This window comes from Anneissia japonica, unplaced genomic scaffold (assembly GCF_011630105.1).
Source record: "Anneissia japonica isolate Jap-2015-1 unplaced genomic scaffold, ASM1163010v1 scaffold1005_len2656397_cov198, whole genome shotgun sequence".
NCBI lineage: Eukaryota > Metazoa > Echinodermata > Crinoidea > Comatulida > Comatulidae > Anneissia > Anneissia japonica.
In genome coordinates, this window is record NW_022683792.1 from 723,177 (window position 1) to 867,355 (window position 144,179).

The window sequence follows — 144,179 nt, forward strand, 5'->3', positions numbered from 1 at the left end:
GGTGGGATGAGACAATATGGAGAAAGTTACTAGAATTTGTCTCAATTAACAACCCTTTGACTGGAAGCCCAGTCATTTCACCTCACCACATGCTTCAACTAAACTATATCAATACATGTATTCTCACTACGTTAAAGTGCATAAAACTAATAATGTGTATACATGAACAACAAGCAGTGGTTATCAGTGAAATGAGTGAGTATGAAACGTTAGGACAAAGTGCAGGCAAGGTTACAATAATAACTGATTGCTAAGGTCCACCTTTTTATCAAGTAGCATGCAGGAGAAAAAGTAATTAAAACGTAAATTGAATAGTAAAATACTGCACCCAATGCGGCTCTCACCTCTTTCAAATATTTCCACTTTTGCCTTTCCTACAGTGAAAAAATAATATAAAAAAAAGAGTGTCTCATCTATTCGTACCACAACAAACTCATTTATAATACAAAAAAAAAAGATTGTTTTAAACTCTATAGACAATACTCAAATAAATTACTTATTTTGTAAAACTATTTGTTATCAATAACAATATAATACTGATAACAACAATAATAGCAATTACATGTTTAGAATAATTTCTTAATTAAGCCAAAATATGTGATATTTACTTCAATGTTTTGGCTGCTGTATAATAATTATAATTATGCCATTCTTATATATCTCATTCGATAAAAAAAAAAAGCCACAGTGAGCTATACAACAATGAAAAGAGGAAGGAGTTACAAGGAAGGACACAAATTATACAAGTATTATTATTATCTCCACGAGGAGATAAGTTTTTTTAGTCGTGTAAGTTTGTGTGTGTGTGCCTGTCACCTTTTTCTGTTTTTGTGTGTGTGTGTGCATTCAAAATAGCTCAAAAATGGCTGCACAGATCTAAATGAAAGTTACAAGGAGTGTTAGGTATGACCCAATGAAGAAATGATTACATTTTGGTGAGTAGGATTAGGGCGTGGATATGAGGACCGTTTAAACAAATTGTCCTAGACCAGATATTTCAAAAACTGAATGAAACCTTCGTGAAAATTTAACCAAGTTATAAGGAAGAACTTATCAAAGGTTGGTGATGATCCAAATTCGGGTGTGAATTTGAGGGTTATTAGGTCCAAGACCTAAATCTCTCTAAAATGGATCAAAATGAAACTTTCCACAATAGGTAGACACAATAGCTATATGATGAATATTCACATTAGTGCAATTACAGTAAATGTGTACAGTGTTTTACAGTGTATGTTCTAACTTCACTTTTTTGGGAACTAATTGGGAATATTTTTAATGCAAATTTATATTTAAACATGTGACACCAAAAAGCAATACCCCATATTTTTTTACTAATTTGACTATTTGCATAATATTTCCATTTCAACACCAGTACTTGGCATGTATTTTTTGTCAACTATAAGTAGGTGGTGGTTAGAAAGTAGGTGAGTTGTCACATTTTTACAGTACTTATCATTAGTTGAAAATACAATGTTTCAATACTATATGTTGCTTGGATTCTGTGTTTAAAACGTAACATGTGTATTGAGGGATTTGCAGTGGTGGAGATATGTTCTCTACTGAGTGCTCCTATATTATTATTATTATTATTATTATTATTATTATTATTATTATTAAATAAAGCTTTAACTACCCAAAAAGAATAAACCATAATTAGCATACTGCAGTAAGCATCCAAACTACCCAAAAAGAATACAAGCATAATGATCTAAACTCTCTAATTACCCAAAAAGAGTCAGAAAGCAAAAAATAGCACTTTCAGACATGTTGAGATTTATATTATCACAAGCTTTCATGTAAACGTGTAGTACACTTCTTCTGTTCAGGTGACTTCACCTGAACAAATGTCCTACATACTTACACGAAAGCTTGTGTAATAAAATAGTACAGTTCACCATGTTATTTACCCAAAAAGAAAGAATAGAAAGAATCATTACTCAGGCTATGTTCTCACACGGCAGCTAACGGTTAGCAGGATCCGGATCCTGCTAACTGTTTGCTGCTGTGCGTCCATGCAAGAAAATCCCAATCCGGATACCAACAATGTGATGATCAAATCACTGGCCAATAAGAAACTGGAAATTGTAAACGCGTACGTGTGATTGGTTGATGATAGAAACGCCCTCGACTTGCTAACCGATGGCGCTTGCTAACCGTTAGCGTATCCGGATACTGCTAACGGTTAGTGCTAACCAATCAGTCGTTCTCACGCTGGTGCTAACGGTTAGCTCCCGATCCGGATACTAGGGCTCTCGTGAGAACCAGGCTATACTAGACTAAACTACATAAATACAGGTCTCCCTCCAATTAAAGACAACTTTCGGGACCAGGGTCTCCTGGGGTTTAGCAGCTTTTCTCTAATTAGAATAATAATGATAAAGGACTTTTGTTAATTTAAGACCACAGAAAAGTGGGTGTCTTTAATTAGAGAGGGACCTGTAATTGAATGCATGTTGTTGATAAATTATTTAATATGAACTACTTTTTATAGGCCTCTATACAGTGGCGGATCTAAGGGGGGCCGGATCTAGAGGGGGTGAATAGAGTGGCTAGACACCTTCCTTTGTTTACCGTGAAAAAAAAAATAATGGTCACTCGTCTTGTGTGTGTGCTTCTCGTGTACTCTGATGCCATCTAAGATCGTCTAGCAGTCTAATTCCAAAAAAATCTCCATTGAGAGGGGACGCCTCTCTTAAAACCATCCATTTTTCCGCTCAGTCCTCTCACCTCCCATTATTCACCCCCCATTGCTAAATCCTAGATCCGTCACTGCTATATAAGAATGTCTTCCTCTAAAAAAAAAAATCTATACCTATACTGGGTAACAATTAAAAATCTACTGTTCTCCCATAAGCCCCAATTCTGCTTTCATTTTTGGTTTCCTCCCTGCTGGTGGCAAGACAACATCATCACTGGTCCATTGTGGGCCACATCTAAACATGAATCATCATGTTTTAATTCATAATCCTTTGTAAAAGCCCAGATCTACAAAAAAAAATACATTACATTCAATCACAACATAGAGAACCCAGGATGTTTACATTTTTAAGAGGCATTAAAAGAATGAATTTGACCAAAATAATGGGTCATCATGTAGAAATGCCATTATATATTAATAAATAGCTTTATTACATGCAAGTAACATGTTATATATAACAAAAAAGATAACAAATATATATTATTTATACATACGTTATTTACATATACAAATTTTATATCAACATCATTATTGTTAAAATGATACCAAAAACTGCAGGTAAAATGAATCTTACCTGGTTGCCACCTTGTCCATGACAAGCATAAAGGCCGACCTTGTGACCTGTGTCTCTCATCATTGTGTCTAGGCACTGATTAGTCTCGACATTGCGTATCTGTAAAAAAAAACAAAAAAAAAACACCACTCACTAGATATAAGCTTTAAAAATTTCATTTATTTCTTTAAATATGGATAGATTTATTCGGTGTATAACCAAGGATAATCCACGGAAGTCTAGAAGACTTATTTCCAGTGGGGTCCTTCTAGTGGTGATTGGGAAGCACACCAGGACACAATCCCCTACTCTTTTCTGAAGAATGTACAGTACTGCGTTCTTTAACATGCAAATAGCAACAATGCACACAGGACCAAAACCTTAAATGTCTCATTTGAAAGACGGTGGGTGAAATTAACTTGCATTCAGCCCTCCAGCTGAAATAAAAGCAGCAATGGGAAATGAACCAGGACCAGTGACTACCGTATATCAAAACTTGTTACAATTTTTTACAAAAGTAAACTAGCTTAATAATGACATTTCAATCATGAATGATTACTATTTAAGTTATTTTATAGGTCACCAATGTTGGTAACAACAATAAAAAAAAAAAGGCAATAAATATAATTTAAAAAAATGGCAATAAATATAATAATGATAATCATCAAAAATAACTTTGACCATTGCTGCATAAGTTATTTGTATCTTGCGTATGTGTACACATTTTGGTATGACTGTGATATTTATGATCTAGCGAAATTTGGAGTGTTTGGAAGACCATTTGTTATTTTCGCTGACATAAAGTTTAATCAAAATTCTTAACAAATAAAAGACACAGGTTTCTGCTTTTCTTGACTGTAAAAAGACACACAGAACCTTTTCTAGCATATAAATTTATTATCAATTACTTCACCTTGTGAAGTCAAATCGATTGAGGCAAATGCTTGTGTAATAACTCTCAGGTTAGTATAAATGTACTGTTTGATTTATTATCTAAAACACAGCTATCTATCGACTTCTAGATAGAAAATGAATTATTATTGATTAGGAATTAATTGTAAGTGATTATTAAAGATTTTTCATCACATGTCCTTCTCTGGGTATTTGTAATTTCTTGTACTTGATGACAAAAAGTTCAATACATTTTAATATTATGTGATTCTTATGTGAACTTGGGTTCATAATTTAATTGCTTTAATAATATGAGATGCTTTTGGAATTGAATCATGAATGTACTTCACACCTGTATGTGTTTTTATGTAATTACTATATAAAAATATGTAAATAAAATATTTATGGATGAATGATATATGTACATCATTATTATATTAAACCATCCAAAATGATTTTATATTTTTAAAATGACCAATATTTATGATTGATATTTTACTGTCAATGCCAAAGTTGTGGGATAATAAAATACATATTGTATTGTGCCTTTTCATTTACTGTATAAATGAATTAAGGAATTGAACTTTGGTGTGAGAGGGACCAAGTTCGAATCCCGTCAATGTTGATCTTGCTGGTGTCTTTCACTGAAATCTTTCACTGTGTGTGCACTATTGCATATGTGCATGAAAAATAACCCAGTATTTACACTACAGTATTTGGGGCTTGCCACGCCAAAACCAGCATCAGTGACCAAAGCAAGAAAGTTGACTTTTTATTTTCATATTCTCCACATTACAAAATTTAAAATGATGGGACATTTACTGGAATTGACTTATTATTGCTAAAGTTATGAGTAAAAGTATTACAGCTTCTCTGTACTAAAGTATACGATATACTGCCACATTTTATTTATTTATTTCTTTCTTTTGACTGGATACATTTTCAATACAAAAGTACTGGTCTCCCAAATGGTCCAGTTATTTTTAACAATTTTCGGAATAAAAACTTAACATAATCAAAATAGAAAATCATTAGAATTAAAAAAACAAAAGGCATAAAACATGAAAGAAAACAGAAAAAAATATGTGATAAAATTTAAAATTAAGAAATAGCACAAAATATCCAAACTAATATTGGTTGCATTTTTCCTTATGTCAATTGGTAGGTTATTCCATTCTTTGGCAGATCTATACTGAAAGGTTCCTTTACCATGATTGTTATTCCAGATTGGTACAATTAAAGTGTTGCTACTTTGGCTACGGGTGCATTTAGAGTGAATATTTTCATTACAGACAAGCATAGACGACAGAGACGATGGTGCATACCCTTGTAGACACTTATATAAATAACTATGAGTAACTGATTTCTCCATCTATCATTGAGTTTACTCCATTTAAGCATGTTCATTTTTTCATTTATAGGAGTCATTATATTAACAGAAAGTACAACTCTACCTAGTCTATTTAGTAAAATTTGCAAAGTATTTAAATATTGTATATTGCAATTCGACCAAACGCAACTACAGTAATCAAAAACTGGCATCACAAGGGCATTGCAATCATAGTAAGTGTTTGGTAAGGCAAGTAATATTTGCTGATTACTAAGTTTACCACATGGCAACAGTATGCTGGTTTTGGGATGGCAAGCTTCATTTGACAAACCATCAGGCCCACAAAAAAAAAAATTGTGTTGGCCACGTTTTGGTAAATCAAAAAAATGGGTAGGTCGGTACAAAAACATTCTTTTTTACAACCAAAATAATATGTGTTTAAGCCTAAAAAGTAGAAAATACATAGATAATACCACAATTTTGGATTCGCATCGCGTACCATCCAGCAAAATATGCTAGCCTTGGCCCCCTAGCCTTGCCAAGGCTATTCTAGCCTTATCTAATATTATAGATTTAAGTATCATCAAAACAACTCTGTATTAAATAATAGAATGCACTTACCTCTCCCATGCTGTAGAAGTTGACAGGCCATGATGACTCTGGGTATATATTTTCTAAAAACCATTTGAAGCTTTTGCAATTAAGACTCTTCCTTAGAGCATGACGTTCTGTGAGATCCCCTGGGTCAGTTTTAGCCACTGAGGGCGCTATCCTATAGTAAAAATTCTTGTATTCATCAAGCCATACTTCTGCTAGTCTTTTATTATTTTTATTGACATAGTTTGTTCCAGGAGGGAAGTGATATGGCGACTTCTTCCTAAACACGTGCCCTACATGAGAACAGGGAACAAATTCAAGTGTACCACCACACATCCAAATCTATGAAAGAAAAAATTACATAAAACAAAGATAAGGTTATTGAATTCATGTATTTCCACTCAGGATGGATATAGATATAGAACAATGGAAATAAATAATAGTAATGGTAGGATATTTGTAGAAAGCACCTTCCACTATAAAACCGTCTCAAGGCGCTGACACTATACAGACCTACAGTCAGATTGAAAAAAACATAAAAACCCCCCAAAAAAATTGAAATACATAAAATTAAAATAGATACACAAAAAAGATAGATAAATGAGTAGGTCCTGGTAGTCTATATACAGATGATAGATTAAAAGGATGTACAGATATATAGATGAAAGGATGAATATTTACATAAAAGCATGAATATATGTAATTATATATATTATATGTTGTATATACACAATAGATAAAATAATGGACACATATAATATATAATGTTTAATAATTAATATATACTAATTTTTGTATCTATCTTGTAATTCCTTGTGTAATTGTAAATTGAAGTCAGATTTTAATGTCAGTACTAAATTTGTTTGTATATATATTTTTATAGCTAATTTCGTTTTTTACTGCAATTTCTATTTTTATATTTTACTTTGTAAATTAGAATAAATTTTAGAATTTATTTGTTTGCCTATGCTATTTTTTTTTATATGTGTATGTTTTTATGTGTTTGAATAAAGAAACCAAACAATAATAATACATAGTCAAATATATATGACAGATGCATAGAGGGAATAATGAATAGGCATGACAGACCGATGAATGCATAGATATACATAGTATATGGAGGGAAGACATATGAATATGGAGTAAATTGAGTCCATGTGGTGGATAAACAAAATCTATGTGCTCACTTTAAATGAAAGTTCAAGATTTTCTCCTCCCCATATATCAAAACCTGGATCATATCGGCCAAGCTCCTCAAAGTAATCCTTGGATATGGCAAACAAACCACCAGCCATTGTAGGAGACCTGTGATTAAATATTTTTTTTAATAATGAAATATACGAAAAGTTCAAATATTTTAACAAATTACACCTAATATTCAAAAACATCAACATTGAATATGCATGTTACACAAATAATGAAGTTATTAATTTTTATAATAATTACCTTCAAAAATATAATCTTATAAGAATAATACTTATTTTCAAATAAATTGAACATTTTATTATATGAACAATAATTTTTTTTTAAATGATATTATTGTCTTATTACAGTCAAAATCTATACAACAATAGAAAAAAATTAATTTAATTAATATCAAGATCAACACTGGTATTAGATTAATATCAGAAATAAACACAAAAGCATGTTGTTAATAACACACTGGGTATCACAAGTATGAATGCTACTATGGTGATGAAAACAAACAAGTTATTCTGTGTGTGTGGATAAACAAGCATTCTTCATGTGAACTGTGGATAAAAACAAATTTGAATACAACACCATAGTCTCTAAAGCTCTGTCTACACTATCAAATTTTGTGTGACCAGAAAGTGTGATATGCCCATATATGGGCATGATGACATCACACCATGACCATATATAGGCATAGCATTACTATATATGGGCTTGTCACATTTTTTTGTCAAAGAAAATTTGATAGTGTGGATAGAGCTTTAGGATGATTGGATAAAGCAAATTTATTATATATATTAAAAAAATAATTATTTGTTATCATCAAACGACTACTGAATTCCAGAATTTTACAAATATTTATATACTGTACATATTAGCTGAATTTTAGATATAGGCCTAAATATTAATATGTATATATCTTAACCTACTTTAGGGAGCAACACGATTCAGATATATAAAATGTCAATATTAATATTTTTATTAGTAAAAAAATTATATTACAATAAAGGGGACACTAATGTAGGATATATAAATATTATTTTAACAGCAAAATCAAAATAAACAAAATAAAACTATTTAAAAACTGGAAATAAATAATTTTCAATGTGGCATGCATACAAAGAAAATACTAGATAAAGATGGATAATTAGTAAATAATAATATTAATATTAATTATTATGAAGTATATGCACTTCTTATTTTCACTATGTAATTTTAGTGGATAACTTCTCTAGTTAATGGCATTACTTGAGAGAGTTGAATGAAATTAACTACGAGCAAGAACGGTAAGAGGCTTCATCTTCAACGAGAATGTTCTCAGCCTTGGAGAACGATCCAAACATCAAAGCACCATTAATAATCAAAAGAACGATTAATTCTATTCCTTAAGGTACAGACATTTGACAGATTTCATCAGTCTTATTATAGCAATAAAAACAATCTTAGGTTTCTGCTTCTAGTTCCAATATGCTATCATCCTACTTTGACACAATATCATTATAAATTGTAATTTTATAGATTATTAAAGAATAATAATTGACATTTTTATGGCGCCTTTTTATTTCATATTTAAAATTCATTTTTTGTAGAAACTATTAGTGTTTCTACAAAACTGTAATGTTAGCTTTTGATAAATTTTGTCTTTAGCCAGGCCTCAATATTTTAATGTTTCTCTGTCTTTTATCATCATGCACACGTAAAAAAACCTTCTTAAACATTTTAAATACAGCATTTAATTATTTATTACTTAATTAAGAGAACATAAAATATTTATTAATGAGAATGGTTATTATGATAATTGTGATAATGATGTTGATAACAATGATAGTGATGATGATGATAGTGATGTGGTGATGATGATGATGATGACCATCACATTTCGGAACTGCTTTTAATATAAGTAGTTTAAGTAAATTTATTTACTACTACTTGTTCTTTGTTGTAAAGCGCATTGAGCCTTTCGGAATGCGCTATAAATGAATTTACTTATTATTATTATTATCATTATCATTATTATTCTTATTATTATTATTATTATTATTATTATGTATTATCATCATCATCCTCATTTCAATGATGGTGGTGATACCGATAATAATATAGCAGAATAACATTAAATTTAATGTAACCATGTGACTGTAGTTGTTGCAATGGAAAGCTCTATAAAAATAGATCATTAATTAAATAATTAATCATCATTTAATATTCAAAAGAACTACCGCATTAACTCTATTCCTTAAGGAACAGTCATTTTACATGGCTTCATCACTCCTATAAAAACATTGACGTCAGTTTCTAGGTGCAATATATCAGCCTACATTCAGACATCAACGAATCATAATTTTGTAGATTATTAAAAAATAATATCTGTATTTCTATAATGTATTTTGCTTGCGGTTGTTTCAGGGGACCTCACATGTGCTCTTCAATTCATCTGAAAGGGTTTATCACAGAAACAGTCAGAAATATAGTATGTCATATAATTTGATGGAGGTTTGTTTTTAAGATTCACAAAAAAGGGTGCTTACGCCCCATTCCTCACCACCTCCCCCCCCCCCTTTTAATTGTTCTAAAATTGTATCTCATAGTAGTTCGCAAAATGCCCTTTCTGTATTTTAGAAAAACAAATTGCTGGCTTTAAATACAATATTTAAAAACATGGTATCAGGTAAACTAGGTAAAACATGGATTTGTAGTTACATTTGATCAGACTGTATAAGAAGGAATAGTTATTTAAAAAATCATTAAATAATTATTATCATTATTATTTATAATTATTAACTCTGTAAACTTGACCACTATCACTATATGTAAGATATTACATTAGCGTAAAATGAAATGCATACTATGTTACTGGGCATCTAAAGAATTCTTCACATGTAGTAATCTAATATATTAATTAGATTATGTATTTATCTATTCATGCTGTATTATGACACACAAAATAACAATTCAATGGTAACCATGCCAACAAGACTAGACAACAATGCAGTCAACTAAATGCATGCAATTTTCATTATGTCTTCATCATCATATTAATTGAAAACTTCATTTCTCAAAAATATATTAATATGCATTACCAATTTAGTGTCAACAAGTCTAAAATGGCACAAATGTTGCCAAGTATACTATAAATTGTTAATATGAAGCATTATGAAAAGACAAGGCAACATTAAGCATTCAACCTAAATGGAAAGAAATAGTAATTGCAAATCGTAATTAGTAGTTATGAATGGATAACATGAATATTAAAAAAATAAAGCTGAAATGCATTATTATTTAAATTTGTAAGTCTGAAAAGGAAATATACTTATTAGTAGTGGGAGTAGTAGCTATATTGTACAAAAACTCAAAAGATGGATTGGTTCTATTATTAGTTATAAATATATTGCCGGTGGTAGCACTTAATGTAGCGATGAATCTTGCACGGGGTCCCTAACATCTTATTGAAAGAATGCAGTTTCTTTTAACACAACACTGACTGAGCAATAGGAATATAGTGATATTTTAGAATAGAACTTTGGAAATTCAATAAAAACATCTATTTTTGGTATTTATAAACCTTAATTCAAAGTAGATATATTTATGACCAACTCTATATAGAGAATTCCCGAATGAATGCTTGATGCATGCATCAAAACATGGATTGCAAAAATCACACATTCTTCTTGGTATAATGTTTAGTATGGACATTAACGTTGCAAAAATCTGAATATTGGGAAAAAATCTAATTTTACACAGAATTAAATGTCTAAATATTTCTTTTGTATTTCTTTTCATTTTAAGTATTAATGGACATTGTTCTCAAGAAAGATTCGCATTCTTACCAAAAAAGAATGTTTTTATAATAAAAAAAAAAAATGACCATTTTACACAGAATTTTGTTTAAAAAGTGAACATGCATCTATATTCCCATTTACAGAAAGTGCCACCATAAGGGATATATGTACAAAAACTAAGAGATAAGTGTGGTCCTATCAGGTCCACTCATGGCCTACGAATTGGGTATACATCCAGTAACAGCATTGAAATTACAATGACATTTGTGGGATATTTCAACTATAGAACAGTAAAAGGTTCTGAAGCACTAAAAAGGTAGTATACAGTAAATAAGAGTAAACCTTATCACTTTGTGTAGAGAATGGACATGATTAGGACACCAACTATCTAAATAGACACAATCTGCGGCTCCAGTCATGTGACGTTTTGAATTTTTAACTTTTTTAAAATTAAAATTAAATTTTTTAATTTTTTAAAATTAAAATTAAAATTAAATTTTTAAATTTTTTTAAAATTAAAAACAGCAAGTAGACTCTCCACTTACAGGATGGAATAATGTCTCTTATTGAGGCGTAGGAAGTGGAGTGTATTTAGTCATGAAAAAAAGTCTTGCTGTGACAGGAATTGAAGCCAGGATCATGGTATTAGAAGGCAAGCATCTTAACCACTAAGCTATTTAAGTCTACTCTTGACTGTTATCAACAGAGTGCACTCAGTATACAGGAAAATGCAGTTTGTTCAATGTGAACCCAGTTTAAGGTACATTGTAGGTGTTAAATACAATGCACAGCTTGTTCAATGTGAACCCAGTTTAAGGCACATTGTAGGTGTTAAATACAATGCACAGCTTGTTCAATGTGAACCGAGTTTAAGGCACATTGCAGGTGTTAAATACTGTTAGTTTGCACATATTTTGCACATTCTAATGTCGATTTTCAAATCCATAACATTTCTCTTCAAATAATTTTACACAGAACGCCTTGTATGCCATATATCAACGAAAAGTCACATGATCACTAACTAGTTTTGGTCGCCAATTGTGTCTATTGAACCCAGTTGGAGAACAGGCAAAATCTGTGCAATATTAGTCTTGTTTGTGCTCTACAAGATTTCATTCTATCAGCATGCCATCTTGCGATGCTAGGAAATGTAACCTCAAGAGGCCGCATACCTAACAGGCTCAGTTGGGTCGCCTCTTCGACGTACTATTTCTCGCTTAGGGACACCGTACCACTTGAAAAATAAGGACCAACCGAATCCTCCCATCTGAGGGTCATTACCATGCTGGTAACCAAAGGTTTCATCACTGATTACATCAATAACAGGGCAAACAGCAGTGTCTCTGAGGAGAAGAAATGTATGTTTAAAGGGAATATCAATAGATAAAAATGATGGAGAATAATGCCGTTGAAATATGATCACCTCTACGCAAACTGCAGGTAGAACCCTAGGAGAAAAATAAAGTTTTGTAGTTAATGGAAAAAAGATTTTTTTAAAAAACAAAACACAGTACCGACGCTTACAGTCGTCAGGATTTTGTAGCCTCACCTTACGGGTTCCGTGGGATCACCGTGACGTCGTTGCTGCTCTCGTCTCGGAATTGCATGCCAGTTGAAGAACAACGACCAGCTGAAACCACCAACCTGAGGATCACCTGTGTGACCTCCATATCCAAATGTCTCATCACTAATTACATCTATGACAGGACATACCGATGTCCTCCTATAGGTGAGAAACATGCCATCTAAAGAGTTACTTATATTCCAAGAATACCAAGGAATCAAATATCTTTAAAACAAAAGGTATCTGTTGTTTCAGAGGTAAACTTTCTTCATTTAAATGTCATAGGTTCTTTATGTCTTAATTTTATTTATTTATTTTATTTCTTTAATTGATATGTAGCCAAACAGGATTTTAAGATGCTTATAGTTGAGAGCCAAAATACAATTCAAAACGACAAATTTTGTATATGTTTTAAGTAGCTGAAATAACAAAAGAAATATCCTAAGGGATGAATATAAAATTGTTCAGGTTACAAATGATTAAGAAAATTAACATCTAGGATGAGGTGCAGGAGACTGAAGCACATAAAATCCTAATGGATATTTCCCTGAGGATATTACATCATTCTTTAATGATAATTACATTTAACATTTTGAACTCTAAATTTACAAGTCCTTTGATGTTTGTTCCTCTGCGTATTTTTCTGGAGAGGAATTTCAGGCATGTTAGGACTAAGAGTTGTTGGCAGATCATTTTGTTGATGATGTTAATTCTTGTTCTTGTTAATTTTGGTTATACTTTTGTTGGAATTTGTGGTGATAAACACATGTAAAAGGAAGTGGCTTGGGCATAGGTCTAACAGGAGTACTGGTAATACTGGTTCAAAGACAATGACCTCAGTTTAAAACTGCTACAATGCTACAGGCCCAAGGCTACTGATGCTACTGTAGTAAGACCAAAGCTAATGATGCCAGTAACCCAATGCTGGTGATTCTGCTTGACCAAAGGCTGCTAGCAGTACTGGAATAAGGCTAGCGCTGCTACTGGTCTGGAAATAGTGGTGCTACTTTCAGCTCAATCATCAGAATAAATTGGAAAACTTAAGTCAGTATTTAAGCATAAATTAGGTAACATTGCATTTACTTTAAAAACATTTGGAGTAATATATGAGCAGTTAAAATACAGTAAATGACCCAGTAAGCGTTGCAGTGCTTATAAAATCCCTGAAGATTTCTTCAGTGCTGCGCATTTGAAATATGGGGCATATTCTAGAGCAGTGCTTAATACAAAATTGGACCACTAAAATGGAACGAATTGCTGTACATAGGCCATCTGTCTTGTTCTAGGAGAAATCAGTTATTTAATAGTTTCACAATGATACAAACATCAAAATCAACATGTGTAATATGTATTCTCTCAATTAAGCACCACAATGTTTATTAAAAGTAGAATTTCTAATAAGTGCCTCTGCATGTATTTGAGGAATGCTTAGCAAAAAATATTGTGGCACTTATCGGATCGTTTGCGGTATTCCAATTCACTATGTTGAGTAAAAAATAGTTAAATTGCTTACTTTGTATATTAGTGTTCTTCCAACAAAAATATTAACAAGAAATTAAATTTCTTATTTAACAGTATGCATAAACCATATCTTTCCTTTATGATTTGCAAAGAAAATCTTTCAATAGAGAGAATTTGGTTTTCTAGTTGTTAAACTAGCATACATACCATTCTTGTATGTTTTTTAAAGGAAATTATTTAATACAAAATTTTAAGAAATTGGTTTTCTAGGGCTAGTTAAACAGTTTGCATATATAATATTGTTCATATGTTCTGCAAAGGAAATCTTTTCAATCGAAAATTCAAAAAAGAAATTTGTTTCTCTGCTAGTTAAACAGTATGCATAAGTAATGTCGATCTTCTTAGAATAGGAAATTGACCTACGTATCATTGGAAGTTGTTGACATTTTGATCTACTTACATAAGCAACTCAATTTACTTTGATTTTTGCAGGGTTTTTTAAGATTTTACTTCATATATCTTTAAGTATGAGGTAGTATTTCTGATATTAAAATCATAACATAAAATTATCATCAATATAGATTGTTACCTATTAGCATGTATTCTTGCCAGGAGGGGTTCCATCCACCCTTCTGTAACCTCACAATGCGAATCCAGAAACACGAGTACGTTTCCCTTGGCGACATCTGCCCCTCGCATCCTAGCACGGATCAATCCTGCGCGTTTTGGCATACGTTGAATATTGATAGGCACTGGTAACTTTGCAACATACTCTTCCAACTTCTTGCCAAGATGTTCTGAGAAAAAAAATTTTTGCTGTAAATATTTGGAACTATCATTTCCCTACATTTTGCAACTATGGAATTTGAAATTCTCTTCAATATTTTTTTTTTTTTTTACTTTTTAACCATGCTAAGTACAATAAAATAATATTGATACTGACATGCTATCACAATCATCAAAGGTAACGTCAGTTTGAATGGAAGTACTCTTGAAAAAAATGAAGAACATATTATCTTGATTAGAAGCCCATGGGCTTCTTTTCGAGATTACTTTTTCAAACTGAAGGGGGGGGGGGCGCTACTTTTCGAGATGAGATTCTTCTCAAGATTAAAGGCCATTGGGATTCTATTATACATTGATATTCTACATTGTGAATATCAATGTATATTAATAAAAATAGGCATTGTTGACATTCTAAACATGTTCTTTTTTCCTGTTGTACAGGAAGTACGATTTATTGATGTTTTCATCATGAATATAAGATGGCAGCCATTTTCACACATGTCGCAAGTCTTGTTTGATGTTAAAAATCTGACTGCACTTCTTTACCCCATGTCAATTTTAAAGAAAAATTAATAATGCTGTACAATACTAACTACCAATGCTCATCAGACACGGTGCTCAGGAATTGAAATGGCTGATGCAGTCATCCAGAGAGGAATGGAATTTCCCTTGGAAAAAAGTTAATTCTTATTTAATGAAAATGTTCATACAACTGTGGATTACACACAGAATATGAACAATTACATGAATGATGTGAATGAACTGAAATAATAATTAAATAATTATGTCTGAAACACTTTTTAAAATGTACAGTAATGGTTTATAAGTCAGCAAAAATCTAACAATAATGAAGAAATAAAATCATTTGTTTTAAATGAAAATGAATAAAACCATGTGATGGTTTTTACCTAAGCCTAGTATAGGCTAAGAGATTAAATCCAATATGTGCATTATATATTAGGCAATAATTAGTTTCAATAGCTCATTAATTTCTCTCTACAGTCCTGAGATTTAAGCAAATTAAGCAGTTTGCTTTGATGCTAGGCCTACATTGTTTTAGCTCTACAAACAAAAGCCATTTTCAACTGTATTATTCATTTTGTAAAGGTAGATAGTACTTCGCATAAACAATGAAATGAATATTGTTGGACTACTGTATATCATAAAGGATAGAGCATAAACAGACTATACATTAGACCATTAGACTAAACTGGTGAATGAATAGGACAGGAAAATTGCATTGGAGGGACTATCCCTGATTGACTTAAATAACAATAAAATTAATATCTCAGACACGGGTGGGGGAGCAGGAAAAGGAAAACAACATGGCTACACCATGGACCTATTAATAGGGTCCATGGCTACACCAAAGCTACAGACACTTTGCATGCAGGAAAGACAAATTAAACATTGTTGTCCTTTTTACCAAATGTTTACAGCAGCTTTTTTGTCTGGGAAAAGATAAATTAACATTACTACAACACCATGGAAGACAATAGCTTTTAAATGTGAATGGTTCTAAACACCAAACATATTTATTTACATTCTTCTTACAGTAGATTGATTTTATATTAAGTAAGACTGATTTCAACAAATAATTGTATTATATAAAACCTGTCATAATATTAATAATTGCGAATTTATAAACAATGCAAAATTTATAGACCTAATTTGCTTTTCAAGCCAGGTGCAATAAAACAAAGGTGAGAATTATTTTCATAATTTACCTAATAGTCTTTACTATTCATTGGCTTACTATAATAATTCCTCAATTAAATTTTTTATTCTTTTCACAATCTGTCCTTTATTTTTCATATCATTTCTTTTCATTTTCCTTTTTTTCCGTTTCCATTTCATTTTATTTCTTTTTCTTTTCTGTTTATTTACTTTCCTGTTATGATGCCTATTATTTTTAACATGCTTTCTATTTATTACAAAAATGTAATAAAAGTGCATATAAAATTTTATGAGAAATTCAAATTATAGTTCTAATGTAGAAATGTAGTTCCATGTTCTGTAGTATTTTCTTAATCACTGCAATGTATCTATTTCTATATCCACAACTGACAACTAATAAAATATATGTATCAATATAACAATATACAGTACAAATTATAGACCTACACGACATAAACCAAATCTTGTTATGAGGCTTCAGGAGTTAATACATTAAAAAAAATTCCTATGGTTTTTAATAGGTTTGAATACAGGACCCTGGGATTAGAAGGCAAGCATCTTAACTACTAAGCTACAACTAGCTCAACTCTTTTAGATCTTAATCTCAGAATATTTTGAATTTGAAAAATATAATTAAGAAGAATAATATACAAAAAATTCTATGGGATAACAATTTCATTTGTAGATTATTGATCCTATTATTCATATTGAAGATTTAGTATCATTATACTCTTGATTGGATAATATTTTGGTGTTAAAAGATGACCTGTGACATTGTTTATGCACGTCATGGTGCAAAAAGCAGTATGCCCACTTGGATGATAGAACTCAAGACTTACCCCTTTTCAAAAATGATATACTTAATCATCATATACAATTTAACTTTTATGGTTCATGTCTTTGATTCAATGATCAAAGAATTTTTTTACTACTATTTTTGGAACTCTACTTATTAATATTAAATAATTTTCAACAGTGATATAAATCATATTCAAAACAATACATATAATATGTTTCCAAATCTAATATGTTTTGTTTTCAGTGATCAAAGAATTGTTTATATATTGCTATTAAGTAACTCTACTTATTAAGTGCACTGGACAATTTGAAAAAAAAGCATGATACGATGCACTATGCCTCTTTTTATACTTTGTTTCGCAAACCTATTTTTTAAAAGATCGTCAGGGGAAGGTGAAAAAAAAAATTAAAATGAAATTTTTTTTTTTCTTTAGAAAATAGTTTTGTCAAAAACATCAAGATGGAGGAAGAAATAAAACAAAATTTTATTGTTGAATGTAAACAGTGTAATAATAGGATGGCTAAATGCTTTAAATTTATATAATTAAGAAAGAAATAATACATCTTTTTTAGGAGATTTTGAGGCAGCAGCGGGCATAATAAAAATAAAGAAAAACTTCTATTTTTTTCTGAAATTCCCAATTTATAGTAGCGGTGGGTGTGGTAATTGGCCAAAAATTTGAAATCATCATTATTGGCAGGTGGCGGGTTCACTAAACAACGTATAAAAAAATCTCATCTTATAATGTTTATTATTCATTAAAAAGCATTTGTAATACAATGACAACTGACATGTAATTTAAAACAAAAATGCAAGTTTTATTATTATTCTCCTCAGCAAAATTTTTCGTAATAAAATATGAGACAGCAATTTAAATGATAAGGTATGTAGGCCTTCCATGAAGCAGTGTTTTATGCAATGGCACCTCATTCACTACCTTACCACCTGTTAAAATTTGTTTCAACATATAAAAACATAAATTGAAATTGAGTTTTTTTCTTTAGCAGAATTTAAATAAAAATATGGATGTTTAATTGGTGAATGAATTTACTATCAAGAAGAGAATAAAGTTTTTCAAATATTAAAAATATTTCCTCCCCTAATGAGAAAATATGGGACAAGAATTCTTGTCAACATTTCATTCTGCAAATGCAGCATTTTCTGACATTACTAGTGAAACGTAAGGAAAAGGCCTTGGCCTAGCCAGAGTCAAGTGAGGAAACACATTTATATAATTATATTATAGGAAACTAATAGAAGAAGAAGTCTGAATTATAACTATCAACATAGATTGTGTGGACGATCGCCAACAATCTACAGTACTTCATAGTAACACAGATCTAATATCAATGAATTACTGTACTAAGGAGTGATGCGAGTACTTTCTAGAGATTAACAACGCTTGTATTGTACAGTATGCATGTTTGGTTGTCACTATACTTCACTTCAATGCAGTGCTGTTAACCTGTAGACATTCAGTGCAAGGCTTCTGTCATACCAAAATAACTTTTTCAATTTCAAAAGACTGCGAAGGTGATCATGCAACTACAGTACAACTTCGCTATACTTTGTGTTTCTTCCTGTTTCTGCTACAGTATGAGATTGAGAACCACTGATAGTATTAAATCTAAAGCCTTTAAAATCCATTATACCTACAGTATGTAGTAATCTATAGATTTACAGTGATTATTCAATAATGAGAACAGATAATAAACTAAGCTTCAATCACAAAATTTATCAACATGCAACTATTTAGTATTACAACACCTGTAAAATATTCTATTAATTTCATTGGTTACTGGTACTGTACAACTTCATCATACGGTACTGTTATGTTTCTTAATGTTTGTTACAGTATGAGATCTACAATTACTAAATATAAAGCCCTAACAATCCATTACTTATGCAGTAATATATAAAGGTACAGTGATTGTTCAATAAATGAGAACAGATAATACTACACTAAGTTCAGTCACAAACTTCATCAACATGTAATAGTACTGTACAACTTCATCATACGGATGTTTCTTCTTGTTTGCTTTAGTATGGTAAGATATACTACTGTAATACTAGTATTTAAATCTAAAGCCCTAAGAATCCATTGCCTATGCATTAATCTATAAATCTACAGTGATTGTTCAATAATGAGAACAGATTAATAAACCAAGCTTCAGTCACAAAATTAATCAACATTAATGTACAACTTCATCCTAATGTACTATTGTGTGCTTTTTTTTGTTTCTGTTATTAATATGAGATCTACAATACTATTTATTTAATCTAAAACCTTTAGAAATCCATTTCCTACTGTATGCATAATAATCTATATAAATCTACAGTGATTGTTCAATAATGAGAACAGATAATATTCAAAATGCACCAGTCAACTACGCCATCAACACGCTATAACAGTACACATCCTGACATTCTCTATGATGTTCAACAAACATAATCATCATTCTTAATGTCCCATTGATACTTTACTAAATGTATAAAAAAAAAATCTCATGAAGATATTTTTGTCTATGATAATACATGTTAATTGGAGAGAAAAATATTTCCTCAATTCTATTACGTACAACGTACCATACATCTACAAGTAAAAAACCTGAATACTTAATTTTATTGTTCAATTGCTCTTCTCAAAAAGGACTTTTACATACTCTGCTAAAATGTGAAATAAAATGGAGTACATAAGTTCCTCAACTGCATGTAAACATTAAAATAATAATAATGGTTTTTTTTCAAAAAGGCATGTAGAATTTGACAATTTGGCAAAAAAATTAAATAATACTAACCTTGATCACTGGCATCATCAACTAAAATTATTTCACTTAAAAGATCTCGTGGAGAACGATTTATGATACTGTGAACATTTCGCAACAGCGTACTCCAAGCCTCATTATGATACACCAAGATCACGCTTGCATCTGGCAAGTTTTTGGAATACACTTTGTCTCTGCATCTAAAATCAAGATGGATAATTATTACTATAAAGTAAATATATTTTGCACTATCTTTGTAAAGAATATTAAATTCGATGTCCACATCTATTTACAATTTATTTTTACAATTTATTTATATTATTCATTTTTTATAAATTAATTAATCTATTTTTGTGTATCGCCTAATATCACAGGTATCATCACTAATTAATTGTAAATGTTAATGCTAAATTCATATTCAAGTGATTAATACTTGATGTCTCATGTGAATTAGGTATATAATTAAAGGATGCAAAGCAAGGGAGAACATTTTTTTTTAAAATCATTTAAATAAGCTGTGATCATTTGAATAAGCTTTTCAAATATCACTTTGTAAACATCATCATTGTAAACATGAAATGAATATCAAGATTTCTATTATAAATATCACTGTCAGCATAAGAACTACTTCATTATTTTTTAATTATTGAGGAGTCGAATGGCTGAGTGGTTAAGGCAGGGGCCCCATAATCATAGCCAACAATAATGGCACGGAACCGGCCGGCTCGCTCCTATAGTTCTGGTGGTGGAACAAGTCTTTTCGGATAAGGACTATAAACCGTAGGCCCAGTGTTCACAAATGCTCATGTGCACTTAAAGTCTTTCTTTTAAGATTAGTAGGGGGGGTTACCCCGGTGTACTGGCCAATACAGCTTCTGTTGTCTTGTGATGGGACTGCCATTTTGAAGAGTGATTTAGTTCACTGATTGGCATATCCTTGACCCTCGTGCCTAAAGCTGAATAAATAAATCAATCTATTTTCTTCTCTATTCTGTGAATGTAGACTTCTATTATACAGTAAATGGCATTTAAAAAAAATTATACAATAAAAATATTAAAATCATAATTTATATATTTCCACTTCAGGGTCACAGTACATTAGTAATGTGGTACTCATGTGGTACACTAATAAAACTCAGTCATCATCATTGTAAACATGAAATGAATATAAAGATTTCTATTATAAATATACCATTGTCATCATAAGAACTACAGTACTTCATTATTTATTATATTATTATTTTAATTATCAATCTATTTTATTTTCTATCCTGTGAGTGTAGACTTCTGTTGTATGGAATATTTTTTAATTAATACAATAAAAATGTTAAAATCATAGTTTATTTACAGTATTTTCAATTTAAAGGGTCATGGTACTTTAATAGTAGTTAGATTTTAACATTTGTATCAAGATTCACAGCCAAAATAAAGTAATAAAAGGCAGAATAAAAAATATTAGTCATTCAACAAGGTTGATTGTGCCATGGCATTATACTGTACATTCAATTTTATTTATCTATGTTCCTACTGTACACTGACTATACTGTACGTGGCAGAAAGCAGGTTAAAAAGCCATTCAGAAGTGTAATATAATTGAATAGAAAAAACTGCCTTCATTCTTTTGTCTTCACACCACATGTTACAATACACATCAGGAGTTTATGACAAATACTGTACACAGGCTAAATACAGTTACTATTATAAACTGCCGGTTGTGTCCACGTGGCAAACATGGTGCACAATTGTTTACAAAAATCAATATTGGAGTAATTGTAATTCCTATGTCACTACAGAATTATACCAGTACCATAATTTCCTACAATTTAATTCATTTAGTTAAACTCCATGTTTCAGCTGATCAATTTGAACAACTTTTCACAAATGTTAAACTTAATTAAAAGAATTTTAAATTAAAATGAACACAATGCATAACCTTCAACTGCTGTATTTGCTGAGGCTTCAATAAATTGAGCATTCACTGGTGATTGTTGAATACTCATTATATTCTTTATTTATCTTCAAAATATGAGGCGTACCATCAAAAAACCAGTGTACTATTATAGTGCAAATATTTTAAACTGATTAAAGTATTAGAATTTCTTACTGAAGTAACATTACCATACACTCAGAAGTCATAATCTTTATAGTCATAGCTTTGGCAATAGTTATTCAAGTCCAGTAAATGACCCATCATTATTACAATTCAAAGAATATTGATAATTTTTTATTTATTTATTTCCTAGGCAATGGATGCAGGGGCGGATCCAGAGATGTCCAAAAGGGGGGGCCGAAAGGGGGGCCGAAATTTGGGCTGATCGAGACAACAATGTCCTAGGGGAAATTTTTGTGTTCTAGACGCCCGAAAATAACATTTGAGGTGTTGTGGGCTATCATTTTTTTCTTTTTCTTTCTTTTTTCCTTTCTTTTTTTTCTTTATTTTACCTTCCAAAAGGGGGCCGGGGCCGGGCCGGCCCCCCTAAATCTGCCCCTGGGATGCTAGTTTTGGGATGGCACACCTCATATGTACTTATATCCATTTGGATTGTGTTCAAACACTAATGACAGGTTTTTGAAAAACACAAATAATGTTCCAAGTACCCTTCATACTATGATAATATTGCTCATTTATATAGTATTTTTCCTTTACTATTGAACAGTGGTTTATCTGTTATAGTGAGATTCCATGTCATTTACAAATGACCATTTGATGATCTTTACCTTAAGCTTTGTCTACACTATCAAATTTCATCGAAAAAAAAAGCGTCACATAAAATTGGATGGAACATAGAGTTGAACACGTTCAACTTTTTTTTGTACAATTTGATGATTGTGTTATGAAGTCATCATACCCATATATGGGCACATCACATTTTTTTGTCACATAAAATTTGATAGTGTAGACAAAGCTTTACTGTACCTTAACAGTGATGAAACTGAGAGTATTTATCATCATCGCAAATTGCAAACTGAGCAAGTCATTTAACATTGGATCTAACAAGTGATTATACTAAGTGAGTGATATTTATCGCAAACTGCATAAATGTATAACACTGGATCTAGTATGTGACTCTACTAAAGTTTAAACGATATCATTGTAAAGTGCAAATGTACAAGATATTTTTAACATAAGTTTTTGCAGAAATATAAAAAGTGATGATACAGAGCAAAATCAACATCATAAATTGCAAACTTTATACTTGAACAATCCTTTACAAAGAATGAAAAATAATTTTTTTTAAAATGATGTTTTCTTTAAGCAAAATGGAACTGACAATAGCATTTTCAGGTGATAGAAAAATGTTATTGACAATAAAATAGGTTCACAAACTTTTCTGAAATGAAAGTAACACTGTACTGAAATTTTGTTGACAGTACACTTTTACTTTTTGTTGTCCATTGGGGCCATTTTTATATCTATTAAAAGTTGTAAGCCTTTTTCACAACAGTGATGAAAATTTCTACCTAGTATTTGTTAATTGGGGCTATTTTTACTTATTTTTCAATTATGCTCTGTTTAAGTACAGCCATTTTTAAAGCTGTGGAGCCATTTTTACTGGGGCCATTTCAAATGGAACCTACTGTATTCTATCAGGGCTATTTTTACCGTTGCAATCCTTTCTGAGGAAATTTTTGCTGTATAACATTTTTTTAATGCAATACTTTTATATATTTTATCTAGCACATGAGCCATGGATTGCCATTAGCAAATTTAATCAAGTGTCGTATATTAAAGTGGAAATGCATTTCACAAGACATACAGTACATAGAGTACTCTACATTATACAAAGGAGGCTAAAGGACCAGGAGTGAAATGTTTTGTCATTTCATCAGGTGTAGTTGGTGTCTCATTGTATTAAATAAAAGAAAAATCACTAAGCAAAGATAAAAGAAGTTAATGTTAACTCTAAGAATTGTACAGAAGTATTAATTTCTCACATGAAGATAAACACAATACTATACACTACCTTTTTTAGAAGTTTAATAATCTTAAGTGCCAGATCTCAGGATTTTTTTTCATTCAAAGCGGCCAAATGGATGGCATTGACATGCATAACATAGTATCTTTTGAATGACTGATTTTCAAAATAGATATTGACAAAAATAAACAACTATACAGTATAATCTAAATTCTAGGCCAAAAATTTATGTAAACAACAATTGTAAAGGGCACACTTTTCTATCGCATTAGTACCTGTAACACATTTTGTGATGTAACCTGTTTTGAAGATAGTTAAAAACATTTAATTATTTTTGAAATTGATCTTACAGTAATAAGAAACCTGTGCAATGGGAAAAATAAAAATATAGGGAGAAAAATATTTCATAATATTTAAATAATTCAAGATTGAACTTACTGTCTTGGCCGGACATCTGGTAATGACCTGTTTAATGCAACTCTATCACTTGCCATTAAGTTAAATTCGTTTATTTTGAATAATCTTTCAGCTTCTGCCTTATTTTCTTGTTCTATAATAACCGGCTTTCCCATTTCTCCGGGTGCATCTAAGTTGATCTGCCGTGGCACATCTTTAATAAAGAAAGAGGAAAGTTACTTTAAAAGCAAAATTATTTTTAAATTGTTGAAAATATTCAGGAATGTTAAAGACGTATACAGTCTATGTTGCTTTACTTTGAATGATAACTTTTAATTGAGAATAAGAACGTGAAAGAATTTTACTTTTCAATAAGCTAACACATAAATGATAATGTTATATAAATGACGCTTGCCATTCCAAAACCACCATACTGTTGCTAACTGTAAAACTGAGTAGTTAGCATAAGATTAGAATGTGGCTTTAGTACAGATAAGCCGTAATACTTTTAATAATGCTTTGGCAATTAGTAGTCGATTACAGTATGACCCACCACTTTGAAGAGCTTATAATATGGAGAATAAGAATATGTATACTAAAAGTCAATTTTCACTTTTTTTCGTCACTAATGCTGGTGGCCTCATATATTTTGTATTAAAATTTAATTTTCCTAAATTGAGACTCGTGTACAGTACAGTTGTACTGTATATTTAAGCAAAATTCAACAAGTTATTCCAGATTTTTTTTTTATATACTTGACTATAATTAAAGTTGTTTAATAATTATATAAATACAGTAGTTTTTAGAACTGTTTTGATCAAAGAGGTATTTTTCATTAATAACATATTAACCAAAATGTACATTTCAATAAAATTCTTGTTATTATATAATGCAATTTTGGAAATAATAATTAGTACACCTTTTAGAAAACATAAATTATATTTAATATGGTATAAATGTATCGCCAACAACAAAAACTACAAAATCTGACCTTGTTATCCTTACACAGTGATACTACTACATGTATATCAGCAGTGGCGACATGCAAGGTTTTTGAAAAGGGAGGTGCTGAAAAGAAATATTACATCCCCTGAACTTTACAGAAGGCGGTAAACTAGGGAAGGAGCATATCAATGGCTATGACTACACCATTAATTTACTAAATTTTTTTTTTCGCGTTTGAACAGAAAGGAGGGTGGTGGAGGGTGCTCAGGCATCGTGAAAATCCCCTGTGTATCTTTACATTGTCCCTTCAAATGGTTTGTAATTATTTTAAGGTTTTTCATAGTTTATCTTTCGTGGTTGAACTTTGTCTCACAAGAAGTTGATAATAATTTGAATCTTTGATGAGCAAACCTTTTTTTTTCAGTTTTGAAGATTTTGAAGACCTTTGGATATCGTAACATTATTAAACAATTAAATATTATAAAATAAAGTCAATAAATAAAATCTTGATTAGATACAATCCAACATTAGAGAAAAAAGGTTATATTCCTTTCTCTTCCAATAAGAACACTACTGTTTTTGTTTCATTCTCAATACAAAAGTTGATTGATCAAATTATAATTTGAATGGTTATTTGATTGTCTCTACTACTACTATGGTATTACCCTGTAATGGATAGCATTTTCAGTGCCTCTTCCTGTAAAACTATCCACACACTAGCATTCTCTTGACATTACCCTGTTCAGTAACTATTGAAAATGAAACACTATCCATGTGCACAGTAGAATATCATTTGACACAGTCCTATTAAGCAACTATTCTACACAGTTCAAACACTAGCAGTCAGCACATCGTTTGACATTTTCCTGTTCACTAATTACAACATTAGTACACTACTATCCACGCACTACCAACATTAATTGTCTTGTTTTAGTGATTGCTCCAGGAATTTACAGACAAGGAGTTGAATATGTCAAAGAAGGAGAGAAAAAAACCAATTGGCCCAAATGGTAAAATCCTGGTCAGGTGTAAAACTATCCAAAAGGACAGAGAAAAACCAACTGGCCTACAAGGCCTAGTCGGGATTCGTGGGTGAACTCCACAATGTAGATCAAGAGATCAAGCTTAGGATGGCTGCAAATTATGCTTTTATACAAAAGTGAATCTACCAGTACTGTATAATCATGTTAACTTTTATTTGATGAGCAAATTAATATTTTTAGTCCATTGAACTCAAATGCCATTTGACAGCAGGAGATCTAAGTTCGTCCAACCATGGAAGAAAGAAAGAAGCTTTTGTTCAACATGGGAATTCTTTTGACCCCTGCTGGTGTAACTACTGTTGTTAAGAAACACAATTTATACAAATGTCATTTTTTCTATTCTGTTCAAGTCGAGTGGCCGAGCAGAAAAGGCAGGGGCACCAACCAAACTACTGTACAGCATTAACATCGGCTCGTTCTAGCCGCTGATCACCCAGGGTTCGGTTGATACAACCACTCTGAGACAAGGACTTAAAATGGAGGTACAGTGTACAGTGTACACAATTGGCTCATGTGCACTTTAACGAACCCACTGAATCCTTTAGAAGCGTAAGGGGTTACCCCAATGCTATGGTTCATTTTAGCCCGTTGTGGAATGATGTGAACATGTACTGTACTGTAGTTGCAATAAGCGAATCTTTATGGCAGCTAGTCACAGAACAAGTCCATACACAGTTATGTGTTGTTTTCTTACCTCTACATCTATTCAGTAATGTAGCACTACCAGGAATGTACTGAAGAGAGTGTGAATGTAATGCACTGATTAATTCAGATAGAGCAAGTTAATTCATAAAGCTGCATATCATCCCTCTTAATATTTAATCTGCATTTTTTATGGAATGAATCAATTACAGTATCCAAAATTAAGAAGCCATGAAGTTATACATTATACATAAACTACTTTAATAACATCTAAGGCAATGTTATAAATATATTTATCACAAAAGCCTATTCTGTAACATGAACAATACACCTGAGAAATGAATTGCACAGCTGTACAAATCATTGATGTCATGATGTAGGATTAATCCTCAGTTAATGGATTTATATTCAACTCTCATATCAATGTTTGTGAGCCTTAATATCAAAATCTATATTCATGTCTCATTGCTTGGATTATCAGGATTAAATGAAAAGAAAACAATACAATAATTTTGAACTTTGACAAAATCATTAATGAAATTGCTCCCGTCCAAGAAGTGACAAATTATATTTTCTAACTCTTCCTCTGCCTTAATAACATTCCACTTCATATTCCGCATCCTTCACCACTGAAGGCATTCCAGAGCATTGGTATCGCCCCAATGTACCATTCTGCGTTAAGCCCTACCCTGTTAAGATCACTAGAAATCAATGCAGTAGGGCTCAGTCATTAACTTGTGTGTTTATAAATTATAGGCCACGTGCATAATTCTGGTCCCATGTACTCAATACCAAGTTTCATTGGACTGTTGTTTAAGTTTATTTAAAACTCTGAACGTCCATTCGTTTTAGATGCAGGGTTAAATAAATGTAATGGGAAATTTTTTGGGAGAGTAAAGTATTTAGCCACCTCAGTGCTAGCATAGGAAAGTAATGCTAAATGGATTTCTTTTATGTTGATTAAATTATTAGCAGGCTGGATTGAAATTGCTCAAAAGACAACTGAAGAAACCCAAGGTAAAAGTTTGGGAAAGACCCTTTTTTCAAAAAAAGTTCAATAGACAAAGTACTAATAAAGACACGCGATACATGAGCCTTTGTATAGCACATTTAACATTGGTACATAATCACTAAAGAAATAATTCTGTTGAACTACATGTGATATGTGGAGACAATTACATTGATAATATTAGTGGATATCTTGGCACAATGGCCAGTAAATGTGTGGTTGTGAGTTCGGGTCCATTGCTAGCCGCATTGTTTGCATCCTTGGACAAGACTAACTACATTTTTTATACTCAAGATCATAAATGGGTATTCAATAATATTCAATACACAAAAATAGCAACCAATTGTTATTTAAAATGTATGAATAGTAGAATAATGGAGTGACTACATTTGTGCTAGTGTACAGTATTGTGCTAAATAATAGACGCACAACACTGTGCATGCATGGAAGAAAACAATTATCAGTACAGTACAGTACACTTGGGATGATAATGTACTTAGTCCAGAGCAAATTACATCTTAAAAGGAGGTCACAGGGGGATGCCTATTTATTACCAGTAATTAATAATATAATGTTGATTTTAATAATATAATGTACTGTAGTAACCAACAATTCCAGCTTGTAAATCCCTTGCTGTGCTTCAACTGGCCTCCAAAGAGATGACACATCAGAGATTTTTTTTTCTGATGTTTGTACAAATATTATTTTTCCAGTTGCTATGATTAACACGAAATGACAATTTTGTTGGAAAGTACTATGTATGATGCATAATTTATGAGCCAACTACAGTGTAAAGGGCAAACCTAATACTGTACATGACTGGAATATTTACAACTTTTCAGAGCACTATCTTTAACAGTCTGCAATCAATTCAGGGTGAATAATTGTTTTCTCAACAAAATTTCCATCTGGAGCAAGTTACAATTTCAATTTTATTGAGGACTTTTTTTTATTTCTTGTCTGACAATTTACAATATATTTAAAAGGATTACTGATCTATATTACAGTACTGTATCTTTAATATATTCAGTAAAGAAGACATAGTCAACAGATGTAACAACTGAATTTAAAATGAATAAAAAACAAAATGGCAATAAACTACAAGATACCATAAATTAAGGTTACAGTAATTTCAAAATAAGCTGTAAAAATGTATATATTTAAGTCCTTACCAATCTGCTTTTTGTCCTCTGGTTTCCTATATACCCACTCATTAGCATTTTCAACAATACGCTTCACAAGATTTGCATCCTCTTCTTTAATGCTCTTTTCACATGTGGGACCAATGCAAGGAGCAGAATAATATAATACAGCTACAATATCAATAAACACCCATATCATGGATGTTGCAAGTATAAGTTTACACTGCCTTTTTTTGGATATCATCTTGATTTTTTTTTTATTAGTTCTTGACTATTGTATATAAACCACTGGAACAAAGAATTGATACAAAATAATACCTGAAAATAAAAACAAAAAGAAATATAGATGAACACATAAAAAAAAATCATTGAAGAATCAAATCGAATACTAAACTGAATTGAATTAAAAAGAATTTATAAAAATATATTTAAAATGTATCTGGTTCATTTCTTACCATTCCCTGGCAGTAATATACCTGACTGAATAGTATGCATTGTCTACATTAATAAAGACCTACGCCTTCAACTACTACAGTAAATATCACTCGGGACCACCTGATACTACATAAAAACACCAATGTGTGATTCTGCATAAAATAAAAAATTGTGTAGGTTGAGGTAATTACTTTTATTTTTAATAATTATAAAACAAGTGTATTGATAATGGTTTCACTTCGCTCCACAATAATCTACAACTGTAACACAAAAGCAATGTTGTTGTTTAAACTGTGTTTGCGGTAAAATCAGCACTCCATTCTCAAACTTTGTCAAAATAACTAAAAATCTTATGATTTCAATCATTTTCTATAATTGGCATATTAGGATTTTATTAATATTATTCAACAAGTACATAATGTACATATTCAAAAAAGGGTCCTTTTAAATCCTAGTAGTGCCTTGCTTCACAAATATCTACAATTTTACACACATACAATACTCTTGTTAATTGTGTTCAGTAAAATTTACAGTATGCAATATTGATATACTTCATTCTCAAACTTGGTCAAAACAACTAATGTAAAAATCTTATGATTCAATAATTTTCTATAATTGATATGTTAGAATTTGGTTAATCGACAAATGTACATATATATTCAAAGAAGGGCCTTTCTAAATCCTAGTAGTCTAGCTTTAGGTTTATAAAATATTTAATACGAATTTTTAAAAAATCACCAAAACTGAAATTTTCCATTTGAATCCCATCCTGTGAGTTGCAAAAGAGTTGCAAAAGAGCTGAAAACCTACAGTACACATTCAGCAAGAATTTGCAGCAAACTAATCCCATTATGTGATCACAGCCAAATACGAAAGATGTGTTAGATTTCCCTAATATTGCTTCTCCCAATGTAGGATGTCTGAAAATCAATGACTCCAGTGGTGGCTCAAATTTTCTATACATTTTATTTATGTATATATTTCATTTTGTGTTTGTAAATGATAAGTAACTATTATAAACTTCATATTGAATAAATTTAGATGAGCAAAAGTTTGTGCAATGTTTTCAAAAAATGTTAATATTAAAATCACCTGGTAAAAAAAATTTAACATTTACCTAAACAGTCATTTGGAATTTTCTAAACACATCAAAAATATCACAAAGGAAGGCAAGAACCTACAATTAATTTTATTTACATCTGAGATAAAAATGTTTGTAAACCTAGCCTACAGTATATAAGGCATTAAGTGGTACTACTAGGCCTACTGTAGTAGTAAAGGTAGGCCTAGGTTAGGCCTAGCTAGCGCCATACTAAGTTTTTTAATTGTCCAGATGATACATAAAAAACCCAGCTCAAATTTGCACTAAAAATAGGTGCGCAGAATCATAATCACTGCCTAATACAGTCATTGTTTATATATTGAGATTAGGTCAGTCTATTTTTTGGCAAAATCAAGGCTGAAATCGGATTTCTTCTAGGCCAAATTTTTGCACAGAGGATATATTCCCTGACTCAGCATACCTTACTTTACAGCAGGGAGTTGTTAACAGTCTGGAGCTAGCATAGGCCTAATTATATTAGTAATACTTAGTAAATGTGCCCACAATGGAATAATGCTAAACAATAAAAATGACAACTAAACATGACCCAACTAAACTAGGCCTATAGTAAAAGTTAAAAACTCCTGCTATACTATCCTAGGGCTAGATTTTTACTAGAAATAAAATAATAAAATCCAGTTTATTGTTAAATTGATTCTCTGCCCTAGCCCTAACTAAGCCTGGCCCTAGTACTAGGCCTAGGCCTAGGGCCTAGTACTTAGGTTAGCTAAGTAGTTAATAATTAACTAGGCCTACAACCAATACAAGTGTTGCCTCACTAATACACGTCACTAAACAATGTTCTGTCATGGAGGAAAGAAACTCCATGGTTCAGCCAACAAAAGTAAATTCCTCATGAATCCTCCTTTCCAGCAGTAGGCCTGTCTGGTCTAGGCTACGTGGAGACTGTTCAGTGTTGCTGGGCCTCCCAGAGCTAGGCTAGGCTCCCCATCGGCCTAGCAAGAAAAATAATGTAAATAGGGTACAAATGTCACTTTAGTGCCATAAATAACATTATTTCGCAATACTCACCCTAACTGAAACAATTTATATAATGTTTCAACTGTATAAAGCTATTTACAGACGAGCAAATATGAGTTCGGTCCGTTCGTTACAAACTTCCGTACGTAGCCATGTTTGTTTCGCACAGTTTGCCAATTCCCACAATGCTGTGCTCCCAAAGTTTCTATATTTGTGGACGACAGAGGGCGGATTACTCTTTTTTTACCCCATCAATATAGCCGTACTCGCGCGAAAAAGCGCCCCTTGTGAAAATTTCCTTAAGCGCCCCGTTTGAATAAGCGCCCTTCTAATTTTAATAACCGTCCCCTCAATAATTCAATCAATTCTGGAATGAGTGGATGTTGGCATGATTTGAGGTGTGTCAGTCAATATCAAAATGAGGATATTTATCTTGGACAAGAGCTCTCTGGACAGACAGTATATTTCCAACTTTCATCTTCTTACATTTTTCTATAGCCTAGTCCTACTGCTTTTCCGACAATTTGCACCCAACAGCACATTCTCATATGAGTTTTCAAGAAAACCTGCAATGATCATGCAATCCTGCTAATCTCAATCGGCCGATGGCCAACAAGTAACCACCACCACTAATTTCATCTGCTATTCTGAAATTATGTAATAATGTACTCACAACATTCTTGTCATGACAAGCCATGCTCTCTGGACGATTATTATATCTTTTTTGCCGCACCACCATTCTTATCGTAATTTGCGGTTTCCTGATGTCCTTATATAATCATTTTCATTCAAAATGTGCCTCTAGAATTTAATAAATTGTCATAATAACCCCTCGATGTTCATCAATTAATTCCATAAGCGCCCTCTCAATTTCCACTCTGTTCGAATAAGTGCCCCGTTTGAATAAGCGCCCCTCAAAAAGTGCAAACATATTATTTTAAACGCCCGGGCGCTTATTGGCGCGAGTACGGTATTTAGATTTTTTTAGGGTGGTCGGGGTGGTGGCGAGAGGAGAAGTGTATGGCAACAAAACAAATCGTGACAAAATGTTTGTCTGGGGCTAGCATTATTTCGTTTGAATTAACTTTACTCGCGTACGGGACATCGCCCCCCCCCCCCCCCCCCCCCCCCCCCCCCCCTCAGACCGTGCGAATAAGAATTTATTCGCACGGTACCGTGCGAATAACTTCTTATTTGCACTGTTTATTAGCAGAGACCGTGCGAATAAGTTTTCATTCTTATTCACACGGTGGATTGGAAGATCTTGGCATCTGCGAATTGTCGAAAAAAAATCTTTATTCGTTGGTTTGTACCCATTTCAGCAAATTTACACCACTGTTTCTATGTTACAAATTGAAATTTATATTGAGTACATTCTTAACTGTCATTTGGACCTTTCCGAATTGTGGGGAATTTGTTCGCAACCCCCGGCCCTGGATACGTCTAGGCCTAATAACTATACACAAAGCACATAATGCAGAGAGAAGACCGTTGTGTAAAAGTGCAATTCATATTACTGAGTATTAGGCCAAAAAATAGTTTTTTGTCCTTTTTTTAAATGAGAGGCGGGTGGTAAAGTTTTTTACTTTTTTTTTCTCATCAGTTTTTTTTTATACTCGTCAGATGGAATACAAATAACCCACAAAGGCCTAGAATAAGGGCAATATCTTACATCAGACAACAACTTTAGACTATATTTGTAGGCCATCTGACAAAAAATAAAGATAAATTCACTTGATTGATTGTATTTGTAAAGAAAAACGCTAAAAAAAAAAAACCATTTTTAAAGTTGTTTTTTGTTTTTGTTTTTTAGCCCCTATTTTTTCGTTTTTTAGCCCCTATTTTTTCAGTGAGTTAGGGGCGGGTGGAGGAGTGCAAACAATTTAGGCCTTATAAAGTATCAGTGATAATTGTCCAAGGAATGTTGTATGTGTCCTCGTGGAGGATATTTCCTCCATGGTGTACTGTATTACATTTAGGTGGCTGTTTTCGCTATGCCTAACCGAGTCGATTTGGTTGTGTTGTTTATGAATAGGTAGTAACAGTATGGCTGTTTTTCAAATATTATAATGCTGTTTATTACACCCGGTGTGAGAACGAATCCTTTTTTTTTTACTGCGTTCCCTGTACACAACGTGATGCTTTATAATAGACTAGGCCTAAAAACGAATTTCTGTGGGTAGGGCCTACATGCTGATTGGCTACGTCTACCGTGCGAATAAAAACTTATTCGCACGGTTCCGTGCGAATAATCATTTCGATCCCGAAATACAGCAAAAGAAAACAAATTCGAGCGTAAACAGTTTAGAACTAATAGAACAAAGCGCCACCATTAGTAAATAGCTGGTGGCTGAACTGGAACGAAAACTTATCATGGCGACCACCACGGAAGTAGAAGAGGTTTAGATAGCTTAGCTTTTTCACTCGTTTTAAATAAACTACTTGGCAAGTATATTTGTGAGATCTCTAATAAATTGTTTTCGTACTTATCAGAGCAGTTTTTACATGAATGTGTAGTAGTGTAATCTTATCAGAATTCCTTGTCTCAGTCTCTGTTGAATCATAAAATTTGTTTTCGTTCTCGTACACCCATCTTCGCTGAGCATCCGTGAAATTTGTATCTGTTGTACGCTGGACGGAAATGTTGCAACAATGTAGCTAGGCCTAGCCTACCTAGGCTGCTAGTCTAGGCCTAGTGCTAGCCAGTAGATACTAGGCCTGTCTGGGTTGGCCTACTCATTTAGTGTGTATGCCGGTACGGTCTAACTAGGGCCCAGAGACTAGGTCAAGGCTAGTTTTCTAACTAAGCCTTATTTGTTATTATTAATTACACTCTTTAAATTTAAGGGACCTATTATATAATATAATAGGCCTAGGCCCTATGTACGTACGTAAAGCGGCTGTGTTAGGCACCACATGATAAATACAAAGTTAAATATATAATTTTTAAAAAACAACAAAAAATAGCACAAAAAACTACTCATTCTCAGTATCATAAAAAAAATTTATTTGAGGTAAATTGAGCCACTGGTTACGGTTTTATAAACATTTGAAGTTTCTGAGCGCGTTTATAGCAAGTTGCATGTTAACAATACAATTTTTGTCACTTTTTTGCCATATTTCAGTTAATTTTTGTAAATGCTAAAATATAGTGTACATTTTGATTGTAAATTTTTACTGCAAATTACATTAGTAATGTATGATGTAGCTTTAATACAAAACAACCCAAAAATTTATAAATTTTTTTAATGACCTTTGACCCACAATTCCAAAATTGAAATTCAGGGAAAAAAAAAGAAAATAAATAAATTAATTTTTTTTAAAATAAGTAAAAAAAAAAAGCAAGCCTTGTTGAATTCTTAGTGTAAATGCATTTTCTGACAAAATGTTGATACAATTTATTTGTGACAGGCTTTATTTAATGGTGTATAAAATTTTGTGAACTATAATATGATAAAAACTATACATAAATATAGATATATGACAAAATTATTACCAGAATTTCTTTAATTAGTTACCTTTTTAAACACATTTATTTTATTTACATCATTGCCATTTATATGCAGCACTTTTGTTAAGATCGTTATGGTTTACCTCGCGACAATGTGTACACGGCGGCCGATCCATTGCTGATCGTCGATTTTGCTATGCCAAAAAAATATATTGCTACGTATTACATTTATATTTGGCATATTAACTCTTAGATATATAAACTAACCTTTAATAGTAACAAATTGAACATTATTACTCACAATTCTCCGAAAAAAATGACAAATTTAATGAAATTTGCAAAAGCTGATAACTTTGATAAATGTTGACCGAATTAGGAAAAAATCTAAATGGTATGCTACTTCGACCCCTGAGTGACCTGACTGACCAGAAGAATACATCTCAACCATTCAAAAAGCATTTTATATGAATATTTTCTTAAGGCCTATGTTGACAAAAATATGTTTGGCTGAAGTGGGTTAATGACACTAATTAAAGTGTGTGACGTCACGCATCGTGCGATGCCTAGCTGTGTATACAACAAAAGTGGTTTTGTTATATCCACAGCGACAAGCAACCAATTGCAGCACGCCATAATATGTGATTTAAAAAGCTCGCTTTTTAGTAACAATCAATCTGTCCCTTATATACACAGCCACTGTGCGTATAAGATCCGTAGATGTCCATTATATACACAGCTGCTGTACGTTCAGATCCGTTCTATCCCTTATATACACAGCCACTGTGCGTATAAGACCCGCTAAATTTAACTAGGCCTAGGGTAGGCCCTAGGTCATGGGTCCACAGTAGGTAGGCCTAGGTCTAGCCTCCTCCAGTCGGCTAGGCAAAGCCTTTAGGTAGCCTAGGACCTTTAATTTGATTATGAAGTCAAAAATATTAAGGCCCTAGCCTAGGCCTAGCATTTTGAAATTGCACATACTTGCAGTGTACTGTATTTAGAAACATACTCCCTTTTTCATGATTGGCAAATCAGCTGGTGTATTATCACGTAACCATCAGTCCCCTCCCTATCCCCTCCCTTCACTAACCATAAAACCATTATTAAAAGAGCATGGCTCAATGATAGTAGTTCCCAATCACATAAACATGTACTTCTTCGTTACCTTGTTCTACGTCTACAGATGGTTTAACACTACTTTCTTGCCAAATTTACATACAATTTGATTCAGGATATAGAACCTATTTAGAAACTTTGTCAATATTCTCATTAGTGCTGTGTGTTTAAGTGTAATTTGTAATTATTATTATTATATTACTTAAACATTATTTTAATTATAATTATAAATACTTTTTAGTAATTTACATATTTATTGTAAATATAGTAATATTAATTATAATTATAGAAATAATAATAATAATTATTATTATCTTTTTATATCTTGTGATTTTTTTTGTATTGATTATATTTTTAATGTTTATTGCAACTTTTGCCTGCAAGAGGGAACGAAGAGTTCCTGTTGGACGATTGTTGACAAAAGAATTTAGTAACCCTTCCCCTGAAGTTTGTTTGGAAATGCTGAGTAAAACATTTTTTGCATTCTCATGACTGGTCTTTTATTCTAAAAAGCACTATAGTAAACTAATTTCTCATGGATAGTTAATTTTTAGTCGTTTTTAGCTTTTTGAGTATTGTAGGCTTAATTAGATTGTTGCCATATATCATGAGAGCATCTGTGAATTATTTGCTGGCAGGCCGGCCAGCCGTTTGCTTGTTAGTGGTCTTAAATTGCAGGCGAATGATGTGTGGTGTTCGGTTTTTCTGCTCAGTCTCGGCATTCAAATAGTTTCTTGGTTACAATAGGAGTTGCTTTTTCATCACTTTATTTTTTTTCTTTTAAGCGCATTGAGACTTCGATATAATGCTCCATATCAAGTCCCATCACATTACAGAGCATCTTTATTAAGGTAAATCCATTAATTTAGGTAAAATCAAACTTATGCATGAGTAAGTAGGCCTGTTGTCTGATTTCCATCATGCTGTATCAAGGATTTGATCATAAATTTTACAAGGTAATGTTTTTACAAAACAAAGAAAAATAAAATCACCTCTCTTTAAATCAGTTAATAATGGTACAATATACTTGGTGACAGATTCTCTTGATTGTGTACTTTATGTTGTTAACACCAATCTAGCGTTTAATACCAAAAGCATTGTGTTTGATATACTTGTTTTTGTGCTGAGCGATTGATGTGAACCCATTAACAAAGTCATAAAGATTAATGTTATCTGATCCAATTTGTTTAATGGCAAGTAAATGTTATATAGGCTTAATACTAAGTTAAATTAATATCTGCAACAAATTAATAAAATTGATGTGGCTTGTCATGTAACTAATAAATTAGACTACTTATGGCCCAACTTCATAACTGAAGGATTCGGCTCTTTAAAAAAATTTTATTTAAGACTTACGCCACCCTAGGCTGACCTAGTTGATATTTGTCCATGTAGAAGAGTCTGCCTGCCACTGTGCCGTACACCAGTAACTTATGTGCGGAGACCAGCCATTTCACTCTCAGGCACTAGAGTGGTAGCAGCATCTAATCTAATAAATATACATAATCTAATCTACACAGTACAGAAAGGGGTGGGAGAACAAATGGGTCTGGGGGTGGGGGTCACCTTCCATGCATCCCACTGTTGGTTTGAGTTGGATTTGATATGAGCTGGTTTTGGTTTGCGCATTTATCCTTAATATCTAGACTCCACACTAACCATACCTTTGAACCTTCATCAATCAGAACAAATATTAATCATAAGTACTGTACAGGTACATTAACCAATTTTGTATCTTGATACTTGCAGTTAATTCTGCCAAATGACCAAAATTAGATTACAAATTTCTTTATCTAGACTTTCTCCTGTTGGCTAATTAATATTATAATATCTGATAATTTATCATCTCTATAGACTCGTTCATGTTGAACTATTATCTAGTAGATCCACTTAACTAGTTAAAAGTTGACGTGAACCAGTCAATTATAGCTAGATAAAGGCTTAAGTCACTCAAAGTTAAGTGGCTTAACTTTACTAGAATAACGATAAATTAACTTGCTTAACGGTAAATCGGCTTGGATTACAAGGACACGATTATGTAATGTAGGCACCTAAGCCAACGTTGTGTTGTACCACCATTATCATCCTCTGGCTGGCAACTACGTACTCCCAACAATGCTAACAACAGCAGCAAAGTAGTCTTATTAGTCTGGTTTTCAGAAATTATTTGTAATATTATGGGTAAAAACCCAGCAAACGTCTGTTTTACGAATAGTCGATATTATAAATGACCTTTGCCCTTTGCATCATCGACCAAGTAATAACGTCAAAAAGTCCTATTGCGTACGTTTTTCAAAGTGATAATGTATATTATTCTTAATAATAAAATCAGATTTGTTGTATTTATTTATTGACAATTCAATCCTTTCCATTTCCGCTATAATATAGTCACTATTAATTCAGTTTCAACGAACTACCACCAACGCCAGTCATTAAAATGAGCGCACATGCTTACGATGACGAAATAGAAGTGTGTTGAAGTCAGCAACTTATTTGACACCGCGAAGCTAGAATTTAACGAGAATTAAAACAATATTTTGTTTTAAATGGGAGAACGCTAGTGATTAAAATAACTTGTTTTTTATCGAAGGTAAATTTAGCTAGGGCCTAGAGTCTACTACTAGATTGCGTTAGACCACGCTGCTGCATGCACTTTCGGTTGGTTCGTACTGGTAGTGGAAACTGACACATGATTTCCACCGTATGACGTCGACGGCCTCGAAGCTGTCTGGCTGTTTATCTGGCTCTAACTTGGCATCGAACGCAACTAGGGAAAATCGTATCATATTTCAAGATTTAGATAAGTGACTTAACTTTGACGTGAACCAGGCTATTGTTTCAATATTTTAAAGAGAGTATTATTTTATGTTAATAGCTTCCACATGAGTACAGTAAATAATAAATGCACAAAACATGTTTAAATTAAACAATTCTGTAATATTAAATTTCTTGATTAAAATTATTTGCTGTGTATTATCATTCAAAAAGATACATAATTATTTTCTCAGTTGACATCATAAAAACTATAGTATGAAGTCGTTAAAATCTATTGTTGGCATTTTCAATTGTGGTTTTTCGACATTATAAATAATTACTATTCATTAGTACTCATTATTGTATTTTAGAAAGAGAAATGAGTGTGAAATAAGTCTCGTCGCATCATGGAAATCATTATTATCTATATAAGAAACTAATATTCCTAATATTATTTAATTGCTTTCATGTTCAAGTAATTATTTTTCACAAAGGTCATTAAAGGTCTGTTTGATTTTTTTTTTATTGTTTCATGTTTTGAAAAAAAAATTAAGTACTGTACCTCTCAGTTATTTGTATGTTTTTAGAATTATCTCCTTCATAAGCTTTCCTATGAAAGTGTGAATGAATATGATAGTGTAATTTTTATTATCACTATATCATAAGATTGATGTTTTTGATATAAAATTGCTGGTAGTGGAAAAAAAACCCAAATTGCTAGTAGATGTGTACAGTTAATACTATAGTTAGAATGGGTTTTAAAAATGTGTATGTTGGAGTGATGATAATGACTGCCATTTACATTTTAAGTAGTGAATTTCATACTACAGTTTTGTAGCTGAATAATATACGAGTGATATTTTGTATGTTAATGGATTCAGAATGAAGAGATGACATTCATGGTTTCTTATTTCCTATCAAATGGTGTGCAGGTTTGGTCCATGACAGAATATTGTTTACATCGTTATGTACTATAGCTTTATATTAAGATATTTAAATTCAAATACCAGGATATACTTAGGATTTTTTTTTTCCCACTACAAAATTATTTTAAAGATAGGCTGCCAGTAGAGCATGTGTATACTTGACATAGTTTTTTGGAGTACATTCTATATGAAGATACGATTTATGTTTGGGAGACTGTTATTTTATCTGTAGCTTATGATGTAATGCTATCGCACAATTCCTCTCTTTTTTACTCTCACAACTTAGTGAGACAATAGCAAGTGGTTACAGCTTCTGCAGGGGTACCAGACACAAAAACCAGAGATTGCACCTGCAAGGGGTTGGGGGGCTACTTTTTTTCTATTGGCCAAGTATAAAATTCTGTCATCCAACCCCACATGAGGTCGCTGAACTAAATATATGAAATTGCTGATCCAACCAATTGTTTTGATTATAGTTCTGATTTTGTTAACCATCTGGTCATTATCTTGGTGGTGGAATTGAGGTTGATGTGCATCTTCAGTTGTCTTCAAGACTAATCATCCTCCAGAAAGTCCTTGCACCTTTAGCCGGGCACTCACACCGTCGTACAACAAATCCAAGTCCACTCCCTTTGAGCGTCACCGCCTGCTCATTGTCGGTTGTCGTCTGAACGGATCGTCATTAAAAATGATCAGTTACGCTGGAGTAGTGCCCCTATGCTATAATGTAGAGTTAGGGTTTGGGGTATGCTGGTCACTAGGACCTTAGTGGAGGAACGTCCATCCCCCATGGTACATAGTTCGTCCAGATATCCTTGATTATGTTGAGAGAATTACAGTACACATGAATTTCCTTTTGGACGAAATAAAATATATCGTTTCGTGTCATTAAAATAAGCCCAGGCATACTTACCACGAAGCGCACAGCTTGATTTTATTGAGGATGGAAAAAATGATTGTTCCCTGTTGATAGTGAACCTGTGGTGAACATGCAGAATGGCTTCTTGATTAACTGTCTAATGAGCCCATCAAGGAACCAGGTGTTGATAATTAGGATGATGATATACAGTTTATGTGGTCATAGTCACTTGACAGTGATTTAAAGCGCTCTTAGGTAGTGCTGCTCTATGTCAGTCATTTAAGATCATTGTTGATTTTTGTTTTGTTTTGTCAGATACTGCAGAAATCCCCTCTGGTCTCTATCAACATTCTGTTTCCCATGCTAGGAAATACATATGCCTTATTTGAATCTGTAGGATAATACATTTTTTTAAATTTCAAACCTTTTCTTAATAAATAAGCAATAATAAAGTGAACACGCTTTCGTAAATTCTTTTAGTAATCCTATTGCGTCTATGAAAGACCGCCCTGTACTTAATAAAAATGCAATGTATGTTTTTTTTATTGTACCCCATGGTTTGTCGAACAGTAATAGTAATTTAACATTTTCCTTAAACAGAATCACCTCTAGAATAGTTCAGCCTTTACTGAGATTTTAAAGATGACCACAGAAACTGAAACAGAAGAACGAATTCGGAACAGCTTTGGTGGTGTGCTGCCTAAGCAACCAATTCCACGGAGTATGGCACGTCTCACCCGTCAGGACAGGGCACACAGTGATCCTAACTTAGCCAGAAGCTCATTCCAAGGTCTTTCAAGTTTATCCGTTAGCAAGCAAGAGATTACATTAGGACATGGTGATAGTCTTATTGTTTATTGGGACATCAAAGAAGATATCTGTGCTACAGATTGGATTGGACTGTATCATTCTGGTAAGACATTTTTACTTATTGATGAGGAGGTTAATGGACATTTCCGGGATGTCAATCAAACTTAACAATTGACCATTTAGAACAGCGCGCGTGCTGTCTCAAAAATGTGCATGTTTACATACATTGTTTTATAGGACCGTAGCGAAAATACCCAAGGGTCGGGGCTTAACGGAAGGGTCTGGTGGGGATTTACTGTATATGGCTCCAAGTTCACGTAAAAAAAAGGTAACTTATTTGAACGAAATACCAACCTGACCTCTTCCACCACCTCTACTCTATGTGGTCATTACAGTAGTAGATTTTCCACTTTGTCCAATTGTATATAATCATAACTCTAGTGGATGTAGACCCTGCACTAGCTCAATTTCAAATTTGTGGATCCACCACTGATCCTGTAATCATTGTAAAACTTGACCTAAACCATACTGGGCAAATGTAAAAAAAGGTTGTAGTAAACAGTAACTTACACATGGTCATCCTCTGTAAAGGTCATTGGTAAACTGATATATCAAATCTTTTCCAAATATTTCCTTTTTACTATTTAATAATAAGTTTAGTTTGATGTCATTTTTATGTACTATACTAATTTTTGTTCTTGAGTAAATTTATAATGTATTCCACATGGGAAGTGTTTACATTAGTAGGTGGATCTGAAGAATCATGAGCTTTGCAAGACATGCTAAATGAATGCTCTTATTATTCTTTAATATGATAATATTATCATGTGTATTATTTTTGTATTTCTGAAAGTTCATAAATCAATAATTAATTAATAAAGTATAGATTTTTTTTAGAGTGCATAATGCAAAAAGCCTCTATGCGCTAGACCTATACTGTGTTTTTTTTTTTTTTAATAAAGAATGATTTGATAGTTTAATCCAATCCCTATGGACTATGCCTACTCCTAAAGTATAGTAGACTGTTGACTGAGAGTTGATTCACCCTATGAAATTATGAAGAAGTACACAGTACAAGCCTGATAATTATTTTAACATTATAAGTCAACAAATAAAGTTAACATTAGTAGGCTAAAGTTGATCGTTATCAACAATATCAATATTCATATAACTTTGGCAAGCAGGTACTCTATAAAACACTAGTAAAAGCAGTGGCTTCATAGTTTGTGTTGAGCAATAGACTTGAATATTTTAATTGCTTCGTATTATATAATAAAATAATAAATATTATATTAGCTTTTACACAAATTTGATTGATAAAATATGTTTGGTTTCCGGATGACAAGTCCTAGACACTTCTTCTATTTTTTTGTGTAGATTTTTAAATTTGAGTGGTTTGTTAAATAGAAAGATCATTATTTAAGTATTAATATTTGTTTCCTTTAATCTGGTCACCATCAGGGGAATGTTCCTGATGATGGAAAAATTACTGTATTTAAATTATTATCCTCCTCCAACAAAATCTATCTGTTATTTTTTAAATACTTTACTGCAAATTCTTGGCTGGTGTGTATAGTAATATGTTTTAATCTGTTTGCCATTGAAAGTTGTAAATACTATGTTTCATCCCTTTTATATTATACAGTAAATAGATTTTTTTTCAGGGTTTTTTTTTAAGACTAGCCTGCCACAAGCTACAGTACTAACCTTAATGACTTCTAATAGAGTACGGCATTGCTGATTTCATAACAAGTATTCGTTAATGCTACCCACGCACTTTATAAGCCTGAAAGCATTCTACACCTAAGCTACAGTATGGTTTCCATAGCTTTATGTAACTTTCTGTTACTCAACTCTGCAACATTCTTTATTTCTACAGTATGTTGTAAAATTAGGATAACTAATTATTAGTTTAGGATAACTAATATTTAGTTTTAAACTCTGTACACCTTGGTTAAAAAAGCTATAATAAACTATGGCTGCTTGGTACAGTAAGTAGCTGCTCACGATAATTGGTTTAACGCGGTATCAGGATGTAGTAGTCTATAATTACAGGTATAGTCAGGTTTTGAGTACACTGTAGGAAATAGAAGTCGAAGGAGCCATTAGCAACATTATGTTAATCCAAAATTATTACATTATCGTAGGCATTTTACTTTACTACCTTCATTATGATTGTAAACAAATACTATAGAACATACAGTACATTTACTGTAACTCATCTTCCAAAGGAATCAGTTTCCATTATGTTGCAACATAGGACATCCAGCACTTACTGTCTACCAATTACTGATTGCTAGGTAGGAAATTACCCATTGCTAGGTAGAAAATTACCCATTGCTAGGTAGAAAGTAAGAAAAATAAATGATGGAATGCCCAAAATTGTGGTGACAGAAGGAGTAATTGAACCCCTGATGAAGCTTAAGAGACAAAATTGCAATTGTTGCACCATCAACCTCCCCCCGCCCCGCCCTACCCTGTTAACAGGCAGATAGAAATTCAAATTGCCAATGAGATTTTTTTCGGTACTTCTTTTGACCTATAGTACAACATGCAAACGTTCTGTAATTTCCATCCTACTATTTACCTATAGTCACTCTAGGACAAATACTTGGAAACACCAATTTCCGTTTGACCACTTTGTCAAACAAAGCACTGCATTGTGTGCATAACTATGGATTAGCACATTTTAAAATATGTACAGTTTATTAGGTAGGCTTTTTTTTTATATTATTTCCTGGATCTAAATTACTACTGTATCACTTGAGAAGTTTTTATATGATTTCCTGAATTTGTATTCGCACAGAGAACTTGGAACTTACTGTGTTTTTTCTATACTAAAGATAGTATAGTCAATAGTTTCCTTCTGTATCTCATTCTTGTGTATAGTCCTGTTAATGGCCGCATATATGCCTCCTGAACTCGCACCACTCTCTACAGTAATAACTGCCACATCAAAAATTATTATTTTTTCACTAGTAGTTACAGTATTTGAGAGTACAGTACATACCATATATTGGAACATAATTAAACAAACTTATTTCATTATGGATTTAATGTTGCAACAAATACAGGTATAGGATCATTAGACTATTCTAGCATTCCAATAATTTAATAGGCACTGCTCTCAAATATATATCTCTTGTATCCAGTCCAACAAGCATCTAGACTAGGGGTGGGCATAAAAATCGGTCTGAGGGCCAAAGTGAATTTTTGATTGAACACAGAAGGCCGCACCCAAACTTTGATGTTTCCTGACAGCTTCAAAAACTTCAAAGCACTGCTTTTATATCACTTTATTTTCAGTTTTCATTGTTACTTTTTACATATGATTGGTGTCAGACGGTCAAAAAAAGGTGTTTTCTAGACAATTTTGATTGGCGGGCCGCAAACATAGGGTTTTTAATTTATTGTCGCGGGCCACAAAAAAATCGCTGACGGGCCGCATGTGGCCTGCGGGCCGCACTTTGCCCACTTGTGATCTAGACCATAGGTCTACTGCTTGTGATGTACATTTTTTTTTAACAGAAAAGGTTTCTTCCCATAAAACCATTGTAACAGATCTATGCACAGTGTTTGTGTTTTAGGCTTAAAAGTTTGTTAGAGCACGGAGTGTACCAGGTGAGGAGTAATATCAGCTTCTTACTAAGTGTATTAAGAATTTGTTTTTTGGTTGGTGTCCTTAACATTTTTTATTTTTTGACTATTCACATCAGATGTTTGTACTATTTATTGAACCTGGGAAAGTGCTGGTTTGTTTGTCTAGTTGAACACTATTTTACAACTTTGGTTCATTCACTTTCTTAATTTATTCTTCTTGAGTCTTATATATTACAGTATGTCTGTACTATTCAAATAAATATTGTTATGCCTCCATTTACCAATTATGATGAAAAGTGATGCCAGAAATTGCTGTTGATCCTTTGAATTTAATGGAAAATTACATTTCATATTTCCTTCTGCTTCAGTAATTATTATTATATAAATTAGTGACATGAGTTAGCAAAAATTAGGGTAAACATGATTGTACTTGAACCAACAACTTATTATTTTCTCTTAGTTACTTGAGCATTTTTATGAATGAAATGTATTTTTATCCACACTTGACCCTTGACATACTGTAATAGTGACCTTTGGAACAGAAATAGATAACATGACCTACACTGTACTGTGTAATTCTGTTGATGCATGAAATTATGGATTTGTGTATATTACCTAGATCGTCATGACCTAATCCATGTATAAAAAATAGATAACATGTCTGGTTATCCTTTCATTATCACCTAAACCATGTATAGAATACTGTGTCCATGGACGTATAAAATTAGATGCTGTGTTCATGGATAATGTGTTCTATTTTAAAAAGCTTGCTGTAAATTGATGACTTAAAATTGTGAAAAACACAGTTTGATCCAGGTTTTTTTTTTTTTAATAGATCTAATATGAATATAGAATTCTAGTGAAATAATTATATTATTGCCCTGGTATTTTTAGCATGTTCTGTTAGGAGAAGTTGAACAGCTGATAGCCCCTTGTTGTTTGCGTATAATGAGGGGATTTTGTAGGCACAGAATATATCTAGATGAACCTGAACAGGAAACTAAAGCCCCTCTCCCACCTAGGTTTATTTCACCTAAGAGTCGCATGATTTCTTTGGGTTAAAAACTTGTGATCTTTGGAAAGGACCTATACAAGCTTATTACGTGTTAGCTACAAATGAGGTACGACATTATGGTGTTGGTTACGAGTTATGTACAAATTATGCCAAGCAGAGCACCAAGTTTATTACGAGATTATTACGAGCGTAACAAGTTTGTACCGAATTAGATACGAGTTAGGTACGAGCCAACTCGGTGCGCTCGAACTCGTTTCTGGGTGCTCCCATCAAACTCGTAGATGACAAAACTGCTGACGAGTATCCAGAGTAGTGTATGAGCTAGGTAGGGGTACTCTACGAGTTACCTACGAGTTCTTTGAGTTTACTACGAGTTATCTACTCGCTAATTTTGAACATGTTCAAATCTAGCGCCATGAGTTCAGAGCTGCTACGAGTAAGTAAGAGTTCTCCCCGAGCTTTCCGAATCGTCCTACGAGATATCAGGTGGAACCAATTTGTCAAATGTATGCTCAGCAATTCAATTCTGAAGGCCAAAAGTGAGATTATCTACAGGGTTCGTACGCGTCCTTAAATTCCTTGAATGTCCTGGAAAAACAAATGAGCATTTTTCAGTACTGGAAAGTTCTGGAAATTTAAGATTTTCCTTGAATGTCCTGGAAATTTTATCATTAATTGCAGGACTACAAGTTGCCTAGTAACAGTAAATTGAATGAGAAACGTTCCCACGAGTGGGTTCCCACAATACTCTTGAGAGAATCAGGGTCAAGTCTTTGTGCGCCGCCAATTCAGGAATGTTATCAAAGAAAGAATGTCATTGCTGAAAATGGCCGACTGGCTGGTTCAGACAAACTTGTGCGATTCAGTGAATGGAGTTGTTCGCTATGTTTTAGTAAAGGCGGTGCTTTTTAAAAAAAATTGTGTATATTAATTATGTTTGAATTTAATTTTAATTCAGACATTGATAATCATAATCGTTAACTTTCTTGACATCTGCTATGAAGTTATTTGCTTTCTGTCCTGTGTTATAAACAGTACAGTACTGAAATACTAAACTTTCAATCAATTAAACAGGTCCTAAATATGAAATGAGATGCATTAACGTCTCCGCAACGTACACCCATCAAAGGCTATATTGTTTTAGTGTATATACTGTACATGTCAACTTCGCCACAGCTGTTCACTGAACAACCACCCTGGACAGGCTGTAACCCACCCCGCGGTGCCACAAAAGAATCGAGTTATTTGGGTGCGTTGGTACCACAAAAGAAACTGTCACGTTTAAGCAAAGATAAGACCATTGTTGTACGCGCACATTTATGTTGCCTAGGGGAGAATTCTACTCCACTGTAGGCGTTCACCTCTGCCTTACTTTACCGGTACATCCTAATACTCGTTGGAATTCCTTTGCTTACAATCAAATTTTACATGTGTGAGAAAAACTTAATTTCCCACGAGCGTGAGAAAAAGAGACAGGTCCATCGCCTCCGAATTAGAGTTTGATAAAACTTAATATACACTCAACTAACATGAAAGTAGTACAGCATATATGTTTTATAATCAGTCGTAAAATCGCCGATATTTTACTGGAATTAGTCTTCAGTCACTTTCCAGTGAGGAGAATTATTTATTTGAATAAACACCTTCATTTTGTATGTCCTTTTCGCGTCCTGTCCGTGACAGTCATTCATCGTAAAATATACATATCTTGGAAATATTTTTTAAACTTTTTTTTTTTCAAAAAATATACATAAGGTTTGTGGGCTACTATTTAATGTTATTTTAAAGTTTTAAAGGTTGTCATTAAAAAGCTATTGCATGTAAAAGTCTGCAAATGTCCCGTCCGTGACAAAAAAAAATACTGTGGAATGCCCCTAGATGACAAAACTGCCGACGAGTATCCAGAGTAGTGTACGAGCTAGGTAGGGGTACTCTACGAGTTACTACGAGTTCTTTGAGTTTACTACAAGTTTACTACGAGTTGTCTACTCGTGGCGCTAATTTTGAACATGTTCAAATCTAGCGCCACGAGTTCAGAGCTGCTACGAGTAAGTAAAAGAGTTCTCCCCGAGCTTTCCGAATTGTCCTACAAGATAACAGGTGGAACCAATTTGTCAAATGTATGCTCAGCAATTCAATTCTGAAGGCCAAAAGTGAGATAATCTTAAATCCTTAAATTCCTTGAATGTCTTGGAAAAACAAATGAGCATTTTTCAGTACTGGAAAGTCCTATAAATTTAAGATTTTCCTTGAATGTCCTGGAAATTTTATCATTAATTGCAGTACTACAAGTTGCCTAGTAACAGTAAATTGAATGAGAAACGTTCCCACAAGTGGGTTCCCACAATACTCTTGAGAGAATCAGGTCAAGTCTTTGTGCGCCGCCAATTCAGGAATGTTATCAAAGACAGAAAGAATGTCATTGCTGAAAATGGCCGACTGGCTTGTTCAGACAAACTTGTGTGATTCAGTGAATGGAGTTGTTCGTCATGTTTTAGTAAAGGCGGTGCTTTTTTTTTTAAATCTTGTATATTAATTATGTTTGCATTTAATTTTAATTCAGACATTGATAATCATAATCGTTAACTTTCTTGACATCTGCTATGATGTTATTTGCTTTCTGTCCTGTGTTATAAACAGTACAGTACTGAAATAATAAACTTCCAATCAATTGAACAGGTCCTAAATATATATGAAATGAGATGCATTAACGTCTCCGCAACGTACACCCATCAAAGGCTATATTGTTTTACTGTATATACTGTACATGTCAACTTCGCCACAGCTGTTCGCTGAACAACAACCCTGGACAGGCGGTAACCCACCCTGCGGTGCCACAAAAGAATTGAGTTATTCGGGCGCATTGGTACCACAAAAGAAACTGTCACGTTTAAGCAAAGATAAGACCATTGTTGTACGCGCATATTTATGTTGCCGAGGAGAGAATTCTACTTCACTGTAGGCGATACCCCTGCCTTACTTTACCGGTACTTCCTACTCATGGGAATTCCTTTGCTTACAATCAAATTTTCTATCGTGAGAAAAACTTAATTTCCCACGAGCGTGAGAAAAAGAGACAGGTCCATCGCCTCCGAATTAGAGTTTGATCAAACTTAATATACACTCAACTAACATGAAATTAAAAGTAGTACAGCATATGTTTTATAATCAGTCGTAAAATCGCCGATATTTTACTGTTAAGCTATATGTTGTGTCCTTGAAAGTTGGAAAATTTGACCTTGAATGTCCTGGAATTGTCCTGGAAATTTGCCTGTTTAAAAACGTATGAACCGTTACCCTGTATCTATGCTGGTATCAAAAGATTTGACAGGGTTCCTTGCAAGTTCTCGTTTTGTACAAACTAAAAAGTTTATTTTATCGCTATCTCATTTCATTTTTTATGCAAGTTAATTATGCAAGAATTCAGAGGGTAATTATTGATGGACCTGATCCAGAGGGCATGTTCATTACCTGTTACTTAACAATCCTGGTTAGCATCATTTATTTATTAATTTTTTTCTAATAGGCCTACCATTTTTCTTTTTTTTTCTAGTTTTATAGACTTAGTTTTAATAGCAAGTAGATGTTCATAGGTTAGGCCATAATAAAGAGGATAAAAGAAAATAAAGGTGTTTAATTATAACTTGCTGGTCACGATTTTTTTTTTTGTATAATCTAAGTAGGAAAGGAAAGTTGTGAAATTGTTAAGCATCATAGATTTCTACTTGCTCTCATATTTGTGTGTGTTTTATGTACTAGTTTTCTGTTTTGATATAATAATGAGAGTAATAAATAATAAACAAACAAAACAAACAAAGAAATGTTACTAAGCTCAATAAACTAGAAAAAAAAAAGTCCCAGTATCTTTAATATATATATTTTTAAAATTACTTTTGCAGAGGAGATGAACCCATCAAATTTTATTGACTTTCAAAACCGAGGAGTGACTGGAACCCGCAAAGGACAGATGGTGTGGGACCTAGATAGAAATACAAACTTCCGAAAGGGTAAGAGTAATTCTTTGTAGAAACGATGTACTTGTTAAAATAATCATTAATATTAATTTTATTGTTACCATATTGAACGATATGTTATTGTAGTAGGGATGCATGTGTGTAACCAGAACTACATATAAAAAGTTATTTTTCTCTAAACAGGCATGTTACGTGCTGTACGTTGCGTTTTTAGGCTCTGAAAAATGCTCAAATTGCTAAAAAAAAAATTAAAAGCAGGCAAGCCATTTTTGCTTAGTCATCTCATGTAGTGAAGTTCAAGTTGCATAGATATAATAAAGTAGTTAGACTGCATACTGTAGAATGTTACTACTGTACTGTTCTGTAGAATGTTACCACTGTTACTACATTGAGCTGAAGAAAAGCTTTGATATAAACATGGCTGCTGCCACTACATTAGAGCATCGATCTTCTGAAAATTGACTGGCATTTAATTTTCAATACCACAGCTACTTAAGTTCATTAAACCATGACATCACTTTGTGCAGATTATTTGTTTTGCATTATTTTCCAAGAAACTATACATCAAATACTAAGAAACAATTTGATGGTGTAGAGTTTCCATACCAAATTTTATTTTATACTTGTTATATTTAATTTCAGTAAATACAGTTGAATTTACCCAAGTCGTATCCAAAATGGCTTTGAAAAATTATTTTATTTAGATAACTTACAGATAGTTAATTAATGGAAAACACAACAATTTGGCATGTAAAATAAGATTGCCTTAGAAATTATTTGAGTTTAATAAGCAATGTTGACTTAGGCAAGTTTAACTGTATAAAATTGAGAGAAAATTTCAGTTGCTGCATGAAAAGAGTAGTTTTCTTTTTAACCTAAAATTGTAAAACTGTCCCATGTGGTTAGTTGTAGCCTGTAATGTGTAATTCATATTTTCTTACAAAACCAGCGTTGGACTGAAAAGCAACTGACGTATTAAAATCTCAACACTTTCAGTAATTAAAAATATTAATTTAAGGTATAGTGCTATGGAAGCTAAAATTAATATATGTGTTATTATACTGGCCAGTCTCCTTTTATGTATTTGGTTGTTTGTCTTTGGCTTAATGGCTGCCTGATGATACAGAATTCATTGTTGTTACCAAAATAGAACTAGATTATGCCTCTGTCCAAATCTTTGTGCCGACATGGGCAGCGATGACAAACTGTTTAAATATATGTGCCTTGACATGCGAGGATATATTTGCCAATTATCTGACAAACCTAGGACATTTATTATCACAATTCACAATACAAGTATTTTTGCATTCAACATGCCTTGCTATGCTGATGGATCCCTGTTCAATCACAGTCTTAAGATAGGGGTAAATCTTTAAAATGCAACTAAAACATTGAATACAAATCCGTTTGCCATAATTTTGTTTCGCTGTTTAGTACTGCCCTGTCTCGATTACTGCAATTCTCTACTTCATGGTTCATTTGATAAGGAAACAAAATGTCTCCGGCTTATTCAGAACAGGGCAGCAAAACTCATATTCTGAGAGAGGAAATTTTACCAGTGTCACACCCTGACTCTTATGGCTTCATTGGTTACCAGTTCATAAACGCATCACTTTCTACAGTAACTCTGACTTATAAATGCCTACATAGTACTGCTCCATTTTATAACTCTATGTACTCTTTTACATGCCGGCCTTCGTTCTGAACTTGATTTTTTCATACTATCTGTATTCACCAAAAACAAACTTAATCTGTCCCCAAAGGCTTTTATGCATTTTCACCTATTCTTTTGAACCAACTTCCGACCATCATCTGCATCTCTTTCTCGATTCAAATTTTTTACTTTAAAACACACCTTTTTCCATAGTGTATACAATACCTTTTAAGCACTTTGAGACTCTGGTAAGGAGTGCTATGTAAATGCTAAAGTATTATTATAGATGTAAAAGATTCAAATAAGTTATTTTAACTTCTGTTGATACACAGATTTTAAAAAAATCTATTCACTGACAGTGATATATTAATACAAACATTTTTTAGTAATTTTAAATAACAGTCAATGTAAAAGTCCACCTGTATGCAAAAATTGTGAACAGTATTTACTGTACGTTCATTACTTAGCGAGAAAACTCTTCTCATTGAAATTTAGAAAGCTTGATACTATAACTTCAAAAATTAAGTAATTCAGATTAAATATTATTTTCAATTTTTTTGGCTCATGGCATTTAAAATATTCAGTTGCTATCTGTATGAGGCTTTGACGTTGTGCATAGGTTACTTTAGAAATTAAAAAAAAATCGCTGGCTCAATTTCAAGTATGCAGTAGACAACCTATAATTTAAGAAGCGAAACAATTTCATTTCCTAATTAATAACTTCTAGGAAGATAGATACTATGTCATTATTTAAATAAAGGTATATTCAAAGAATAGCAAGTACAGTATCTGCATGGGCAATGTGTTGTCGGATACAGAAATGTATTAATACTACACATGCTGATTACCTTTGATTTTAATGTTTTATGCATCTAATGTGTTTTTGGGTATACAGTACATTCATAATTCAGTATAAGTTTAACTAAAGTGATTTTGTTGCAACAAAAAATACATGACTGACATTAAAGCTACTGATGATTGGTATAATTAATTAAATAATGAAAATAAATGTACATGAAACTGTTAATATATATTGGGTGCAGTATCACCTTTAATCATCCAACAAGAATATCTGGTTATAGCATAAAGTATAGGATTCCAGTGAAAGTGCTGAGAGGTGACTACCTTAAAGTAGAGAAGGGATATTATAGTTGAAATAATCATTAGTCGCATCAGTCAAATTTTCCCTGAAGAATTGCTTAGCCTATAGATGAGTGGGCCTACTGTAGGAACAAATTGCTTGAAAATCAAAATGATTCTGGCAAACTGTCTAGTAGCAAATGAACGTTATGCATATTTTTTCATGTTGCTTATAGCTAAGCTGGTGGTCTGGATACTGTGTGCACTGAATCATGGAGATTCTTTATATTAAACCTCGTAACAGTGTCAATTCCATTGCTACTCTCCTTGGGTTTGTGGAGGGTTAAAAAAATACAAGTTTCAATAGTCTTTCAGAAGAGATTTTAATATCATTGGTCCAGTGTGAAATATGGCCCATGTTAAAGAACGCAGTACATTCTTCGAAACAAAATGGGCAGAATATTGTCTCTGTTTACCACTTGATAGGCTCCACTGGATATAAAAATTTTCAGACTTTTGTTTGTTATCCTCAAGGTATGTTTCACACTGAAATAAACCCAATTCACATCCAATACAGTTTTTAATAGTGAACACATGACAAGTTTTCATGTCCTGTGATTGTTTTTCATGTTTGCAACTAGTATATTGGTCAAGAGAATTGTTTTACAGCTCCTTGCTGCATTGTTTTGAAGACATTAAAGCCCCATTCCCGGCAAAATTTCAGTTTTTAAGAAAAATCTAATTTTTGTATAATGTTATAAAGATTTATAAATATAATACGGAATTGCTAGTTTAAATGAATTTAGACATTCCTAAGAATGAAAAAAATGTAAAATAAGACTGAAATTTGATTTTTTGTGTGGAACACAAAAAATCAATGCGGATGAATTTTTCATGTTGATTTTGCGATAGGTCGTGAGAAGAAATATCATAGGCGCTGAAAACATTAGCCTATCCAATGCTGCTAGGCTAGGCCTAGCCTTACCTCGATTTAGGTTCTGTTATCACACATAAAAACGGCCGACATGATATTTTCCGTTGCTAGTAATTGACACTTGTGAATATAATATTTCACAGGAATTATTTCAAATTTGTTAAAAAACTGATTCTGACTGAGATTTTGACACTTAAACATACATATCTCAGCCTAACCGAACGACCGCATTGTGCGAGATGCGAAGTACAAAAACGAATCTCATTAGAGAGGGCGCACTTTATTGACTGTATAAAGTATAAATAAAAGCGAGAGTATTCCAGTGGATGCGATCTACAACCTCTGAATTTGTCCAGAAAATGGTAATATTTTATGAGAAATAGTCTGTATTTCTCATTTTTTTTATTCTTTTGCGTAAAACTAAAATTCATGCCAATATTTTTCCATGATTTATAAAAATTGGAGTAATGCAAATGCATATTTTCTAAAAAAAAGGTCAGTTTTTAGTGAAATTTTGCCGGGAATGGGGCTTTAAATCAGCAGCAACCTACAGTAAACTTTGATATCAACAAGGATGTCGTATTTATCAGACTATGTAGTCGATTATGAAATCTCTTTGCTCTGCCCATTTGGCAATGGTTCAAAAAACAGCACATGAAATGAAATGTTTTAAAGGTTTTAAAAAGCATTCAATTTAACATTATTTTTTTGTTTTAATTTGCATATAGGCATAGAGAACTGCTTCTTATGAAAACCGTTTGAAGCAATAATTAAAATGGTAATAATATGATGATATATATGATGATGTATATATTTTATCATGGATGAAGATATTTATTGTACAGTACTATAATATAACTACAAACTTTTACTGAGAGGTCTTTCTCCATACTGTATCATATGATTCAATTTATAGTTCAGTAAACATTGATATTAACAGGGTTAATCTCTTACCAGGGAATTCATGTTTACATTCAATTTTGAAATCATCTTTTAGCAACATTGGTGTAATACATAGTGTATGAAGTACTGTAAAACCTTCTAGTTTTTAAGTATTCGCCTGGTTTATGAACATTTCAAACGTATATAAAAACAAAATATTATGGGCAGGTGTTTCCTACAAGTACTGGATTTTTTACAACAGTCTCCCCCAACTTTGTAATGGCGAAAGCAGGCAAAATATTTTTTCTAATTATTAGATTTTTTTTTTAATTGTTTTATTTATTATTTGTCTTTCTGTACTCCACTTTTTACTGTAGTTTTTCTTTTGCTTTTTTGACATAATACAAGTGTATTTTATGATTTTTTTACTCTTTTTAAAAGCTTCTATGTAAATTTTATGTTGTTATGCATATTATTTTCATATTTTCATGCATAAAGTTAATCAAGAAGAAAATTGAATATTTATTGAAGGATTACAGTATATAATAATATCTGATTGACTTTCAGCTGTGACAAAGGTGTGCTATAGGTATTACCATGGTAACTCAGGTGAACTACGCGCAGTCTCGCCCATTATAACTATCTTCAATCACGACGGGCGTAACGACAGCTTTGATTCTAGCTCAGATGATTTAGAAGCAGATGATCACCTTTATACAATTACAGTATCAAGTGAGTTAACAATGTTGTAGACATAAAATTTCCCAGGTGATAAACAGTTACAATACTTTGCTATAAAATGTTGGTTTTCTTTACACAGCATAATTGGAATTATGTGATGGCGACAGTGATGGGTGTAAAAATAGTATTGATAATAATTATAACTGTATGTAGTTTTCTTTAGATATCGATTATTATGATTATTAATGTTATATTAATTTTTTTTAGAATATTTCTTATAATTATAATGATTTTTTATTTTTATTGTTATTAATGTTGTAGGTTTCGAAAATCACATAATTGTAGGTTGTAATAATTACTATAATAATATTTATAATTACTTAATAATTGTAATGTTACCATAAGAAGTTTGTAGTAATTTTGTTTATATAAAGATTTATAATATAAACAAGACAGTAAAAGTGGTTCTGGTTCTACAATATTTATTGCTAACAATACAAAACCACATAAATTGTTCAACAGAATATATTTTACTATTTATAGACACATCATAATAGCTAAGTGTTAAAGTAATGTGTTCAACATAATGATTTTCAAATTTGCAGAAGTTTATGCTGAGAATCTAAAAAAGGGAATGTTCTTCAACCCTGATCCTTACGTAAAGTTGTCGGTGAAACCTGTACGCAAGAAAAGCCCGAAGCTAAACCATCATGAGCAGCATTATAGGACTGCAACCGCGCAGAATACGGTCATGCCATCATGGGAAAATCAGGTGAGAAATTGCCAGTTGATACAACGATCATTGTACCAAATTAATTAATTAATTTAATTAATTTATTGCAATTATACTTGTATATGTCTATTGTTTTTTCTGTAAATACCTTTCTACATGATTCTTAAATCTTTTCTCCATTTTACCTTCAACTTTAAAAATATATGGTCATGGTCATAGTCATAGAATTTTGATGTTGACATCTTACTGTAGCCTTTGATTAAATAAGTATCTCCCTCAAATAAACATAATTTTGAAGCCTCACAAATTGTATAACATCATCAGCGCTCATTTTGTTGTGTATTGCATCTGAAGCGACTGGATGAATTATTACAGGTAGCATTTTAATCAAAATATGACCATGCAGTCAGGAGAACAGGTCAAAGTTTTTTGTGTCGTTAATGTTGAAATTTGCGAAGTTGATGTTTATATACTTTGACAAGAAAACAATAAATATATGTATCTATGTACTAAAAATTAGCTATAATCTAATCTAAATTTTGAAGCCCATAGTGTGCATTGTCTTAAATATTTAATGTTTGGAGCTTAAAGGCTGAAATATTGCAAATGAGATGAGAATATGTGAATCTAAATTATAATCACTGACAGTGATTGATCAGTCTGCTTTCATTTTTGGTTTAATCATTTAAATATCACTGCGTATAAGATGAAGCGATATGATGCTGCCCTCAGTGGTAGCAGACTGTATGTGTGTTGTAGAGTAAGCAGGTACATTGCTTGTAATTTTGGTTGTAATGTAATTTCTGTAATGTAAGTTCATAATTCTAAAAAATTTATAGAAGGAAACGAAGGTACTCTCTCAACTTATATATATTTATTTTTTTGATATTTACTTTATACTATGTTTAATTTATTTTTATTTATTTTTTTATATTTTACAAATCATTCTTCAAGATTTTGATATATTATATTTTCTTTTTTCCCCCAGACATTTAAGTTGCAAGCACTTTTAACCGATTCGATTGAGTTTGAGGTGAAGGATAAATTTACAAAGAGTCGGCCTATCATCAGCCGTTTCCTTGGCAAAGTCACCATGACTGTTGAAACCATCTTACAACGAGTAGCAGAAAAGTATGAGAATATAGCATTTAAAAAAAATCATGCTTTTCAAATTCTCTTTCATTATTATATTTAACAGCATTAATTATGCAATAATGAAAGAAAATAATATATACACCTGATCATATCATGTTTCCTAATTTCATAATAGATTTTGTCCATTTATACTCTCTGAAGATCATCTTCAGAATTGTTAATTTCCCAGTCTACCTTCTCCATTCCCTGGGAAATATTTATAGTGGTACTCCAGCATGCTGGGCACTGACCAATCCAATCCAATCTTTGACTTATAAGGTGCATTATACAAGTCTCAATGCACCAAAAATGAGACAGAACATCAACAGAATGTTCAATACATTCCACTCTTACAGCATCCTACCATATACTAAATTAGGTAGAAAGGGATAAACATAGACTTACTATTTTGCCCAAGAAGCAAAATACATATTGAAAGGTTTAAACTTTGACCTTAAATTTAAGAGCCTGATTTACAAATGCTGTTCCAACAACTTCCATAGTACATTTTTGCTGCTAAATTTGATTTTTATCTCATAATAATTAGAATCTAAATGTGATGTAAAAAGATATAAAATATATATATATTCATGTTATCATATTTTCTTTCACCAGCAATCATTCTGTCCATGTCAATTTAAACAAGCATCACCCCTCGGATCCTATCACCGGAACTCTTTCATTCCACATCCACTTAGAAGAATCTGAAAATGGTAAGTACCTACTGCTACAATGTGAGTAATTGCATTTTAGCTGGCAGTTTAGTAACATAAGCTGCAATACATTTTACTTGCAAAATAACTAAGAATAATTGATGCGCAACTCTAGGTTGGTGAGAATTGGTTTAATTTGTGTATCTATGGTAAATGTTTCCACCATGTCAGGTGATTTAACCAGTGGCTTAAGTGGTTAGCTTCACTGTGCACTTTTGGCATTAAGTGTGAGAACATGTCAGGACTTGTTAAATAGATATATTTTGGTTTTATTATAACATTTAACATGATAATAAGGTGAGTACATGTTTTGTAGTACTTGAAAATTATGACTGTACTTATTTTTTATTATTTATGTAGGCATAAAATTATTACAAGACAATTGTAAAAGGCTTTAAAATTGTTTGCATTACATTTGTTTTTTGCCTGATCCAATTATTTTTTGTGTGTGAAACTTGTGCACACATTGACTGCCACCAAATAATGTAGTAAAAAAGTGATTATTTGAGGTGAAATATGTAGAGGGTGCTCTTAGAACTTATTCATTTATTTATTCAAATAGTAGCATCACATAAACAACGATGAAATCACGTATATGACCCTATTGTTGAGCGACCCCCACCTATTGGTGTGCGTTTTGCTTAAAGCCAGGCTCCGGAGGGAAACAAAATTTTTTATATTTTATAGAACTGATTTTTCTAAGACAGAAAAATGTTGATTGACGAAGAAATGGGCAACGGTGAATGAGATACAGAATTTTGAATATTTAAAAACTGGGGGGAAAAGGGGTGTAACTGCCCAATTTTACACCTTTTTCCCCCAGTTTTTAAATACTCAAAAATCTGTATCTCATTAACCATTCCTCAGTTCTTCGTCAAACAACTTTTTTCTGTCTTCGAAAAATCAGATCTACAACATATCAAACAATTTTTTTCCTCCGGAGTCTGACTTTAAAAACAGAGCCATCACTCTGAAGATGGTGTTTGTGGAATGAACATTGAAACTGTCAGTAAAGGTTAGTTTAAATTATTTGGTTTGTTAAAATAGAAAATTTCTCATTACAAAATTGATTTCAAAATTTAATTATATTTAATTATAGCATATTTACAATATTTCTTAATAATGAATAAAATTTACAAGACAAAAAAATGTTTATTGCACATTGAGATTAATTAAATTTAGATACTGTATACATAAAAAAGATAAAGAAACTTTGCTTAAGATCTCATCTCATGGTTGAAAAGAATGCAAATTTTGAAATGTAAACTGTTTAGTTAATGAATTGACAAATTTTGAGGAAGAAAGAACATTGGGAGATTCAGTGGCAGTGACAGGTGCGATCATTTTCCCCCTCAACTTTCTGTAGTTTTCATTTTTTCCATCATAACAGGTGCTACTAACAGACAAAAAACTTAATTTATTTGAGCCTTGAATTTGTCATAGTAAAAAGTCAATTCTAAATCAGCAAACACTGAATTTGACATGTGTTTTATTTTGTAAACTGTTGTAACTTTATTTTTAAATGAACAGTTCAATGGTATAATTAAATGTTTGAGTATTTTCCACAGAGTATCTGGAAATGACATCACTTAAATGTATATTGCTTGTAATTTAACAAAATTGACAATACAACAGCAACAACCTCAAGTAATCAATGGTTGCCCAGCATAGGCAAAGCTCAAATAATTTCTATTAGAAATAATAACATTTAAAAATAAATATGACTAATAAAATTCCAATGAGGAGTGGGACAGCTGGTTCTTATCAGCAATTAGTGTGTAAATTTTAGTTTGGCTGTTCTAACCATCATGTTGGGATTCAATATTTCGACATATATGTCATCAGGAACCATAATATTTGGTCTTTGCAAGATATAAAATACTATTTTTTTGTCTTAATCTTAAGTCTATTTACTGCCACAACCTTAGCAGGAATCTTTCGATCACATGATCACTTGCTTTTCTTTACACTCGAAGCCGTAACCAAACACCAACAAACGTTTTACACTAATGTGCAAATGTTCAATCCTGTTGCAAATACTGTCACACTTTCAGTTCTGTTGTCATCACAGCAAAATTATGTTCCTCATAACTTAAAATTTTCATCTGCATTCGAAAACATCATCCCAATTCTGGACCAACAATTTCTTGTGGCAATATTCAAAAGTACTGTACTTCAATGCTTGAATCATAGTTAATAAACGTGGCCAGCTAGAAGTCGTGGTTTCTACTGAAGAACCGTCTCTATCAAATTTTATGACAAAAACATGTGCCATGTCTAAATAAGGTCATGATGACATCACATCATGACCATATATAGGCACATCGTGACTATATACAGTATGGGCATACAACAGGTTTTTGTTTTTTTTACCGCCATCTCTCAATGTAGATTTTGATTCATTTTCATTGTTCTTTAGTTGTCTTTCATTGCTCTAGTGTTCACTTTTTCTTTTGTGTTTGCAACCACTAGTTGTACAGTAGTAAGGCTACCCCTAGATCTGGTCGCGGCTTGACAGCTCAGAGTGAGCGAGAGGTCCGATGATGCGTGCATACATTGTCGTCACGCTTGGTTCTCTAAAATTATGCCTTCGGTATTATACCGATTTTAAGCGTGCATCTATGACCCGATTTTAAGCGTGCATCTATGACCTGATTTTAAGCGTACATCTATGACCCGATTTTGCTAAATTAGATTTTATGTTCTAAATGTTAATTTTGGAAGTGGTATTTTTTTAATTTGTACTTGAGTGAAAGGTAAAAAAAAAAATGCCGACCTGATTTTTTGGAAATTTTTGGTTGGTCGCCGGGGGTAACACAACATTTTTTTTTTTTTTTTGGCCTTATGGTTCATTTCTTCAGCTTGCAAATTGAATTTAATTTGTCCATTCTTTGGTCTATGTGCCCCTGTTGCTGTACTGCATGGAGAATTGTAATCTATTAAATTTAAACAGGAAAGCCGTGACTTTTAAGCCAACCACCACAAGTTCATATCCGTCTGTGGGGCCATGTTACTCAAGTTGTTTCTTGCAACTTCCCCATCATTATTCCCTTAGCTTGCCAGCAGATGCATTAAGTTGGCTTTGTCACATGGTAGCCATTACGCTGACTTTGAAACCTAGCATGTAAGGAAGTGATACATCAAGCCTACCAGGCTCGCTTGTTAGGCTAATTACTGGCTGTCTCCGGGGTCTTATAGAAATACTTTTCATTAAGATTTTGGTCTCACACGCTTTCCTATTACGGCCTCCATACTTCAAGTTTAGTACTGTTGATATGTAGTTGTAATCACTTTGGTTTCCGTCAACTTTCACTACTTACTGTAAGAAATCATAATAGTTAGACCTCTATCATTGGGATCTGCTGATCACCTGTCCCTTTTGTCACTTGGAAAGCAGTGGGAGAACGGGCTCCGGTCTCTGTTGTTAGGTGCGACTTGAGGTCATATATATTATGTTTATTTACATATAAATATATATTTACAGATCCAATCAAATTTATTTTGATTGTGATTCCTGATATTGTGTTCTAAAAGCACTATTTTTGTGATATGTACAGTAAATCATAAAATCCCTCTAGATGTTTTACTCTGGGGCTTTAATCAGATACCCTATGGTTAAACTCAACTTTTGACAAATTTCTAGAGCAGGAAGAAATACAGAGTTAAGTTTATAATGACATCCTTAAAATTTGTTAATGGTTGTGCACTTAGTACAAAATGTAAATTTGTATTTTTACCCAAATGACAATGCCTAAATCAATTAACAATAAAGAAAACAATGAGATTCGGCGTGCGCTTTATAACCGCAAGCAAAAGGTGCATTATAAATGCCCGTACCAGTATCAGAAGAACGCAAGTGTGAAACTGATGGTGGAAATTAGAGTAACAAACGTTAATTAGGTTAATTAAACACTTTCTAACAGTACATAATAGTTTATACTTTGCTCATTATGATATTAGCATTTTCATGTGGTGGTGACATGTAACATTATTTATAACAGTTTTTCCCTCCCTTTTTCAAGTTTCAACAGCAACGCTTATGCAGCGCATTTGGTAAATGGTCCAATATCAGCTAAATTGTTTATCCTCTCCCTGATTTTCTTTTGTCTTGAGCATGTTTTAGGTTTTTTTTTTAAATATTTATATTATATTTATATTTATAAGGTTATTTGTTGTCTGGTTATCAAGTTTTCTATTTTATCTTCCATAGATATTATTGTTCCAAATGGTAATCTATCAAGAGCTTCTTCAACGAGATCTGTTAGTCGTTCGGTATCTGTACCACAACTCATGCTACCTGTATTCGACTCAGCTGGTAACATCAGACCGAGATCTCCAACGGCGCAATCCCATAATGCTGCTCATTCTAGTAGCGAGAATCATGAACAAGTAAATCATTCTCACCATGATAGGTCCAGTGACCCATCAAGTAATAGTGACCCGGAAGAGCCACTTACCCCGAATACGCAACCGTCCACCAGTGATGTAACACATGAAGAATTGTCACATGCAGCCGGAGACTCTAGTAAGAGTCTGGCTGACGTTCAAAGCATTGCTTGCATCTCATCACATTATCAGATTGCAGGAAATGCGAGTAATATCACTAATGAAACAACCAGACCGAATGTTGATGATTTGCCTCAAAGTGTTGACAGTGGATCCAACGCAGGAAGTAAAGTAGGCTCGGAAGTTCTTCAGAGTAATGCACCAGGCCACTTAGTGGAGACAACCACCATTAGGAACGAGTCAACGAAAGGGTTTGAAACAACTACCCAGTCTACAGATGAACAGTCACCCCCCTCACTTGAAGAGACATCCTTGATCCCTGGCGCTCTAGCTCAGAATGACTCACAAAAAGAGAGGGTAGAGAGGGCAACTGAAGGTCAACCTACCGTACATCCGACTAGTGCAGCAGAAATAGAAATGAGTACTGATACAGAAAATCCTCAAGGTCAACATAAGCCAGACCAAAACAGTGATTATGAAATGAGCATAAACAAGAACCTAGAGAACTTAGAACTAATGAATGATACAGTAAAAGAGGCTGTCAGCAATGGAGATGCAGAAAATGTCAAAGACCAGCGTCATCGTACAGAGAGCGACATCAAATTGCAACTGGAAATCCAGGAAGAGATCAGAAAATTACGGATGAGGTCCTGGAGTAATCCAGCAGAAGGGAGCTCTTCACCAAGCCCGTCCACAGCTACTCCACAGGAAACGAATTCTACCCCTGAGGCTTCCAATGTTAATGCTGCTGTAGCTAAGTCTGACTCTGGTCAAAAGGATCCATCACAAACAATTGAGAACCCCATATTAGCAGCTAAAGCATCAGAACAGAATAATAGACTAGATACAACACCTATACAAAATGGTGCTCATGAAACTGAAAATCCAACCTCTACAAATACCCAAGAGACTGTCAATGAAGTTACTGGGCCATCAATGGATAACACTGATATGGAACAGGCAACAACATCCAATAACATGGCATCTGCGAAACAGGAAATGCAACGCAGACGGGCACAAAGGCAACACAGTAAAGATTCCATCTGGCATCGTAGGCAGAACCAGCCTGCCAAGCCAAAATTAACAGGTGAACATATTTTTTTTTTATTTCTAATTTTCATAAATGTTATAATTCACACTAAAATGTGGAGATCATTAGGAAATAATGCTCATAAAAAGCAGATTGCAAGTTGATTACTAGGTTTGAAGCAAACATAATTTTGTGGACATTCTTAACCACACTTGACAGTTAATATAAAGTATAAAAACCTGATTATCAGAGGGAGATGATATACAGTTAACCAAATACTGTACAAAGCAACTGATAACATAAGAATTTGAGAATTATGTAAGCAAATACAATTTTTTTTTACTTCTAATTTTAAAAATAGGGCAACAAATTAGGATCCAAAGGGACGCTTAGGACTTTCAGCCAGGGATCCAGACAAACCTGTGGTCAGGAGGGTGGGTTGGGGGGTGGATTTTATGGTTTAGGTAGAAAAGATTGTGCTTATAGACCACAATATTAGGAACTGTGTAATTATGTTAAATTTAAGATTTTATACATAACACTCACTTTTATCTCGGAAAATTTGTACCCTTAATCATATGGTATAATTGTTTTTCTTCAGTGCCATATCTATAGGTAAGCATGGAGGAACATGAACATGCAAAATCTTGCATTCTCCCCCTCTCTCTTCGGAAATCTACTGAGCCAAAGATTTATAATTAATTACCCTTGACCCCTCTCAATTAACCTTCATTCTCCCTCTCACTTAACCTTCATTCTCCCTCTCACTTAACCTTCATCCCCCCCCCCCCTCTCCATGTCAACTCCCATGTCAACATACTGTACTTCTACTACTGTTTTCTTGTGTTGTGCACTCAAATTTTTAATGTTGTTGCAGTGAATATTAAGACCGCCACAGAGGCACGTAATGAAAGCGATACCCCCACACCACTTCCAACACCCCAGAAATTCACTTACCAGAGATATGAGGCCACCGGTGATGAGGAGCCTTTACCAGGAAGTAAGTCTTTCTCGATTTTGACTAATTCCTCATCTGTGCTTTAAAGCAGACATCGTTGACTACACATTGACTATGTATACATGGTGCACGCATACAGACATCACAAGAGTGCCTACATGCAAACATCACATATACAGTATGTTTACACAGATATCACATTTGTCAATACACATGTGTATCTTCACATAAAGACATCAGATGTGTCTGCACACTGACATTACATGTATGTCTTCACACAGCACGTTATCACAAGTGTAACTGCACACGGATATGTGTGCTTAAACAAGCACATGTATTACTGCACACAGATATCATATGTGTGTTTGCACACAAACATCACATCTGCACACAGATATGTGTGTTTAAATAAGCAGATACATAAATACTACACACATATGTGTGTTTCCACACATATATCACATCTGCACACAGATATTATATGTTTTTTTAAACAAGCGCATACATAATCACAGGTATTACTACAGTGTAGGACCCCTGCTACACACGGTTACCAAGGTAATACTGCACACAGATATCGCACGCGTTTAAACATGCACCTGTTTAAAGAACAATATATAAGAAATCAGCCTTCAAAGTTTATAATTTTCGAGCATTTCCCATGCAGAACTATCATCAAATCCTTAAAAAGTGTTGTTTTAACATTGAAAATGGAGAAAATAACAAAATAGCATGATTTATAGATATATAAAGGTTAGTTTAGTGCAATAAAATAGATTTTTAAAAATTTGACATTCCAGGATGTTTTGGCCATTTTCTCTGAAACATGATTTGCGACGAGTGACTGGTTTGGCTGTCTTTGCCACATATTAAGATAAACTTTATTTCAAATTTATCAACAGAATCAAATATATACAATAACACAACAGGAAAACAAATTAATTAACTCTCTATTATTTATATAAGCAAAGGACAATAGCAGGTGTAATTGTGTTGTTCACTATGGTAATGTATTTTGAACATGTGCCTCTTAATATTTATGAGGCGGCATTTCAAAGAAGTTGGTCTCAGTGAATGAAAATGGCAAAGCCCATATTGATATGGCTAATGACCAAATTTTTAGTTAAAAGGAAATTTTGCACTGTCACTGTCACTATAGTGTGTATCAAAATAAGATATATTTTCTTTTAACTGTGTCCTTCACATGCAAAGAAATATCATTAAGGTTAATTGTTATGAATTGATGCTAGTATTGTAGGAATTGAATTTATCTTCCGTAGAGAACTACGTCACGATACCATGTAATACTACTCCGTTGCTCTCATTGCAAAAATGTGTTCAACTGGGCGCCTTTTTCACCACTGACAAACCATTGATCCCAAATTCTAACGATTATTAAGATGTTGTATCTTACTTTTTCTTTGTAAATTTTAATTGATGATTAAATGTGTGTTTGATAACTAATATAATGTGAGCTTTTGTGTTTTAGTACATTTTGATGGTAAAGTATTAGATTTTAAAATGCCTATTCCAGAAAGCCTATGAAGTCATTCAGGCGTAATGAGCGGTAACAACAGAAAGCGCCACCTGGCGTCGTGACGACACGACTGTGGTACTCTATAACCGGTTTTGTTTTTAGCTCAGCAAGTCTTTCATTCTGTGCTTCCATGGTTTAGTCTCATTAAATTAATGTACATTTGCCTAGCAATCCATAGATGGTTTACCACTGTATACAATGTATGATAATTTTTTGATGACCCCCTAAACTACATTTGGCTTCTCAAAATTTGATTTTATCAAGATAATGAGTACATAATGATGTTTCATAGCCTAATAAAATTATGTTTGCCATTGGTGTTTCATATGACCTTGTGGGCTCTATTGAGTATAATATTCATTTTTTTGTTTATGAAATGTTTCAGAATATTCATATGATACTGATATACCATGTAGCAGATCATTATTCATGAGATATGTACTAAATCCAGGATTCTATACAATAATAAATAATATACAAACATTATGAGTACAATGAATATATAAATTAACATAAAAGGATTACTGTGTTTAAAATATCAGAAAAATAAATATATAAATATAAATATATTTAAATACATATAAAGTGTAATATTCAATGTCAAAATAAAAGATATATATTACAAGGTATTATAAGTACTAATCAACATGGTACCCTTATCTGTAATTTATAAACAGTATTTTATAAAGCATTCAATGAGAAATCTTTTACTCGAACCCTTCTAGGCAGGGAAGTGTTGCATTACCACAATTCTACAGTAGTAGTATCAACTATTCTAGTGAGACATATCTGATGAAGAAGGGGCTGAGAGAAATAAATGTTGATCTGTCTGGCTATGCCAATCAATCTGTCTATATTCATCTATGTGTGAGAATCTATGTATTCCTGTATTGTTCGGCATATGTAATATAGAGTAGAACCACTATTGGGACCAAAAAGAATGTCCCCTTAATAGGGGTTGCCTGTAGTGTTAAAAGATGTACTTTTCCTCAATTTCAGTCCAAGAAAGTGTCCCCTTAAAAGGGGTGTCCCAAAGGATGGGTTCTACTGTAGTTTGTTATGAATATCTGTGTTTTTTTTTGTTTTTTTTGTTTTGGTTTGTGCTATATTCCATGATTCCTGATGGTGACATAATTAATGTCTGATGATGACATAATTAATGTCGAAATATTGAATCCCGACACGATGGCGTGCATTTCGATACTTGGAGTATGTATTATACTGTCTTATCTGAGATTAATCAGTGGACCTTTCGGTTTGTGCTATATGTTTCCTAAAATGGAGATTGGCTATAGTTATCATTGTTATTAAAGTCATTCACTTGTAATTGTATTGGATAAGGATTTATTTGGTGTGATCTTCAAAAATAACCCACCTAAGTCCAAAGACTTGTTTTCAGCAAGGTCCTTCTGGTGGTGATAGTACAGTATACCAAGATACAGTCCCTACTCTTTCCAAAGGGTGTATGGTACTGTGTTCTTTACAATGCGCATGGGTTATAATTCATAGTATTCTTAGCAGAGAGTTCATAGTATTTTAACTTTATTACCCATGAATCAGCCTTTAATCCAATAGAATACATCAATTACAAAACTGCTTAGTTAAGGAGTAACTTCACCAAGGTCAAGGATAAATGAGAAATTGAAATTGTTGATAAATTCAATGGATTTACCTTTAGTTCAATTTATTTCACCAATTCATTTATTCTTTTTCCCTAATATGGTACTATTTTTCAAGCTAGTCAGATTATTATACAAACTACACTGTGAGTGTTCAGTTGTTAAACTCAGATATTAATCAGAGTAATTAGGGAAAACTGTAATTGTGTTTTATATATACGTAATGTATATTAATTAAATATTATGAAATCTCCACTCCAAAATTGCAGCCGCCCCCCCAACTGATGAATGTGGTGCCAAAATATGCTTAAGTTCCGCTCTCAAATTACATCCGCCCCAATTGCCAAGATACAGAGGTGACAAGTATGTAAGTTCCATTCTCAAATTAGTAGCCGCAATTGCTGAGTGACAGTTTTGTCAAAATAGACATGCGCCAATATGTAACCTTCGATTGTTGCGTGACAGTGGCACCAAAATTTGCAAGGTCCTATCTCAAATTGCTCTTCCTCCTCTGTTGCTGAGTAACAGGTTTATACAACATTGTTTCAGTTTTGTTAGTCTATGAAAACTTAAGGATGAATGTTAGTTAATATACATACAGCCTATTTAATCAGATGGTGCGATTTCTAAACCTTTCTATTAAGGAAAAGGGTGATACACCATAAAATTCCTAGAATTGGCTTTAGACGAGTGCCAAATTCTGAATGACTTTAGGCTGTGCAGAAAGAAAAGTATTGCTGAACGAAACACACACTACTAAAATTAATTCGAGAAACGTCGCATGTTTTGGGAATTTGTTGCCATCGTATCAAAGAGGCAAATTGACTTAGTGACTTAAAATAGGGATATCGTTTATTTCCACTGTAATTTATATGCATGCTTTATAGGTCGTATACTCTAATATTGCTCCTTCACATCATGCTATTACTTAAACCAAATGATCTCCTGATGAGTCTTAAAATAGAAGATAAGTATACCGGTATTTATCCGAAAAATGACTGATGCCGTAGTCAACGCGATTACTTTTGTCATATATTACTTTGCAATAATTGTAACCCTGCATGCCCATAAGGTATAGCCAGTCCATTTTATTCACTAATTTTAAGTTAACTAATTGTTGATGGTTACTCAGATTCTTTTCAAAAGAACCAAATTGACAGCATCAGTAATGAACAAACATCTAGCCTTGAATTTGCATTTTTCTTTTTTTTCTGCCGTCATGAACTACGTATGTAAGGGAAATATGTCTCGTAATTAAATTGTAGGTAATGTTAAGTGAAAGGAAAATGCAACATGCATACAGCATGACGCCACTGATACCTTGGAATTCTAATCATCTACATTCTATTCAATTATTTCACTTACTATTCCTAGAATAACATTTTTTTTAAATCACATGAAAATGATCCTGACTGATCACTAATTGATATAATGCCTCCGATCTTTTGCTCAAAGCTGGGGTGATTTTACTACAGTACAACGCGATGGAATAATATTTCATCGCGAATAAAGCCTAGAACATCTTCGGCATGGCCTAGAAAGGCACAATGGCTATGAGATTACAAGGTGATTGACGTATAAAAGAATTGGAAAAATAAGGCAACACTGAAATAATTCAAAACAATATTTACAATACATTTTAATCTATTAAACAAATGTCTGCCAGAAGGTTAGGCCTAACTAATAATCCTAATAAACTTTATTTACCACAATCAATTTATCATCTTCTTCATATTGCCAAGTATTGCGAAAGAGGCTGTGCGAAGAGTGTCTGTGCGCGTACTACTAAGAAAATCCTTCTAATATGCGCAGCTAATGCACACGCACATTACTCACTGAGCAACAAACACAGATATAGGGCCCATAGCAACCGCTCTACTAACAGCAGTAACTGACTTATAAAGCAATTATAGTCAAGTAATTTCAGACACTATAGGAAATAGAAGCTGTAGGAACCATTATTTCCTTCAAAAATTGCCTTGAGCGCTTGGGCTTCAGGCAATTTTTTCAGGAAATAATTGCACCTTCAGCTTCTATTTCCTACAGTGTATTCAAAACCTGACTATAATTGCTTAATACTTAACCAAGGAAAAAATAATTAAAAACAATATCATAAGATGTAAACCAGTTTTTATTTTATGTTTGTTAAAACAAGAAATACTGTGCATTCAAATGTACATATGATAATAGAATATATACAGTACTGTACTTGTATACTGTATATATAAAATGAAATAGGTTCATTCCGGCTTCAAATGATATGTAATTTTTTAAATACATTTAAATAAAACATAACTGTAAATTAATTCTCCTTGCTTTAAATGTAAGTCATGAAACCTTAGATTCAATTCCCCCTTGAAGTGGTTATCAAATAATGCATATTTTTTTTTAAGAAGGGGTTATTAAGAAGTCATGGTAATTTTTTTAACTAATTCTTTTTGGAAAGAGATCAAAGGAAACGGAAGATAATTAGAATTTGTTTGGGAGGAAGATAAATTTTCTATCTCATTCACAATTAATTGCATTAGCCCATCAATGAGGAAATTACTATATGTTTCCTGCTTTAAAATAACAATGACTATTATACATAGGTTTCTATACAAGATTCCTATTGGTGTGTCCATTCATGTAAAAGCAAATGAAGGTATTTAGATCTTGAATAATAAATAGTTTTCTTCATTTGTCAAACTGACAAAAAATCTTAAATTCTAGGGGGGGGGGATTTTTTTTTTTTTGAAAAATACTGTTATTCCTTTACTAAGGATGAGTCCAACATACTAGTAGTGTAATTATTAAAAAAGCTCCTTTTAAAGTTTTTAATAAATAAAGCTATTTAATCAGTAATTTCTAAGAAATGTTTCTGAAAGTATCTGTTATCTTAATTTAATACTTTATTCAGTTCAACATATATTTAAATACAGTAGAGATGTGTCTTCAAGTCTGGTAATACAGTAGAATATAAAAATTATGGACAATGCAGTGTTAAAATACAATTAATAGGGTGTTTAAAATATACTTATAAGCAGATTAAGACATTAAAAAAGTATTATATTCATTTTTTTTTTTTAATTCACCACTTACAGGCAGTTTATGTTATGGTTAAATACACTTTAAAATTCATAAAATCTACCTTAACATAAAATAGAATAATAAATATTTTTCACCTTGTTATATTTTAAAGTTGTTACGTATTTCCCTCATTTTCCTCATTTCCTAGCTTGTCTTTCATTAATTTTTGGCAACAACAATTTAAATTTGAATTATGCTTTTAATTTGCGACACAGCAAATGGTTTACTACTTACTGTCAACGTGTTTACATAATTCATACGACTACTTGGCCAACTACAAAATCTATGATTGTGAACAGATGTATACTATCATCAGTTTATTTTGAATTACCAGTAAATTAATGCAATATTTATTTTAGTTATTGTGTTGTTTAGAAATTGATTATGAGTAGGGAGACGGTGTTCTCTGGTGGTTGCATGCAGTGTACATAACTGCTAATGTATCCTGTATCCAGAGCTAAGGAAAAAAATCACATTGATATATTCTTAATATGCGATCATCATCATCAGCTATATTCACATGCATTGAAAAAGGTGGAGATTACGAAAATGGCTGAGAGTGGCTGTAAGTATCGTATCATTGAAACTTCTTTCAGAAAAACAGTTATCTTCTTTGATGTAGGAAATTCAGAATTTTAACGAACAAGTACATAATGAGATTCAATGTCACGGTGAGGTGATTAAGAAATTTAACGAGGTCTTAACGAGTCCTTGCGAGCATAAATAGTGCACTACATCCTTCAGAATGGTTACACTAAGCACGCGAGAACCTGTGGATTTGTAAACCCCTTAAAATATACCTATTGTAGCTTCTACACAATCGGATGCGGTATCTTGCATCAATCATCAATCATCACTCATGGATTTATCTAACAGGATGTTATGGTGACCAACAATAAATGCTGGAGTACTTTAATTAAAGACTTCCTTTCAAATGGTGTCCTATTTACAGCCATCTTATTCTATATTAAAATAAAACAACATAAATTAATGTTGTTCCTCTGCTTTACTGTCGCTCTTTATTTTTGTCTTTGTTTTGACAAAATTTGATTTGGGTCATTTTAAAAAGCATATTTTTGATGCCTGCTAGTGATTCTAATAATATATTTAATAATTTTCATATTCTGTGGTTTGGATTTTTGTACTGTACTTGATTTTGATTTATGTTGGCACAGTGATTACCAAATTTCTGAAATGCATTGCTGTGTTACGTATACATAGCAAACCCTTTTACTAACACAAAGTATTCATGTATGTACAAAATGGCGACAGGATTAACGAATAACTGTGTTTTTGTGCCATTAGCATTCGCTTGATTCCGGCTGTGTAATATCCTAAATGATTTTCCTTCTTACTATTGTAAATCAGAACACAAAATGGACGTCCACACAACCTTGGAAATTTAAAAGTAATTTGATTCATCAACAAACTAAAAACCTTCTCATTGTTACTCATCTTTTTTAATTAAACTCAATTAAGATGTTAATATCCTTAGAAGTTCAAGGTCAAGGCTACAGTTACTCATCTTGCAATTGAACTAATTAGTTTTTAAAAGATAACTGTCAATATCGAGCTAATAAAAATTTAAAAATTAAATTAAATAGCTGGAAATGAATTTTTAAAGTTTTTTTTGTTTGAAGGTTTGCATGGCGAAGTAATAACACATAGATGGTTCTGAAAAGAAATGTTGTTTTTGTTGCGAATGTCTCAACTTTTTAATTGAGTGTCTTCAATCGTCAGTGGAATAATATCCATTATGAACATTAATATCCTTCCATATTTGTTATGGTTTTTGTTATGGTTATTAATGAATCTGCCTTTAAGAATATTTATGACTACCAATGGTTCATATACTGTAATCAATTAGGGGAAGTACAGTAACATAATTATAAATTGATTCATCAATTAACTGTCTCAACTTTGTGTTAACTCTTTCTATTTTCTTCCTCTACAGGAACCTCTTTGTTGTCATACAGGCAATGATAAATGTTTTACAAGGGTATAGGAAGTTCATTAAAAATAATAACATAATCAGAATAGATGTATTTACCGGTGCCATATCTAAGGTGGGCTTGGAGGGCACACGCCTCCAAAAGAAAGCTTTCTTACTCAGCTTTGTAATATTTGGCCTCATCACTTGTGTTTTTATCTGCACAATGTGGGTCAATAGCAAACTGTCGCAGTGCTTAATTGGCTCTAGATAGCCAAATTCTAAAAATTTGTTGCCAGTATCTTCTAAAGCATTAGCAAACCATTCTGTCTATGTTTAGATATTGAACTTGCAAAACATTTCCAAGCAATTTAAAGTAGTTAACTGGCAACCTCATGACGTTTATCATGTGCTTTACTGCAATATCATAAGGGATTTTTGTTTGACATTAGCAGTTTAATGTGTCAAAGAGTGCAGTCCAACAACTGGTGTGGAAAGCAATGTTGCTTTCACTAGTGCATACAATAATAATGCCAAATTTGATGTAACAACAGCTCCTCCCTCAGCTTAATCCCTGGGGGTCTACTGCCATAAGACAAAAAACAACCTAGTCCCTAGTGAGGAAGATGTACCCCTCATCGCTCTTGCTATTAAACTAGATAAAAGCACCCCCTTTTTCTTGGGTGATGCAATTATGATAATGGTGTTGGCTTGGAAGTTTGCCCAAAGTTTGGTTTATAAACCTGTAGTGTTGGTGCTTATTTAATTGGCGCTGGTAGTATGTTTTATGCCCTTGTTTAAATTGGGAAAATGATGTGTGCATTTAATATCTAAAATTATATTTTATATTGTTTCTTAGTAGTCTTTTTTCTACAGTATTATATGAAAAATACTGTATAAGCTAGGTAGTATAATTAGTGTTGCTGCCGTGCCATGTTTTGAAGAGGGGATTTTTGTGAGATATCTTTTGTTGTTGAAGGTGGGACCATTCCAACTTCTGCTGAATCTTTGTGATATTATTGCAATCATTACAGTACAAATATCTATAGGTAACATGACTCCATCCGCCAACTGTTTCTGGTGCCACCATAATGGTCATCATGATTTTACCTTGAAGTCACTTATGATACTTGTCAACAAATGAATTCAATGCAACATTGATATTGGTAATATAACGTCTAGCATTGCTGTGAGTTTTGGCATATTTATGAAATATAATTAATAAATATCTTTAATTTAAGAGCATAGATGTTAATAATTAGCAGATATGAGCTCAGCTTTTGGCAAAATTGAAAATGTCTTGGCACTACTCACATATTCGACATTTGGGTGGCAGACCATTCAAGTTCGATTAAAGTTTTTTAACATTTTGTTTTTTACCCTTGCAGTGTTTAGAGGAGGGTGAAGTTATCAGAAGGTTATGAATTTTATTACAAGGCTGGACAAGTTTCTTACTTCCCTGGGAAAGGCACATTAAGGGTCCGATTTCTTATGTGGAATTTATTTATGAACTTGCTGCCAAGTTTCAAGAGCATTAGTGATTTTAATAATAATATTGTCGTCTGCGGATGAATGTCACTTTTACCCTATCAAAGAGGCTGAGATAGGAAATAAACTCGCCATAGATATATATTTTTTTTACCTTAACATACATAAATTGCAACAGTTGTTTATATAAGACAGTGGCTAGATATATGACATGTAAACAGTAAGTGAGGCTGTAGGTCTACAGTTATATTTGCATTTTCAATGCCTTCTAGGAAGATTTATGTATAATTCTTTAATTAACCAAGTTTATTATTTATTACCTTCGCCTCTCCGAAGGATAGGTGAAGGATATTGCAGTAGCACATGTTTGTGTGTCTGTCTGTCTGTCTGTGTGTCTGTGTTCCTTCTGGGTGCATAATAACTAAAATACTACTGGACCGATTCACTTCAAATTTTCACACATTGACACTGTTGCATATATCTCAGTCCTCTTCGAATTTGGTGTTGGTTGGAAGTAAGATGCAGATTTGGTGACGTAACGGGGTGAGGGTTTTTGATTTCTATCTTATTATTGTAATTGCCTTTTCATTTTTAAAAACTATTATTACTGTTTAATATTTACATATTATTACTATTGTTAGTTATATCTTTATTTTTAATGGTAATGGTATTGGAGTTGCTATTATTATACTTTTCAATTTATTAAGGTTCCTGGCTACTAGTTAACGCTCCTTTTTACAGAAAATGCTATTTTCTTTGTTTAATTGTTCCCGCTCTTTCATGGAAAGTGATATTAGATTATTGTTGATACACAGTTTTCTTATATCTTAACAATTCAATTTCCTCAGGAATAATCATGGTTGTAAATTTGGAATGTAAGTAGGAAGGAACTGCCCAAAGGAAAGCACTTCCTTCAAAATGCTACTCACTCCCAACTCCCCTCCTAAAGGAACAGCAATACACAGCTGATTGACGTTTCAAGTCTTTATTATTCCTATAGATGTTATGTCTTGTTGCCATTAGGCCTATATTTTTTCAGTAAACAAGCAATTTTATGTCCTGCACCTCAGCTGTAGAATGCTGTTTTGTTATATTGGGACGTCCAATCTGTTGATAAGTGGAATTAAAAAATTTTCAATTAAAGGCGAAATTTATAAATTGTGTGATTGGTTCAAATTCATTGATTTTTAATCCATTGTGTGGAATATGATGAATGTCTACCAAAATAATATGTTATCAAGCATATCAATTCATTTTTGTTAATCTTCTGGTTTCTGTTTCCACCAACTGTCGCTGGTCAGTTGCATAGAAGTGTAAACAAATGTGACTCATATTTAGCATGATGAATTCATTCTGAAAGTTTGGCGTATTTAAAAGGAAGTGACTATTACACCACGAGGCTGTAAAACGGCGTTAAATCAGCAACAGGAGAGAGAAAATCCTGCTGATGCAGAGGGCGGATTTTATGATACGATAAAATCGGAGGAGGAGCTATAGTGATATGATCTAGTGGACCTAATCATTTGAGTCATATAACTAAAAAATTGTTGTCTTGTTGACAAGTGTCTTTGGCAAGTTTTCTATGTGTGGTATTTATCATTTAGATCTCAGTTTAATACAAATAGAAATCTCTGTGGAGAATTATATCATTGATTGTTGATGAATTATTTTCATGATGGATAGATCATCAGTTACAATATCTTACCAGTGTTCTTGTTCGCTGAAGACATTTTCCAAATCTCGTAAGTATTTGTTACCAAATTAATATTTTTAATTATTGATTTTTGCATTGATTTCTTTTAATAGGCCATCAGTTACCCAAATTTAATTTGAGATTTTGAAATAATTTTGCAAGTGGTAATTTATTAATATTCATTGTTATTGTTTTTGGGCAAAGTTAAGAAGATAATGGTGTTTGATTATCGATTAGTAATTAACTTTAAAAATTCTATTTTAAAAAACTGAAAGAATTTCTCATTCAAAAATAACCAATTTGTTACCAACTGCCAATAAGGCACCACACAGATCGAATAAAATTAGTGTTTTGCTAATTTGTAAAAAAAGTGTGTGTGTTAATTTCCAAATAATTTTTTCCTAATATTTAGCTGATATTAATAAGGTATCAAGTAAGAAAGTCAAATATTACAAATTATTTTTGAAGTTTATCAGACAGACAGTAAGGACAGACATTATAATTTATGAACGAAAGCTAAAGCCATTATTGTACTGTATTCATTTTCTATGAAAAGTAGAACCATGTGAAATAATGACGTTGATATAATGTGGTACAATAATTATTATAATCCATGTATAATTTTGTTGTTATACCATGATATTGCGTGATATAGGTTTATTATTAATTGTTCTTCGAAGCTTTACCTTGGTTAGTAATTATTTTCATCATAGTTGTGGGTCCAGCATGAGTGCATTAAAATATTTTTTAAGTACATATGTTTTATAATTGTAGATTCAAAATAGTTTAAATGAATTTGAGTATCCTAAGTAACAATGAATAATATATGATTATTTACAATAGTAAAATGTTTTATGAAATTGATTGAAGCACTAATATAAAACAATTACTGTACCTTTTTGCTAAGATGTAGTATCTGGCTACATTCATTAGTCAGGTGTATTGCTTCTAGTTACCTTAGTTATACCAAAGATAAAGTTAATACTTTTTGTGATACTCTAATTAATTTTCATTATAGCATAATTTTGTAAATATATAATTCAATCATTGATTGTTAAACTGATCATATTAATAAGAATATAGCTTGTATAGGTAACATACCATATTTTTTTTCCCTCTCATCAAGTTTTCAATAATTCGTCTGCTGTTTCCTCATGATTTTTATGCTTCCCATTATGGTACAGTTGGAGTTTGTTTTATAGGAAGTATGGAAATTAATCCAGATACAGGTACTGTAGAAATGCTATTTTTAGACGGATGGTGATGAATAGATTAATCATCAGTAAGCTTAGTTATTGAGATTATCCAGAAATTTTAGTCAGCCCTCTCCCTTCATTTTTGCATCTTCCTTTTCTTGTCTTCATTTTTACTGTTCTCGCATCGTTTACCCTTTCTTCCCCTCTTCTAATATTTCCTACAAATTATGTTAACAATAACATTAACTTAATTTAATTGATCGTGAGGTCAAACTATTTAGTAATTTACTTTTTGTCAATTTTACTGCTTTGTGCTCTGAATCAAACATTGATATTGTCCAGGGTTTATTGCTACAATGAAATGCAATCCTGATTACGGTACTTCAGCTGAGGCACAATATTAAGAAGTTGTAAATTCTGGATTGGTTTCTACACAACAGATGTCATTCTACATCCAAAGTCTTGTTTTTCTCAAGAATTGACAATTGCAATTTGCTCTACAGTAGATTTTCTTTTTTTTTAAAGATTTGAATATGCTGCAGAAACTGCAGACCTTTAATACTCGCTTGGTAATTTCATGCAAGCTTTGCTCGTAGATGGTAGCTCCATCAGTTGTCATTAAATAATAGCGTTGTTTACAAAGAAATTCTCACTGTTGTCAAACGTAAACTGTCACTTTTTCTTGGAAGGTGCATTAGTCCATAGTACCAGTACTGACACAACAATACTCCAAACAATCTGATTTAGAATTTGGGGATTTTATATATTGTTCTCTATATGTTTTTGTTTCTAATTGCCCTGGTTTATAACTTTTCAAGTGAATGATTACCCCGAGTGTCTGTTCCTCTTCACTTAACCCCTTTTTTCAATAAGTATTGAAAACCAAATTTCTTCTCTTCCCAACCACCATTTCTGTTGTCATCATTGTCATCACTATTGTCTTTATCATCACTGTTGCCTGTGTCAACCTATCTGCATTTACATACAATTGTTTTGCAGGCACAGCAACATAAACCTTACATAATTAATTAGTGTCTATAATCTTTAATGCAGGTCTTTGGTAAGAAGCCAAAAATGTCTTACCACATCCAATAAATGATAATTAAGGCTGAAAATCCTTTTGATGTTTCTGTGTAAGATATTTCTACTTAAAATGTTGCTTAAAAACATCTATTCCCCAGAAATCATTTACTTTAACCATCCATGCTTCAACAGTCAGAACACTTAACATCTATATTTAGTTACCTGGTGAATGACCCGTAGGTCAATGTGACGTCTTGCGACAGTTATTTAAGGCAGAGTAATTGGACTATTCTGATTGGTTAAATTATTAAAGGCAGTTGTGATCTGAATGATCTGATTGGCTGAATGCATTAGCAATGCTGATCATCGTACATACTGTCACTTTACACGCACGCAGTTAACAACATAACAGTGGCTTTATGCGAGTGTGTATGTGTATTTTCCACATGTGTATTATTACCCGTATTCATTGAGGAATTACTACACGGATGAAACATTAATTAACAATGATGTCAGGTAGGTTTTTATGTGGACTGTTTCTGATAGTTTATAAGTTGATAAATAATGCTGGTTAATTAACAATTATTGTCTTTTGTCAGTCATTTTTCCGATAGTAACCAAGGAACGTAAGATTCAGTTTAAGACTATTGTTTAATTACATGAATGAGGAGGTTCAATATCTAAGTTCTCAAGTCCCTATATGCAAATAAAACTGACAGTTTCTATGTCTCAAAATGGAGATAATAGCAACGACTAGTGTGACCTAAGTCTGACCTTCATATAGCTACATTTTAGTGTCAGTTAAATTCTCTCTCATCCATTGCATTTTTTGCCATTACGTCAAACACATAGACATTAATATGTTGATTTTGAGGATTATTGCATTTGTTTTGTTGTTTATATTATAGCGATATCATCATTTATTAAATAATCACAATTATTATCATCATCATGTTTATTATCATCCACATCTATCATTGTCGTTATATTTCCATATTAAATACAGTAAGTCTTCATTGTCAATGCTGTAGCCAGGATTTTCAAACAGAGCAGGACAGTTTCAGGGTGGACCCACTTTACGCGTAAAATCAAACAATGTAGACCCATTTTACACAAAAATATGGAAAATCTAGACCCATTTTACCAATTTTAAGCTAAATATGAGAAATCTGGACCCATATTTTAAAAAGTGTGCACCCATTCTTTGTGAACCCATTAGAAAAATAGTATGGGACTGTCCCAATAGCTGGCTGTGGTATTGTTGATGATCATTATTGTCATATTCATATTTTTATTTTCAGTGTTATTGTCATCTTCATCATTATATTATAGTCATCTTCATCATTATTTTTATCTTCATCATTATTGCAATCTTTATCATTATTGTTATGTTATTTTCAGCATTATTGTCATCTTCGTTGCTATTGTCATCTTCATCATTATTATCATCTTCAACATTATTTTTATTGTTATCATCGTCAATAATATCATTGTCATCATCCTCAGACTGTTCCATCCATCTCTATCTCTCAGCAGCTAATCACCAACATACAATAATAAAATATTGAAGACAAATATATATTTCTATGTTATGCATTGAAGTAAAGTAAGAAGCTGACTTTACTTATTTATCAGACAAAACCAAGTGTCACAATAGATGGAAATCCAGTGAAATGACAGATTTCGACAGTTGTAGACAAGTATTTACTGTAGCTCTACGCATTGTATACTAGTATAGTACAATAATTATTCCATAAAATAAATTTGTTTTAATTGTATAAAAAGAAAAAGTTGCAATGTGATTTGATTTATCAATTGTTTTAAAAAGTTATAATTAACATAATTCAATTATTATGATAACAATAATGTAAAGAAAGTTAGAAAGAAAAGGCAGGTATGTAGGGATAGTAAGTAGGCTTAAAAACATGTAAAATCAATATCATGCTCAGACCAGTGCACCATTTTTTGGCAAATTAATGGCCTGTTGACCCCACAAAAAGCATGAATTCGCCATCTCAATCCAATTATTTATGGCACCATGAATTACGAACTGTGAAATAACACGGGTGAGCCTCTTTTTTCATATGAAGAAACAAATATTTTATTTGTCATTACTGCCAAAAAACTGAATGACAAGTGAGTATTGAGCAGTGAAAAAGAGGTGAATAGATGAATCAAAGTGGTTTAAATTTATAGTGAATATATAAATAGACAAAGCCACTAAATGTCCACAACTGATTCTTACTGTTCTTTAAAGTATGTAGCTAGATTTTACTGTCAAGAGATATTTGATTTTGTTATTTAGTTATAATGATTATAATATGTATATGCTCTTGATAATAAGCATCTAATGATTGATATTATTAGCAATCTTCATTTTGTTTATATAATTCTTCTGTCGCCTTGCTGACCTTTGCTCTGTCTACACACTGTTAACTGTCCCAATGATTCTTCTTTCGATTCCGCTTTAATCTCATTACTTTGAATTTCATTTTATATTTGTATACGATTACCATTTTATTCTTTTATGTTTATAAAATATATGAAATCATGTTATTTGTTGAAACCATTCTTAATGAATTATATGTTATTACATTTTTTCTCTAGTATTTTTTTTTTCAATTAGGTTTTGATAAAAAAAAAAACAAGTTGCCTGGATATTGGCATGAGACATTGGGATTATTAGCAATGCATGTTTGTAGTAGGTTTCATTAGAATATATATTGGAGATGTATAACCCTGTGTGTATACTTGGTGGATATATTTTACAGTATTAGCATATCTTGCGATTTAACCTACAGCCTGAGGTATTGTCAGCGGTTCTGAGCCAAGTTTACAGTTTTAATAACTAATGGTGTTTGAATACTACTATCTCAATCATTATTAGTTGCTTTCAAAATTACATACAGTATGCATAAACTTAATTCACTGTTTTGAATCAATCAATAATTTGTAAATGATATGAAAGTGGAGATAATGTAATGAAGACTCGGGATGTAGTATCCAGATTAAGCAGAGGAGATTCTAATCCTTAATTGGATTGTCAGTTTTTTTTTTTAAATAATACTGATGTATTATATATTTATGTATTGGTGATATATTTATGTAGCGCTGATATACGCCCACTTAATGACACCAATGGCGTTGTGCCTAACAACCAGGTCTCGCATTTCCCGTGGAAATATACTACTGAAACATTCACACAATTTGTCTCCATTTAATTAAAATTCAGTGAAGACTGAACAACAAGAAGTAAACAGATTAATTACAACTTGTTTATCTTAAAACCAGGCTTCGGAGGAAAAAACAAATATTTCTAAGACATGTTGTTTGGCCAAGAACTCAAAAATGGTTTATAAGGTACAGACTTTGAATGCTAAAAGGGTGATATTCCCTTTTTCCCCAGTATTTTAGTTGTTTGTGAAATTAAATGATTCCATTTTGTAGAATTTTCCAGTGGGTTTTCTTCATTTAGTACTGGGATTATATTCAAAGTAATGTATTCATAATCATACTTATGCAGGTGGAGTGGAAACCAACAGATTACCATAATAATGTTTGAAATATGTCAACATTTTTCACAAAGAGAATGGTACACAATTGATATAGCTGGCTGGCCAAGTGTATTATTCCACATTTATAATGCACTTCTTCCTTGAGGTTATAAAGTGCATCACGCATATCAATAGCTTCTCAGTCCTAACTAGTGAACCTTAAGCCCTGTCAAGACCATCAAATTGTATTTGACAAAAACATGACATGCCTAAATATAGTGATGATGACATTACATCATGACTATATATAGGCACATAATGACTATATATGGGCACATCATGACTATATATAGGCACATCGTGACTATATATGGGCATGTCATGACTATATATAGGCACATCATGACAATATATGGGCACATCATGACTATATTATGGGCACATCCTGACTATATATGGGCACATCATGACTATATATAGGCACGTCATGACTATATATGGGCACATCATGACTGTATATGGGCACATCATGACTACATATGGGCACATCGTGACTATATATGGGCACATCGTGACTATATATGGGCAAATCATGACTATATATGGGCACATCATGACTATATATGGGCACATCATGACTATATATATAGGCACATCATGACTATATATAGGCACATCGTGACTATATATGGGCACATCATGACTATATATAGGCATATCATGACTATATATGAGCACATCATGACTATATATGGGCACATCATGACTATATATGGGCATAGGCCTATATCAGTTTTTGTCAAAGAAAATTTGATAGTGTGGACAGATTTAAGCTGTGTTCATACTATTATATTTTAAGGGACAAATACCTGGGATTTGCCCATATGTGAGGTCTCACTACAAAATGAGTCTCATCGTTAGAAAATCCAAAAATGAGTTAATATTACACTTTGGTAGATCACATTACAAGTGGTCTTTGAATGGCTTCCCTATGATAAATAGATCCAGAGATGTTAGCATTTAAAGTTTAAGTGTATGAGAACCAGGTTTTGAGAAAATCGGCCTCAAAGATAAACTAACCTGTACAAATAATAGAACTAGAATTACAGAATATGTGAAGACAACACTGTTTTAGTAAGAAAATTCAATTAAAAAGTACACAATCATAAAATATAAGTATCAAGTTATTCAAAATTACAGCTGTCTCTTATACACATCTAGATGTGTATAAGAGACAGGTTATAGGGAGTGTGAAACAATTAATCATAATCAGTGAATAAATAAATATAAAAAAATATCGACTCATAGTTTGTATCGCTTTCTTTGGACTATTTTTCAATGACTAAGGTCAAGCTTATAGCCCTGTCACACCTTGATGATTTAGTTAGCGTATGCTGACGTATCGGAGTTTCTCTAAAAGACTGGCATACGCTGAACTATCAATGTTTTTTTGAAATTTTGGGCACATACGTAGCATATTCATAATGAGGTGGAGGTATGCAAACGTATTAGTAACTTATATAGAACGTTTTGGTAACTTATGGGAAAAATATATTAATGAATGCTTAGCATGTTGGCGTTCACAACTTATGACCAACGATAGTCTACCTTATGCACAGTACACGGCAGCGTATCGCCGACGATGACGTGACGTAGCCTATAAAAAAGCTGCCACTCGCCGATTCCAATTATAGCCTAACTGCACTAGACATCGTAGTATCAATATCACTGAATCAACATCACCCCATTTTTAAATATACCATTTCCTCTAAACTCTGCCAATATGCCGTTATATGGCTGTCTCTTATACACATCTAGATGTGTATAAGAGACAGAAGCTGACACTGATTATGAAACTGCTCAGAACCTGGTAACACCTGACAATACAAGCAACAAAAGCTCTCACCATTCAGAGACAACAGCAAATGTCCATTACATTAACTTGAAAATTAAAGCATCACAGTTGGGGCGATAGAGCCCATGATCAATTTGCCAACAGTCAATGTGGATTGTAAAATTTTATACATATACTGTACTACTAGTACTACATACATCTACTGTAAAATATACAAAAAATAAGAATTACCTATTATCTGTATTAGATATTAGCTTTCAACTGAATGAGGATTAATGTAGCTAAATATTGTAAAGTAGGATAATAACCCATAATGCACAGCATGATTTTGCTTAATTGCATATGGGCGTTGTCTGTAAATACTTCAGTAGCAGTAGCGAGGTGATTAGTAGCTTCGCGTTAACATTGGGGCAACCCTCTACTATTCTTAAAATGGGTTTTTAAAGTGCACACAAGCCAGATATGTACACTGGGTCTTAGACGAAGAAAATAGCCGAAACCTGGCCAATGTTAAGGCTTTAGTTAACAGCGCCCCTGCTTTACCGCTCAGCCACTTGACTCGTCCAAAGTCAACAAAATTTTCTCGCCAATTACTGTAACAGTGTTCAAATAGTTCCATTTCTAGTCTATGCAGGGAGTTGTTATTAGAAGGAGTCACAACAAAATCCTCTCTTTTGATCAGTCTACTTTTCCGACAAGATAACGAAGCAGAGAGGTAGATAACGACGAGGTTCACTTACCGAATATGAGCATGCGCAGTAAACCTTCTTATGCTTGTGTGTGACGAAAAAGCATGGCAACTAGAGAGAGTGTCAGTTATCAACTACACGCTAGCGTCAAACCGATACAACAAATATGCCCCTATATCATTTCACTGCTACGAAAACATGTTCAGTTTTAACAACTGAGGGCGCAAGATTGTCGGAAAAGTACGCTATTGACAAAAGACAGGCAGTTAGTCACAGTTCTCTTTGAAGATTCAGTACACCGCGCTTCGCTCATTGGCTGTAGATAAGTAGATAAATGTGTTGTGACTCCTTCTAAATAACAACTCCCTGGTCCTAACTAGTGAACCTTAAGCCCTGTCAATACCATCAAATTGTATTTGACAAAAACATGACATTCCTAAATATAGTGATGATGACATTACATCATGACTATATATAGGCACATCATGACTATATATAGGCACATCATGACTATATATGGGCACATCATGACTATATATAGGCACATCATGACTATATATGGGCATATATCAGTTTTTTGTCAAAGAAAATTTGATAGTGTGGACTTTGAATGGCTTCCCTAGGATAAATAGATCCAGAGATGTTAGCATTTAAAGTTTAAGTGTATGAGAATCAGGTTTTGAGAAAATCGGCCTCAAAGATAAACTAACCTGTACAAATAATAGAACTAAAATTACAGAATATGCGAAGAAAACACTGTTTTAGTAAGAAAATTCAATTAAAAAGTACACAATCATAAGATATAAGTATCAAGTTATTCAAAAACATTAAAATCAAAATTTTTTTTAAATTTTGCCTTTGACCTATTTTGGTGAATATCTCAAAATGATTTAACCAACGATGCATCTCATCTCGTGGTGAGACCTCACATATGCATGTTACAGGACATCATCAACTCGGATATTTTCATGATATCCTCATATTTATCACTTTTTGTTGCACTGCCTTTTTTAAACTGTCACAAGCCATAACAGATAGATAGAAAAACCTTCAGCTATTCAAACACTCTTGTAAGGAAATAGTATCCTATGCGCCAAGATTATGATGAATGACCAAATAAACACTTTAAAGTGATTATACAATTTTTGGAAGCTTCAGTGCAATATTAAGACAGTCACTTTTATTGAAGATTTATGCTAGATTACAACAAATATTAGAGTATTATAAGAGTACCATGTGTTCAACAGTGGCCTAAGCAGCTGAGCGGCGGGGGATCAATTGCACCTTCTCCCCCTGTGAGTAAAAAAGAAGCATGGCGTGCCTCAAAAATATCAGTTAGACTGTTTTTATACAATTTTATTTATATTTCCTCTGTAATTTGAGCCTTAATCGTCTTTGAGATTCTCAGCATTGATGCAACCTTAGAGTTGTTATAACTCCCTGATGTAACCATGATGTAACTAAGTTCAATTTTGATTCAGAGTTTGTTATTACATTCATATACCTTTTTTTTAATAGATTGGGAAGCTAGAATAGATCAATATAACCGTGTATTTTACATCGATCATGTGAATCGTACAACAACGTGGTCTAAACCAACCTTGAATAAAGAAAGCAGAAGACAGCAACAATCCACAGACTCTCATCAAAGCAGACAACAGTTAGAAAGAAGGTACATATTTTTTTCAGCTACTATTAATTATAAGGTAAAATAAAGGTCAAAAGTCAAAAACAGTACTGAGCTCATAGGTCACTGTCTATTCATCATATACAGTAAGGAATACAATATATGAAATTTGTTTTCCTGATAGAAAATATAATAGAAAGACCAAACAAAAATCTGTTTGTACTTCTGGATGGAGAAAAAGTACATTAAAAGTACCCTACCAAGAGACACAAGAAAAATCCACAGCAAGTGAGTGTTTTTTAACCTCAATAGTCCAAGCTTCACCTGCTGAACCAACACCTCCTCCCACTACTACTATTGTTTAAAAAAAACTATTAAGAACCATAATTAGTCAATAATTGTTCATTAAAGTAATTGAATTTGAAGTATAAATATCCATTTAAATTATTTGAGATTTAGTTTTTCAAGAATTTTTTTTTTTTACATTACTTGTTTTTAACTTCATTTGAATTCACATTTTGAATATCAATAATATCTTTTGTCTTTTATGTTCATTGTGAATATTTGCCTCTAGTATTTTGTATTAAATGCTTCAGTTTGTATGCATCTAAATTCTTTGCATGGATTGTTTTTGCAATTTATCAATATTAATGCCATGATTATGCTCAGAAACTCATGACTGTTAGATTCGTGTTCATCTCACATTAACATTAGTCTACGAGTGTCTTTATTTAGCTTTTGAGGTCTCTTGAGTTTTAATATGCCCGGCAACAGGACATAACCTCATGTGTTCTGATTCAATGCACGCTGTAGCGATTATTGCTAATTAAAACACGAATGTTGTTTGATGATATGTATTAAAGTGTCGGTTTACTTGGAAAATAAATGTTGTAGGTGACATTGCCTCTAATTAGTCTAATGCTTATTTTTTGTTAACAAACACAGATATCAGAGTTTCCGAAGGACATTACAGGACCGAACTGAGAGGAGATCCGCGATTTCTGTTGTCGAGGAAACTCCGCAACCTTCTAACACAGGTTTGTATATTGAACATTATATTTAATTACCAATGAATTGTGTTTTAATAGACTACACTAAAACTCCAATTTACATTTACTAGGACCATTTTGCTTCGAGCCAATTCCAGTCTTCAAAATTTTGTTGTTTAAGCTTACAATCCATTTCACACTGCGTCACTTGTAATTTGTCTCACGCAAGGTGACGATTATAATTGCTATAATTTTACAGATATTTTTTGAAATCATTGGTTAGTGGTTATAAAATATGATACTTTGTTTTGCCCTCAAGTTGGGTGTAGATTATACTGTACTTGCGTTCATAGCGAGTGCTGGCTCTGAGCCAGGCAGCTTTTCACTTAAGTATAAATTTGGCTGAAGTCTAATTAGGCTCAGTGACTGGGTTTCCAGTAATGAGTAATTCCTGACATTTGTGGCATAACCCCAAGACGGTAAGTTGAACCCTGTCCAAGATTTATAATGATGTTTCTTCCCATACTACTTTCAACTAAGCGCCATTTAAGTACTACGGGTTTCCAAAAAAGCTTTCAAATTTTAATAAAAATGTTGATTTAAGAGAATCAAATAGAGTTCTCTAAAGTATCAACAAGACACATCAAAACAAAATTGTGTTTTTACTGATTAAGAGACTATGGAAATTACTATGAATTTTTTTTTAGTTTTATGTATATTCTGTAACAAGCAAACCATTTTATGTAGCTACTTTGGTTTTCTGTATTTAATTTACTTTCTTGGCTTAGCATTCTTGTACTTGGCAATATCTGAAGAAAAAAGACGAAAATGACTTCAAAAATTAAATAAAAAAATAAAAAAATATAATTTCTTAGATTTGTTTTTTGTTTTTTTGGTTTTTTTTTTTGTCGATTCCTAATATATTTAACTATGCCAAATGTCAGTTTCATCCATGTAGCTTTCATATTTTTGGCACAACAAAAATAAAGATAACCAGTATACTTGATTTCCAGTGCATTTTTGCTGATCTAGCCGAATATTTTGCCTACCAGGGTAGTGTGCCGCCACCTTTTCAGGCAGGCCACTGTAAACATTGAAAGTGGTCTACGGTCAAATAAATAAAAATTCTTTAAAAGCAACATAATAATCGAATGTTCTAAAATTGTTTTTATAGAATATGATATAATGTCTCATATTACTATTGAGCCATGGTATCTCATTTCTACTAGATAGTCACACTGCACAATTTTTTTTTGTCTTTCAGATCAAACTGATTCGTCACGAACTGAAGAACCTCCGGCAGTGCCCACAATTGCTTCTACCAATGCCAATAAATCCGTATTGGAAGCACCGGCAGTGCAGTTCATTACCCGGCGGGATTTTTTTAACTACCTCCATGCAAACAAGGTACTCGTAAATGATTTATCAATTCCTAACGAGATGCCAATAAACCGGTTATCACTTTTCATTTTATATTGCTGTGTCGCTGATCACAGTGAAATATGAAACTGTGTTTTCTGGGTGAAGACTGTTATTACTACCCTTTATTATGACATAGTATTCATGATTCTGATATTCTCTCTTCCTCATTATAACAATTGTGAAAAAAAAAGAAATCGGCAGAAACATGCAATTTGTTAGGTCTTCCCATAAATAAGATGCATTTTTGAGAGGTCACAAAATTAGTCAGTATTTTCATAAAATTAATGTCTTAATGTTTTGAATTTTGAAATTCCAAATTATTAGAATATTCTCAAGATCAAGTGAACAAAAATAAATATAAGATAGTAAACCAAGTGTAGGTGACATGAAAGGGATTAACAGTCACATTAAGAGACAGAATTTACATTTACTAGGACCATTTTGCTTCGAGCCAATTCCAGTCTTCAAAATTTTGTTGTTTAAGCTTACAATCCATTTCACACTGCGTCACTTGTAATTTGTCTCACGCAAGGTGACGATTATAATTGCTATAATTTTACAGATATTTTTTGAAATCATTGGTTAGTGGTTATAAAATATGATACTTTGTTTTGCCCTCAAGTTGGGTATAGATTATACTGTACTTGCGTTCATAGCGAGTGCTGGCTCTGAGCCAGGCAGCTTTTCACTTAAGTATAAATTTGGCTGAAGTCTAATTAGGCAGATATAATTTGTTTAACTTTGAAGCTAATTTCATCAAAAGCAGGTTTTCCTACATGTAAACTTTGAACGCTCATCTCCAGGTCTACTTATCCTATGAAAGTAATTTAGAGACAAAATTAATGTGGTCATATTTGAATATAATATACCGTAAATGCAATTTTGATTTCTCACCTGACTGACTCATTTCATTGGAGGACCTCACATTTATTCTGAGATTTAATACCTGGCAAACATTCAGAGTTAAATGCATAATGAAAGATTTTCACCACCTAGCGGTAACTCGGATATAGGTCAATTTTAAGCCAATAAGAATACATTTGCGAATCATTCACTCGGTTATCTTTCTAAGTCAAAATTCATTCCTCTAACTCACTATTGTTTCAAGAGCGAATTTGAATTCAAACAGGTATGAGCATTATCACGGTGATGTAGACTACACAGTTGCCTTTGCATCTTAAAAGGATTGACATTTTGCTAGTGACGTGAATCTGAAATACATATTTTACCTTACATATACATAGCTAAACAAAGAATACAAAAACTTTACAGTAATCACATATTGCTTTAATCAGTACTGTATGTGTCAATAATGTAAGTGGGTGTGGTAGTTTAAACTGGCTCTGTACTTAGCACTGCTTGTGTTTTTACTATATTAATACTATGAACAAGTATAGTACATACTAAACAATATATTTATAATTACATTGATATAATCTACTAATATAATACTGTATTAAGTATTTATGTTTATAAAGTATTATAACATGTCAAAAATGTGATACATTTTGAAATGCATATTTGTATAGAATAATAATTTTTCCATTTAGAAAGTACTTTTTACTATTTCTTTTTCACCATTTAATACAGGGTGAGCCCCTGAAACTATTTCTCATTAGAAAGCTATAGGGAGGCAAGTTGCTATTGCATCCATAATAATAACAATAGAAAAGTAAAGAATCACTAAACAGCCACTCTTTTTCTGCTCTATTATCTGTAGTTGCGAAGTCATGTTTCTAATAAGAATTACTATTATGATTATTGCAAGATATCTATGATCAATGTGTCAACAAAATAAATCTTAATACTCATATATTTCAATTAGTTATAATAATTTATTTCATTTTGATTTATTTTTGGACATTTGTTATATTGTTACCTATGTTTTTCTAGATAGTAGCAGGCACATCATAAAATCCTTAATTACTATAATGAAGGAACATATTGCATCATACAATCTTCCCTGATAGATTCAGCTTGTTCTTTTTCTAGGCTTGGCAGATAATGTATAGTAAAAGACATGCCTGAGGCTTTCCATAATTTATGATTTTTTAATGTAAATTGTTAGTGCTTATTGATATTTGTTCCTTTCAAGTGTGCACAGCCACCTGTTTTTTTCAGGGTTTCTTCAGCGGTTTTAGTTGTAAAAAGATGAAATTGTATATGGCTTGACACATTTCTGATGATTTATGTTGTCACTTACCTTTACAGCAAGCTTTTAATATGTACCAGAAGAATTCCTCATTAAAGCACATGGTTAACAAAATACGCAGGGATAGAAACAAGTTTTCAGACTACCAACACAATCGGGATTTGGTTGCGCTTCTGAATCTGTTTAGTGACAAACGAGCGGAGTTACCAAGGGGATGGGAAAAGAAAAAAGACAAATCTAGCAAGGTACAAAAAAAACATATATGATAATATATGATAAATAAATAATACTGTAATTAAATTGTTTATCTATTTTTTTTATTGTTTATATAATTGTAATTCAATAGACTAGGATCAAGCAAGATAGCAATATTTTTTTTTAATCTAATAATAAATTGTTATATATGATGAGATTTCTCTTTTGCCTTATAAAGTCAATGTCATTGTGCATATATAATATAGCCTATCACGGAGCATATGTGAAGATATTATGCATATCCATTTTGTTTGTGTAATAAGCTACATTGCTTATATACCTTGCTTTTGACATACACATGTGCAGCTAAAAGATGGCTTAATGCATTTGGGGAAGGCAGTTTGGTTCAGCATTTTCCACTGTAGTGTTTTTTCTTGCCTTTTGATCGAGAGCTCCATTCTCGGCTGTCCATGCTTTGGTACCCCAATTAGCTTTGTCCACATGAAGTGGTTCAGCCCTAGGTGCAAGTATATCATGCTATATAAACATAATTATAATTACAAAGAAGGAAGAAAAATAAATGTCCAATCAACATCGAAACCAATCATGCAATTTGAGGTGCATATTTTTATAATATTTAAACAATTATGTTGTGTTTTTTTTTTTGTTTCAAGAATTTCTTTATAAACCACACGCAACGAACAACAACATTTATAGATCCACGTCTTCCAGTGGAGCCATCTGGAGATGATGGTGCTAATCTTCTACACCTTCCACTGACGCATCGGGAGAGGAGCCGCAGTGAGGGTGAAGATGATGTCAGGAGTACTGCTGCTAGGATGGTATGTAAATTTCATTCATTAAACATTCAAATAATTTCATTTTGTAAGAAACTTTACTGTTGGCTTAGTATCAAGGAAAATTCATCTAAAATAAAATAAATTCATTTATTATTTCCCGGAACGTACAAAAAAAAAAAGAAAAACCCTGAAGATGACTTCCATGTGAACTAATTACTATTGAAAGGCTCTCCTTTTTAACAGTGACTACACACTAAATTTAAAATTACAATACAACAGACAATTTCATTACTTTTACGCTAAAATTTAAAATTACAATATATCATTAAGATATATGAGGAAGTTGGGATTATCCATCAAAGAAATTGACACTGAGGTAAAATTTTAAATTAAATTATTATTCCAAATGTACTTGAACTAATAAAGCATGAAAATTTGTAACAATAATGCTTGAGTGATTTGGCATGACAGTTCCGTAGCATTGCTCAAGCATGGATAATTAGGCTTCAACATGGTAACGTCATTTACATGATAATGTCATTTACATGATAAAAACTACCGATTCTAGTAGCCAAAACTTAGCAGTAAGCTTCGTATTTATTTTGGCTTATCATTACTGAAGATAATATTTACAGGTACTATGTATATATTAAAGATGAATACATTTTTTTTTCTGAACTGAAGTGTTGAAGTGATGTACAGGATAGCTTCAGTTTGTTTAATTTCTTTTGCATTCTGATAACGTACATTTGTCTTTTTTTTGTTCAGAATCCAGGGGCCTCAAACCATTCTTCAGGTGTAGGTCCACCAGTACAACCAAGACCGATTGAAACACTTAGTGGCTCATCATTAAGCTATCCCCTGGAACAAAAACCACTAGGTATGTTGTGTACACATTCAGTTATTATTGATTGTATCGATGGAAGCTATGTGATGTTTATTTAGCTTAGAAGCATATACAGTACTGATTGGGTTGGCTGTGCCTGGTGAATGTTGAACGCGTTACTCACAGGCAAGTATGGGCAAAAGGTACACTGCCCGCAATCAGAACTGTAAGATTAGAGTAGAGTGTACAATTCACAAAGAGAATGATAGAGCTAAATAATATATGCTAATGATTTATCATTATTTAAAATATTTTTTAAAATATAATTAAATGATGATATTTACCATTATGTTGCTGCATTGCTTTGCTACTAATATATCTAATTAATATCTTTTTTTGTTTGCAATAACAGCTTACAATGAAAAGATAGTTGCTTTTCTTAGACAGCCAAATATTTCAGATATTTTGAAGGAGAGGCAAGCAGAATTAGCATCAAATCCAAAGTTAAGGTAAGCTTTTAGGAAATAGAGATTCTAATCTCTTCATAATAGTAAATACACATTTGTGTTTAAATTTTTTTTATTGTTTCTCTGTACTTATACATATGTTTTTGAGTGATGTTATTTTGTGAGACAAGAATGCTGATTTACAATGCCATTTCATTTTCCTCATCAGAGATAAACTATCACTTATACGGCAGGAAGGAATTGATGCCTTACACCGTCTTAGTAACGACATTGAGCTGAATTTGTTGTTAAGGTGAGTCTTGGGGCGTTTAAAAATTCTTATATAAACACTTTTAAAAATGATGACAAACCCAGGACATAGGAACAGTAAGATTCCAGGTGGCAAGATGGATTTTATCAGCTTGTGAATATAGAGATTCTGCAAACACTCCAATATATCATACTACAGGACAACACATTTTCATCCACCAAATGAAATTATGGCTTGAAAGAGCTTGACACCCATATTATTACCAGACATGCCCTAATTTGGTTTATATAAACTGTCGGACTTCTTGAGAAAACAGCAAGGAGAAAATAATATTTTATTATGTTTATGCTTTGACCGAATCATACAAAAATGGATACAATTACAAATAATTTTTTCTCCATATAGAATATATGAAACCTTAATTGTAAATACTTTTAACTTTCCAGGAAAAAGTTGATTTATGGTCTTACATTTTTATTATTTTCAGTTTATTTCAGGATGATATTGAGACGTACACTCCAATCGCCACTCTTCCGCACTCTTCTACTTTAGCGTCATCGATTCAAGAACCACGCCACACATCTCCCAAAGGATCACCTGGTGTGTATTTTGCTTTTTTTCATTCTTTTTCCTTCTTTTATTCCTCTTATATTTCTGAAACATTTATTTCTTATATTGTCACTGTATGTTGTCTGGTTAAATGTAGTGTAAAATGAAATAATGTAAAAACAACTGATAAAGTGATGGAATAACTATAGAAAATTTGATGTATGACAACAGTGTGATTAAATTTGGCCACCATCATAGGAAAAAACAAAATTATTTGAAAGCTCAATTGTACAATTTTTTTGTTAGACACCACAATTAGGAATTTTATTCTTGTAAGTCCAAAATGTATGCAATTTTGTTATAGGTATTATTTTTTTATTGTTTTATTTTATTTTTTTTTTTGGTGTTAGATATTTGGAACTGTAGTTTACCTGACACAACCATAATAAAAGTTCTGTTTTTTTTTGTTAATTTTGTGATAATTGCTGTATATTTACAACTCCGAAAGATAACTTTTATATATGTACCATGTATGGCAAAGAGAAATAAATCTTATCATTTTATATAGTTGTACCCAGAGCCAATGCAAGAGCTCCTGCTCCATATCGCAGGGACTTTGATGCAAAACTTAGGAGTTTCTACAAGAAATTGGAAAGCAAAGGATACGGGCAAGGTCCAACCAAACTGAAGTAAGTCATACTCTTTCTCTGATTAATATTTTTAATGGGCACATGATTAATATTAAATATTATTGTAAAACAAGCAAACTTGGCCATTTGTACACTCACTGTGTGTACATTTCAACCTTTCTATCTAAAATTGGAGTTATTACTGGTTGTGACCATGCTAGAATCACTACTAGAGAGGCTACCTTCACCAGACTTCTGTTAATGGATGTCTTGAGCCCTGTCTAGGCTGTCACATTTTATTTGATAAAAATATGATGACATCACATCATGACCATATATAGGCACATCATAACTATATATGGGCACTTAACATTTATTTGTTAAAGAAAATTTCATAATCTGAACAGCTTAATTTAAAGTAAGAATTCAAATTTTCCACTCCCAATTCTGTTCAGTTGTAATACTTGACAGGAAATTTATCAGAATGTATATTTAACAACTGTTATGTCTGCTTGAAATGTATAGTAATACAGTATATTTGAGCTCACACACCATCAACAATAAGTAAATATCGTTCATATTATATTAATAAATATATTATTAATATCAGTATTTATAGTAATGTTTAAATTACATTTCTGCTCTCCCCTCCCCCAACCCCCAGAATCACAATAAGACGGGAACATCTACTGGAAGATGCCTTTGGAAAGATTTCTGCAATAACGCACAAGGATATTAGAAAGTGCAAATTATTTATCTGTTTTGCTGGCGAGGAAGGGTAAGTCAAATGATTGGCATTGCTCTAGAGTTCATGGAGAGTTTAATATTAGGAGGTGAATCTTAGAATGTTTTTGACATTTTAGTGATATCCCATGCATATTAGCTGGCACATAATTTCTGGCTTGCTAAATAATATTTTTTTCTCTCTGAATCATAATAAGAGCTAAGCACATATAATTGTTATAATTTATAGGAACAAATGACTATAACATGTTTAGATATGAATTCTTTATAGGAATTATTGCCATAATTTGATATTTCATGTATAAAGATGGGTGCAGCATATTTTCATATATAAGTTCAAGATATCTCATAAATAATAATTTCAAAAATATTCATATTAATTCCTGAGAGAACTTTTTCATAAATATGATATTTCATAGATAAATATCAATTTTGATATGATTTTCACAATTGTGAAACTATTTGTATATTCAGTTTTCTGTATTTTAGTTACTAGTAGACATTTTGCATAAACTAGGTATTTATTTCAGAGATAAAAATGGTTTAGGAATTTTCATTTTCACATTTCAGACTTGATTATGGAGGTCCATCACGAGAGTTCTTCTTCTTACTATCAAGGCAACTCTTTAATCCGTACTATGGCTTGTTTGAGTATTCCGCAAACGATACGTATACTGTTCAGATCAGTCCTATGTCCGCATTTGTTGACAACCACATGGAATGGTGAGTAAATAAAAATTATTCTTTTGTTAACAATGAGAATGATTTCATTAATAATGAGGAGGCAAAAATGATGATGGTGGCAAAGAAAACTAGGACAGTAAGGGAAGTGATCTTCATAATTATAACAATTTCAAAATTAATATTTATAATGATGTGATAATTCAGTAATAAAACAAACAATAGTAATTAAGTAATAATAATGGTAAAATATGTTGAGTAATATTACTTTTAGATTTGATATAGAAAATATTTTCTTTGCCTATCAACTGAAAAAAATAGTACTATTCTTTATATTAATTATTATTTACAGACCCCATTGAGTCTTAATAAACATAAGGATTTTTGTAGTAAAATGTCAGTGAAAATTGAATAGTTTTGACCTGTGTTTCATTGAAAGTTTTTGAGAATTTTTCTACAGACAATATGTCTGAGGCCTAATTATATGATACAGAGACCAGTCTAGGTGAAATTTGTCTATGCTTTGAAACCTTTAATGATTGTCAGGTTCCGCTTCTGTGGGCGAGTCATCGGTCTTTCTATAATTCATCATTACCTTCTGGATGCTTTCTTCACACGACCTTTCTACAAAGCATTGTTAAAGCAACCCTGTACGCTGAGTGACCTGGAGTCTCTAGATAGTGGCTTCCATCAGAGTCTTTTATGGATGAAAGACAACGACATCACAGAGGCATTAGATGATCTCACTTTCACAGTGGATGAGGAAGTCTTTGGTCAAGTATGTTCCATGATATTTGAATACCATTTTATATGAGGCTTTACATCCCAAAAACCATCGTACTGTTGCCCATCGTACTGTTGCTGTATGTTAACTGAGTAATTAGCATAAGAATGTGCCAGTATTGTATACTTTAGTACAGAGAAGCTGTGATACTTTTACTCATATCTTTGGCAATAGAAAGTCAATTCCAGTAAATGACCCATCATTTTAAAACTTGTAATGTGGAGATAAGAATTATACTGAAAAGTATGTTTGAGTAATGTATGTTAACAACATATATTAGTATGTTTTATATGAATAATAATGAAAAAGCATCTATAGAGCTGAGTGTTTTGTTGACAGGTGATGTTCCTACATGTTGCACTTAAGACCCCAGTTCAAACCTGGCTCGAATTGGTTTTTAATAATGCTCTGAGTACTTGGCTGCTTGAATAACCCTAACATGGAAGATAGACAGGATAAGGGACAATGTATCTTTTAAATTTATAGAAAGACAATTTAACATCAATTAAGGAGAGTACACTTTTTCTAATTTTTTTTTTCAGGTTGTTGAGAGAGAGTTAAAAGCCAATGGTAAAAACATCCCAGTCACAGAAAAGAATAAAAAAGAGTACATAGAACGAATGGTGAAGTGGAGGATAGAACGAGGCGTATCGGAACAAACAGATACACTTGTACGAGGGTTCTATGAAGTAAGTGTAGCAGCACTGCCAATAATTTATAACATTTATTGTCATGGTAAACCAGAAATAGCCAAAAACACTATCAATTAAAAAGGGCAATTAATTAAAGAATAGTTGAGATGCAAAAATAAAAGCATTTTTAACCAGAAACAGATGGCCAAGTTAAAACAAATATGGAAAAATAGATTCGAAAAAGCACTTCCAAGGCTTATAGAGCATCACATGATTTATTTAAGCTGACTTTCTTAGATTAGGTAGAAGGTTAACCTCTTAAATATGGTGCAAATAAACATAGTTTAAAAGTGCTGCATGTTTTTTTCCCAGGTTGTTGATTCCAGGCTGATTTCAGTGTTTGATGCACGTGAACTGGAGTTGGTAATTGCTGGCACTGCAGAGATTGATATCATTGACTGGCGAAAAAACACAGAGTACAGAGGCGGTGAGTTCAAATACTCCACAGCAATACTAAATAAACTAGTTAAAAATAGTATAGAGTTATGATCGAGCATCCTGTTAAGACCTGTAATTTGGATACAGTTGCTCATTAATATCATGTTTTAATTGGTTACTTGTGAAGTTGAATTGACATTGTCAGAGTAGCTTACTCTTTAGCATGATGATGCAAAGTATTTATTGTACTTCACACAGCATGGCACAAATGAAATTGTTTTGATTAATGTAGTACACATAAAGTTATAAATATTAGAAGTATTCAAGATATAAATATTCATGAATACTATGGATGGGGTCTGATGACCAAAAAAATACGACAATGACCCAGCGAATAGATACAGCTGACCGTCGGCTGGCGAATTGGAATAGATGGATAAACTAACCAATCAAAATTAATGGCTGGTACTTAACAAGATAAACCAACCAATCAAATTTAATGGCTTATACTTAACAGGATAAGCCAAGCAAAAAAAAAAATGTAATAGCTTACACTTGATAAATCAACCAATCAAATTTAGAATAATTTATTATCCTTATTTTGATAATGAATCAATTTCAGGATACCAAGATAGGCATCATGTGATTGAGTGGTTTTGGATGGCAGTGGACCGGTTTGATAATGAGAGACGGCTGCGTCTACTTCAGTTTGTCACTGGTACATCTAGTATACCTTATGAAGGATTTGCAGCCCTTCGTGGCAGCAATGGACCCCGCAAGTTCTGTATTGAGAAATGGGGCAAAGCAACTAGCCTTCCAAGGTAATATCAATATTAATATTTTAAAATCCATAATACATTTAATGTATGTATAGAGTACTAGAGTGTTACGTCACGATACCATGTGATACTACTCTGTTGCTATCGTTGCAAAAAGAGTTCAAGCAGGCGCCATTATTTCCACTAACAAACCATTGATCCCATTTCTAACGTAATTATTAGGATGTTGTATCATACTTTTTCTTTGTAAATTTTAATTGATGATTAAATATGTGTTCAATAACTAATATAATGCGAGCAGGTTATACATTATTCATTCTTTAGCAATCAGTTATACATTATTCATTCTTTAGATGACATAGAATCTGATTTTTTAAAAAAAAATTCAATTTCAATATTTTACAACATTGTCCAGGATTTCTTAAATACATCACACATAATATCAATTGATGATTTTCTTTGGAAATATTTTTCTGAATTGCTTAAGTAGCAGTTGAAATTGAGGTTTCAGTTTTCGAACAACTGAGAAAAACAGCTTTATACCTTAGAGTGCATGCCCAGATTGTACTGTTTACACATAATAATATTAATATATATTGACATTTATGAAGCGCTCTACACCGGAAAACCAACCCCAGAGCATATGCAATCAATTCTAAAAGTCTAGTATTAAGATTATCAATCCATTGAGATTTATGAAGCGCTACACCGGAAAGCCAACCCCAGAGCAAATGCTATCAATTTAAAAATCCAGTATTAACATTATCAACCCATTGAAATTATTATCAAGAGAACATTTTATAAAAGTTACCATATATAGTAAATTTGCCTGTCTGTTATTCATTATGAAAAAAAATGAACAGTACATTACACTTAGCAAGTTACCAGTAAGCATTCTGGAATTGGAAATGTTATATAAAAAGTAATTGGGTTATTTATTTACATCGATTTTTTAAAATGAATTATTATTTAATGACAGATCTTCATTTTACTGTTTTCTTTTATTTGTACAGGGCTCACACATGTTTTAACCGCCTTGATCTTCCACCATACACATCATACGCCATGCTCTTAGAGAAGCTTGTCATCGCAGTTGAAGAAACCAGCACGTTTAGTATCGACTAGTTCTTACTGCAAGTGTGCACCCGATCAAATAGCATATTGTATTCAAAACATGCATGGAATTATGCGATTTCTGAGGGTTACTAGTAAGAGTTTGACGACAATGATGTCATCTTGAGGCATACTAAGCTCTACATTCATATTTTGTAATTTTTAACATAATTTGACATTTGAAATTGAACTAAGCAGCTAATATCTACCAAAACTGTATTGAGTTCTTTAACTAAGAATTATTTGAACTAATGCAACGTTTAACATAACTACACATGCACTTAATTATACCAACTATCATAGTGATTAGCTCTAGTATGTATCAGATAAGAATAGCACCACCCTCATCATCCCTATCATCATCATTGTCATCATCATCCTTCTTTATCTTCTTTCCATCCTCCTTTCCCTCTATTTCATCATTATCATTATTACCGTCATATTTTCGTCATATGATCATATTCACACATCATCTTTATCTTCCTCATTGTCATCATTCTTATCACTGTCATCATCTTCATCATTTTCATCTTTATCATCTTCATTATCCATAACACATTGTAACAAATCACATTTTACTACCATACAGCCAGAAGTCATTTCATACTGGAAAACCAATTTAATATGGAAAATAATGTATTGTCTATTATATGATATACTGTATTCATTTATTAATCAGTTAAAAGATAAGATTTATTTTTTGAATGGAATTTGTCTTTATTAGTTATTTAATATATTGCCAAATAACTTGTGTGGTATAATAACCAACATCACAGGGTACTGAAATGTCTTCTAATATTTAAACAATCAGAATTGTGAAAACTAGAGATCATATATTATTACTTCATATGTATATATATCTGTACCACTACATTTCTTTAACTTTACAAATTTCTGCAACATTACAGCACTTGTATTACAACACTGTAGCAATACAGTCTGTAAATCTAACATCACTGCAACACTACAGTAATTTTGCTCTGTCATCTGTGGCACTACATTATTGCGACGCTACAGTCATACAACACAACAGTGAAACTACATTAAGTCCACAACACAAGACAAGTACTACTGGTACTTGTAATTGTAGCTGTCTACAGCAATGTAGTAACACTATGGTCTGTAGCACTAAATTAATGTGACATCACAGTAACACGACAATTACACTTCAATCCCCTTACACCACTGTAACATTACTATGCTGTGGTGCTACAGTGGTTGTGGTCTTTGAGTATATAGTTTTCCTACAAAGGTCAGATTGTTATCTTGTATATTGTTATCACTTTCTTTAATTTGAAATGATTACAGATAAAATTGATTATAGCAATCTTGCATTTGATATCATCATCATTTTATAATTATCAAAAAAGTTACTTTAATTGTAGCATTGTATATAACCCCTCCCTTCCATATTTGCATGAAATTATAAAATTGATATGGATTATAGTATCGTGAAATTTGTTGTTATATCTACTCTTTGGCAGCCTGTAGAGGGCTGCATCTGATGTGGGTCTTTATCTATGCACATGTTCATTTTTGTATTGTGTTAATAAAATTCTTTCATAATAAAAATTAAATTAAAAGCCCAATAGATAGGTGTTGATATATTGATTTATATTTAATATCCTGTATTTATATTGTGTTGAATTAAATATTTACCTGTAAAGTGCATCTTAAGCTCAGTTTTTAAGTTAAGATTTTCTGAAGACCACATCATTTGGTTACTGTAATTTAGAAATTATTCAATTCCTTAAAATCCAATTTAGTGGTTTATTTTTTTATAATCAGAAGTAAGCACATATTTCATTAGAAATAAAATAGTCTTGTAGATGCAAACAGCTAACAGCAGCATCAAAGTCCACATTTGATATGTAAATATAGTTTATAAAAGTAGACAAATGATATGTTAGATATCCTTGATTTCTAAATAATTATAAAGAGTATAGGCCATCCTCTAACTAAAGACCCCTCCAATTAAAGACCACATTTCTGTAGTCCCAGATTAACAAATGTCTTTTATCTTTATTATTATTATTATTATTATTAGAGACCAAAGCTGCTAAACACCATGGAAATCCTGGTCCCAAAAGTGGTTCTTATTTGGAAGGAGACTTGTATTAATTAAAATAATTATAATTGTATTATAGTAATAATTGTAATAATTATTATAGTTGTATAATTTTAATAGTATGTATTATATAATATAATTATAACAATTTTATTAATATAACTATAAAAATTAAAATAATTTTAATCATTTTTCTTATTATTTGTAATTATTTTTTACAGTTTTTGACAAGTCATGATTTTATAGTAAATGAAGTCTTTAGTTGAAGGATTTGTGACCAGTACTTGATCGATGATGGTGCATTAGTTTATTAATGAAGTTTATGCCACCATAATAAACAGTGCTTCAAAATGGTACGATTTATTGTGCAAATATCTGTAAATAGACTTTCTGAAAGAGGTTAGTAATAGTAACATACCAACATGCTTATGTTTATTTATTGCTGTTACATTTATGGCCACCAAAATCTTCCTGCTTCTTTCATTTTTTTATAGCAACCTTTTTTTGACGAATGCAAAAACACCAACAAAATTCTACAAAAATTTGAACATGCTCATAAGACAATGATTATGTTAAGACATGCTAAAAGCACGAACAAAAATTTATCCTGATTCCCCTAACCTAGCCCACACACACAGTCTCTAGCTAGGTGTAGGTGATTTATTTTGTAGTTTATTCTTTAAAAGAGTAAAGAGTATTACTATTTTGCTTATCATTTGGAAGTGAATTAAGAAAAGAGGAAATTTCATAGTTAAAACTATTTTTTAATATTGCAATTTTTTGGATTGGTATAATGGTGTAATATGAGTAGTTTTGATGGAACTGTTGTTTTACAGTAGTTCATTGACACTCTTAACAGGTGGACACATACTCTGGTAGATTTTCTATTTGCTGTGGATATGTCATTCCAGTGGGAAAAGCCACTTGTGGTTATGTCATTCCATGTGGATGCGCTCATGATGCTGGACCAAAATATCTTATACTTATTACTGGCTAATGTGTATTATTGTTTTTGTTTTGTTTTTTATATTAATTGCAATGGGTTTTATTAGTTTTCATGCACTGTACAACTGCTAGATTTTTAATTGTATTTCCTATTCTTATGAAGACTGAAGTTTAGATTATTTTCATATTTTTTTTTTCAAATCAAAGTGAGCATAGGTATTGTATATAATATATAAAGTTGATTTATAAGACTTCAAAAAACAAAACAAACCAAATTCTTACATATTTAGGTGTATTTGATTTAAGCCTGCATAAATCCAGTCTAAAAAAATTGAACATTCTGAGCTCTGTATCCCAGTAGTTGACTGTAATGGGGAACACCACACCATTATCCTACACAATATGTTCGAAATCCCCTAGAATTGTTGGACAAAATTATAAAGATGTAGTCTCTGTGTTGAACGTTTTAACTTTGGTATTTGAATTGATTTTCTTTGTATATTTAAGTAATTTATGAGCTTTACAATTGGAAATTTGAAGAAAAAAAACACCCCAATATTTTTGCCAATTGAACAGATGCAAAATAATACAGTTATATACAGTACCTTCTGTATAATAGACCCTAGACCCTTAAATTGACTGGTTATCAATTTAAGAATGTTCATAGTAAAGACTGTAAATTAGTGATTTTTCCAGTTGGTACTACAGACAGTATATCTTTTTTAATAAAATGATTTTGGAGTAATATATTGTGTTATTTATAAATGATCTTTACTGTAAAAATAGGGCCGCACTTTTCTTATCCTTGTAATACATAGTGCCACTTTGTTGCAAGTAGAATTATGATACAACAATTGCAAGTTTAATCTTATGTTTGTTTATTATATTTTAACAGGAAATGAAGAGGAGTAAAAATACAAAAATATTAAGTGTAAAATACAGATATTACAAATATTAATCACAAAAATTATAAATATTATTTCATTTGACGAATATTGTTCAGTTCGTGTTTTAAATGTACATGCTATAAGAATAAAGTTAGGGTTATTGTTGTTATTAATTTTTATTTTTATTTCATTGTTATGATTATTAAAAAGAGAAATCATTTGGAAACTTAAAATATTATAATAATAAGAAGAAGAATCAAAGTTCTAATTCAACATAAAACATAGTTTATAAACCAATAATTAAGTTTTAAAAACAAAATAATTAAATTGTAATTATTTCTGAATCACAAACTGTTTTTGTTTTGCATTATTTGTAAGTATAGTACATAAACATAATGCATAATGATTACATCAGTTAACGGTAGTATGAATCTTATTTTTTGTTATATAATGTGACAAAAGTTTGATAGAAAAGAAAAACAGTGTGCAAGCTTTTGAAGATAATACTTTTATTTTCAATAAATCATGTTTTCAAAAGAGAAATGTTAGGTCAAGATTGAACAAATTTAAATGATTATGTATTAGTAGACTTACTGAAGATCAATATAAATATGATATCAAATATATATATTAGTATTAATTATTATAAACATTGTCATATTTAATGTATATGTTCTGTATATTTTTTTCCATAATCTGGTATGCCTGTGTGTACGCAGGATTAACCCTCCTATACAGCGTAATATATGCAATTTTATTAATGCGTTTTTTTTTTTTTCCTGTTTTTCAATTTTAATGGGTTTTGATCAGTGTAATTTTATCTGTTTTACTTTGTACCGTTTGTTTTCCAATTACATTGTTCACCAAAAAAAATTGTTTAATAAACATGGCAAATATATCATACTGTATGTATATTTTGATTTTCTTTTTCTGTTGTTGACTTTTTGTTGTACACATTTTGATGTTGCACTTAAAATAAACGCATTTAAATGTGTCCACTGTGACATGGTGCAATATATCTTCAAAGGGAATGCTAGTGGCCGTAGCAGAGCGTGTGGGATCATTTGAGATGAAAGTCTATGTAAGTCATAAAAGATATGTAGCGCGCTTTTAGCGGATGAACTGTTATTACTGCTGGATTCCAAAGTGGATCACAGACAACATATTGGAGAAATTAAAAAGTAATAAAAACTACGGTAAATACAATATAATCATATTAAAAAAAATCATAATCTTAGTAAATAAATAAAGAATATTAAAAATTCATAATTTTTTTGAATAACAATAACAACATAATAATATGTTTATAGTGCTTATAAGCCTTGTTTACACGGCCATTACACTATAAAAAAAATTATTAGTTGTACCAGGAAGTCACATGATTAAAACTGACCTGAAAAAAATGCGCGCATTGCTGCTTATTTTGAAACCCATTGCCAAAAAAGTTTTAAAAATGTATGTAATTGATAAAAACATAATTTTTCAAATAATAATAATAATAATAATAATGGACTTCCAGTGATGAGTCGGGTAAAACAACAGCTAACTTGCATAAAGATCACTCCGATGATCTATGTTAACACTGCTGGGATGCAGAGGTAACTGATCCGTTATGTGGAGTTACTTTACACGGCCACGTAACACCTATATTAACGGATAAACGCGATCATCCGTGTAAACAGGGCTACAGCCAACAAGGCTTCTAAGCGCTTCCCTGGTGATTGGATCAAAATAATACTCAGCTCTGTCTGGGCAGAATTTTATGTTACATTTAGTAATAAGCACATTTTCCGTTTGAACCTACCACATTGCCAAAGACACTGATGATTACTATTAGGTAAATCCATGGTAAGCTCTGCTGGATTAGCTATACGAAATATACCGAAAACCTCGAATTGAAGCCTCCGGGCTTATTTTTTGTTTTTTGCGAACTTTGGATTTGCTTCTTTTCGAGACTGCTTTTGTAAAGTAAAGAGGAGGACTTCTTTTCAAAATGAATGCTGTAAATTTTGTGAATTTGTACTATAAAACAAATAAGGCCACTGTAACATCAATCTGTATCATGGAGTGTATTTAACTGGCATTAAATCACCTAAACTACTGTATAAACCAAGCTTGTGTTTAATTTATTTTGTTTTCTGAAATCCATGAGCAGTGTATATACTGTACAATCTCGAAAAGAAGCCTATGCTCTTGCTTCTTTTCGAGCCAGTGGCGTATCTAGGGGAGATTAAGCACACTGGGCATAATGACCAGACCTAGCATAAAAAGCTTTTGGGCATAATTTAGACCCGTTTAGCATCTACAGTAGCATATGTGCTGGCATAATTTTGGCAAAATTTAGCATAATTTTGTAAGTAAAATAACCCAAACTGGTTTCACAAAAAAAAAAAGGTCAAAATTGAAACCTAACAAAAATGGATGCCAGGTCAATTAAAATTATTTCATCCAAAAATATTACTCTTGTGAATATCTATTATCGATCCCCTCCAAATTATTCTACCACATCATCACTCTGGTTTTTTTTTTCTTTTTGCATTTTCCTGCACATCGTCTACAGGACCTTTTAATAAACTGTCTTAAAATTTTCGTAGGCCTACCTCCCCATTGTGGTGCTTTATAGCCGTCGAAAATATTTTGTAGTGTGCAGTGGGCAGAGATACCGAAATCATGATGTTATAAGATGTACAGTACTCTACTTTGGCTGTAGGCCTACAGGGCTCTTTTCGTTAAAACCTGGGTCATTTTTATGCAGTTCATTTCAACAACTTTTAGGCATCTTCTTTACTATGAAATTACATTGTGGTCGAAAAGTTAGAGGGACCAAAACCCCCTTAAAAAATGTGGGGGAAGTGTCCTCTCTCTCCCCATGATCTGCGTCCATACTGGTAACCAGTAGGCCTACATCCACTACACCCGGTCCCCTCAAGAGGCGGACACAACACCATGGTTGAAAAAATGGCTCCTCTGCCGGGAAATAGCACATGCATACTTTACAAAATGAATGTCCCTCATCAACATCATCATCATCATCAATATCATCATAACCACCACCCTCATCATCCTCATCGTCATAAGGAATGGCGCATTAGAAAAAGAATACCGGTAACGAATTGTTTTTTTATACCACTCCAGGTGGCGTTACATAATAAACAATTACTCAATGGACTACGAAGGAGACTTTACAATTAATAATAACAAATGTAAGTACACGGTATTGAACATTTTGCATCGTTAATTTACTAGTTAAATGAGAATTCTGTCATTATTCTATGGTTATTATTTTGACTGCGTTTGTTAGGCAGCCGCATTGAAGGAATTGACATTTCCTTGACAGAAGCATGCATTGACATGCTGCATTCTATTCAACAACATACATTCCAGTGACTCGCTAAAACCACCAAAGACCTAAAACTGGCGGCTAAAAATCGTTATTTACAGTAATTACAGCTTGGGGCTTCTTAACTTCCGTTCGTTGTTTACATTGTAGATTAATCCGTTTTTTTCATTGACAATATATGCAATTTATTACCAAGAGCCTATAATTATCTGGTACACAACTTTTAATCCTGAATAATCGAAATTTGTTACCGTATAGCCCGACAAAAATATATATTTTTTAAATATTATTTTTAAAGGACAGCGAAAGTGATCTGGGTAGGTCCAAATGACACCGTCTTTATCAATATTGATATTAATATCTTCATGGATGTGTACTTCCATGATGTCGATATCAAATAAAGCTACGCACAGTAGTGACGGATCCAGAAATTCGAAATAGAAGGGATCCAGGAGACTTTCACATATGGATTTATGATTATGTCACCTCAATGGTCCATGCTCTAGATGGTTGGAATTGACTTAAATATGAATACAATTTTCATTTTTTTCCTCAATTTTAAAATTAATTTTTTAATAATTTAGGCGGGGGGCTGCGCACACTTCCCCTTTTTGAATATACAGAGCAGTTTATAGAGGAATGTAATAATAATAATAATAATAGGCCTACTATAATAATAAAAGGTCTAATAGTAATAATAATAATAATAGTAATAGGCCTATTTATAATAGGCCTAATAATAATAATAAGAATGATAATAATAATGAAAATTTGGCTCATGGCATTCCTCCAAAAGAAAGTCGATATTTATTATTTATTTATTACCAATTCGACATATGAATAATATGCAATGGATGAAATTACTTGAAGAGTACCTATAGCAAAGACATGGGCAAGGCCCAACACTAAAGGTGGTCCACTGATCATATGATAAAATGTAATTCATACATGAAAGTAAAAACAATACAAAAAAGCCTGAATTTGAAAACAATGTTAGGAGGGCTCCCAGTTTTCAATAAAAGATAAGGCAGCAGACCATTAACAGAAAATGGCGCTAGGAGGAAGAGTTTTCTACAATTTAGCTGCCTTAATGAAAACGGATTTTTGAAAATAATGTAGTCCTAACAGTCCTTAATTAGAGAAACCTATGGGATTAAAAAAAAAAACAGGATAAGCCACACGGCAATTATAGGAGAAATGTTTAGCAAAATGTAAAACACGGCAAACATTTCTTCTGACCTCCAAAGGGAATGATTTAAATAACATCAGCCTGTCCTTATATACGCCGCATAAGTTTGTATGCTAAGGCCAGATTTATCAAACTAGAAGTCCATTTTTTTTTTTTTTTTGTTGCTTATAGGCCTTAGCCAAATTTATCAATATTACGCTTAGCTCATGCTTAAAATTAAGAAGTCGACTATACGCATGCACCATCTAAGATTTTGCTAAGATGGTTTGATAAATCAGTAAGATATTTGCTTTAGGGACATCATTTTTGTCTTAAGACATTCCAAGCTGAGATTGATAAATCCCGGGTCTGGGCCCCAGTAGCACATGTTGCTGTAAACTAAGCATTATTTTTAACTTGAAACGCAACCAGCCTTGCTCATGTAGTCCCAGTTACCATAACTTATAAACTAACATCAACTCCCTCGTCCGACTCCACGACATTAATTTGCTGATCCAAACAAATATATATTTTGATAGCAAATCCAATTGTGGTCAAAAATTACATGGGCGAACCTGTACCGTAAGTTAAACCTCTCCCAGGGATTTTATTCCGGGACCCTGGACAAGGCTCTGGCATCCCCTTGTTTTAGACCCCGATCAGAATTGTTGGACCCCTATCGATATTTTTCTCAATTTTCCTGATTTTACAAACATTTTTCGACAAAATCCTTTAATCGACAGTATATAGATTCTATGTATAAATAAGAATGTAGAACTGGTATAATTTAACTGTCTGTTAATTTACAGGAAAACAATTTTGTCATTTATATATTTAATTGTAATTTTGTAACTTACTTAAATATAATTAGGCCTATTCAGTTATGGAATTAAATTGTTTATCTTTCAGCTCAAGATAGACAGTGTATATTTATACTGGACCTCATTGGATATGGGCCGGACTCCGGCCTAATGGGCGTTGCTGATGCTCGGTAATTTCTACTTTTCTTGATCTCAATCCATTTGTTATCTTGCTTATGCATGTTGAGCATCGAATAAATTCAATCATAATTCAAAAAATCATGAAAAATGCTCGTATGAAGATTACAGTTATAGTATTATGTTTATTGTTTGAATATACTGTATTTATGAATCTATATATATATTCATTTCTATTGAATAGCACACTTTTTATAAATGTTATTTACCCATGACAATCGGAATGCTAACAAAATTTGTTTGCGCTATTGCGATCTACTAGTCCTACCCAATGCCACGTATTTAATAATCCTCACATCATCCCGTGGTATTATGATACTATAAATAATTAATATTTAATATGATAATGCTGATATGGTAAGAATTGTGAAGTACTATAATGTTGTATCAGCAGCATTGTCCTTTCGATAACTCAATACGATAATGTTCAGGTTGGGTTCAGCCGGCCTGCCCCCCCCCCCCACCCAAATTCTTTTAAAATGTAAAAAATTGAAAAAAAGAAAATTACATTCAAATTTAAAATCTGAGAGTGCCATTTATTGAAAAGTTTCTTACCTCAGCCCCAACCATGGTGGGGCTGAGGTGGTGGGAACCCTTCATCTGGCAAAGTAGCCTACCTCCCCGTGGGCCCTTCTATTTGAAAACTTCTGGCATGCCTCTGTTTTTATTTATATATTATGTTTTGATGATACTCCGTTATAATTCTTTCTCCGTTTCCTAATCTTTTCTCAATATTTTTTTATTACAGTGATGTAGACAAAGAAGCCACAACTATCAGAAAAGAATGCCCGGACTCAATCGTGAAATGGCAACAGAACTTTCCAATTATTCATAGATAGCCAAAAATTGTGTCACTCATCAAGCTTTCTGCAGAAATTCTGGATATGAAATTAATTAAAATATAGTGTAAATTTTATTTTTTAAATGTTTTCCTCTGCAATAATCTCCAAAATATATGTTAGCAATATTTAATGATTCTTGTAGGCTTTATGTCTATTAATATTGTATTACGGTATTACTGCTAATGTTTATTTTATTGATAGCAGAAGTAACCCGTTTGTTGTAAAGAATATAGACATGTAAGATAAGATATAACATTTTGAGGATTAAAATCGGATTTATTGATTTTTTTCCGGATGTACATGATATAGTCCTACAGTATATAAATATAAAATGTATATATAATTATATCACAACTTTATTTCAATGCTTGAAAATAAATATCAAATGGAATTGTGCATTTCTTCTCATCTTATTTAATGTCTATGTTTACTGTAATAAATTCAATAGCTAAAATATCCATATTATAATAAGCTTATAAGTTTAAACCGAAAGTGAAGAATTGCTTCATAAATATGTGCTACTTTATTAAACCAAAAACTAGCAATTCTTTCGAGGACGCCCTCAACAAAAACATAAAACCGGAAATGACGTGGTTGCTAAGCAACAAGCTCATGCATAAACATGAATATTCAGTGACACCTGTTCTAATTAGACTAACAATAAAATCTTTTTGGTCGATTTTGTCAAAACTGAGCTAAAAGTTTTTATTGTTAGTCTAATGAGCACAGGTGTTATTGAATATGCATTAGCTGTAGCCTAGCAACTGACGTCATTTCCTGTTTTGTAAAATTAGACAGCAACTTGTTAATGTTCTGAAAAGTTTCATAATTTGTTGGTGTCATAAATATATTTGGAAAGAATGTTTATAAGATATAGTAGCCTGTAATAGTGCTATATTTGAATCGAAGTGATTATAATATATTCAATTCGACTATATAGGTCCTATACTGATTAATAATCATGAAATATATAATAGGCCTATTATTACCGTATTAATGCAATTACGACAAAGGAAGTACACACAATGATGTATTATAAATTACACTACAGTTTACTTTTATTTCTTACATACTCGGAAATGTTACCTCAGAACTATATAATATAAATAGAATATAAAGATTTAGTTTTATATAATATAATATACGGTATATAATGCTTACGCCTAATTATATTTAAGTACCGGTATGTAATGTCTTTCGAGAATTACTTGTTCGTTGTATAAGAAACATAATTGGAAAATTTGATTAAATTCCGGCGATCCAGTGATATAAATTCTAATAATATCCGCGCGCGATTATTTGTAAAATTAAGACCACATAAATCCGGCTATTGATAGCATCTTGTGTTCCGGCAATTTAATACACATCGTGTTCCGCTGACAATTGTACATCGACTTCGCACTTCTTGATGGATCGGTAAATGAACTTGGTATTTATGGTTACTTTGCAACAATTCGTGAAATGGAGTGTCGCTCTACTGTAACACAAAAAAAGTGTAATCAATATCAGTTACCTCATATGAACACAAACTTTTTTATTTGTTAAAAACATTAACAATGAATAACAATAATATGTAATCTAAAACCTGCCAAATATGTAATATAATTAAAGAATCATCTCAGTTTATTTGTGCAGGCCTATATATATATATTCCCTATAGAATAGGTACTTAATATCTTAAAACCTCGAATTGGAGCCCTGGGCTTCGTTTTTTTTCCCGAACTTTGGATGAGCTTCTTTTCGAGGCTACTTATTGTAAAGTCAAAAGGGGAGTCTCTTTTCAAAATGAATGCAGTAAATTTTGGTAATTACTACTATAAAACAATAAATAGGGACACTGTAACATCAATCTGTATCATGGAGTGTTTTAACCGGTATTAAATCACCTAAACTACTGTATAAACCAAGCGTGTTTTTAATTTATTTTGTTGCTTTGAAATTAATGTACAGTTTATGTACCGTACTGGGTGGGCCTAGATTAAAAGGCAAAATACTGGAAAAAAAAAAAACAATGGTGCGAGAGAAACAATGGCTGGATCACGGTAGAGATACAAATTTGATAAGCAACAACCAGAAATAGAAACAGAGCTTTCGGAAAACACTAGTCCTTCCTCAGTGGCGAGTGAGTGAATGTAGAAAAAAGCTAGAAACAACTGGCTAGGTGAACAAAGAGTGAACAAGAAGACTAAAACATACATACATACATACATGCATACATTAAACTGTATAAATACACCAAGATATTGAGAACATTAACGGCATTAGTCCCACTATATGCTGCATTCTATTTTCATGAATGTGTATTTTTATGCGATTGTTATCAGCCTATTTAAATCAAAGTTTGTGCCTATGACTATACGGTATGTCATTACACAACAAATCTTTAGCTCTGTTTTTTTTTTTGTTTTTTGTTGTTTACATTTCCACTCAGATATTCCGGTGGACCAGTTTAATGCCATTTTACGAAAACAATTGATCCGCAATTAAATCTAACACCATGAAGGCATAAAGGCTTGTACAACTACAGTATGGTACACTCTCTACTTACCTTGTATAATTTCCTTAATTAGAAGAAACACCAGTCTAAAATTCAATATTTCAGAAGATGTTTTTGCGACGACGTGTCTACCACACAGTTCCGGTAGTTACACGCTTGCTTCAATCGTAATTTGGATATTATGAGACAGGTGCACAACCAACCAGATATCTGAAGGAAAATTGCTGCCAAGGACAATAGTGCCCTACCAGGCTAAACCTACAAATTATTAGTTCAGCACCGACCCGTTATTAGCGTCCACCCTCGAATTGGTCTAGCACTGGGGCTAAAACGGTATCCGACCAGTTTGTCAAAATCCAGTTTGTCGAAACCCATGATTGCCGAATTAATGGCCTCTTTGCCGAAACCCAGTTTGCTGAATCCAGTTCACCGAAACATGACAACCCAGTTTGCCGAAACCCAGTTTGCCGAATCGTTTGCCGTCACCATCGTACAAAGTACAGCATACTGTGCTTTTGAAAACATGATGGGTGGATCAAGGAAGAGCCATATTTACATTCCCGTATTTGTACCCGTGTAAACGCTCCGCTTTGAATAAACGCCTCATTTGTAAACGCCTCTTTCGAAAACAACCCGTGGCGTATATTTTTTCCTCGAAAAAAACTCCCCTTTGAATTTCGTCCGGGATCATATAATAATATAACGTTATTTTGATTGTCAATTTCTAATATTGTGGTATAAAAAACCCCCCCAAAAAAAACTCCCAACGCGAACACATGGATTTTTTTTATGCCAGGACGCCGACAGAGGCTAGTCAGCCCCATGATTCGGGTGTATATTTGTAGATTATTATTATTTATTTATTTATTTATTTTAGGTAGGCATATACATATTATTATCTTAATTAAACTTTATACACTTAGGCCTATTATAAATATGCTTATAAGACATTTTATCTGACAGGCCTATTTAATTAATTTTTTTTTTTTTGCTGATAGCTAAATAGTTAATCAAGTTTGATTTACAGAATAAGACAAACTTAAACTACAATAAGCAGTTATTTATTATAAGAATAAACAGAGATCGCTTCGCACTTCGAATTAAGGCTTCTAAATTCTCAATTTCGCAATTCTGGAATTTGCCTCTTTAACAATAGACATGTAATAGATAGTTTCTTTTTTTCCCGATAAATCATGTAAATTTTCTTTCTTCTTTGAGAGTGGAAAAGAAAAATTTCCAATTATGGATGAATAAATAGATAGGCCCTATCTATGTCTATGCCCTTACTTTCCGCTGGCTCCACCAGTTCGTACAGACGCAGTCACGGTAAAAGAGTGCTCCATCACGAATGTTATGCAGTTTTTAATGTTTTACTTCTTTTGATTGACTTTCGGCAAACTTGGTTTCGGCAAAATGGCGTAAATTTCACCCTAAGACTGTAAAAGTATAGTGTTCGCTACGAAATTTTTCGATGGGAAGTCCAAGATCCTGTTTCCCCAGATCATCTATCCCTCACCTCCGCCGACACTGATGTTTTCCGACTTCAAATATAAAGACCCTTTTTGAGGAAGTGCCCTTATATGGCATTTTCTTCTTACTGATTTGAGTAAACATACATTACATTATAAACAGAGGAAAACAATAGAAAGTTCGCTCATAAATACTGGGACGGTGTTTGGCAAGGGTAGTTTTTACCATTTTATTTTTTACCAATTTGTTTATAAAATAATAATTTACGGTATATATTAAAAAGTGTAGTGGTAGTTTTTACCATGTAAAAACTACCATTACACTTTTTAATATATAAATTATTATTTTATAAATAAATTAGAAATACCAGGGTGACTTGTAGGGGTATAATTTTACCTGCGTTATATTTACTGTGATCTAACATATTGTTTACAGTTTACTACTACATTTTCTTCTCTGAGCCGACCCTTAGAATACTATTTCAACGTAAATATTATGTTTACAAATGGCTATAAAAGGATACTGAGCAAACAGCTCTACCTCCCATACTACCCAGGAGATAATGAACCATTCCGCTAAGCCCCAACCCTTAAAAATATTGTGCCAAAAAAAAATAAATAACAACAACCCTAGATGCCTGAAAATAGCATCTGGCAACCTATAAAGCCACTTCCCTCCTAGTGGGCGAATAAATACACTACCCATGCTCTGCATGGTTGGGGCAAAGGTGAGCAAATTTTGCTAAAATAAAAGATTTAAAAAAACAGGAGCTTGAAATGCATAGGCTAATAGTACGCTACAAAACACGTACCGGTACATGGTGAAACATTCGAATGACATTGAGGTGCAAAAATTATTAATATAATTTATAGGTAAAAGTATATGTATTTTTTAAAGTAATAAAAGTATGAGAAGAATTGGTCCGGCCAAAGCCGGTTCGGTTCCGACGGCCCTGAAATTGGCCGAGCGAGGCCAATCAAAACAAATCTTTAAAATACAGTGAAAAAAATGTCTCTTTACTGAAGTAATCCATAAAAAAAACCATCCCTATATTTTTGAGTCTAGAATTAAGGGGCCAGAAATATATTTATGAAAGCGAATTATTTACAATTTATTCTATTTTACTGAAGTAATCCATAGTAACTTTTCGGAAACCATTCTGGTATTTCTGAGTTTAGGTTTTGGGAGTAGGCATTAATAAGATGGTAATAAACAGCACGTATCTTCCCAGCGAGATATATGTAAATATAGACATTTCGTGCCTAATAAAAGTAGGCCTATGTTCCTATAGTACGTTAACTATGATTTTTACCGAAGAGATCCACATAGCTGACCTGGTCGCCTGGGGCAAGGGTGTGTGTTCATGAGGGATATTTTTAAGAGTAGGCCTATGACTTTACAGGGCATCCTGTTCTTACCGGTATTACTCAAGAAAACATTAGGCCTATATTCACAAAAGAGATAATAGAGGCCTATGTGTACATAATGCTGAGAGTGGGAATACATGGAAGACACAGAAGTAGTAGCATGACTAAAATAATGACAAAATCACAATTCCTAGGCCTATCTTAACTCATGTGAATAAGGCCAATGTAAATTTAATTTATAATCAGTGCCAAAAATAGATAAATTGAATTTCTTATTTCCTCATGAATAAGTGCAAAGAACATGAATACATATACAAAAAATGTATATGTATGTCTAAATAAATTAAATAATCGCACCCCCCTAAATTGTATTAAGAAAAAATAATTGTATTGTTGATATGAATTACCTGTAAGATTTTAAGGTAGGAGAGTGAAATTTCCGGGCACCTATTGCAATTTTTTCGCCTCAGCCCCGAAACCATGGTGGGGCTGGGGTGGTGTGGACTCTCACGCATTCCCACCGCCAAATCCTGCATTTTCCCGAGAGTTTATAAAGGATCAGGAGGGCCACAGGGAACCTCCTAATAATTCTCGAGTAAATACAAGTTGATTATATTATGGTTGATACTTCACCTAATATTTTTTATGTGGCATTGATAAGTAAATGCAGTCTGTTCAGCCTCATTCAGAGATAACCAACCCCACAGCCTCTTCATTAGTGAAAATACTGTGCTGACATGCAAGGGCCTCCAAACATTTTGTGGCACCTTCCACCCGGGTTACGTGACTCTTTGCTACGCCGCTGTAAGTTTAACACTTTTAGCTAAAACTATGCAGTACATATCTTGTTGCTTCCTCTCATGTTTTTCCACTGGTAAATACATCAATAACTCATTATTCATGTTTTGTATCAAGAGACTCATTTTGGGATGACATCCGATGGAACTTGGTACACCTGCAGGTGTTAAACAGCATTTTTGTAATGATTAGTGAGGGTGAACTGCAACTCTGACCTTAAGAATAGGCTAATACTGGTTACGCACTTTGTTTATTTTATTTTATCTTTAATTATTGATGCAGCTTATAACAGATGCAAGTCTTGCAGATTGTCCGCACTTCAAGCCATCCACTCCCTTTTACCCCTTCCTCCTGCTATTGTTCCTTAGTTATCCTTAAAATGCTCCTATCAAATGTATTCCTCTCTTGCATTGTTCTTTTTTTATTATTATTATTATAAACTGAATCCATCATCCCCAATAATTTTACAATCTGACCAATCAATATTAAACAATTGAATTGAATTGAATAAACAATTGTATTTAAAACTGTATCAATTTGTTATCAAAATTACTTTTATAATAGATTATATTACAGTAGAAGTATTGCCTGGTGAAGTGGTATATGTTGTCATTTATTTATTTTTTTACTGGCTGACTTGATGCCAGAACATTCAAAGCTTGAATAAAATGTTTGAGAAGACAATACTATCATTCCAGTACATCATTATCATTACAGTGGCATTGCTTCATTACAAATTTATATAATTATCATTACTTCATTATATCATTACAGATACAGTTTATCATTATAGTTCATTATAATTGTTTCATTATCATTACAGTATATCATTATATCAATATTTTTTATTATTATTATTTATCATGACAGTACTGTTATCATTATATCATTACTTCATTATCATTATATCTTATAAGAGTATATCATTACTTCATTATCATTACAGTATTGTTATTAATCCTGGATAGATGAATCTGCATCAGTACAGTATTATTATTAATCCATAATAATAATAATAATAATAATAATAATAATAATAATAATAATAATAATAATAATAATAATATCATAAATTAGTATCACAAATAGATGTAACACCAAAATCATTTTCTGTGGTCATTATTCAATACACCACAATTGTCTTTGTTGATGGGGATATATAACTTAAACTGCATCTTTCACTTCAAGAATTATAACAAGAAAGTACAGGCACCAATGATTGTAACTTGTTTGAGCAAGAGAGTAACCTGTAATTCTATGCTTCTAATTAAGCATAAAATCGCGAAATGTGATTTTTTTTTTGTATTATCATTTTTAGTATTTATTATAATTTTTTACTATTGTCCTTTTAAGGAGCATAATAAATAATATGGTAAAAGTGTAAAATGTGGTATGTCTAATTAATTACTTTACTTCTACTATAGGGAGAGCAGGCTTTTGTATGTTGTAACCCAATTATACCAATTTGCTTTCTGCTCTTCAACTAAGTGCAAGGGCCCGTTCTGATCTCCTGATCATTTTGTAGTGGATGTGCTATCAATTAGCATCCACCAGGATGAAACTGACATAATCTTGGTCACTGTTTTAGTCAGACTGGAGAAGAATTGATACAAACAAAACAATCACATCAATTTCAGAGAAAAAATATATACAAGCTTTATTAAAAATTAAACAAACATGGCTGCTTATTAGTAAGCACCCACATGTTACCAACGTAGCAATGACCATTTTACAACAAGTATCAAAGTGGTTTGGTGTAACGATGGAGAAAAACAGATATTGGTTCTAATACTGTACATAATTTGTTAGTTGGTTATTGTAAAAATACAGATCAGTCCTCAGATCTTAAGCTTGAATCTAATAAATTAAGTATGATTTCACATTAAAAACCAGGAGGAAACATCATTATTTATTCCTCTTTGACACACTTGTTCAAACATTAAACACTGTGTTGTGTGTTCACATTATTTGATATGGTAATACCAGTAGTATTATTGACAGTAATCAAAATAATAATAACAATAACATTAAATAATAATAATAATAATAATAATAATATAATAAGTAGAATTTATGAAGCACTTGATGTCAGATGCTTACAATGAATTTAAATTACAAATTTTATTTTTGCTAAAAATGTCCTAAAAAAAGCAATAAAAATTACAATAACAATTAACTAATTCAACTATCAGTTTACATGCGACAATAATAATGCAATACCATTTATAAAGTAGCTACAAAAGTCTCCCCCAGTGCTAAAATAATGTAATTCTGATGAACTTATTCAACAAACTTTTAAACAATAAGTGCCGGCAATAAACATTTTGGCCTGTGAGTCTTATCAATGAAAAAAGCCACGCATGTCAGAAGACTTGATAGTTAATTATTAACCAATTTATAATTACATGCATCAAATCTTATACATTCTAGCAGACATTGTTAGTGTCTGCAAATAAAAGGTTGTAAAAATATACAAGTATATTTATTTTATTAACTTTGTAAAAGTTTAACAAAAAAAAAACTTACTATTGCACATTTTCGACATATTGTTTACTGAGTAACTACACTTAACAACAATTAGATATAAAATATATTAATAAGCTTCACCAACTATCAATAAATAATTAGCAAGTAACCTAATATTCCAATTCATTATCAATTTCATTGCATAATTTGTCTGCTGTTTATTGTCAAAAATCATGGTTCAGAAATCATCCTTTGTTAGTGTTACTTCCTAATTTGTTAACATCCTAAATCATTTAATAATTGTCATTAGTTGAGAGAAGAATTATTGGAATCATCTTGCATAATTGTCAAAATCATTTAAAGCTTATGATAGATCACAAATTTTGGTCAAAAGCAACTTAACAATAAAATAGATTTAGCATATAAACATTTCCATTAAACTACGGTATGTAAATGTATGAATCTATAAATATGAATATGTAAATTTATATGAATATGTATATGAATATGTAAATTTATGAACCTACTTTCATCAGATTAACATACCTGAGAATATTTATAGAAATGGAAATGTTTGGTCAGAAAAATAACTCTTTTTATTCAACATATATACAAGTTTCGCAATTCTTTATATTATGGAACCTGCCATGCAAAAACCAACAACAGTGACCAAAGCAAGAAAATTGACTTTTTATTTTCATATTCTCCACATTATAAGGTTTAAAATGATGGGTCATTTACTGGAATTGACTTATTATTACCAAAGTTATGAGTACAAGTATTACAGCTTCTCTGTACTAAAGTATACAATACTGCCACATTCTTTAATGCTAATTGTCATTTGGTGACAGTATGCTGGTTTTGGGATGGCAAGCCTCTTGTATGAAACACGCTTTTAAATTAAGTTTACATTCAGGTTTGATCTGTGACACGCATTGGTAGCCATGGATTAATGCCAAGTAATGCCAGTCCAAAATGTTTGTTTTTGCAGATGGTACTACTCTGTGTTCTATAAAGATCCTATTCTTTATAGTTATTTATGCCATGGCCATCACCTTTGAAACATGGTTATCTTTCAAGTCCATCCATGATACCTGTCCTATAACATACTTCTACATTTGCAAGCTATGTGTGAGCTGCACCATCATTTTCTGTTTCTCTTGGAATATTGTCTAAGCCCTTAGCTTACTGAGTATGTACCAGAGTACTTTGATGTACAGTAACTGAGCCTATAAAAGCAGTCAGAATTGATGCATTTCTGTATAATTAATAGGAAAACCGATGGTTCAAGTACTATATGAAAAAGCAGCAATAAAAAATTTGTCTTGATCAAGTGTTTCAACACCGTTTTCCTCTGTATTCCTGTTCGGAAATTCTGCTGCCTATATTTCGTGCAACCAGACGCACATTTGTAGAATATCATTCCTCAGATTTCAGAAATTCCAGGCACAAATCAATTTGCCTATTTGTCCAGATTTTGTTCCACATATGAGCATATGATTTTGTTCCACATGAGCATTTGTTTTATTGCTGCCTGTGTGTCACACATTCACATAAAATCAGCTATGTTCTGACAAGAATCCTGCACATAATAATTGAAATCATATATAAAATGTACAATATATTGGAAGTCCTGATTGAGGAAACGCCATTCTTGGGTTTGGTCGTTACATATATTGCAGTACTACTATTTGAGGGCGCTTCTGAGTTGCATATGTTCCAATCACAACACGATACACATCGCTGAAAATATAATACACAACAGACAAATATTAATTACATATCTATATATTAAAGAGCCAAGGTAATGAACTGATGTTAACTTAAAACCAACTAGCCCATTGCAGACTAGAGCAATTTAGATATATGTTTTCTTTCAATAGATGCAAGAGATACTTTGCCCATTTTCAAACTATACATTTTTTTTTAATGGATCAAATTAGTTTGGAATGAAAGAGGGCAGTATTATAATATTTTTTGATTTATGTGAATGTTTGCATTACATACCTTGACACCTGGGACATCAGTATCACCACAACCTACACTATTCGGGGTACATTCTCCTTGAATAGCGCACTTCTTGTTAATAACCACTTGTCCTGTCCATTCATTGACATGGTGTGATGTGTGGCAAAATTTGGTTCCTGAAGAAAAAAAAAATGCAAAGTACAGTACTGTAAATATATTTTATTAGCATATTCTGGTAGGGATATCAGAACAAAAATTTGCTACTAATGAAAGTATTTAGTATGTCAACAAAATTAATAAATAACCATAAAGAAAACTGTGGCAAAAGAAATGGTTAAAAAGCAATGCAAATACTGCCAGAATGGGTCTCTCGCAAATTCAATGTTTCTTAATAGCTAATTATTCGCAACACAAAATAAAATGTTTAAATTATCTGTATACATCAATTACATCATATTAATAATTTTATACATTTTACATTATTTTTTTTAAACTGGATAGATCAGTATGTTAATGATATGCCACCAGAGCTAGACTAACCCACTGGGTATAAAGGGATAAAGACTGAGATGCCAAACCATACCAAAGGCACTAGCAATAATTAATATAATGATTGCTTTCAGAAGTAATGAAGTAAAAGCTCACTAACCTCTGGGACAGAACATGTCATATGCTTTGCGGTTACATTCATGGTTGCTGCTTTTGTTAGTACAAGTGAAACATTTCAGTGAGTTTGGAAAAGGTGTACCTGCAAATAAAGGTGGTATGGATATTTTTTAGATAATCGTATTAAACTCATGGATTTGAACACAAGACCGATTAATGTTTGTGTGAAAATCATTAAAGTGAGTTTTGATAAAATAGCAACATTGTCATTACACTTTATCCAGCTCACAATATTACGTTAAAAACGTTATTTTGTAAAACCATAAGTACGTATTTAAAACCTAATATCATGTCATAACCTTCTTGCAACATTGTGTGAATGTTATTTTTTAACATACCAATCCACGACGTTCACGAATGTTCTGTATTTGCTAGGTTATTCACTGCAATTATCACACTGCATAGCTTTCCCTGACACATTGGGAAAGGCTCGCTGATTTATCCAACCAATCAGCATCGCTGACAGTGTGTAGCAATTTTATGGATATAAACTTTTATTTAAGATATTTTGGATAGTATAGTATGAAATTGACTGACAATTCATATACCATTTTACATTCAGTACAAACACCTCCGTTAGCAATGTATAAAAAGATAAAGAAAAAACCTTTCTGTCTTAATTGTCTATAGCTTAGACTTTTTTACAAAAAAAAAACAAAACAAATAAATGGGGAGAAGGATGCATTCTAGGTAAAATAGAGGTCCATATTTATGATTTTTGTAGAAGGAAAATTCTAATCTATAAATAGCAATTTCACGTTAACTTCTTCTTGTTTGATTAAATGATACCAATTACTTATTGGTTATGCCTATGGTATGTGGTGCAAGTCAGCTCATATGCGGTTAACCTGCATATCATAAAACACAGTCAAGCATACTTAAGGACTGCTGTACATGTCTCTAGAAACAATTTTAGCCATAAATATCAAGCTTAAGGAAGAAAGGTGATCTTTGGTTTATATAACTTTTGACCATTTGCTTGTATGCAAAATGTTGTGTATGTTGCTGTCAAACCTATGAACTGAAGTTAAAATTTATATACCAGTAGGCTTGGTTTAGTCTGAAAAATACTTCAGCCATTCAAATACAATTGTAGTACTAGATTACTCATTCCCAATTAGGTTAAACAATTCAACAACTTCAATGAAACATAGGTCAATTGATTAACAAACATTTTATTTTACTATTAACTCCTAAAATTGTCTGAGAGTGGCCTATTGAACAAGAGGTAATATATATTCATTGGTCTTTTTTTTTTTATTGGCGCATAGACTGCTGTATTATGCGCCTTATAAATTGATTGATTGATTAAATATCCCAGGGTATTTCATTACAAAAATGTAAGCAATTCATGATGTTTTCACAGACATTTGAAGATATGAATCGATCAAAATCACAAAAGAAAACAAATAATATTCAACTAGAGAAACAAACCTATAAAGTGATTAAAATAAAAATAAAAAAATAAATGAATAATATATACTGCAGTTCTACTATAAGTCAAAGAAAGTAGTTTTCTGTTTTCTGTGTTAATGCTTATTAGGGACTGTACCTCAATGATCCAAAATGCCTAGTAAGCTAAGGCAACCTTTAATTGCTATTTCTATAACAAATATATGTATTTTTTATAATGCGTGTTGACTTGTGGCTGCATATAGTGAGAACTAGGTTGACAAGAGAATATGTGCACATGAGGTGTTGATTTAAATTTTCAGGTGCCCTTTAAGCGCCACAATTTGACACTTCCAAAATAATATACTTTTATGATGAAACAAGAGATCAACCATAGGAGAAACTTTGAATGCTAAATCATGTGACACTGTTCATCATAAAATGATATTTATGACACTTCAGGGGCATAAAAAAACAAGTAAATGATGGATAAGGAACCAAACTGACAGGGGAACCCCCTACAGTAGTGCCCCAGTAGGTAATCCCTACTGGTGGTTCATGGTCAAAGTCTGATTCACATGTATATACAGTCTGACAAACACTTCTAGTAACAGTCTTACATTTCTGTATTTTCTTAACACATCTATAAATTTTAGAGATTCTTAATCATTAGTTCAATATAGTGTTTAATCATTTACCTTTATACCAATGGTTATTTAAGAGAACAAAGTTTGTTATACACTCCTAATTTCTCTTCCCTCCCACATTATTTCAATTAAAATATAGTTTTGTTATTCACAAAATTAAGGCTAAAAGTTTGATGGTGAAAGTCAAGCCTGTAGCCAGGGGGGTTCATTGGGTTCAAACAAACCCCCCTTTTCATGAAGTGCCCTTTCAACAAAGGCTGGCTAGCCTACACTTTAGGCCTAGCCTAGAGCCTATCATCATTAAAAGTCCTACTTTAATACCCGATTGTTAGGCCTACCTAGTAAATAAAAAATTCAGGCCCCGAAACCTTGACTCAGAAATACTGGGATGGTGTCCGGCGGGGGATAGTTTCACCTGTGTATATATATATATATATATATATATATGATTATAATACGCTACAACCAACCATACAAATTTGTCTCGGTTCTTTTTGGTACTGATTGTCTTAAGTGAGTATAGTATGATACAACTTCCGAAGTGCTATAATAAAAAAATAAAGAATAAACCATACTGGATTCTTTGGAGTTTGTATCATGCTACTGTTGTTAAATTACCAATACCGGTACTGTAGTACTAAAGTAGTAGTTTTTTTTTTGTTTTGTTTTTTATCTTTTCCCAACTCAAAAAATTACCTCTTTAATATATACATTTTTTTAAATGTATGGCCTCTCAAATCAATTAAATAACACTTGTAAATGCTTAGAATGCTGGACCCCCACCGGGGTTTTGGCCCTGGACCCCCGGGGGCCCTTGGCAGCGCCCCTGGCCCCAGCCAATGGTGCTCGCAAGTGCCCTTTCAGTATCAAAAAGAACCCCCCTACCAAAATCCTGGCTACGGGCTTGAAAGTTCAACACATTGGAAATACAGTAGAAATTAAAATGAGAAATTGCTTGTTAGTAATTAAAAAACAATTTAAAAAAAGAACTATAATAATTGATTAGAGTATTACAGATCATAATAGCTATATTTCTAATATGTAAAAGAAAACATTGAATGTAGGACATTCTGCTGAGGGCTAATTTACATGTTTATTTCTGACAACTCTAATTAACTACTCATGTACCAGAGGCTAGAATAAGGTTCTAAGAAAGATGTAGCAAGAGGCAAGCAAAATCCTCCAATATGACAGTGACTATTACAACAACACCTTCAACAGAAAATTAGCTGTTAATGACATAAATTTATATGAAGTATATATATTTCTTTAAATGTAAACAAAATTAAAGATATATATGCTTACTGTCCACAGTTCAAGATGACTGAATAAAGTTTGAAATATAGAATCAATAATGGCTTGTATCACATTCTTCTGAGTTTGTTTTATACTATAGGTGAACACCTCATGGTTTCAGTATATATTGTGTTAACAAATGATTAATAAACAAAATAAATAAAAGCTCTATGTGTTTAAGCTACTAGTAATACACTAAAATCATGGAGGTTCTTGAACAAAAATCAAATATGGTTACACATTAAAATCATGAATATTTCAAAGTACAAACCTAAACTCAGTGTTAAGTGAAACTAGAACAATGTAACTGCTTACTTTTTAAATTATTCAATTTAAAATAGGAATGATAAACAGAGCATTTGTGTTTTAATTAAATTTTCTAGATTTCACCACAGACAGTGAGATCTTTGAAAAAAAAGGAAAATAAACATTCTGCATTCAAGAATTCACAAACTACCAAAGGGCTCCAAGTTTATAGTCTTAAAGTCAAACACTTTGATCTCTTAAAGCAGTAGTTACTTCAAAGTTAATATTTACTAAAGTACAACTTGTATTTTCATTATAATTATATTTTGTCAGCCCCATGTATATTGCAAATTCAGTGATAATAGATGAATCAAATCACTTTTCCAAAACATTATATTCAAGATAAAATGACACGATATGTCAATAAGTATAATCTTCAATAAAATAACAAGTAAAATTAAACAATTAGGCCAAAATAATTGTTTAATTGTTAGTTGTTGTCCATTTGTTGTCAGTTGTTATTACTAGTTGTTGTTAGTTGTTATCAGTTAGTTGTTGTACTTAATATAGTACAGATTACAGTGTATTGCAAAGAAAATACTTTAAAAATAATAACCAAAATAATTAAATATTAAAATCTATTCAACTTACTATCATCATAAGAGAAGAGTAAGATGTCTTGGCTAGGAGCAGCTGAAGCCCACGCTAGAGTTAACAAACCCAATAGCAACACGTACAACCATCTGCTCTGCATCCTGATAATACGCCTTTAACTCTTCAACGAGAAACATCTATAATGCATGATCTGTTCAAAAAGAAAATTAATTTTCAATCAGTTAGTTGTACTTAAAATAGCACAGATTATAGTGTATTGCAAAGAAAATACTTTAAAATGAAAATTGAATTGAAAATTTCAAATGGCATTTGTCTTGTTTATGCGAACATTCCATACTTTTGAAATTAATGCAGAAAAAATGAGGCATGTCGTGGCAAAATGGTTAAGTTGTCGCACAGGCCAGTATTGAGTAAATGAGCTATAAAATATGGGAGCTCAAAAAATTGCCTAAAAATCCAAATTTGTTTTTCACTATAGATCAACAGTTTAATGTCTTATTAATCATATACCAAAGTATTAGTTCTGGAAGTGGTCAACAAGTTGTTTATTTAACGTTATTTTAATAGTTCATTCTATTAAACAATGTATGCACAAATAACTTTGAAAGGCAATTACTTAAAATCATGTTTATCTTGATTCTAAGAGTACTGTACTTTCACTTTCCAACAACTTAGGCTTGAAATGTCCAATTTCAATGAATTACCCCTCATTTTAAAGACCACATACTCAGGTATCTGAAAATACCAATAACTTAAATTTCAATTTTTGCTACAACTTAGCCATTTTGCCACAACATGCCTCAAATGTGTGGAATAGCCTATATCAGAATATCTCAACCAAAAGTATCAATTACCACAAACTTTTACAATAAAATGTATTAACTTAAGAATTAATGGGACTGGCTTTCAAAAATAAAGGATATGATAAAATGACTAAAAATTTACTTAATAGAAATAAAAGAAAAGAGGTGAAACTGTTCACATAGACATTTTATCGATGCCTTACAATGCACTACCAGCCACAATATGTTTAATACCAATAGGCCTAATCATTTTCAATCACTTTTTGGATAGAAAATTTGAGGCATATTTGCCAAGAAGATGGTCAAGAAACATGGATTAAAGACAAACCAAAATATATCTTAGGAACTTGCAGACCTAGTCACCACAACATGTTTGACATCTTAAATCAGAAAGCAGTTATGATCATTTCTTAAGGACCAATCTTAATTTTCCCCCCATTTCCAACAGGCAAACAAGAAAGAAATTTTCACTTACAGAAATACAAAGAATACTCAACTAAATTATGAAAAATAAGTTTATTCATAAATGTTCAAAAAATCTTTCGAATACAATCCTCTCACACATATTTCTGACAAATGCACACACAACTGAAACATCAAACTAAAGGTAAAAACAACTAGTGTTCTTAACACATCTTTTTTTTTAAACAATGAGGAGACAAGTGTTCAATAAATATTTTTCAGAAATATTAAGGCTGGATCAACCCCTGCATCACTTCAACCCAATCAATCAGCAGTTTTATTCACCCACATGTATCACATACCCTACTCCAGGTCTTTATTCAGATCTATCTGTAGTGCCTAAACATGTAGCAACTAACATAACCCTCTAATCAACATGGGTACTTACATATGCACGAGAAAAGAATATCCCTTAATTGTACTGCTTTAATCACATACTGGTAGGCCTTAATAATATGTGCTTTCTTATAAACTTCTCTTTCTCAGCTAGAATGCTCATCAAGGAGACTAGAACCGGTTAATCCGAATGATAAATATCATGAGCTCAACAACATTCCAGGCTTTACTATTGGCAGACAAAACACATTCTGAAAGCATTCACATTTTTAATTATGATTACTTTTTTGATGGCGATTTTAGAGGGCAACTCGAAAGCGGTTTTATAGCTATGTCCTTAGAACCTAGCTCAATAAATGTCACTAAGAATGGGTTTTATGAGGGACTTCAAAGCACATGTGCCAGCATTTCATTAAACCCTCAAGCAAATAGGCAATATAAAGGTGGTGAGATTCTCATTAATGTATGTTTCTTACATCAATGGGGTCATTAATTTATATAATCATATGCACACAAATAGGTGAAATCTGAAGACTTAATAACTAGGCCTATGTTAGTAGATGAATCCATCTTCTATTATACTATCACTAGATAACATGTCATCGCAATTTAACTATATAAATGTGGGAACAAATCACTGTATATCAAGTATATAATTCAAGATTGTGAGTTGGAATTAGTTTGATTTCTGAACCTTGTTTCATAGATTCAGTATTAGTTTCATAAAGTTTATATATAGCCCTACATTAAAGAGATTTTACTCTGAGATCATTATAATTCTAATTTGTACTGATACATGATTGGATCTCAAGTTCTGTCCAATCACAGACAAGAATTTAAAGGAGTGTGGAGTGACTGGCTTGCTGATAGCCATACAGTAACATTTGTTCATTGTTTTCATCTAGTACTTTTAAAGATTTCTGCAGTTGTTCCCTGCCAATCTAGTTTATATGTGACTTTCATTGACATTATAATGGACTGTTGTATCAAGCTGATATCTCTCCAGAGTGTGTAGTTGGCAGTGACTGAGGGTCAGCAGACCACTGGTCACCTGTTTGACCCTCCTGTGTGGTCACTAAAGTTGTTTTGCTCTAACTCGACTGATTTCTTCAAAAATTTAAGCAGTTGAAATACATAATAAAATTTAATGGGTTAAGCCTGGTTTTATAGACATCATGCCTGTTTGTGTCAATTTTAACAATAAAATTCAAAAATTTAAATTTCTTACTTTGTTTAATTAAGCAAGTTTTTAGCTTTTAATTGAACATTAGAACGAGAAAATTTTTCATATGTGTCTCATTGGAAATTGATAACTTTGATTACTGTACCCTTTTAAATATGAGCATAATTCATACTGTATTTGTAGGGTATTCTAGGTTTTTTTTGTGTATATATATATATTTGAAAAAGTGGTCTTTGAATGATATATAACTGTCTGCTTTATTATTTCTAATCCTCTCTCTCTTCATTCTTTTTTAATCATGTTTCCTATGCAATGTGGGAAGCACACTGCTTTTTTAACCTTGCAATATTTTTTCACCTTTAATGCTGATATAACTAATCTTGATAACCTTCCTCAATGCAACATACACACAATATACACACATCCTTTGAACATGTTATGATATGATTAATTCCATTTGCACGTCAATTAAAGCCATCATATTACTTTTTGAACCAGGGTGTTGGCCTTAGTCCTACCAGCCCACCTCCCTGTGAGGTGAGCCTTGCCCTAGGGGACCAGTGAGCCTGGCAAAGCCATCATGATTCCTTGATGTCTAGCTCTAACCTATAGACAATTCATGCAATTGTTTGTATGAACATGTATGAGCCTTAGGACCTAGCGATCTTGGTGTGGTGAATCCAATTTAAGATTACTGTCTCCGTATTATTTATACATTTGTTCTCGTTTTAAAATTAGGAAAAAACCACCAAATAATATTAAAATTTTATCAAATAAAAATGATATGTTCAAGTATTCAATATATACTTGATAGTTAACCTTTTTGATGTTAAAAAGGTAACGGTACACTGGTTTATTTTACACATTTTGTAAGAAAACTGAGGCTGAAAATACTTCACAAATACTGTAAGAACAAAATAAGAACAAATTGAGGCTGAGTTAAAATGCAAATGAGATTTATTTTAAAAAACTAGAGAAACCAATAAAATAAATCAGTAAAATTCTTTTTGTTAGTGTGACTATACAAAGAATTAATAAATAAATAAATACAGTATATACTGCTGTATAATTATTAATTTTCTATCTTTGAAAAAAATAAGAACATTTTAAGCCTGAAATTTGCAAAAAAATAAGAACACTGAGCCTGGGCAAAATTTTACTGGTTCTAAGTACAAAAGTACAGAAACAAAGCTGATGTTCTTAGTCTGACGTAGGCTTATTGTCGTAAAGTTACACAATGATCTGTTCTATGTAAGCATTGGAAACCAAGCATCTACCATTAATACCGCAACTATCATTTTTTCACTTAATTTTTATTAACAGCTACCTTCCACACATCTTTACATAAATACAAATAGAATATTAACAATGGTGATAGAATTCCCAATGGAAGTTGGCAGTACAAAAACTTTGAATACAGAGCTTGGGTTTTTTTACGGGACTAAATTCTTGATCATGAAAGTACTTCAGGTTAATGACCTTCACCTTACAAGGCACAGTAGGGCCTAATGAAATGTGTAAACCGCTTTTGATATCATCATACTCATATATGGAATGGAGGTTCTTGGGTGTTAAGATGCTTGCCTTCCAATCACTGGGTTCAATACCTGTAAATCTTTTCTAACGACCAAAAAGAACTTAAGTTCACTCACAAAAGCCAGACGCTCACTACATCATACGACGGTTGTACGGCCATTGTACAATGAATTAACTTTGTTCCTCTTGAGCGCTAGACGACGTGATGCTGTCTACTGATTGGAATTGTCCAAACACATCACCATACAAAACAATCCGTTCACGTGCGCTTTGTGGCATTGCATCCTCCATAGAATCGTGTCGGCCGACGGCCGTCTGGCACAGTGAGTGCCCTGCTTGAGCCTGTACCGAGACTTTCTAAAACGTCTTACGTGTGTTTTTCATGGGAAAGGCAGTGGTGGCGCCAGCAGGTAGCAGAGAGTGTTTCCCCCAAATTTCTGGAACCACCATTGGTGAAGGGATATTTGCTTAGACAGTGCACAAGTTTGTTATTAACAATCCTTTAACAAATTTGTATAATTTTCAATTTATTTTTTTTTAAATAAAAATTGATGAATTTTAATAAAACAAGTTTCCAACAGATTTTAAAAAGAATACATTCTGAAGTATAGATGACTAACATGTATGACCTCAAGTAACCTGCATTATGGTTGCTATGGCAACACTCTGACGTTTATTGCTATGTCATATCATGTGCTCTTGCATTTGATATGATGAGGTTTTTTGTTAATGACCTTTGGGGTTTTAATTTCACAAAATCTGTCAGGTTTAAACCAATGATTATTTTTCACAAATAAAGAAAACTATTGAATTTCAAACACAACTTGCATATGATTAAATATCCTTTTGTCAACCTGCCAAACATTATTTGTTAAACAGAACACAATATATCATAACAGTAACAATATCGAAAGCCATCTTATATGGCTAAACAGTTACAGTATTCAAAAATAATCTGCACTAACTTAAGGTGAGAGTATTTTATATCTACTGTATTTTTGATAGAGGAGGTAGAAAAAAAAAATTATATTTTTTTCTTTCCACTTAGATTGCCGAATAAAAAAAATGTGCGAGGTAAAAATAGTTACAGTGGAAACTCTTTGACCCTTGCCTGAGATCCTATCACATGGTGATAGAGAATGTGAATGATGTTGCAATGTAAACAGTTCAGTAACCAAACTGATAAATGCTTTATAATTAGACCTATACAATTATGAGGGAGGAATAAGGTTTTTATGAGATATTAATTCTATTTTTCATGGCAACAGGTACATAAACAGTCCAAACATAAATTTAATAATACATCAAAATCTTCATCATTGGTGAGTGGCGTATTCACACAACAAGGTGTAAAAAAGTCTTTCTTAATGTTGCTTAAACAAAATAATTACCAAAAATAAATTTATCTATTTTACATTTGAATATTATTATAAAATTTAAAAGATATTTATTATATTATCTTAAACTCTAACTGCAGTAATTCACACCCAAACTACCATTTTAATTTCATAACTTATATATTCTTTTCATACTAACATTCATGCTTTTTCATAAAACATAAGAATGCATAACCTTTAATCAAATCAAAATCAAAGTTTATTTTCCCTTTTGCACATACAACAATTACAGTAACAGAAAAATTTACTTCTTGGTAAACACAATTTGGGAAGAAATTACAAAGAAAAGCGATCATAGTAAGCAAAAAAAAAGCAGGTAAGTTTATCATGCACATGTTTGCAAAGCAAACAAGCAATACTTGATGGACATTTTAGTCAGTTTTATGTTCTTGTAATTTCATTAACGTGTGGAGTAAGTGCGAACATTTGAGGATCGAGACCCTGGAGGGCTATTGGTTTACCGCGGTATATCTTTGTTACAAATAAATATAGCTTGGAATATTTCGGTGATTCTGCAAATTCTAAAGACAAGCTTAAGATGATCCAATTTGTCAGCAGTATTGCCTATAGAAATATAGGTTTTATGTGGTTAAGGCAGTTGTACTTTTCAGTATTTCTAATCCTATAGATAGTATTTATTGATTGACACTCCTAGGGGCATTGCTTGACTGAATAGTCCTTCATGAGCCTATCATCCAAAACTACATATAATTATAAACTATTTGAATGACAATAAATTTATGACAATGATGTTAAAGTCAATGACACACATCTGTACTATTATCAGTGGGCAAACTAAATAAATATGTAAGTAGTGTACATAACAACAGAATGTGTTCAATATCCAGTACAACCACCCCTAGGCCTATTAATTCACATTACTTTTCTTAAACAATTTTCGGCATAAATATTATTTAAAAAAATATTAAATCATAATTAAAAGTGTTTTTAGCTATAATTAAACCAAAGTTAATAAATTTAAACAAAAAAAAAACTACATTTTAAATTTTAAACAAGTTGGTATATTTAAGAAATATTTTAATATTATACAAGTTTTTATAATAATAACAAAAAAATTGTTTACTGACATTCCTAATTCTTCAAGCACCAAACAAATTAATAAAATTATGTTTATTATGGCCTACTTAATATTTTTTATTGAAATTTAGTCTTATAAACAAAAGTAAGTATATAAAAATATTCCTATCATTTTTCTTATTCTTTACTACAATTCATATTGTAAATGCTAATCTTCAACACCTTATTTCCCAATATCAATAGGCCTAGCTACGCAAGTATGTTTACTGAAGAAGATGTAATGATAGAGTAATTGCTATCATGTGTTCCAACAGCAAGTTGATAACTGGATTTCAAGGATTATAGAGCATGCTAAATATACAAGCTCCTGGATCCATGTTGGCTTCCCGTACATGTGACAGAACAAATAATCAAACATAACGACCTCACAGGTAACGCTTATGACATCAGGGATAAAGCTTGAGACATCTTCACCATAACTTGCAGGTGTCAGAGGATCATATAAACATTTCTATCCTATGCAGCATACTTCAACCTATAGTACCATACAACATTCAATTTAGAACTAAGCCAGCAAAATGTCTTTTAATGAAAATTTATTTTGTCCACAATTATGAATAATATATAGGCATACGGGTAACTCTCTACATAAACATTCATTCATACCCTGTAGACACAAATCATGAATAATTACTACTACTCTCTATTAAATTCATTCTCGGTAGACCTATATATTTGACTCACTAGGCTTTTGTAAAAAGCAATTTCATCTAACAATTTACAAGCTGCTATAATTGTGAACCTTTTTTTCCTGGCAATAATACAAATTTATTGAATGTCGACCTGAAAAGTATATTTGGTAGAGTACTGTATAATAAGAATTATCTTTTAAATTATAAAACATCTAGTTAAAAAACTATTTCAGCAATTAAATTTAATCAGAAAATCATGACATTGAATAATTAAAATGCCCTCCTTAAATACAAATCAGGGATGTCGTTATGGTGAGTAAGTTTTCCACCCAGTCTAATATAAAGGTACTTTCATTGCCCTCTACTCACCTTTATTAACCCCTTTGTCCATCCTTAAAATTCACTCTTATTAATTAGAGTTTATCAACGTTGTCACCTATCCACCCTTAAAATGTCTACCACCCATCCTTATTTTTCTCATTCTACAGCTACAACCCTACAAATTCATACTTATATTGCAACAAATTATCTGTAACAAGCCTCTGGGTGTTTCCATGCTTTAAACATGATATTTTATGGTGCTTCAAAGCAATGGAAATGTCATCTGGCACTACAGGTGTTATTAAATCAGGTAAGGACCTTCATCGTGTATCATAGGTCACAACAAGGAGGTATTATCACAATATTATGTCATTAGAATAATCAGATCATGGGTAATGTGCATAAACCGAAAGAATGATAGCGAACCACCCTTAGTATCAGTCAAGTGTTATTCCCATCATATATTTAATTTAATATTGTAGCGTGTATTGATGAGGCAGGAACTATTTCAAGTGGCTACTACTAGTCTTTACAATAGAGATAGCGCACAGTGAATAGTGCAGTACAGTTCACATTCCAATTCAAGACACCCTCATTCCGAGACCTTATTCAAGACCACTTTGCAATCAAAATTAGTACTGTACCACCAACAATCTTCAGTCTATTACCATAAAATATACCCTTTAATTGGAAACCAAACCCTGAAACCACCCCAAAATTAGAGGGTGCACTCCTGATGAAACAAGTACATGGAGAGCATCTTTGATCATTTAACTTTTAATATTTGATATTTTTACTCAGTTTGCTGACTCTTGATTAATTTGCATAATACTGTATTTTAAGGTATGTTTTATAGTCTATACACTTTTAGACCTTATGGTCATCTATGCCTTCACTGTCAGGTGACTGCCAAATAACAAAATGTAAGTTCAAATAATCAGGTCACTGAAGAAAACTGTCAGAGAGACAGTGAAACCTATGAAATAGCCAACCAGAGACTGAAATGTTGCCTTAAAATTACTAATATTAATCATTAAGCAAATACTTAATATCCTAGCCTTGTTAAAGCATTCATTACACTTATTCCATAACAAAACAAAAAGAAAAATAATTTGAAAATAAATAAAATTCCACAATCAGGATTAATCATAAAAGCCAGGCAGCTTCCCTACATTAATCCCATTGAAAGCAAAAAATACAAATATGAAAGAAATTATGCTTAAAAAATTACAACATTGAAATTGAATATTACAAAAAATGTGTTGCCAAGATTTTATGAGAAATTTGTAATGAATCACTCTTCCTCTCTTTAAGATTAATAATAGGCCTGTGGAAATAAGATCCTATAGATAAGAAATTAAAATTTTACCATGAAGTCTGAATCCTGTCGCTATAACGATAATATCTGGTGAACAGGTGGATCCTTATATCAGACTTCTTTGACAACAGAGCAGTAACTGAATGCACTGCTTACTTTAGATTGGAGTCATTGTTGCAAAACGGTTAAACTTTGGGAATTCATTCCACTTTGTAGGGCTGCCCAGTGGCTGTCTCTAATGGATCATCAAATCCTCATTAAGAGTGCACCCTCAATTAAGCCCAGTACTTAAAACCTAATATGTCATCCTCAATACGCAAAGACAATTCAACTTTAATCACCTCTGGTGAGGTGCAGTGGGCTTTTGGTTTTGGGCATCAAAATAGAGATGAATTGGTCCCACAAAACATCTTTGAGTCAGCGGCTGTTGTTATGGTTATTGAAGTGTGCTATGCTGCATAGTATGTGCAGTGGTGTTGATCAATCATACAGTAATTTTTAGGCATATGTGGTAGTAACCAACCACAGCTGACATGACCCAATTACTGTATATAGTATCTTGACAGTTTTATGATTCAATATGGCTCAATTTTGATATTTATAATTTGTTTTAATTTAATATCATATTCATTCAATTACAGTTATTTGAATATATATAATTGTTAGATTTCATTTAAATAGAATCACTAAATATTTATAAATTTACAGATAAAATACATAAAAATAAGATGTATACACAGTTTAGAGTATAACAGACTTAACTGACTCTACTGTACTGTGAACAACACAAAATAAATGCCTATGAGATAAAAAAAAATAATTAGGTATACAGCCATATTTAGGGCAGGAAATAAGTAACTGTATTATATTAAATAAATATAAAAAATGTTTGTATACTATATTCCAACCTCTGAAATACAAACCCACATTCCTGAATGGAATGTGTGATAATAGTCCGCTCAGGGGTATCTTGGAATAGGCCCCATGTGACTTTTTTTTTTCATTCTTCTACCATTTCCAATTATTATTTGACAACCACTCCATCTTCATAAAAGCTAAAAATTGGTTTAAAATCAATCTATTAAAAGTGGTTAACACTTTGGAATAAAAAAAGTTTCTTTTAACTAAGTGAAAGCTTTTTGTGGTTGTGATAAGTTACAAGTCAAGACACGTTGATTATATTTGTGTTAAGTTTTCGAAGGGTGTACTTATGAAGGGTTTCTATTATCATAGTTATCTTGATGGGCTAGAGTTGATGTTGTTGTCAAGAGAACTCAACTGTCATGAAAAGTTATAACAAACACCTGTTATATTCTTTATTTCATTTAAAATGTTTCAAACAAACAAATGACAAGTAAGTAGGTTTAAAGTCAATTTTGTTTGTCACAGAAAATAGAAAGAAATGCATTTACTAGATTGATAAAAAATATTCTGGTAATTATAAACTAAAGGAAACAAAATTAAGGTACCTACTAGTAATATATAGGTTTAGTTCTTGTTTGTGTGTTTTTTGTTTTATTTTTCTCAAGTTTGGTTTTAAAATAGCAAATACTTTTTTTTTCAGAAGAAAAAAAAAACAACTTATTTTTTATACCATATGGACTTGACCTGATTCACCTGACCTGAAGGATAGAATAGTAGGTTCCATAAAAAACGTCCTACTCTAGGTATGATATATGATATGTGAAAATATGGAGATGAAATTACCTTGAGTTTTTTTCCCAGCTCAATATAGATACAGTATTGGTTTAAATATTTAATAGTTGAAGTTAAAATTAATTGCATGAATCTGTAACACTTTACTTAAAATTATTAATACATGTTAAAAATATAATATTGTAAGTAATATTAATATACTGTAATTTAATTATAACTAATGGCAATTTAATGGGTTTTGAGAAACATATTGGTGTATCAGAAAGAAAAACACTTAAAACTGTTTTCCATTAACTAGTAATCCATGGTTTAACTGAAGGAGCCTAACCAGTCCGACGATAATGCCGACGAGCAGACTATACACATAATTAGAGCTCCTGTCATCGCCATCATAATACAGTAACAGACATCAGTAAGAGCATAATTCAAGTAGGTTGTACAGCCCTGCAAAAACCTACAAGACACCAATTTGTACACCTACAAATATGCCTTCAATTTACAACACGCTAAGCTAACATCACACGCAATTGCAACCCTGCACGTTTTGATATGCAAACCATTTTGTACTAATCAGCCCCCTCCTTGTTCAATCAACGCTGGAGATTGTGGTACGTACAAGGACATGTGTACGTACAATCTGGACAACAACTGTGACAGCAAACAATGCAACAGTAAGGTCCAACATGACCTAAGGATTTGGATATGAGAGATAAAATACCTAAAATATGTAGCATGGTTTATCAATTTAACTGTTATTTGTCAAAAAAATTTAAGTAATAGTATCCATACTCTAAATTACTTTACATAACTTAATTAATTGATTTATTAGATAACAAGACTCTTCTTGTGTTAAACATAAAATATCACCTGACAGAACATTCTTTCCTATATTTTTTTTTTCGTTTACTCAAACTTTTCACTTTTAATCATACAGTTTTAATGATTATCGTTGTCACTATCATCCTTCCCATTTGAATTGTTATCACCATTGTTGTCGTCCTTGTTTTTATCATCAATTTTTTAACCTCTTTATTATTATTGCTGAACATCTCTTTTTCATCAATGTTTTTATCACCATCCTTCTTATATTCATCATGTCAATTATCTTTTACTCAAAGGATACTTAGTTTCCTTCTTATCTTATCACTTCTTCACTTACTCTTCATTTCATCCTACACTTCAATCTCCAAATAATTATTTAACTTTGTGTTAAAAGATTGAAGATTGATTGATTCTTATAAAAAAGTGGTCTTGAATTAGCAGGGTCTCTAATTGGAAGTTGTGTATTTGTATTTTTAATTATCTATTTGGCAAAGTATAGTAAAATTGGAAAAACCACATAACAATATAAAACAGAAAACCACATTTTTTCTCACCGGTCATTGGGGCAAGAAGTATGTCCTATAATGATTGACCTGTCCGTGTAGTGTAGCTTAAGTATAGTAATTAACGTATTTCTGTGTTTATCATGCTTAGGAACAAAACCATTTTCCATGTATGCATGTATACAAGTACAATACAGCTGCTTGACAGGACAGAATAATAATTATTGGTATACCGTAGGTCTGGTATTAACTACTGCAATCAATTCCCTATTCTAAATGTTTAGTTTCTAAGATATAAATCATATCAGTAGTTGTTGTATCAAAACTGTCAATGACATTGGGTAATAGATGGATGTGTTAGTATGTTTAGTAAACACATCTATCTACCTTATGTCCATGTAATTATGGTGTCCATGTAATTATGTATGAACATTCGTTCATCCAATGAGTATGAAGACCTCCATAATATATTTTTACCTACAGTTTCCTATCATTAATGAGATTAAAATGATTTATTCTCTTCTTAGAACTTTCAATGGGCCATCATATGGGGTGGGGGAGGGGTAAAGCCGACCAGGCTTCGAAAGTGTAGGAGTATAACAGGAGGGGTAGAAATAGGGTTGAATGATAGGTCTACCATTTTTGTTATTTTGTCATTTTCATCATAATCATCAACTCAATGTCAACTTTTTTCTATGTTGTTGCATAGTTTATTAGGCTTTATTATGTTCTGCAGATGTACTTGCGTGTTTTACAAGGAATCTTTTTGTTGTTTTTCTTTTTGCCAGACTTTCACTTAAGAAAATCAACTGAATTGCAATTTGAATGCATGCGTATGTAATACACAATGCAATAGGATCTTAGACGAGCAGTAAAAATGTGCTACCGCAGCCTAAGGGGGTGTACAGAAATCTTGGTCACTGGGGGATTCTGCTAAATAATAGAACAAAGAAGGAGGCAGCTAATAGCTATAATTCTGCCTGTACTCTGACGTCAGTGAATAAGATGGAATATATTGTAGTCATTACAGTAAAGTAAACATGCTTTACTATTTATAATTAAAGAATAATATAGAAGCAGTCTTCATGTTAGCAATCTAACATAGTTAATGTGTTCACAGTAATTCTAAATTCTGAATCAATACAGTTTTTCAAGTACCTGACAAGACAGAATACAGTAAACTCTGAAATCAGTTATAAATCTGGAAAAAAAATCATACCAGAGGAAAATCCTGGACATGCTTTTTTGACAGAGTTTAATAAATATGCATTACAGTTTCAGCTAAATCAGATATACATTAAGAAGCACCATATAAATTCTTGAAACACTGGATTTTAATCATATTCTGTAGTAGTTGGAAAAAAAGTAGGAAAAAATTCAATATTTACTTTGCAGATAGTCTTGCACTTCAGTAGGTAGCTTAGTAAATCCACGTAAAAGTAGTTGGTCCCAAATCCAGGTAAATATGCTTTCAACTCCTCCCTTGAGGTCTCGCTTCGTGGCCCGGACTGGATGTTTGAGATTCCTGTCAGCAGTATAATGTTGAGGAGAAGTAGGTTTGTAGTGAAGCGCTCAAGTACAGTAATGTACTCTGTGGTTAAAACAGTTGAAGATGTGATAAGTGAAGTGTACCAGTACTGTACGAAAATCACAGGAGGTGGTGGACTCAACCACTATTTTAATGGGGATTTGGCTAGTTCTTAATTAAATCTAGTATACTTCATACGTGTCAATTATTTAGACAATTGATATCTGTTATTTCTTTTGCTAAATTACAACTTCAGATAGTTTTACAAATTTTAAATGTATCTTTTGGAAAAATGCAATTGCTGTAGGAATTTATATTCACACCAGGGGTTAACTAATTGATGATTCCATGCTGTGATCAGTACTTTCGGTCCACTTTAAAACCGGTTTAAAAGCACTCCCTCTGACATTGATACTGCAATATGAAAACAATTTTTATATCTTGTCATATCATCCTCTTTAGTAGAAGTGACTGATGGAGATCAAGCACCCTTATAATAAATATGGACTCTTGAATATGTTAAGTCAAAGTGGTTGTTCATACGTTTAAATCAAAGAGTACTGTAAGTCATCATGGAAAAAATATCAAAGTATATTAAAAATTAAAACTAAACTAAACAAAATCCTTAGACCACATGTTTTAATTCATAATTATATCATTTAATAAATGTCCATATGAGTATTGACATGGGGATGGAATTGGGAAGGGCACAATGGGAAAATAAGGGAAATTAATACCTTTAAGGTGATTTTAACCACCCAAGTAAATTTCTTTGATTAGTATGTATCCAGTGGGTGAAGAGGGCACCTTGTGGTACAGGCACCTTGGGGTACAAGCACCCCCTCCCTCGTATGCTACTATATCTAATTAAATAGTTGAATCCATTTTTACTAGTATTTTATTAATGTTTTTCAGTAAACTCTCAAAAAGAAGTGGTATATTCTTACTATGTGATTCAAATGTTTATATTGTATTATTGCAATAAAATGATCAGCATATTTTGTTTAGTTTAAACGTAAATAAAGTAATTGTTTTCAATGCCTGTCTTATGGTGACAAGAAGGAAAAACAAAGGAATGGCTCATTCTATCATTTTATTTTTCAAAATTTTACAACTTTTACAATGTTTGCTGAGGTACTAACAGAAAAAAATTGGCCTACATAGCAAACTATATAGTGATGTACTGTATTTACATTTCCTCTTCTGTGAGCGTCTCTTAATTAAAAGTGATGAGAATGCGAATTTAAAATGCAACTGAATCAACAAAATGAAAAACAGGTGCAAGTATAATTATGATTTCACACTTCCTTTGAAAACACAAGAATCCTTCTTCTTTTTCATTTGCATTAAATTACATTCAACCACTTGGACAAAAGTTCATATAATGAACTTGATAGGAAGTTACAGAACACTATTTTTTGTTTTGTTCCTTAATTCATAGGAACTCCAGTTTAGGGGGCATAAGTGATTTCAAGATGGGTAAGCCATTACAATGGAAGGGGAAATCACAGGATGGGCCAAGACGTCTCAGTCGATGCTTTATTTTTGAGGAATTAGTTGATTACTGAGGAGGCACATATCCCAAGGCCTTGGGCAGATGCAGGGGGAGGTGCAGACAGTGCGATCACACCCCCCTGAATTGTATTAAGAAAAACAATTGTATTGTATTGTTGATATGAATTACTGGTAAGATTTTTAAGGAGAGTGCAATTTGCTGGCACCTAGAGGTCCATATTCTCCAGATTTTGACACCTCAGCCCCACCATGGTGGTTTAGACACTCACGCACCCCCTACTGCCAAATCCTGCACTGCCCTAGCTGCCACATCTGTTAAACTTTTAGGGTACTAAAAGTATGAAACAACTCAGAAATTGATGAATTTATTGTGAGTATTTTTCAATCTTCAGATGTTCATCTTGAGCTATGAGCCCAAACTGACCATTACTTATAAATATATCAGTCAATAGAAATTCCACTGTTCTTTTAATATTATACACATATTACAAACATTTGTTAAAAGCAATAAATCATAACATTTCACATTTCTAAACATAAGATTGCTTATATACATTTCCTGGTGCAAATTGTAAGGCATTAAGAAAGCACTGATGGGAAATCACATCACATTTTCCATTCAATACAGATTTAATAAGAAAAATGTGTGAAAATTTGATCAAGAAACATATCTACAGTAGGCCTATATTACTACAGTAGGCCTATATCATTAAAATAACTACTTTATACCTAATGAAAGAGGAGTGATGCCCCCGGGTGGGTCTACATTAGCTTTATTATTTTAACTATCGTGTTTACAACTTTCTGTAGTTAAAAACTAGGTAGCTTTTTAGTTGATGAAATTACTATGTTTTAGAATACTTCAGTGAAAAGATTAATTTAAGAAAAACAAGTTTTATGAGTGGCATTAGGTAAGAAGAGTGGGACACCAATGTAACAAAATAATATTAAAATATAACAGCAACCTTTTTTTTTCATTGTCTTCTTACCTATTATTGAGAACATAGAGACCTCGTTCATTTGCCTATATAAATCCATCTATAATCATTATTATTAATGTGTCAGTCGTATGAGTTGAAACTTTTAGGTATTCCTATGTAGTACTTGTTCTATGTCAACCTACTACTAACCTTTTATACTCAGGTATGGAAGAACAGCAATATATCAGACGTTTTGTTTATACAGTTCTACCAGTAATTCATGATAATGGCCATAACATTCAACTGTATCTACCACAGCCAGCGAGAGTAATTCAATTTCAGCTCTCAATTTTCTCTAGCTTGCGAAACTGTTTGGTTAAATTTACTGTTGATTTTATCATTTCTACGCTCTTGTACCTCTTGTTGATCTGAATGGTTATTAATTTAATGGGACAGAAAAAGTGAAATACTTTGTTGTTCTTCCAAAGATGAATATAATGAGCACCATAAATCAGTAGGCCTATTTAGATTTAAATTCAGATCTACAGTACTTGAGATTTGGTAAAAATTTCCAAAAGTGATTTTGTGAGAGCAGGACTTTTTCTCACAACTAAAAACAACTCCAAACTCCATTCCCTTAAGGAGACTTGGTTTATAAAGCATCATTTATCCTGAAATTTGTGAGCAACTTACTGTTGGATGTGAATAAAACAAAAAATAAAAATTCTAAAAACATTTAAAAAAATATTAACAAATAATAAAAATAATTAATTGGTGGAAAATTACATCAATATTTTATCCCTAAAACCAGACATTCCTTTATTTATCAAAAGGTATATTTTTTTCTTATGCTAAAAAGAATGCAATAATAATAAAGCACAGCTTAAAAACAGTTGAAAATAATTCTCTGTTTAGCTATTCAATTGTTGTATAAATGACCTTACAGCCAAGTGCTGTGAAAACACTGTCTCTAATCACAACACAATACATCAATAGATTTCACGCTTTTCAATGTTTATCTACAGAATGAACGTAATTCAATTATTTTAGTCAACAAAATCCAACACCAAATTTGATTGAGATACATGTTAAGTCACATACTATGCAGGACATTATCCTCAAATTAATCCCCGCTTTAAGCAATTATAACTAGTACTTAAGCATTAATTAAGAATTTCATAGACTAATGAATTTACTTAATAATTATATTCATGGTTCATCTGACAATTGCTTACTCCATGGTGTTGGTAAAGAAATTATACGTGGTTAAGAACCAAGAAATATACCTGGGGTGGAATTATTAAAATGGTGTGAAATCTTGAATTAGAGCGGAAAGGAGCTAAAATACTTCAAATTAAATCTCTTAATGTCAATCATTTTCGCACTGACCCTAGAGAAATACACATAAATCTCTACTCAAAAAGAGGGCACTCACTAACCCTAATTAAGTTTTTTTAAAGAGAGGTAACAAGGAAGCAAATGCAGGTATTTTCAGTTAATATTTAAGACGTGGTGTTTTACAGCTTAAGGACCTGTGCTCACACAACAATTTGGGAGCCCATGGTTTGAAAGAGAGCCTGCATGGTCCTGAAAAAATTAATTGTGATTTTAATACCTAAGGGTCCTTTAAAGTCCGGGCTCCATGGTTTTACTAAGAGCTCACAAGTGTGAGGATACTAGTTTGCCTTACGATTCCAATTCACCGAAAGTGAGTGCATGGAACTTTTGATTGTGACATCACAGCTAGGCTACTGTGTTGCTATGACGAAATTGCCATTTTTTCCTAGCCCTATGCATCCCTTAAAACCTTGGGAGACTGGTCTTTCAGCGAGAATAAATTATTTTTTTAAGATTACTTTTAAATTTGTATTTATTATACTCCCACAATTTGGGCCATTTTAGGTTAATATATAGTTACCAACCAAGATGTGTTTTTGAAAGCCACCCATAGATTTTATCGTATTACACTCTTTGTGTTTTTTTTTTTTTTAGTTTTGAGGATCTTTGTGTGAACTAACCATATTATGTCTACTCAAAATCTCAATGAACCTTAGCGATTGCTGAAGCATGGCAAAACGGACACTGCATTTTGATGCAATAGTATTTTTGAAGGGTTAATGATGATTGGAAACAAGGGTTTGCCTTTTGGCAATTTACTATCAAAATAAGCTACTAGATTTTATCAAAGGTTGTATTGATAGCCCAACAAAAATAGAGACTGTCTCTGTTTGAGAAATAACTTCCGTTGAATTCATCAGTCAAGGTTTGTAGATTCATTATACAACTGATATAATTATACAGTAAATTTTAAATTTCAATACACTCACCCACAGATATGTGTGACTCAGTGACAAAAAACTAATTTGTAAGCTTTCACATACTGTAGTTAAAAATAAATTTGATTTTGATAAAATACAAATAACGGAACACAAGAATGAATAAAAAAAAGTTGCTAAGAGTAGACAAACTTTGTAGATTGCTTTTCAAGATACTATACTCATAATTGAAGCTAATTTTCATGTGGAAAAGTACAAATTCCACACCTTATAAGTTCAAGAACACATTTCTTAAGTAGAGTCAAGGCCAGTAGTAATTCAAATTCAATGATCAACTTAATTGTATATTTTACGAGCGTTTTTAAGGCTAGTTATAGCAGAAACGGAAGGTAACGATTTTTAAGAGATGTAATATCAGCTTCAAGCTAATATTCCAGGAAGTATATAATAAATGAAATATAATAAATAATGACTTAAATAGGTTTATATTTAACGTCATAATTTTAGACTAGGGTATACATTCTAGCACTAAAATGATTCCTTATCAAGTAGTGCATCATTAAAATGTCTCTTAATTGTATACAATATCATTAATATTTAAAGTTGAAGGTATAGTACGCATTCCAATTTGATGAAATTATTATGATTAAACAATTCATAATATTAATTTACTAAAAAATGGTAAATATTTAATATAATATTTATTATTGTTCTATGATATAATTATGTTTTTTATTGTTGCCTACTGTAATATGGTTTTTACTATCATTTATGATCTGAATGTCTTATTGTAGTGGTGCTGCAGATTATGTAGTGGGCCTTTCAATCCAATGATTCTTAGTACAAGTCCAGTAAATGTCCAACTTCCTTTTGTGAATAACTTCCATGTGACTAAAATATGCCTCATAATATGACAATATAAAATAAAGCATACATGAGCTTGTGGGAAAACAGTTGATCCTAAATAGGTAACGCAATATAAATAAAAAATATATTAAATTAAGTGAACTATTT

The 144,179-nt window shown here is 32.3% G+C and overlaps 3 protein-coding genes and 1 long non-coding RNA gene across 11 annotated transcripts in view; 1 reads left to right on the top strand and 3 right to left on the bottom strand.

Annotated features, from left to right (window-relative positions):
• Positions 1-1,563, bottom strand: part of LOC117101700 — a 5,048-nt gene extending 3,485 nt beyond the window's left edge. Inside the window, exon 1 of the long non-coding RNA XR_004444305.1 lies at positions 345-1,563. This is a non-coding gene — a long non-coding RNA (uncharacterized LOC117101700). The remainder of the gene's footprint in view (positions 1-344) is intronic.
• Positions 1,564-2,868: 1,305 nt separating this feature from the next.
• LOC117101688 (polypeptide N-acetylgalactosaminyltransferase 1-like) lies at positions 2,869-31,906 on the bottom strand. The gene is made up of 10 exons (XM_033241727.1): positions 31,758-31,906; positions 29,219-29,506; positions 24,450-24,621; positions 20,128-20,294; positions 14,657-14,864; positions 12,215-12,385; positions 7,257-7,374; positions 6,094-6,411; positions 3,273-3,371; positions 2,869-2,985 (listed from the first exon to the last, which is right to left on the bottom strand). The coding sequence occupies exons 2-10, from the start codon at positions 29,430-29,432 to the stop codon at positions 2,869-2,871; spliced, it is 1,584 nt and encodes a 527-aa protein (XP_033097618.1). The 5' UTR covers positions 29,433-29,506; positions 31,758-31,906.
• Positions 31,907-34,011: 2,105 nt separating this feature from the next.
• LOC117101707 (E3 ubiquitin-protein ligase HECW2-like) lies at positions 34,012-101,223 on the top strand. Its single transcript, XM_033241742.1, has 26 exons — positions 34,012-34,151; positions 41,410-41,722; positions 50,134-50,241; positions 55,326-55,490; positions 56,045-56,211; positions 57,161-57,303; positions 57,922-58,019; positions 62,230-63,612; positions 64,433-64,555; positions 85,625-85,778; positions 86,679-86,770; positions 87,987-88,129; positions 90,356-90,541; positions 91,166-91,333; positions 92,060-92,171; positions 92,530-92,626; positions 92,793-92,876; positions 93,322-93,434; positions 93,952-94,072; positions 94,677-94,790; positions 95,327-95,479; positions 95,984-96,215; positions 96,764-96,910; positions 97,226-97,340; positions 97,914-98,112; positions 99,084-101,223. The coding sequence occupies exons 2-26, from the start codon at positions 41,452-41,454 to the stop codon at positions 99,193-99,195; spliced, it is 4,800 nt and encodes a 1,599-aa protein (XP_033097633.1). The 5' UTR covers positions 34,012-34,151; positions 41,410-41,451; the 3' UTR covers positions 99,196-101,223.
• A 15,971-nt stretch (positions 101,224-117,194) lies between these two features.
• LOC117101751 (ly6/PLAUR domain-containing protein 6-like) overlaps positions 117,195-144,179 on the bottom strand; it is a 46,330-nt gene continuing 19,345 nt past the window's right edge. For 6 of the 8 annotated variants that reach the window (XM_033241804.1, XM_033241814.1, XM_033241795.1 and 3 more), the window contains 5 exons: positions 138,315-138,517; positions 124,896-125,049; positions 120,647-120,745; positions 120,037-120,173; positions 117,195-119,772 (listed from right to left, as the gene is read on the bottom strand). In XM_033241804.1, coding sequence (XP_033097695.1) covers positions 119,593-119,772; positions 120,037-120,173; positions 120,647-120,745; positions 124,896-124,998 — 519 coding nt within the window. In that variant the 5' untranslated portion in view covers positions 124,999-125,049; positions 138,315-138,517 and the 3' untranslated portion in view covers positions 117,195-119,592. Of the gene's footprint in view, positions 119,773-120,036; positions 120,174-120,646; positions 120,746-124,895; positions 125,050-126,512; positions 126,646-138,314; positions 138,518-144,179 lie in introns of those variants that run through there. The other 2 variants (XM_033241843.1, XM_033241852.1) reach the window with 2 other exon arrangements.

Excerpts from the sequence above, each read along its gene's own strand:
- LOC117101688 (XM_033241727.1), bottom strand. The coding sequence starts at position 29,432 with ATGATATCCAAAAAAAGGCAGTGTAAACTTATACTTGCAACATCCATG. Across the intron at positions 14,865-20,127 it reads TGATGATGCCAGTGATCAAG|AACATCTTGGCAAGAAGTTG; the intron begins GTTAGTATTATT and ends TTTTTTTCTCAG. Across the intron at positions 7,375-12,214 it reads GACCCAACTGAGCCTGTTAG|GTCTCCTACAATGGCTGGTG; the intron begins GTATGCGGCCTC and ends ATTTAATCACAG.
- LOC117101707 (XM_033241742.1), top strand. The coding sequence starts at position 41,452 with ATGACCACAGAAACTGAAACAGAAGAACGAATTCGGAACAGCTTTGGT. Across the intron at positions 55,491-56,044 it reads TTATACAATTACAGTATCAA|AAGTTTATGCTGAGAATCTA; the intron begins GTGAGTTAACAA and ends TCAAATTTGCAG. Across the intron at positions 57,304-57,921 it reads TTACAACGAGTAGCAGAAAA|CAATCATTCTGTCCATGTCA; the intron begins GTATGAGAATAT and ends TTCTTTCACCAG.